The sequence below is a fragment of the Manis javanica genome, chromosome 12 (assembly GCF_040802235.1).
Source record: "Manis javanica isolate MJ-LG chromosome 12, MJ_LKY, whole genome shotgun sequence".
Classification (NCBI taxonomy): domain Eukaryota; kingdom Metazoa; phylum Chordata; class Mammalia; order Pholidota; family Manidae; genus Manis; species Manis javanica.
Window position 1 is genome coordinate 93,356,056 of NC_133167.1, and position 144,179 is coordinate 93,500,234.

At 44.1% G+C, this 144,179-nt stretch overlaps 1 protein-coding gene and 2 long non-coding RNA genes across 7 annotated transcripts; 2 read left to right on the forward strand and 1 right to left on the reverse strand.

Annotated features, from left to right (window-relative positions):
- The first annotated feature begins 24,150 nt into the window (after positions 1-24,150).
- Positions 24,151-25,617, forward strand: LOC140845221 (uncharacterized). The gene is made up of 3 exons (XR_012123995.1): positions 24,151-24,397; positions 24,553-24,710; positions 25,491-25,617. It is a non-coding gene; the product is annotated as an uncharacterized lncRNA (long non-coding RNA).
- LOC140845220 (uncharacterized) lies at positions 24,639-32,860 on the reverse strand. The gene is made up of 3 exons (XR_012123993.1): positions 32,722-32,860; positions 29,663-29,709; positions 24,639-25,743 (listed from the first exon to the last, which is right to left on the reverse strand). It is a non-coding gene; the product is annotated as an uncharacterized lncRNA (long non-coding RNA).
- Positions 32,064-112,859, forward strand: MFHAS1 (multifunctional ROCO family signaling regulator 1). 5 transcript variants are annotated; one of them, XR_005055667.2, is made up of 4 exons: positions 32,064-35,061; positions 100,105-100,231; positions 105,661-105,771; positions 110,124-112,859. XR_005055667.2 is itself a non-coding variant. In XM_036997523.2 (3 exons), exons 1-3 carry the CDS (start codon positions 32,064-32,066, stop codon positions 110,155-110,157), a joined length of 3,159 nt encoding a protein of 1,052 aa, XP_036853418.1. In that variant the 3' UTR covers positions 110,158-112,859. The 5 variants fall into 5 exon arrangements, 3 of the variants coding, with proteins under 3 accessions (XP_036853418.1, XP_036853422.2, XP_036853411.1); XR_005055670.2 differs by lacking the exon at positions 110,124-112,859 and adding an exon at positions 91,687-91,862 and having other exon boundaries at positions 105,661-105,672; XM_036997523.2 differs by lacking the exon at positions 105,661-105,771.
- The last annotated feature ends 31,320 nt before the right edge of the window (positions 112,860-144,179 follow it).

The window sequence follows — 144,179 nt, forward strand, 5'->3', positions numbered from 1 at the left end:
TAACTGGACTGCAATGCCCCAACCAAAAATCTGAGATCTGTTCCTAAAGGAAAAGGGAAGATTAGATTGAGGGAAGAAATCTACTTTCTGCCACTGTCTTAACATAAATAGCATGACGACTTAAGTATGTTATATCACTTTTCATAATACTTTTAATTCTGTTAAAAGGTAAAACACATAAAAACTGATTTAAAAAAGGAGTAAAACTTGATTCAATCAATATAGTAAATCATCAGAATTTAAACAGATTCTTGGAGTCAGCAGTGCATAAATGGGTTACATTTGAGGAGAGGTTGCCTCGAGGGATGCAGAGCATTAAAGAAGCAATCACTGCTCCCTGTCTGAACTATTTACTGCACTTACTGAAATCTGGAAAGTGCGTAACAGATCTATGTGTCTGCAAAATTCAGTGTTGGAGGACAGAAAGAACCAGAAGGTAGGGTTCCTATCCCCAAAGGCATTTCCACGTGGGCTGAGAAATAAGTGGAGTAAATCCTTCAACTTTTCATGCATTCACTATACAAGGAGTTCATGATATAATGGTAGAAGACAGTCCACAAGTCAATGTGTGATTTTTTCCCCAGATCAGATGATATGAACCATAAGTGCTCCAAGTGATTGATTGCATGCAGTTCTAGCGATGAGGCAGTAAGGGCATGTAACTAAAGGAGGAAAAGGTTTAAAAAAGAATGAGTAAGGAAATCCAGATTGCAGATCGGGGAGTTGACACTCGAGTGCTGCTGTGTGTCAGGCACTTTACAGGTGACTTACAGAATATATGGGATAATATCGTCATCCCATTTTCAGATGACAGAGCTGAAGCTCAGATAAGTAATTGCCCATGGTTGAACAGCTAGTCGGGAGAGAGAACAGAATTTGAATACAGGTCTCTTCCAAATCTGTGCTCTTTCCACTATAAATTCTAAATGGCAGAAAGGGGGGTGGTGTTGCATAAAAGCATTGTAATCCAAGCCTCACCAGCTGGGAGGCCCTGGATGAAGTCAGATTTATACGTTCAGATTTCAGTAGCTCAAAGTCCCTATCACTCATTTAAGAATTCTAATGTCACCCAGTGAGTCAGTTGGGTGACACTGGCCACTCCCAGCTGGCAAAACTTGCCACCACTGACCTTGCCTGCTCCATGCAGATCCCTATCCCCACCACCATGATTCTCCAACCCTCGTAGCTTAGCAGTCTCTTTTCCTGTCAGAAAACTGCTTCCGCCTTTCTATATTATGCTCAGTTGGTTTGGGGCCATAAGGTGGGGGATTGATTTGGTGGTACAGCAGGGTTGATTGGTGCATGTGTTTCATTCACCCAAATATTTATCAAGTACTGTGAGAGTCAGAGGTGAGCAAGAGCTGTGCACCTGGCTCTTACACAGATGCAACAGTTGCTGTAGTGGGAGGAGGCAGACAATAGGTGTGATAATTGCTAATTGTGGTGAACTCCATTAGGAAAATAAACAGAGCATTATGAGAGGAAATGATGGCAGGCAATGGGAAAGGGGTGGTAGGGATTTTTGCATCTAAAAATGTTAGAGCTTGTAAAAAGATAGCTATTTCTTTTCACAAACCCAGCATAAAAAAAAAAACAACAACTCCCCAGGGCCCTCTCTCACATCAGGATAGCTAGACAAGGATAAAATGGAATAGCAGCTATCATGCCTTCTCTGAGCCATCATTTGCCCTCACGCCCACCCCCTGTGCAGAATCTACTCCAACCTACAACCTTTGTTCCTCCAGGTCAGTGACTCTGAAAACCTGGCTGTTAACCAGAATCGCTGGGAGATATTTTTAAATTACAGGTGTCTGGGTCCTGCTTCTAGTGACTAGAGTTGCTAGAGTTAGCTGGTTTGGAATGGGTCTCAGCCATGAATTTGAAAGTTCCCGGATTATTCTAATATGTAGGCAGGGGTGCATACCACTACTCTAGAGCAGTGGTTCTCTAGAATTGTCCAAAGGGCTTTGTCATTGCTCTGCTGGCTGATTTCCACTTCGTTGGCCAAGGACACAACCTGGTTGCCTCAGTAAATTCACTGTGGCCCCCGATTTTATTGCTATGGTTCTCAGACTTAGGGCAGTGCTGCTTCCTAACATTTAGCAGGCATATGAACCACCTACAGATCTTGTTAAAATGCAGATAATGGATGTCCTTGTTTAAATGGGTATAGGGTTTCAGTTTTGCAACTTGGAAAGAGTTCTGGAGATTAGCTGCTCAACAATGTGAATGCCCATAACACTTCTGAACTGCACACTTAAAAGTCATTAAGGTGGTAATAAAGTTTGTGGTATGCGTATTTTAGCACCATTCCTTAAGAATGTAGATTCAGTAGGCCTGGGGCAGGGCCTGAGATTCTGCATTTCTTATAAGCTCCCAAGCAATGCTGATACTCTGTCCCAGGGACCCATTGAAAGAAGCATGTTTGGGGTGCATCAGGGTTACCTGGGGGGCTTGCTTTAATGTAGATTATCCACCCCATCTCAGAGATCTCAATTCAACATGTCTGAGACCCAGCTCATAGGTAGCTGCTCTGAATTCTCCACTTTGAGAAATAATGTTGCATGGGCTTCACTTCCAAAGGTGAGATCGATTATTTACAGATGCAGAACTGATTCTGGCATTTTATTTTGTGTCTGAAATAAGAGTTGCTGTGTTTTACAGCTGTATGAAAGGCAGCTGCCTTTCCTAATTCAGAGGACTAGGAATGGAAAAGATCTTCAACTGGAAGGCAGAACAGACCACCCCAGAGTCTCAGCAGCAGCGCCCATTTGGAAGGCTGAAGGACAGGACTGTCCCAGAGCTCCCGGAATACCATCCCCCTGAGCAGATCAAACCTTAGAGTTCCATGGGTGCTCTAATAGAAAGGTCCTGTAGGCCTCCTTTCCATGATCCCCCACCACCACCATCTCCAGTGCAGGGCAAGACCCAGTAGCCCACCAATCCCAGTCTACCCTGGGAGGTCTAAGGGGCCTCAGAGTCCTGCCAAGTTATAGTTATCACTTACCTACACCTGCTATGTGACAGGACCTTAGCCCCATCATCTCACTTAATTCTCTCAACAATCTATGAGGCATTTACTGTTATAGAAGGTCTGCTAAGTTAACCTGTCCAAAGTCATGGAGCCAGTAAGTGTCAGAGCCAGGATTTGGGACTAGCTCTGTCTGGCAAGGATGCCCAGACTTTTAATACTACAGAGACTGGCTTCCCACTGGCCAGGAGTGGATTTTCTATCAGTAAAGAGCCCCCATTCAAAGTATGCTTCCTCATGCCCACTGTCCCCAGCACATAGCTCTCTGTAGGAGGATTTCTATTTAGAGTAATTTGCACTAAAAGGTAAATAAGGCTTAGCCTTCTTAGCAAGTAATAATGATTTTAAAAGAGTAACTTGTTAACCTAAATGGGTCCATGATTGACCAAAGTATAAGAAATTCGAGTATATGTGTGTGTGAGGGGTTGTTTAGGGTAGGATATTAAGGGTCTTTCCTCCTAGATAAGATATTTGAAACTCAAAGAGACCCTAGGTCATGTGGTTCCATTTTTCTTTGTTTAAAGATGAGTTTCCATAAAACAAACTAAAGTATGAATATGACTTAATATAAATTCTCCTATGTCAGTTTAAGGTTTTTTTTTTTTCATTTAAACCTCTCCCCTTACCTTGTTCTAAACAGGAACTCAAGATGAGATTATAAATATGTATTCAGCTTATTGAGCACCTATTTGCTTGATTCTGTACTTTGAAATATCAAAATAAAACGCATGACCCCTAGCGACTCACAGTGCCCTCTCTGTATATAACTGGTAGTGGATATAAATAAATCTTGGGTGCTGAGCTAGCTCAGAAGAGGAAGCAATACACTACCTGGAAAGATATTTTAACTGAGTCTTGAAGGATGGCAGGTGTACAAGTTTACTAGGCCAACAAACAGGCAGAGAGCCAGGGAGGGGCCACTGAAAGCCCACAGCAAATCCTTTTCCAGGGAGCTAAGGGCCATGTGGAGAAGTTGCAGGATGCAGAGTGGGGTCAGCAGGCAGGGTTGGAGAGGTGACAGGGATAAATGGAAGGGTGACTGTAAGAGGTATGAGCAGAGTTCTGCAGACTTGGTAAGCCATGACCCTAGATGGCCAGATAGCCAGAGAGCACCCCAGGCCTGGGGCTGCTGGAAGGGCAGGCAGATCAGAGACACTGGGACACACTTACACTCAGCCGCCAAAGTAGGACTTTGTAGGAGCTGATCCTCCATTCTGGGATCATAGATTCAACAGTGGTGTCAGAGAAATAACAAAGGAAGACATAAAAAAACAACACCCAGAGTTTGAATTTGAAAGGAATATTAATGCCTGAACAAGTAGTGGAAGTATTTTAGCTTATATTTTAAATGTATTAACTTTCTAATAATGACAATATAAATATTTTATTTTTAAAAAGTATTAATGTGCCTAAAGTGAAGTGTGAGTAAGTCAAAGGCTTTTTCCCTCCCTAGGTAACTTTACCGCGTGCTTCTGAAAGTGCTAATAATGAGAGGCTGGCAGGTGCTCATGCAGCACATAGTACATGCGGTGCTTGCCCCTTACAGGCACCAACTCCCCACTGTCCTTCCAGCTTCCTCGCAGTTGTGCCAAACGCGCTGTCTCAGCAGCGTGGGAGGGCCTCTCAGGCTTCCTGGCACCTCCGTGGGCCTGTGAGGTCAGGGTGGCCTGATTCCTGTTGGCCCAGACACAGGAGAGCACAGTGTTTCTTCTCAACCTGTTTTTCACCTGCCTATATGCAAAGAAGTAGGAGTCTCTCCTCCCACCCAGTCCTCCACCAACACGCGCACACACACACACAAATGCAATGCAACAACAGGAAGACAACATTTGGAAAAGACTTCTCTAAGTTATTTGGCTCTCAGAAAACTAATACATCATGGGAAAGGCTTTGCTCCACATAGAATCACAGAAAGTTTGTTAGTTTCCACTTTGTAGTTGAAGAAACTGGAGGCCAAACAGGTTAAGTAACTTAAATCTGGTCCTACAGCGAATTAGTGGCAAAGCTCAAACCATAAATCTAAAAAGCCAGTACTTTTCCATCATACCTCCTCTTAACTCTCTCAAGCCACTTAGAAAAGAAGTATCTGGAGAAACAAAATGAGCCATGTAGAGCTAATCATTTAATAATCAATCACACTGGTCCCTTAATTAATGATTTAAGTAAAATTCCCCTGAAACTTCTGATAGGAAATGTTACCACTGAACTATATTAGTTTGGTTGGATATTCTTTGCTTCCTGCAACCATCCCTTAAGAGATGGCCCAGAGGAAAGCAAATTTCAATCCAGACAGAATCTTTTAGGCAGAGAGAACACTTGCCAATCTGAGCACTTAAACCTCCAAAAATAGTATTAAAAAAATAGATGTTATGAGGATTTATATTCCAAGAGTCTAGGAATATGCATATACTTTATTAATACATTATTTCCAGGAAACTGGAACCATATCATGAAGAATATATTTTCATATTTTATATACATGCAGCAGACAACTCATCTTCCCAACTTTAAACTAAAATCTGTGTAGCAAACTACCATTTCCCAAAATTATTTTGCTTGGAATCTAAACCAACTGAAAGAAAGGGGGCTGAAGCCTAGGATGGGAAGAAATGTTATCTTCTAAAAAACCAGGTCTCTTGTAAGTAAAGGATGCTAAAACTAGAAAAGAAGGTTATCAGGTCAGAGTCTTTGCCTTTATTTTGCCATATTCCAAAAGGAATTTTAGTCATTAGGAGACAGATCAGAAAGAATTTAACTATTTGCCTTTTGAAAATTATGGTAATATGGTTTCAGGTATGCTGATTTGCTACCACCACCAGGATTAAATTTAGTTTTTTAATTCCTTTGGATTGTGGTACATAATAATTAACTAGTTTTTTGGTTTGGAGTAGGAGATTATACTAAGAAGATGTGTATCATCTACAGAAGAATGTCACAGTTTCTATTTGGACTCAGTTATTCCACTTCAGGAATTTGTCCTAAGGAAGTATTTCAGGATGGAAAAATGCTAATCATGCAGACATGTTTATAACCAACTTTAGTTATGATGGCAAGAAGCAAGAATGAGCAATAATTAAACTATGGTTAAGTAAACTATGATAGCAATTCAGTAAGAATAATATGTAACCATTATAAATGGTACATAGAAGAGCATGTACAAAGCAATCACATGGGAGTATTATACCTCGTAATTTTATGCTTTAGAGTTTATGAATTGTGTTTATATCACATTATCTCATTTCTTCCTCACAAGGACTCTGTGAAATAAAAGCAGCTGTCTCCATTTGCTGATAAGAAAACAGACCGGTGGAGCTGAAGTGGTTTGTCTGGGTCACTCATGAAATATTCAAAACATTGACCACAACAATTTAAAAACCCGAGGTAAACAGATCAAGATTAGAGAGACTATACAAGTTGCAAGTAGTTGCTCTGTTCAAACAATGTGTTTTTCTCTGTGGGTGTATGTGTATGTGTGATGGCGGGGGCTGTAGATCAAGCTCCTTGAAACACTGAATACTTGTGAGATTATTTACCCTAATCACTGAATCCATGTTCTTTAACTTCCTCATTGACATCAAAATCTCGAGATTACCTAGGAATTAGGGTCTCTGTACTTTTTGCAGATATACACATACCATGTTTATGGCCTGTGTTCCCACACAGATAGGAAGATTCTCTGGAGAGGCCAAACAAGCGGCTTGCACATCTGGCCTGCCTATTATGTCCCTGACTCCAATACTGCCATGGCCACAAGGAAGCCCATCCACACTCAGTCGTGCTTGAGGCATTCAAGGCACTAACTCACGTACCCACGAAAGGGATCCCTCGTTGAAAATCAGAGCCATGTGTACTTCACGGCTGGAAGTTTCCAGACCTGCTTCCTGGAGGGGTGCCCTGTGGTTGCCAGAGTGATTTGATAGATACATGTAATCAAGGTTTCAGCTCGTGCACCTCTTTTAGTATAACAGATCTCTCATCCATAGTATTTTGTTCCCTCTGTTTTTCTTTGTTTTCTTTGAATTTCATTGTCTTTTCTAGGACATAAGCATTCTCCATCAGGAATATTCATTCTAATTCAAACATCTCTAAAGCTGGAACAAGCAGAGCATAAGACAGGATTGTGATTGTCCTTGTCAGCAGAGAAAAGGGCGTTCATTCTCATGGACAGCCTCCCTTCTCTGGTACAGCTGTAACAATTTATATCTAAAAGTCATCTTTAAAGGATTCCTGCCTAGCTGCAACTGATTGTAAACAGTGAAATCTTGAAACATTTTTCATTTATAAGTGGGCAACCAGGGAATACGTTGTGTGTGTGTGTGTGTGTGTGTGTGTGTGTGTATGTGTGTGTGTGTGTGTGTGTCTGTGTTTTAAAATTCTCAGGTCTTATGGACTGAGAATACTTTCAAAGACCCCAGTTTGAAAAGCATTGCTCTAACCCCACAGCCTTTTGGCTGCAGCCCTCTTTCTCTTCTCCCCTTCAGAATCAAGCCTTTTGAAAGAATTGTCCACACACATTACATCCTCTTCTTTCTCTAAAGCATTCTGGCTTCTACCTCTGTCTCTCCACTAAGACTGGCCTTCTAGCAACTCCTGCGGAGAGATCAGTGAGCTGAGCTCCACACCTGCAGCATCACAGTGTAGCTTTTTGTCTCTAGACCTTTCCCTGATCTTGTCTTCTTGACTCGATAGGTGGTGCCCCCAAAAGCCCTTCAGCCCTTACATTGTCACATACAGTCACTCTGAACTAGTCCCGTTAGTGACAGATGGGAACTGGTGACAAATACCTCAACTCCCCACCTTTCAAGTGGGACAGCTTTCAGGTGCATATCCTCACTGTTTCTAAGATTGCCCCCAAGAGATTAAGCATCACTTGCCCACAAGGTAGCTTACTTGGTGGCACACCCTTTTGCTTGTTTTCTTCTCTTCCCTGTTTCACTTCTTCGTTTCACTGCTGCTGTTTCTTCGGATCACCTCCCAAGTGAACTACTTGCATTCAAGTCCTTGTTTCAAAATCTTTTTTTGGAGAAACCTTAAATAAGATACTGTCTTTCTTCTGGGAAGTAGCTGGAGATGTGTGGCTGCTCATGCATCCATTGGGTGGACCAACCAGAAAGTAGGAACCTTGGGTGTCACAGTGTCCAAGATCAGCCTCTAAGAGGACAGAGCAGCAGAGAGGAGGTTGGGGGTGCATCTGGAGGAAATGGGGAGCAGTAAATGAATAGAATCAGCACAGCATCATCAGAGGCAGATATGCTAGCCCACCATGCCTCTTTGGTAGATTTCTGTGTGGCCACTGGACCATGTGGGAGCCTAGGATTTACTAGGCTTACAATGTATTCCCTGTTTTTTCTATAATAGATGCACTTTGCTTTTGCAACAAGGAAAAAAATTAAAGAAAAAAGTGTATCATAAAATAAAAATCATACTATAAAGTGAAGTGAGCCTTCTTTATAAAAATTGTACATGGTAAGTATGTGACTCAGAAGAGCTTAAAAGTCTAATTGGGTTTTCATTTGGGGCCTATCATGATCAACCTATGGGTCTATAATTAATATGGCACCATATCTACAGTTACTGACCCCAGTGTCCCAGTTCAAGGCCCAGATGAGACAACAAGGAAATCCAGTATTGCAGTCACTGAACAGGGTCATGTGTGGTCTATGAAAATTCTGCTTAGGGGAAGCAATAGCAAAATGTAATATCAAGTCTGCCTCACACTTCAATATATTTTATTTAATTTTTCAGGATAGAAAAATTTAGGAAATATCTGGCCATACAAGGAAAAAGGCCAACAAGAAACAACACGATGAATATTTGTTAGAACATATATTGCCAGCCCCTTCTCCCCTCCAAAGAGTCATACTTTTCCTTTTTAAAAAAAGTTTGGTTCAACCGATGCCAGGATACTTAGCAAGAATTAGGTAGGATTTTGTGCTGTCAGGAACATGGCTCATTCTTCTGTACATGGGTGCACATTATACAATGCCCACAGCTGAGGTTTCTTTACCTAACTATCTCCCCTTAGTACATCAGAGCACAAAGAAAAATCAGAGCATTGCTAATATTTGGTCTTAATGAAGTAAATGCACTTGATTTTTTTATTGTGATAAAATACACAGTATTAACTGAATTTTACCATTTTAACAGTTATTAGGTGTACAGTTGATTGGCATTAGCTACTCTCACAATGTTGCGCAACAATCACCACCATCCATTTCCAGAACCTTTTTACTTCCCCAGCTGAAACTAGGTACCTATTAAGTAATAGCTCCCATTCCCCTCCGGATCCCTCCCAACCCCTGGCAACCATCATTCTACTTTCTGTCTTTTGAATTTGACAACTCTAGGTACTTCATGTAAGTGAAATCAAATAATATTTGTCCTTTTGTGTCTGGCTTATTTCACTTTGCTTAGTGTCTTCAAGGTTTATCCACATCAGAGCAGGTGTCCGAATTCCATTCCTTTTTTAGGGCTGAATACTACTCTATTTTATATCTATATCATATTTTGTTTTCATTCATCTGTTGATGGACACTAGGGCCATTTCACCTTTTGGTTATTGTGAATAATGCTGCTGTGAGCATTGCTCTACAAATATCTGTATGAGTTCTTGCAAATGTGATTTTTAATAGAAATCTCATTTCTAACCTATTTAGCATGTGTGATATGTATTTAAGCCAAATTGAGAAGCTTTCCTTTTGAAAGGTTAGTGCTCCAAAGAATTTGCAAATAATTCATACACATGAAATATTTTACAATTTTGAAATACAGATAGAAAATAGGTGGAAACAAGGAGAGAGGCTTAACACAAAGGAAGTTAAGGTGCAGCTTAATGATAGGATATAAATATCAAATACCACAAGCACTGTAATACATCCTGCATTTCTCCTTTTATAGATATTTGTCTTAGTTTCCTGGAACTGAGCATAAACAGATGAAAACTTGGAAGGCTGGGCTAGTTAGAGTAGCTTAGACTGATACTTAACTTCAGTGAACATTATTTTAATACTGATAGAAATTCTTCAAACTTATTCTGTAGGTTTAAGGAAACTTAATTTTCTTAAAAGTAGACTTAGTTCTTAAGGAATCTACTTATGACTTCACATGGCTGCTATCCTTGGCATCTAGGAATGTTGAGAGTTATCTTGTTTTGGCTTCAAATACTGTCAGATTTTTTTTCACAGCTGGAGTGGTTTTCTATTAACTCAGTGAGCACATTCACCCTGTCAGAAGGTGAGATAAGACAAATAAAAAGAAATGGTCAGTTGCACATCACCCCACATCACCCCACATAACCCCCAAAAGGTGATTTTTACTTTGAAAACAATGTAGATGAGATGTTTAGTGGAGCAAATATGCAGCTCAAGCAAGCTTTTCAGCTGCAAGCCCCTGGCACTCCTGCTTGTAGCTACAGGCTCAAGCTGTTGCTAGGTAACCATTTTGAATTGGACACCCAGCAACTATTAACTGCCATCTTCCTTTTCTGCCCTATCATTCTCTGAACACACTTGTAATTCCTACATCCAGTGTAACATCAGAAGTCCAGGAGGTCGGAGAGAGGGGGGAAAAGGAGGTGAGTGGGGGAGAAACCTAAGACTCTCCGTGCTTCTTTGTGGAAATACTTAAAAACATGCTATTCATGGATGACCATTTTCTTAAAATTTCCATTGTTTTAGGCCAAAACTTACTACCTTCAGACTGATATATTAGCATTTTTATTTTGTGTTGCTTGCTTTACATTTTTGAAGGTTATACTTCTTGGCATTTTTCCCAAAATTCAGTGAGTGTGTGTTTTTGAGATAAAGGAAACAAAAGGTCAGTTGAAACTGTTTGGCTCACTTAAATAACTCTTTTGTGGGAATGAGAAGTTAATATAAATTATGCACCTGATCAATTATTATCACTCCATGCAAGGGCATAATCTTTCTGTGAGCAAGAGCCTACTTTGTGCATCCCTTTCACTGGCCAGAAGCAGTGCTTAAGGACACCTCAGAATGTCTTACAAGAAGACTTTTGAAAAGTCTGTGTACCCTCCTTTTTTGAGGGATTCAGGAATTGGTGGAGGGATAAAAGGCAGGGAGGAAAAGTTACAAGTAAAATCTATGTTCGTTGGGATTAGATTCATCGGTGACAGAAAATTCAAAATAAAAGTTAAATAAGGCAGAAGTGTCTTTTTCATTTCTTGTGAGCTCGGCTGGCATGGTGGCTCCATAATTGTGAGAAGATAAGCTTCTTCTGTCTTCTTGTTCCCATCACCCTCAATGCTTGTTCTCCCACCTCGGGTCAGGATGGGTGTCCCCCCCGGCAGCCTGTCCTGGCCTCCCCAGAAGGAAAGAAGAACAGTGAGGAGGGCACACCCCTCGTTTTCAGGACACTTACCAAAGTCCCACATTCGGCGTCCATCTGGAGTACGGGGTTTGTACAGCTTTTACCTGTAGCCTGGCAGACTCCACTCTTCTCCAGGGTCACTCAGGTTAGCACTCCCCCACCCACTGCTCCATGAGGTTGTTTCACACATGTGTAATACAGGTAGCTGTGTTACATTCTGCTTTCCATCCTGGGACCCCTTGACCTCCTAAATTATTTATTAATTTGCATATATTAAGGTTCCTTCTCTGGGTTTTACATATCATTGTGAATATTAATAAAAATATTTCACTTTTATGTTATTTGAATAAATGATATTTAATAATTTAGTGTTTTTAATATCAATTTATATAAACAACAACAAATAGTTTGCTTGGGGTTGCACGGCTATTAAGCAGCAGAGCTAGGTAGGATTCAAATGCAGAGGAGTGACTCTCCAAAGCCCTCTTTCCTTCTACCATGTCATTTTCTTTTTTCAAGAATCTTAAACTCTGAGTAGTTTCAGAGAGGGAAAACTTCGGCTCTCCTTGTATGGCGTTGCTTGCCCTTTCCCCTATGTTGTCATAACACTTCCTAGCTACCAGGTCAGGTTTAGAGGTTGGGTATAGACGGGTTTGTTTTGAGAACTGACAACTACCAGATGAAAATAGAACATTGGCAACAAATTTGATGACAAATCCACAAAGGAGCACAGAACTAATCAAACCTGTGGATGGGGCCTCACTGTCAAAGCCCATCCCATTCCCCCATGTGTCTTTTTCCTCATATTAATATCCATCTGCAATCTCCTCTACTTCAGCTTCTCAACAGCTAGCTGAGGCTTCCATTTTTCCACCCCTCACCACTTCCTCACCCTGCTGTGCCCTCTCACCTCTGAGTTTATAAGGAACTCAGTAAGGTTGCTCCGCTTACTTCTGTTAGTGATGGCTGCTGGCTGTGGAGGCTGAAAGGAGATGGAACTGATACTGTGGCAAAGAAAGGAAATGAGCATTGTGTCAAAAGCTTGTCCTCTGAGAAAGAAAACTGGCCTTTTCATAGAACCCAGCAAAAAATTCAAAATAAAGCCACTGTATTTTTCTCTTCCCTGACCTACCCTTTCAGTGCCTTCTGGGGTGACCATTAATTGTCTTCCCGTATCGATTCTCCCCTCTTCTTTAGTAACAAAACTGACGAATGATACCAGGCTCATGACCATCCAGAATAATGTCTTCCAGACTCTCTGGGAAACTACTATAGTTGATGAAGTTGCCTCCCACAGTTGTACACACTAACAACAATTAAGATACTGCTACACATGTATGCTGGAACTGAACAGTTAAATAGATGGACGGTGGATGGTGGAAGCCAGGTTTCTTATTGTCAGAGCAAAATGAAAAGTGATCCACGTGGTAATGGATTGGGGTTGGGGACATCTGTATGCAGACATCTGTATTTGTAGCTGAATGATACAAATGCTTACATATAGAAATATTTATACATATGTGTAAATACATGGTTTAGTATAAGCACAAATAGTTCCTTTCTCTTCTATCTGAGAAGCAAAGACTCCCTAGTAACAGTGGGCATATCTAGCACCCAGATCTTGATTTCTAATACCACTCTCCAGCAAAAGGAACCAGGACTCCTTAGAGAAATGGCTGATTCTAGAACTGGGGCAGGAAATATACAAGATGAGCCTGGAACATCTTGTAGATCCAGAAGTTAAGGAGGTGTTAAAAAAAAAAACATTCTGCAATGAGGGAGTACGTCAAAGGGACAAGGAGCCAACGGAAAGACTGCCCCATGGCCAACAAGAAAACAAAGAAGGACTTATTGGATTATAACCCAAAGTATTTTAAAAAATTATTAAATTCATACTGATATATAAATTATATGTGAAAGGACATTAGGTAACAACTACAGAAATAGGAATAAAGCATGGTTATTAGTTAACAATGGTGTATCAACACTGATACATTATTTCATCATTACATTAATTATAACAAACTTATCACACTGTTGACCAGCGATCCAATCTCGGGGGATCTCCCTGTGCACTAGGTGAGACCTCAACCCTGGAAAGGGTTCTTGATTCTGATCAAGAAAGAATTCATGACCAGGTGGAGCAGGTATAAGCAAAGAGTAGTTGAATAAGGCAGAAGTACGGGCTTGGGGGGGTGCAGGCATGCTGGAGAGGTGGGCACATGGTGGGATGAGGGCCGGGTGGTCTTAGTGGGAGTTGAAGCTGTGGTGGGAATATTCATCAGAATAGGAGGGGTTTTCTCGGAGTAGGAAAGGGATTTCCAGGAAATTGGGTGACACCCCCTTTTTGTCCTTAGATGGTCTGCCTCAGAACTGTCATGGTGCCAAAGGGTATGGTTTTTAGTATGCTAAGGAGCATATAACGTATTTGGAGGTGAAGTCAGGGCCAACTTCTCCCCCATGTTGGAACCAGTCAGTTTTGGCAGGTCTGTTATCTATACTCACACTCCCCACATCTCAAGAGAACAGTTTAAATGGAATGTTCAGAAAGTAAACATAAATCTAACCAAATGTAAACGCTGGCCAAAGTCCCCAACCCTCTCCCTGCTCATGTCTGGCTACCCACCTGCTATCACAACCCCAATGTAATACGCTAGTTGTGGGGGAGACTGAAGGCGGGAATGTGAGAATTCTACTATCACTGCAGCTTTTCTGTAAATCTAAAACTGCTCTGAAATAAGCCTTATTTTTAAAACAATGATATGTGAAAGTACTTGTCACCTGGTAAGCATTCGTCCTGAACTAGTTGTCGACCTGAACTAGTTGTATCATTGGTACAGTTTCCCAAACTGGGGGAATACATGGCTTCCCTGCCCTGGGAATTTTGTATAGTGAGCTAGTAGTATGGAAATTTCTCCAAATGCCTGTGTACTTCCACTCCTGAGAGGGACTGTAGAACATGTTTTTAGAAAGAAAACAAGCAGCTTTTTTTTTTTTTTTAACATCTAGAGTCTGGAACAAATAAAGACTTGAACATCAGAGAGAGCAAGGAGTGACCTATGAGCACAAAGCTAACGCTGAACCTGAGTCACTTCACAGAAGATAACAGAGATGCAGTGAGTTGGCTGATTAGTTACACCACCCTGCTCTAAGTGTGATTACAAAAGCCAAACTGTTTTAATGAGCAACACCCAATGAGCCAGACTAAACAGGAGGAATTAAGGCAGTGTTGAAATAAGAGTGTCAATGATGACATCAGCCAGAGAACCTGCACTAAATGCAAGCCCAATAGCCTGGAGCTAAGCAGGAGAAAACAACTTCTTCAAAGAGTTTAAGTAATCCAGGGACAAGAAACCCAAGACCTACAGTCAGTGAAGGAAGAGAGGAACTCAGAACATCCTGGAACCGCCCAAAAAGACCCCAACGATAAGCCACTGAGAGAGGCAGGGTTTCTCTTCTACTCCTTGCTCTTAGAAAGCTGAGTTCATGTGTTTTTCTTGCTGATTTTTAAAAAAGCATCTCTTTTCGGCAATTCTTTCCTCATTTGTATCTATTTTTGTAGGTTGCCTTTGTGACCATTCTCAAGCGAGCCCACAGGCAAACCGAGTAAGTGCCAAGTGTGAGAACTTGATGAAAAACAAATGCAAACTATACATGGGTGTGACTCTTCATAATGTTTTTGTTACAAGGGATCTGAATTGTAAATATAATAAACTAGTGTGTTTCAATAGGGCTCTGTTTGCCTTTAAGCTGTAGGTATCAGAATGTGCAGAGCTTTCAGGCATAAGTAACTACATTAATTTTCCTGTAAGTGAGAGTGGTTGATGATGAAGGCACATGTTTCCAAAATAAAAATGGCACATTTTGAAGTGAATTTTATTACTAACAATTATTTATGAGACAGTTTATATCACACAAATGAGTACTTTGTTCTTGTATGGCTCCTGCAGCATGTCAAAATTTTGATTAATAATAACTGTGTCTCACATTTTTATGGCTTGTTACATTTTAAGGAGTATATCATACACTTTGTCCCAGTCATTGCCACCTGGACATCCTTTCATGTTAGCCCAATTTAATTCAAATCTGAGATATGTAAAACTATATAAAACCCCAGGTTGAAGAATACCATAAGATACTAACAGCATTGAAATAGTTTAAAATATCTGGAATTACAGAGAAATCTATAAACCATTATATCCACAGTCTTCTGGCTTTGCCTTCTGTTCTGAATTCCATTCTCTGTTTATGTCAAGAGATCCCTGAACTGAAGCTCTTCTCTGAAAGTCTCCATCTTGGCTGCTGCTTTAAAAAAAATCACATTGTCCAGGCCACACCCAGATCAAATAAATCAGCATCTCTGGGGTTGGGATCCAGCTACCAGTATTTGTAGATTTTCTAGGTGACTCCAAAATGCCTCAAATTTGAGAACCATTTTCCCTAAATAAAAAGGGACTTTTCAATGAAAATTGGGGTGGTATGATCCTTTTGGCATACTGAATTTTGGGATCATGTCATTTCTAGTATTGTTTGAAGAATCAAAAGTAAAATTAGACTTTGAGAAAATCTTTTACAGAGATTGCATAAAGGGTTTCGCTTATGTTGGCAGTAGATTTTGGGTGGCGGGATCCATTTTAAAATTAAATGGGGGTGAGCATAATGAAACTAACTGGTAACTTACTCACAGACTTTATATTTCTGCTAAGGCAGCAACTTCAGGAATTACTGAGTACAGACTGAGGAATGAGTTCTTGAAAGAACATGTTCTGTAACTGAGTCACCTGCTATCACAACAAACCGATTTCTTACCTAAGAGGCTTTCAAGTTAAGAAATAGTAAATGCTTTTAAGAAGTTGTCACAAGCACAAGATATGACTAAATGACTTTTTGGAAAGTCAGTTGCTCAAGACTAAAAATACCCAAAACTCTTCTCAAAATCTAGCTCTAATATTGACTTACCCATTGATTCATAGGGAATTAGTGGTTTTGTACCCTAGTTTTCCCATCTGTAAAATGGAGCATTAGCATCTCTTTCCTGGAGGTGTTAAAATAGTTATTTATAATACTTTGAAGATGAAAAATACATGTAATTATATTCCACAAGAGTTCCCATGGAAGTTGCTGAAGATAAGTTCATTGTTCCAGCTTGAAGTTAGACTCTCGAACCACATGTTCACTTTCAACTCTGTCCATTCGTTGATTCAACAAATATTTAGCTGGGCACTACCATATGCCAAGGACTGGGTCATTCAGTGGTTATAGGAAGGAAGGAAAGAAGGAAGGAAGGAGGGAGGGAGGGAGAAAGGAAGGAAGGAAAGAAGGAAGTCCTGTTCTCATGAAATTAAAGTCTTGTGTGGGAACAGACAGCAAACAAGCAAACAAACATCTCCCGGTAGTGATAAGTGTTTAGGGGAAGAAGGACAAGATGGATCAAGGATAGAGTTAAACAGGGTGGGAATAGAGATGCAGTTTCACTGAGGTAAGAAGGTCTCTAGGGAAGGTTGCAAGAAAAAGTGGGGTGGGGCTGGAAACGAGGCTCATGTAAACATTTTAGGAGAGAGATTTCCAAACAGAGGGAGCATACGTGGAATATGTTCAGGAGCTTCAAGAATAATACCAAGGCTATTGCAACTAGGACAGAGTGAGTGAGGGGATTTATTTTAAATTACTATCAATCTATGTGTTCTAAGAGTCAAAGTAATGTACCTAGACTTCTTTTCCGAGTACATGACAATGGTCTGCAGCATAGGGATTCCAAAAATGGAGTGCTGGGCCCTCTTTTCTTAGTTAAATATCCATTGCTAGTTAGTACCCATTATTTTCTGGATTTAAAAAAAAAACACCAATTGTTTTCTCAGGAAGTACACAGTTTAGAGAATATATATGTAAGTTCTCCCACAGTTTAGATGAGGACATGCATTACATTAGTATTAAGCTTGCCTTTGTGTTGAGGAAAATCAAGCAGATTCTATGACAATGCTACGTCATTTTTTTCAACATAGCAGAGTTGTATAGTAAGACAAGAGTGACCCCTAAAAAATAATGACACTGGACTGAGATTCCAAAGGCATAATTTCCATTCTCTCTGTGATCTCAAACACAAAACTAAATTTATTAAGTTGAAAGATCCTTCAATAGAACACAGTGAATTCTTTCTAGAAGTTCATGTCTTACAGATCACAGAATTGAAAAAGGAATTAAGAAACATTTAAAAAGATTTTTTAAGTATAGATAATAATGTAATGATAATGTGTTTTGGTAAAAAGTAATCTATAATCTGGTTTTCACTTAACAGGTTAATAGCAATACATGCTTCTAGTTATGCTCTTTTTTTCTCTCTCTGTCTTTTTAAATGTAATCAATACATGACCAAAATGGTTTCATCTGTTCTCAAATGACAGAAATCATATTTTATATCTAACTATTTTATTGTGTATCTCTAAAAGATAGTCTTTTTAAAATAATGAACAATACTTTCTTTATGCAGTGTTCAGATTTCCCTTATGGTCTCACAGCTTTTTTTAACTCAGTGGATTTTTTTTAAAATCATAGTAAAATAATGCATAACATAAAATGTACCATTTGAATCATTTTCCAGTGTGCAGTCCAGTGGCATTAGTACATTCACAGTGTTGTCTCCCGTGATCGTCATCTCTGCTCCAGAACTTTTTCATCTTCCCCAACTGAAATTTCAGACCCATTAAACAAGAAACCCAGGTTTCTCCCCACCCCTCCAGTAGCATAGGGACCACCTTTCTGAATTTGACTGCTCTGGGTACCTCATATAAGTTGAATCATGTAATATCCATACTTTTGTGACTGGCTTATTTCTCTTAGCATACAGTCTTCAAGGTTTATCCATGTTGAAGCATGTATCAGAACACCTTACGTATTAAGGCTGAATAATATTTCATTGTATGTATATACTACATTTTATTTATCCAGTTGTCTCATAATTCTTTTTAACTGTTCTATTTCAGTCTTTATTTTCAGATTCACTGAATTCTTTGAGAGAAAGCTGCACATAAAACATATGGTAGTGATATTTTTCAAAGCCCAAAGAGATGGGGAATCTAGGAATCAAACGACAGAATTTAAACCCATGTAAGACCATTATAGGAGCTCTAACAATTCAAAGTTAACCACTTTAAAATAAAAACAAACTGCTCTCCACAGTTGCAGGGCTAGCCTTTTCTTTTGTTAGTAGATGTAGAATCTGTCCAACAGTAAGACATCATCATAAGAAGCCCAGAACCAGCAAGGTTGGCTCCATGTGCCCAAGTTGGTTTGTTGGGAAAGAAAACTGTGCTCTACATTGATTCTTGCCAGTACGCCCTGGGAGAATCACTGCCACTGCTCCTCTCTGGACAGAATTTCCCAATCTGGAAGCCAAGTTGCAGAGTGACAAGATGCCATGTACCTGCATCATCATTAAGTCACTTCTAATGCCATCTCTTGAAAGCACTGGTAAATGTCAGGGAGACCGATATGAACAGATACTTTGCATTGTTGATGTCAGGCAGGGAATGAAAATCAGAACAATCTGAATTCATTATAGTTAATTATATATGGATGGTGTTAGGGTGGTGGAATTACCATTCTACAACTTTTCCTAATTTCTTTCCAACCTACTCTTTAAAAATGTTATACTAAAGTCAACAACAAGATCATATAGAGATAACACTATATAAAATCATTCTTAATAGACATTGTTTTAAATACTTCAGATCAACTAAACTAGCAGCTTGCGTCTGATTTTACATAATTGCAAAACTTCCATCATTGACATGAAATATAGTTGATGGCCAACTATTTTAATGAATTTTCTGCATTCTGTAGTTCTTGTGAATGCATGCAGAAATCCCTCCTATAGCAAAACTCCATGTAAATGAGAGAGGAAATTATAATATTCACTTCACATTCCTATTATATTGGATGAAATAATATTCACCAATTTGAAGGCTGAGTAAACTGCACATATATAAAATAAAGTTCTCTAACCAGGTGAAAGTGCTGTCCAAAATATGCATAAATGGAGAAACAGAATATTAATGTTGAGTGGAATTTAAAGATTATGGAACTCAGGGGTCATAATCTCTTTGGAGTCATCAGCTGAGAATCTGATGAAAGCTATGAATCTTCTCCAGAAGTGCATGTAATTTTGCTTATAATTTCCCATGTTCATGGACCTTCTGATGCTCAAAGTAAGCATCTGATGTTATTCAACTCCTTCCTGTTATGGTTAATGGAGCTGAGAGTAATAGTGGCTATGTGACTCACCCACAGCTACAGAGTGAGGTAGGGTAGAAAGTTCACTCTAGTTACAAATTCATGTTTGCTGTCACTCAGTTACAAAATTTCTAAGCAAGAGTTCACCTAACTTAAGCAGTTGATGGGAAAGGCCCCATTGACACAAATCTATCTCTCCACCCAGCCTCTGACCGTGCCTCAAATTCTCATGTGTGGGTCTTCAGGGAGCATATTTGTGTCAGTTCGGACAAGACATTCCACACTGTCCTCCATTCAAATGCCAGGGCAAGCCAGGCAAACTAGAGTGTAACCAGCCCAGACACTCCTTCCCTCATGCTCAATTCTCCTTTGGGACTCTTGGTCTCTTTATCTGCTGCTGACCTGGGCACCTTCATGCATATGCTTATTTCTCCAACAACCAGGACATGGAGGAGGGGCTAGAGAAATCTGGGGCCAAAGAGGGGCAATGGGGCAGAAAACCCTCTTTACTAGGATTAAAGTTAAGCAAAGGCAGCATTTTCAGAGCTTTATCTGAATATTTTCATCTGAAGTATTTGAAAAATACTTCAAATATTTTTTTGCAGCTGGATATGAGAGTTCTGGAAATGTTTTGGATTATAATACTAGGCAACCATATTCCCAACATTGTTAAAATGTGTTTTGAAACGCCCAAATTTTTATGAATGTCATGCAGTTAACTTGGAGAAACTGCACATGGTTGGAAAAGGGTTGCGTTAAGGCCAAGAAGGAAGCTTAGATTGATATTCCAGGAAAGAGGGAAATTCCTTGTGAACATATTTGCTCTCAAACAAATCACAAGTTGAAATATAGAAATATAGCCTTAAATATAACAAGAGCTTTTTGTGACTGCTTGAACAAAATATATGTACTTTTTTTTTGCAAGATCTTCTTTTGAAATATAACTTATTCTAATGATAAAGATAATACTAATTGTGGAAAATTTGGAAAACAAAAAAGGAAGAAAATAAAATTGTTGTAATTCCAGCAAGCAGAGATAATAACTACTAACCATTGGGTGCATATATTTGCAGATTTTACACTATGACTATACATCTATATGCACACATACACACATGCATATACACATTGTATATATGTATGTATGTATTTACATCAAAGTAAGGTCATGCTTTATATGAAGAATTGCATCTTGATATTTTCAACTAATGTTACAACATAGGTATTTTATCGTTATTAAATGTTCTTGGAAAACAATTCCTAAGGGCTACATAGGTTTTATCATATATGCTTGCCATTGTTTACTTACCCACTACTTTACTGTTGGAAATCCAGGGTGTTTTCAGTTTCCCCCATTGAATATCCTTGTATTTGGATATTTCGGTGAATCTCTATTTCTTTAGACAATTCCCAAGAGTAGAACATTTCTTTAGGACTTTGCTGTATATATTAAATGCCCTACAGAAAGTTATACAAATATACTTCTAGTTGTAATACCTGAAAGTGTCCCTTTTCCTTATTCTTCTATTCGTATTGTATGTCAAAATTTTTTCTTTTCTTTTTTTTTTCTTTTTATTGTATCTATATGAGATGATGGATACTAACTAGACTTACTGCAGTAAGTATATTGCATATATTTCACAATATATGTAAGTCAAGCCATTGTGCTGTACACCCTAAACTTATACAGTGATGTATATCAATTATATTCTCAGTAAAACTGGGGGAAAAATTCAGTATAAATATTTAAATATGCCAATTTGGTAGGATAAATATGACATCCTATTTTAGTTTTCATTACTTTGATTACTCTTCAGATTAAATTGCTTTTTCATGTATTTCATCTAATGTAAAATGTTTCCTTTGCCTATTTTTTTAACATGGTATTATTCATCATTTGCAAACTGACGTGTAGGAATTCCTTACCTATCTCGTCTATAAATCCCATGTTGTATGCATTGAAAATATTTCCTGTTTGTCATTTTCTTTAGATTATGATGGTGCTTTTTCCTCGGATATATCATGAAATGTCACTGGTGCCCCCCGATTGATGGGAGCTGAACTGCTTTACAACGGGGGCAGGTTTCATTGCATTTATCTGATGGGATGAATGAAGGGCACACAAATGGAGGGTTTGTGGAGGTTTGGGAGGTGAAGTCCTCAGTACCTCTGGTTTCTCCCAGATATTCCCATTCTAATGCCAAAATTATACATTTGCTCAATAAATACAACAGTTTAGTTTCAAAAATGATCACAATACAGAATCTGGTTGAACTGATTCATGTCTTTTTAGATGCTTTTTAGACTGCCTTTGAGCAATCTTAGAAGGCTGCTACAGTCAGAAGGGCTTCTGGCACGTAACTGTGTCCTTACTCTGCTCTTCTCTGCTTTTGGTTAGCAGCCTTGGCCTGAAGCCTCCCTTCTTGCTCTCATTGCACTTCCTTGAAAGGCTGTAAGAACTGAGCCCACTTTAACATACTCTCCTTTGTTTTCAGGACTACCCACTTCTCACCACCATCTACTTTGACATTACCATTTTCTTTGATGGTCTGTAACTTGCAAATTCACTTGCAGATAAAAATGTCTATGCTAAGATTCTGTTGGTTTCAAAAAAGAGAAACCAATTCAAGGATGCACTAGCAAAAATGGGGAATTTATTATAAGTCTTTAGGTCAGGGAATGTGGCTAAGACTCAAGAATCCCAGGCAAGAAACCAAAATGTTGTTGGAAGTGCATGAAATATGCGCTCTTTGTCTCTCTCATATCTGTTCTCAGTTCATGTCTGCTGTCTTCTTTCTTGGTAAACTGGCTTTCCTCTGCTCCCCTCTGAAATCTAGAGATAGCTACTCATGGTTTCCATTTAACATCTGGGCCTATAGAAAGACTGACTTTCTTACTCTCAATCCTGAAAGGTGGCTGAATATCTATGCTACTCCAGAATATGCCATTTTGGCATAAGGATTATTTGGAACTGAAGGCAGCTGAGAAGCAGATATAGGAAGAGCTCCCTGTCCTTCCTCTATTTGTCTAAAAGTGGGACATAAATTTACAAAGGTATCCCTCTCTACCAGGTAGGACAAAGGTTAATCTCAGAGACAACTTTAGCTCTTTGTCAATGGAGAGGCACTGACTTCAATGTACCAACCCCCACCCCTGCCCCCCGACAACACACACACACACACCAGGACTGGCCTCCCCCATGCATTTCTTGTATCTTCAGCTGAAGATGCTACATAAACCAGAGTTCTAAGCTCCTGCTTTGAATTATTCATTTTTCCCTGGGTATCTCCCATGCATACATGAGATATGCATGTCCTGTTTGTTTGTTTTTCTAGTTAATCTGTCTTATATTACAGGTGTCTCAGCTAAGAACTCAGAAGGTTAGAGGATGAATTACTTTCCTCCCTTATAATCCCAAATCCAAATTTCTAGGATAGGGACTTTGGCCCAATTTTGATTAGGTGGCTACCTTGGGTCTGATTGATAATTTAGGGCAGGGGTATGAGATCACATTGGTGAAATGGCTACTGGAAGCCCATTGCTGGGTGGGCAGGGTATCGTTAAAGGGACCACCATGAGTTTATACAGATACCAAAGTCATGCTTCATATCAACTGTATTTTTAAAATTCATGTCTTATAATCTATCACAGATGTAATGTTATGTACCAGGAGATTTAAAAATAAACTAAAACTATCCATTTTAAGAATATCATCTGAAAGAAAGCAAATATTGCACTTTAAGGAAAAAGCCTGAGAGTTTGGCCCTAGTTAATTCAGTTGTTTTGCAGAGACAAAGCCTCTGTCACAGTAACGACAAACAGTAGGGGTTTGTGGTTATGTCAAATGCAGCATGGAGCCTAAATACACCACCCCAAAATGTGACTGTAAGAGTTCAGGACATGCAACTCCAAAATATGCCACTTTGGTATATTGGTCACTTTGAGCTGTAGGCACTCGAAAAACATTGAAAAAACACAGGGAGATGCTTTTTCTTAGCTCCCTCAACTGCCTAAAGACAGATCCTCCAAAAGAAATTCAACTGTCATAAATCCGTCCCCAGGAGTGTCATCAGCAAGGAAGGACTGACTCTTATGACAAGAGAGGAGGCCAGAAGTCGACACCATGTCCAGACACACTTCGTCACAAACTGTTCTTCCAAGGGCCCATTCAGCTTTCCCAAATATGATTTCTGCTTCCCTACAAAGGTCTGCATCCTCCTCCCCTTTCCCTATTTAAGCCTGAAGCCTAAGCCACCTCAGGAAGTTACTCATTTTCCCCTGGGTCTCTCCCATGTGTACACGAGCTATACATGTTAATAAACTTCTGTTTGTTTTTCTCATGGTAATCTGTCTTTATTGCAGAGGTCTCAGCCAAGAAGTCAGAAGGGTGGAGGGAAAATTATTTTTCCTTCCCTATAAACCTAAACTGCTAGGATAAGTCTCCTGTAATTTTTCTAGTTCACCTTGGGGCCTATTTTCACTTAGTTTGTACTTCATGTTAAACTTGTTTTAAAAAAAACTAAACTGACTAAGCCAAAGTAAGAAAAAAGAATAATGCATTTAATATTCTATACTAGAACAAAACCCAAACTCCTAATACATAAATGTGATACTCTTCATTTCGAAAGTGCAAATTAAATGTTCATGTAATTGTATTCAAGAACCACCAAGACCGTGGACCAGTATTACCTGCAGAGGAAGGGGAAGTTTCCTCCGATTGTCCTTTCACGCCCGAAGAGTCACTGCAGTTATGGAGCAAAGGAATAAAACTGAGAAATCTTTCATCAAAGCTGCTCTGAGAATTTTGAAGTAGGTAGTATCTTTTTAACTTTTGTGAGGATCACAGCTTTTGAAGACTGTCTTAAGCAGCAATTAAGACTATGTAATCAATCAATTAAAGACAATGCTTTATTTTTACACTTTGATGAAGAAAACATACTCTTTTCATTCCCTCTATCTACAAGTTATGTCCAGGAACCCCGCACAAGACCTTACATGAATATGTGTTGGATTTATAATGAAGTTATCACCAACTGTGATGTTCATAGTACAGCCCGTTGTCGTCCCTTACATTTACATGGCATTATCCCAAGTCATCTCAGCGTTTCATAGGATGCAGTAGGTAAGGAATCAGGTTTTATTGTTCTGTTTTACAGAAGAGCAAGCAGAAACTCTTTTTTGCCTCAAGAGAGTAGTAAGGTATCAGGAAGAACATAAATGGAAGCTTTGGCTTCCCTGTCTTTTAATAAATACATGCTTTATTATAATGATCAAAATTATAAGTTCTATGGGAAGACTCCACATTTTGATGCTATGTTATGCTTTATGATATACGTTACATTGTTGGACTTTGTTTTTATTTTAGATATACAGTGTTTCACAAGGAGGATGCAATATCCCTGTGTCATTGATTTAAAAGCTAGCAGTTAATGTGTTTTTAAAAATGGGAAATATTTTTCAAAAATGTGCAGATTGAAGCAACGTCTTAAACCATTTGTCTCCCTGTTACCAAATCTCATGAACACACTATATTTCAGACTAATACCTGAAACTCTGCTGCCAGGCTGCACAGTTTGTGCACTGTACACACCAGCCTGGGAGGGAAGCTGAGACCACTGGAGTGTCTGGGGGCTAGGTCTGCTGGAGGGGTGCCTTGTTCTGCCTTTCACAAAGGCAACCCCAGGCCTTTCCACAAAGATGTACCATATAGTGGCTCCCTGACCATGACTTCCCCAGCATTAGGCACAAAATTGTCCTCTCTGCTCCCCATCCTTCTTAGTCCCTCCTCCAGCTCATGCTTCATTTCCAAGTGCCAAGTGTGCTACAGTTAGCTTAACTTGTCATATTTCACAGATGTTTTTCATTTCTCTTTCACTGGAATGATTTTCTTTCTTTTTCTCAGAAAAACAATGTTTGCACAAGGACTGGGACTGAGAATAGTGGAGGTATGTCTGTGGGGCTCGAGGACACTGCTACTTTCAGACGCCTCAGGACAAGTTCTGGAGTCCCAGGTGACATTGCAGCCTATCCTTTGGCCTTCAGTGAAATAGCCTGGATCCTGCAGAATATCTTTCGTGGAAAGCATTTCCAATGGATGCTAAAAATACATTGCAGTGTATTTTCCTCAGTAGGGAACATATGTGTTCCCACTTGACCTGGAAACACAAAGAGATCCAATGTTAAGTTGAATGCTGCCCATTCCAAGATAAATTTGTTTTCTGTAGAGCAAGGGGAAGAAAAAAACAATAAACATATTGGTGCAATTTTGCCTTTGCTCTCTGGGGGAGTGTCCTGAACACATTTTTTAATGCTCTCTGTTGGTAATTAAGTGACCAGTCTCAGACTTCTTAGCTAACGCTGATAGGAACTGGCTTGCATTCCAATCAGAGGGTGAGTCTAAGACAGATGTATTAAATTTTGGGAAAGAAGGTTGAGGAAAGTTTGATCTTTTTTTTTTACCCAAATAAATTATGTCAGATTCTTTATACTGAAGCATAGCTTGATAATTTGGTCTTCCATCTTTTTCTTTTATTTTTTATGCTTTTCTCAAAAGACAGAATCTGAAATGCCCTCTACTTTAAGTGTAAATTTTATGGACACTTGTATTTAATCCTTTCTCTCTAAAGAAACAAACTAATCAAACACGACATATCTATAAATGGCATAGAAATTCTGTTTCCTCATGTAATATTTAATAACAGATGTTAAACCCAGTTCTTGTAGTTTGGGGATCCTGTTTGTTTAGAGCTTTTGGTTGCCCAATATGACTTCCTTTAATATTGTAAGAGCAAAGTTCAATTTCTACTGAAGACTGGGTGTCAGCCCTGTTCTCCAGCTGGTACCACTTCTGCTGAAAGACTGCTGAAAGAGATACAAATGATGTAAGACCCGTTCCCCTCCATTCCCTTGCCCAGCCCCACAACATACAGCACAGTGACTAAAGCATAAGCTTTGGGCTCTGCCTTATGTTGAGTCTGGTTCCTGCCACTCAGTAGATCTGCCTTCATTTTTCTCCATCTGAAAAATGAGGATATTAACGGAACCTGCTATTTGAGGCTGTAGCAAAGATTAAATGAAATACTGCATGGAAAACACAATCACACAGCCTGAATACATAGCAAACCTTTAATACACGTTGGCGATTATTACTGGTGATTGTTCTGGGTACCTTGGGTAGTCAAGCCCGGTATCAGTTTGTTTGACATGACCTCAAGAGCTGGATGACCTTGAAGATTCCCTGTGGTTAAACTGTCCTGTGTCAATTCTTAAGGTTTATTTATTATCTACTTTTTTAGGACAAGCCCAATACCTTTCCTTTTCACCCGTTCCTTTTCCTTTCTGTTTTTCCCTTGATTTTCTCCATTTCTATCTCTAACAAAACCAAACCAAGGCAAGAAGGGCCTGACCAAAATCTTGGAGGTGAGATTTATTCTTACTTACCTTTAGCCAGGTAGAAAGGAGCATTTTTGTTGTTACTGTTTATTTAAAACAAAATATTAGCTGGATCTAAAATGACAAGTGAGGAGTCATGTGGGAAGCCCTTTCCCTCTTTTTGTGATAAAGGCAGCATCTATTCAGCCTCTCCCAGCTTCAAAGAGAGAAAAAGTGAATTTTCCCATGAAATGTTGTAACCCACCCCTGGGTCTCATTTGCACTGAAGGCTTAAGGGACTGCCCATTTCCCTTCATGACTAATCTGGTAGTTTCCATACTCCAGAGTTAGTTAGAACCCCAAGCCCAGGAATTCTTGTCTGTTAAGTTAGCAAGCATTTGCTACAGAAATGAAATCAGAACTATTTTGGAAGTCTAGAGCAACTGAAGCAAATGAAAGTGCTGCATTTCTGGGAAGCTGTGCTTTCTGAACTGACGGGTTCAGGAGAGCAAGATAAAGGGCATTTTTTAAAGACCCAGTAGGTTAACTAACTGTACTAGCTCTCTAGGATTGCTCTGCTTCTAGGCACGAGTGTCTCCTGTCCTGGGAAACCCTTCAGTCTTGTGCACACTGGGACTTTTGCTTGCCTAAAAGAAAGACTTGATTAAGTTGTGATTGATAAAATTCAGGTGAAAAGAATGCTTTTATGATTTTACAAATTAAGCACCTTTAATATAAGTAGAAAAAGCATAATGACTATATGCTTTCACAAGAAGCTACATATATCTAGGCAATTCCCGGCCAGTTTGTCCGTGTGATTGGAGTGGTTCATTTGGTAGCATTTACTCTAATAGCAAACTTGAGTCCTACAAGGAAGGAATTAGCCCTTATAGGGTTCTTTTTGAAAAACCAAACCTTTATGTTATCCCAAATCTATGGGCAGAGAAAGGAGGAGCTTTCCAAAGGAAGTTGCTGAAAATTTTTAATGATGGGAGGTCAAGGAGGGAGACAGGCTGAGTTGACCTTTTAGAGAGCAATGCTGCTGGCGTGGTGGGATGGGAGCCCCAGAGTACTGGGCCCAGGGAGGGAACCAGTGGAGAGGAACCCGACCAGTTATGTAAGATGTGACAGGGAAAGGAAAGCAATTAGGCAGTAGCTAGGGGGTTAGCAAGGTCAAGCGAAGAATGTCAAGATGAAGGACAGTCGGATTATGTTGAAGACATAGCAAAAGAAGCCAGGGATGAAAGCTTCTTTGGAGTTGTTGGCAGTCTTAGCAAGGCATCAGAGGAGAGCTGGCCATTCAGACTGTTACTGATGGATATTTAACTCTTGCCCGAGTGCCCAGGATTCTTCCATCAGCCATATCTTTCAAGGCCCAGCTCCAGACCCAGCTTCCTCACATGTGCGCTCCACACCCTGGAAGGACATGTGCCCTGGCAGAGGGTCTGCATTCTGGGAGAAAGCCAGTGTGCACAGAATGTTACTGCAATCATATGGCAGCAGCTGAAATGGAAACAGTCTCAGGGTAAGAAGAATAGAATAAATTAAAAGATTTTGGAAAGTTTATAGATTCGGTCCATAAATACACAAGGCAAGAAAACTTCAAAGAATTAGGATCCTTCTCCAAATTGAGGTAATTGCTTTTTGCTTTTAGGAAAACACTAACATGTGCAAGGCCTGGGGCAAGAGTATAAATGGGGAACCAAACACCATGTGCCTAAATATTTAAATGTGCTACATCAGGCTAATAAATGTGGCACACGCATGCCCCTCTTATCCTAACGTGGGCTCCATGCAGCACAGCGAGGAGCCTCTGGGCACGCAGGGACAGTCAGCCACACCCTGGAGGCCAGGGGCACATCAGCAACTCTTGCATGACTTGGAAAGACTGCTGCACCTTCTCCAACCAGGCTTGAGGCTGTGTGCATCGGGAATTCAGGGTCCTGCATATCAAGGACCTTCATATCAATGTTCTAGAAGGCTGAGGGGGCGCATGCATCATGCTCCTTGACCCATCAGAAACTTTACCATAAGGGATGGGGTATATCAAGAGGACAACCAAGACAGGTGCTCAGGGCAGGATCCTTCTTGCCTGGGTTTAAGAGTCATACGGGATACAGTTTCTTTTCCTGGAGTTTTAGTTTACCACTGCATTCTCCTGACTTGACTTTCCAGTTTCTAACATACTGACTTTCAAAGAACTTTTGGACATGGCTTTTTACAAAGCTTCCTACACTTTTAACTGCAACAGTGCATAGTAGGCTGAGGGGCTCAGAAACAGGTGTTACTCCTAAGCAGACTCACTCATGCCAGGCTCTGGTGCACCGGAGAGGGCTGAGAGGCCCCAAACACCGTGCTCTCTAGCCCTGTCCAGCTCTCATTCTTCGATGAAGCAAATGACAGATTATCTCCTGACAAAGGAAGAGCACCATTTTCAAAGACACTTAAAATGGAAGTGTAATTTTCTAACAGCTTCTAAAGGGGAACAGTTTAGCCCAGGTTTGTGAGAGGCAGTTGAAATTACTTTAGTATCATTTGGCCATTTAAAGTGGGGAATGGAGCTGCCTTCTCCAGTCTCCTTCCCCGGGCGGAGGTTCAGATGTGCGATGGAACAACTAAAAGGTAGAGGATTTAGGGTCTGACCCAGGAACACCACGAGAGTGATGGACATGGGGAGTTAGCACGCTTAGCTCTGCCCTTTACCTGGTTTGCTGATTGGGATGTTGCTTTCCTTGGGCCTGATGCCAACTCTGAAAAAAAAAAAAGAGTCAGCCTGGGTTATTTAGAACTTTTCTTGGGGTGGAGGACCAGGGTGACCCTTGAACAATTTGACCTCCCAGGAAGTTCCTTCAGAACACAGTCCAGCTCTCCCTGTCAACTACCCACACTTGACCTGTGGTGCCCAAGCCTCAGGGACCCCATTTGGCCCTGGGAACATCCTCCAGTTACAAGCTGTAGGCCCCAGGCTTGTAACCATCCTAGGGGCAGATTTCCAGCCTGAAATGTTCAGCTGCTCTCTGTGAAGAGACAGTCTATTTCTACTGAAATGGCTGCACTGAATATGGCTCCCCAAATAAGAGCAACGTCCTGTAGGAGGTAGGGTGGAGCCACAGTGAGTTAAGTGGCATTTAACCAATTAACTTCAGTTTTGTGTCTCCGAAAACTATTTGCGTCATTGTTAACTTATCTGGAGGTGGTGATGGAGGTGAGGGCTGGAGACTTAATAGGTTTCAAGGTTTTGGTAAATTCTAAAGAAATGATTCACTTAGTATAGATATGATCTCAAGCAAATTTCCTCACAGAGGAAAAATAAACCTTAAACTTGAGCACTGAACTGTGAATTTTGCCTGAAACTGCTGCCATCTTCTTGAACCCACAACACAACAGGCACTGTACAGTTAGGGATATAGCGTGGGTTTCACCAGGTTGTGGTGAGGATAAATGGGAAAGCAGGATAAAAACACCGTGGGCTACCCTCTGTGGTCACAAGTCCAATTGCTTGCCCAAGTGGGTGAGTTACTATGGGAAAGGGCTCGAGATACTGAAGGGAAGACCGTAGATGCCAGAGGAGACGTGAGAGCTTATCGGGACTCACACATAGGGAGTCCAGGAGCAGGTGGCTGGAGGAGAGCGCTCTCCACTAGGGTGGACAGGGAGGGAACCGCTTATATGGGGGAGGAGACAGACTACTTTGTGTGCCAGGGATGAGGGGACACCGCTACGTGCCATGCTATGTGGGATCATGCCACTAGGGCCCCAAGGAAAAAACCTTGGTCAAAGGGGTCTGCCTCTCAATGTTTCCATAGATAGGGCCGGCCTGGATTTGGCCAGCCCCAGGCCATCAGCATTACCGTAAGGAAGAAGGGGGTCATGTGGACACACACGGTTATTCTGGGACAAAAGGTTCCAAACGGGCAGAGTTTGTCCCCACAGCCCCCAACCCCAAATTAAACATGCCAGAAGCCTGCACAAAGCCTTCCCCAGGGAAGTTGAGAAGTCTTGTCTCAGCTGGTCTAGCACAAAATAGGGCCTCAATAAATATTTACCAAATGAATGAAAGGCTGCCTGCTCTCCTTTTGTTTAGTCACCCTACCGTTCTGCGCTCCTACAATGAAACCCAGGCCTCTGAATTCTGCCAGTTCCATTAAGGTGTGGATGTAGGGTGAGTGGAAGGGGGAGGAGGGGTGAAGAGTAAGGGAAGCCAGCTGATCCGACACGAGGGAAAAAGAAAAATCCTTAGAGGCATAGGGGCCAACAAAGAGCCAGCCGCGGACGGACCCAGCCAGGAGGCCCCCGAAGCCCAGAATCCGTAGCCAGGACGGGGTCCCCGCGCGCCTGTGGCGGAGCGAGCCCACGCCCGAGCCGGGCTCCCGCAGCCCCGCACCCGGCGATCCCCCGCGACGCCCGCCCCTGGGGGCGGTGCCGGGAACACGCGGCGCCTCCGCCGATCACGTGGGGGCCGCTCCGCCGGGCGGCGCTGCCGCTTCCCGGTCGCGCGCTCCCAGTGCCGGGGACGCGGCGCTAGTGCTCCCGCCCGAGCCCGGGGAAGAGGAGACAAGGAGGCGCCGCCGCCCCCTCCTCCCGGCTGCGCCCCGGCCCTGCGCCCGCAACATGCTCGCCGCAGAGCCGAGCGCCGCCCTCCTCCAGGAGCTCGCGGCGGCGACGACGCTGCGGGCCACCGGGCCGCGGCTGCGAGGGTAGCGGGGCCGGAGTCGGCACCGAGGCGCCGCGAGACGGGCGGAGCTGGGGAGAAGCGGCGGCATCCTCCGCGGCGCGGCGCGGCGGGCGGCGGCCCTGCTGCCCCGGCGCGTCCATGGCCCGAGAGGAAGGAGAATGCGAACTGCACTGGCCGCCGGCCGCCGCCGCCTCCCCCCGCGCCGCGTGCTCGGCGCCCCCCGGAGCTGCTCGCGTCGCCGCCGCCGCCGCCCCCCAGCTGCGGGCGCCCGGCCGCTGGCTGCGCTAGGAGCAGCAGCCGCCCGTCGCCGAGCGCTGGTGGGAAGGAAGGAGCCAGAGGGCCCGGGAGACTGGCGCCCGCTTGGGCGCAGCGCGGCATGTAGCTGCGGGCTCCAGCGCCCGCGCGAGGGTGTCGGCCCGGGGCCCCGCCATGGCTGGGAAGGACAGTGGGAACCTGAAGACGGTGAGGCTGTGGCGGGACGCCGCCCTGCGCGCCAGGAAGCTGCGGAGCAACCTGCGCCAGCTCACTCTCAGCGCGGCCGGGGGCTGCCCGGCGGCCGGAGCTGAGCCGCTCGACTCCCCCGATGCCCCCCAGCTCGTGCTGCCCGCCAACATCGGGGACATTGAGGTGCTGAACCTGGGGAACAACGGCCTGGAGGAGGTGCCCGACGGGCTGGGGTCGGCGCTGGGCAGCCTGCGTGTCCTGGTCCTGCGCAGGAACCGCTTTGTCCGGATGCCCCCGGCGGTGGCCGAGTTGGGCCACCACCTAACCGAGCTGGATGTGAGCCACAACCGGCTGACTGTCCTGGGCGTGGAGGTGGTGAGTGCCCTGCGGGAGCTGCGCAAACTCAACCTCGGCCACAACCAGCTGCCCGCCCTACCTGCCCAGCTGGGTGCCCTTGTCCACCTGGAGGAGCTGGATGTCAGCTTCAACCGGCTGGAGTACCTGCCTGACTCCCTCTCCTGCCTGTACCGCCTGCGCACCCTCGACGTGGACCACAACCAGCTCACTGCTTTTCCTCGGCAGCTGCTGCAGCTGGCGGCCCTAGAGGAGCTGGATGTGTCCAGCAACCGGCTGCAGGGCCTACCTGAGGATATCAGTGCCCTGCGTGCCCTCAAGATCCTCTGGCTGAGTGGGGCCGAGCTTGGCACACTGCCCAGTGGCTTCTGCGAGCTGGCCAGCCTGGAGAGCCTCATGCTGGACAACAACGGGCTGCAGGCTCTGCCTACCCAGTTCAGCAGCCTGCAGCGGCTCAAAATGCTCAACCTCTCCTCCAACCTCTTTGAGGAGTTCCCTGCCGCTCTACTGCCCCTGGCTGGTCTGGAGGAACTCTACCTTAGTCGCAACCAGCTCACCTCAGTGCCATCCCTTATCTCGGGGCTGGGCCGGCTTCTCACTCTGTGGCTGGATAATAACCGGATCCGCTACCTGCCGGACTCAATTGTGCAACTGACTGGCCTGGAAGAGCTAGTGCTTCAAGGAAACCAGATCGCTGTGCTGCCAGACAACTTCGGCCAGCTCTCCCGGGTGGGCCTGTGGAAAGTCAAGGACAACCCACTGATCCAGCCCCCCTATGAGGTCTGTATGAAGGGGATCCCCTACATTGCAGCCTACCAGAAGGAGCTGGCTCATTCCCAGCCAGCTGTGCAGCCCCGTCTCAAGCTGCTGCTGCTGGGCCACAAGGCTGCCGGGAAGACCTCGCTCCGCCACTGCCTCACCGAGGAGAGAGTGGACGGAAGCCGAGGTGGAGGGGACAGGGAAAGGAGCTACCCACCTTCTCCGCCTCCTGTGAGCAAGGGCATTGACGTGACAAGCTGGACGGCTGATGCTTCACGGGGCCTGCGGTTCATCGTGTATGATTTAGCTGGTGATGAAAGTTACGAGGTGATCCAGCCCTTCTTCCTCTCCCCAGGGGCCCTTTATGTGCTGGTGGTGAACTTAGCCACCTACGAGCCACTCCGCTTTCCCACCACCGTGGGCTCCTTCTTGCATCGGGTGGGGGCCCGGGTGCCTCATGCTGTGGTGTGCATTGTGGGCACACACGCTGACCTGTGTGGGGAGCGGGAGCTGGAGGAGAAGTGTCTGGACATCCACCGCCAGATCGCCCTGCAGGAGAAGCACAATGCCGAGGGGCTGAGCCATCTGGCCCAGGTGGTGGACGAGGCACTGGCCCGGGACTTCGAGTTGCGCTCTACCAGCCCCCATGCTGCCTACTATGGTGTTTCAGACAAGAACCTTCGGCGGCGCAAGGCCCATTTTCAGTACCTGCTCAACCACCGGCTGCAGATTCTGTCCCCAGTGTTGCCTGTCAGCTGCCGGGACCCCCGCCAATTAAAACGCCTTCGGGACAAACTGCTCTCAGTAGCTGAGCACCGGGAAATCTTCCCCAACTTACACAGAGTACTGCCTCGATCCTGGCAGGTGCTAGAGGAACTGCATTTCCAGCCTCCTCAGGCCCAACGACTTTGGCTAAGCTGGTGGGACTCTGCTCGCCTGGGCCTGCAGGCAGGTCTCACCGAGGACCGGCTGCAGAGTGCCCTTTCCTATCTGCACGAGAGCGGCAAGCTGCTCTACTTTGAGGACAGCCCAGCCCTCAAGGAGCACGTCTTCCACAATCTCTCCCGCCTCATTGACATCCTCAATGTCTTTTTCCAGAGGGATCCTTCCTTACTGCTGCATAAACTGCTGCTCGGGACCAGCGGAGAGGGTGAAGGGGAAGGGGAAAGCTCCCCGCTGATGGCACTGCCCTCCTCAAACCAGGAACTGCTCCGGGCCACCCAGCTCCATCATTACGTGGAAGGCTTTCTGCTACATGGGCTCTTGCCAGCCCATGTCATTCGGTTGCTGCTTAAACCTCATGTCCAGGCCCAGCAGGACTTGCAGCTGCTGCTGGAGCTTTTGGAGAAGATGGGACTCTGTTACTGCCTCAATAAACCCAAGGGCAAGCCTTTGAATGGGTCCATGGCCTGGTACAAGTTCCCATGCTATGTGCAGAATGAGGTGCCCCATGCGGAGGCCTGGATTAATGGGACCAACCTGGCTGGGCAATCTTTTGTGGCTGAGCAGTTACAGATTGAGTATAGTTTTCCCTTCACTTTTCCACCTGGGTTGTTTGCACGTTACAGTGTCCAAATCAACAGCCATGTGGTGCACAGGTCTGACGGCAAACTTCAGATCGTTGCATATAGAGGGAAAGTTCCTGTGGTGGTGAGTTACAGACCTGCCAAGGGGGTCCTGCAGCCAGACACTCTGTCCATTGCCAGCCACGCATCATTACCAAATATATGGACGGCATGGCAAGCCATAACCCCCCTGGTAGAGGAACTGAATGTCCTGCTTCAGGAATGGCCTGGACTGCACTACACCGTGCACATTCTCTGTTCTAAGTGCCTTAAGAGAGGGTCACCCAATCCACACGCTTTCCCAGGTAAGTGGTACAAGTTCCCATGCTATGTGCAGAATGAGGTGCCCCATGCGGAGGCCTGGATTAATGGGACCAACCTGGCTGGGCAATCTTTTGTGGCTGAGCAGTTACAGATTGAGTATAGTTTTCCCTTCACTTTTCCACGGACTTTTCCTGGACTTTTCCCTTCACTTTTCCTGGAGAAGGACGGACTGTTCTGTGGTGTGTAGTAAGATGCATCGTTGGAAAAGATTTGTTTCTTACCTGGCAGATGATTTGCTTAACTTCACAGGCTTCCCCAGAAACCTTTCCAAGGTAATACAGGGAGATTTGGGGACCAGCACAGGCAGGAAGCACCTCAGCTGTGTGAGATACGGTCCGCACATATCTCCCTCTCCTCACAGAAAGGCTCAGACTCAAAAGTGGGTTCCCGCCAAAATATTTTGGATCTCTTTTTCCCTCTTCCCAATTCAGCCCATCTTTCCTGGGAGGAAATTTCGAGTGGCTGAACAGAACGCGGGTAGTGTCTGACATTAGCTTGCTGCTGAGCCCTGGGTTATAGAGCACATTGCACACGTCTTGTCTTGACGTGGTGCCGAGTACGAAATGTCAATGGTCATGTTCTTGTGTTTAAATGCAGAGTGTAATCACAAAATAAGAGCGATTGCTAGTTTTTCTTAAGGAATTCCAAAAAAGAATGTTTTGTAATTGGGGCTGGGGCGAATGATGCATTAACAAAGACAAAAATTTAAGTCTGCAATGCATGACTAAATCCTGGGGTGGTTGACTCACCCAGCGCACCCCAGGCCAAGAAAGACAGATTTACTGTAATCTCTGAAGGGAGTTTCCTTGCCTGTTTCCTGGTGTTTTGTTTACAGATGTCTCAATTTTGGATTTTGGTAAGTGTTATTAAGTGGAGCTTTTTCTGAGTACTTTGTAGAGATGGAAAGGACAAAGAACTGACAGGCGTTTTTTTGTTTTGTTTGTTTCTGTTTAGGGGAGTGTTTTGCAGCAGACCCTCCTTTTTCCTTTTGTACACCATTGTAGGTGAGGGGGGAGAGTTCCAGGACTAGTGGTCTGGGATTTCTTGAGCCTGGTTAATTGGCATTCTGAGTTCACTTTAGTTGGGAATGTGTCCATTCCTTAATGGGTTGTAGCAATTCTTCAAACAACAATGATTTTTGTGGGGAAGGTGTTGCAACATGCCAAGTGTCCTAAGAACCAACCCATGGTCCCCCTGCCCCAGGGTGAATCAGTGCTGTGCAGCTGGAAGGCTTACTTGCCGCTCTTATCTTTGTCCTGGTCTGCGCACAGCTCATAGCAGTATCTCTCAGGAAGGAACTGGACATCAGTATTTCCAAAGGTAACATCTTCTCGTTGCCCTAGATCTAGGCTGAGTTTAATTCAGCTTGAAAAAAGCCAGCATATTCAGTTACCCGTCAGCTGAGTGGTCCAATCTGTCTGGTGTCTCATCATAGTTCATGACTTGGTGGACCCTTCAGTCTATTGTATTTGCCATTGTACCCTACCGTGAAAGCAAACACTTCATTGTGTTTCAAAATTGAATAAAGTGGTTGAAGAATTACACATGCACGGAGTATCTTATTGAAGGAGTTTCCTAAAGCCAATTCTTTATCCAAAGGTTGAGCATTAATAAAACTGTTACTAGCAACAAAGGGAAAGACATAGGTTATTGAACAAGTAAAGATCTGTGCAGAGGAATTCCAGGAACTTTGAGGTGTTAAACAGCGAGGCTGGGATTTTTCGTAGCCTCAGCCCTTTATTTTTTATTTTTAATAGTCATAAATTTCACAAATAAGCCTGTCCCAGATGTAGAAATGAGCCCATTCTCTTGCTATTGTTTTGCCTGTTTCTTTCAAAGGCAGCACACCTGGTTTACAATCCAGGCTGTAAGGAATAGGTTCTTTTTTCAACATAAAATACAAATAAAATGGTTGAAAATTGTCAAATTCTCTTATATGTTGACTAGGAATTACCTCATATGCTGTTGGAATAACTCATCAGTTGTTTTATATGATATAAACTACATTTCTGTCTTTATGGTCAGAGAACTGAGGGATCTTTTTTGCTTCCTTTAGGATTGCATTTCTCCCAAAAGTAACAAAGAACCCAAAGTAGGGGGAGAAGATGATTTTAATACTTATAATTGGTGACAGATGTTAACTAGACTTATTGTTGTGACCATTTTGCCATGCAGTGTACACAAATACTATTATTTTTATACTTGAAACATAATGTTATATGTTCAAATATATATGAATAAAAAAATAAGTAAAAGGAGACAAAGGGAAAAACCTCACATTTTCCTCTCTCATGTTTTTCAGTGATAGCCATCATGTGTTAGTATTTAAATGAAAGATTTGGGAAGAGCTAAAAATAATAAAAAACTAGAAGTTATGTCAGAGCAGAATTGTAATGTTGGCTGTTCAGTTTCATTTAGTTCAGTTAAGTTAGGTAATAATAAATTTAGAAATATGTCCATTGAGGTGCTAGATTATTAAAATATATTTTAACTCAGTAGAAACTTTTGAATCTGTTGGTAGCCTTTTGTCTTTTTAAGAAGCCATTTTGCTTTTTGGTAGACATTAGAAAAAATTCATTACTTAGTTTTACATTTTATTCAAGTGTCAAATTCTCCTGTAAACTCTTACCAATTTTATATAGGATGGCATGGAATTGAAGGAGAATATTGTGTGGACCATTTATTTGTGTGTGTGTGTGGCACTTGAAATTAGTTTTTAAAGTTTTTGAAGTTAGTAGAAAATGAAATTAATGGAAACAACTTGACCAAAAATCTGTCCACAGAATTTTGAGACCCATTAAAACAAAGTTTAATGAGGAAAAAGAAAAAATGATTCATTTTTTTCAATGATGAATAAAACTGGATTTTTAATTTTTCTAACTTTTGGACATTACAGTATGAGTAAATAGCAAATTATTATCTCCCTTGATTTTATACAAACAAAATATGAAGTTGAATTAATATCTTAAAAAAATTTTTTTTGTGAAAAGCCTATTTGGGCCCTTTCAGTGTCCATAGGACATTGAATTTCTGGCCTGAGCTGCTGCGCTAATGCCATTAGCCTAGGGAAATAAAATGCTGGATTTCTGATTTTTGGTTACAAAAGAAATAACAATGTTTTGGACAAACCTTAGCCAACAACCACTTGGTTTTAAAAGTTCTCATAAAAAATGATATAATCACCTTGCTGGAGAGATGACCTGTCTGTCTTAGTTAAGATGAACAGGTCGAGTTCATGACAGGAGATGTGCCTTTGGAAACTCAGGGGCCGATGATGGAGCCTGATGTCAGGTGTGTGAATCTTTGTGGGCTTTCTTCTGGGACTGACCGCACTGCCAGCATCAGGCAGCCAGCTTTCCTCACTACTTGGTGTGATGATCTTGTCCTGGAGCAAGTTTCTTCCTGAGAAATGCCTATTTATGCTTCTGTTATTTTTACTATGGCATCTAAACCGGGAAAGCTGAATACTCCTGAGTGTGTTGGCCATGTGGTATAGTGGGAAAGGTGTGGAGCACAGGATATAGGTCTGCCCCAAGTCTCTAGCGCCTTGATGTTCCATTTAAGTGGTTGAACAAATGTCATGTGTTTTCAGATTGGATGACTGGGTCTTAGTGAGTTGAACTTGGGTTGAATGTGATTTTTCACTAAATATCCTCTGCAAATTATTAAAGACCACTTTTAAGAAGAGTTAGGAAGCAGCTCAGAGCAGTAGACAGAGAATTAGTATAAACTTTTCTTTATATCCAATGTCTTTCATTCACTCAGTTATTAATGCCTTTCCACATCTCCCCAAACCCAGTGTCTTTTGTTGGGGTTTGTGTGTGTCATAATATGTCTTTGATTAAGTTGTTCACTTGCTTCCTCTGAGCAGGAGACACTTCTGAGGCTTTGTGGCTTTTAAAAAAGCCTCTCAGATGTTTGCTGAATGATTGTTTGGTCTTTTGTGAGAAATGTCTTTTTTTTCTGTCTTATTCATATACTCTGTAATTCCCAGGTTGTCCTGTAGTGATTATCTTGCTTTGTCCTGGGTCCTGACTTCCCTCCCCCGCCCTCCTCAGTCCCTCCAGGGTTCCCATTGTGATATCACTGGCTTTTCCCTTGAATGGGTCCTTCATTTTGACCAATGAAGCAGAGCAAAGTTCTTGCCTTATTATATCTCAGTTTTAGAGTTACTGGAATTTGAGCATGACCCAGTTTGCATTGAATTAGTCATTGTTTTTCATTTCACAAAGGTTGTTAAATATCTTTTTAGTTTAGCTTTATTAATATTGGTGCCTCTTGGCTTTTATTTTTGTGAACAGTCCTCTTTGAACTCTCTTGGGCTTTGCTTCATATAAAAAACCAAAACCTTAATCATGCAGTGGAAGAAAAGAAGTATCATGTAGAATTCAAAGACTTGGAAGTCCTTTGGAACATTCAGATTATTTTAAGTATCAGGTGCCTCCTCTTTAAACTGTAGAATAGAATCTCAAGGCCATCTCTGCACAAGTAGTTTAGAGTTTCCTAGAGAAAATATTTTTAATTTATTGACACTTTATGTCCTACTCTGCTGTCTGCTTGTCCTACTCCCCAGTAAACCTCATCTATTTTAGTTCTTAGTCATGTACTTCATTTGAACACCTCACACATTTGTAGGGTTGCTTTAGGGGTTAGGTGAGAGAATGTGCGGAGGAAAGCGTTTAGTCCCTCGTGTGTCTGTGCAGACGGGAGGGGGCGCGGGCTGAGAGTGGAGTGAGCACGTCCGGTTGCTCTCTCCACTCACCCGTTCACTTGCTTCTCTCTGTGGGAGTCTGTTTTGATTAAGGACCTGGCCATCCACCATTAGGGTGCTCTTTTATAAAAGCAGGGGCAGGTGCTGGCCTCGTCTCTTGCCCTCTCTTGTCTTCTGCAGCCTTTGCCCTCCTGTGCCCGGGCGGGCGGAAAGGAAAGTTGCTTTGTGTTTCCAGGCTCTGTGGAAAGTACCCTGGGTAGGGACTGCTGGGGGCAGGCCCAGCCAGGTCTCTGCTCCTCCTGGTTCAGCTGCTCTGATTGCAAAACCAGTTGCTGGGTGGCTGTCAGGTTTACCTTCCTCTGGGGGCTAGCTGCCTTCACTTTAGAGGGACGAGGAGGCCCCAATCTAGGCTACATTCCAGTCCTGTCTACTGTTAATGAAGTTGACCTCTGCTCCCCGTCCAGCTCATCCTGTCTGCATGGCCTGTCGAACCGAGAGTGATTGACAGGCATGTCAGCCAGCCGCAGAACACAGCTGATGATGCGCCTTTGTCTGACGGTAGAGACCCTCTCCGTGAACGGTATTACTCTGTGGCCATCTACTGTCTTCTCTGAGTTTGAATGTCCCGTGTGACAGCACAGCACTCCCTGGACAGTGCCTGGCACTGGGCTGAGCAGGTTGAAGGGGGTCAATGCAGATTGGTTATTGTTAAAGAACTCAAAAAGTTCTAGTATTTCTCAATTAATTCCTTGGCCAAGTGCTTTTTTGGGGTTTATGATGTCCTTTATTTTTAAGTGTGTCCTCTTAAGGTAAACGTGTATATTTTTCTGACATGACTTCTCTGGCACAGCTATTCCTGCCCTCTGTACACATCCCCTAACTCTTATGGAAATGGGCGGCATGGCATGGCAGAGGGGCAGTTCATAGGGTGCCGGGTGAAGGAAGTGCAGGCTGCTCTCCTCCAGCTGGCTAGCAGCCCTCCTCCCCAAAGCCGGTGTCCCTTGCTCACTGTTTCTGATTCCCACCCCTCCCTTGACATTGGCCACTTGAGGGGGGAAAGTGGATGCAGGGAGAGTGAAGGTGTGATGGTAGCTGTACAGGAAAGAAGACATTTTCCGCGGTTTGGACCAGCAGTTTTGCCTTCCAAGCACTGTTGCTCTCCAGACGCTCTGTGCAGGGGTAAGGTTCCTGGTTTGAGTACATGGAATACGGTGGCCGCATTGCTGGCTGTAATGCATGCAGAGATGGTTCCGTGTGTACTGCATGTTATGGATAACAGCTCCCATACACCACTGCCAGCAGGGCTGACGTATTTGCAGGGAAGGAGGAGGAAAAATGTTTAGTTATTTTTATTTTTGGCACTGACGCTTGTAAAATATTTCCTCATTTTTCCTTCTTTAAGATAATCTCTGAGCTGAAAATACTGATGCTTTGTTTCTTAAAGAGTAAACTAGTGAAAACCCACCAGGAAACCTTTTTCTTCAGCTGTGTACTTGCAGAAGGCAGCAGGGGAAAAGTCAGAGCGGGAAAGGGACTAGGATGGCGGCACTGCTGGTGGGTTCGCAGGGCCATCGAGAGCCTGGAGCCCGCTTCACTTGCCCTGGGAAGGAGCTTCACGCTCCAGACAGGCAGCCTAGGCACCCGGGCTGTTCCAGCTGCTTCCTTCGCTTTTGCAAGTGCTGAAGGGCACTTGGAAGAAGGGCAAGGAAGAAAGAAAACTGGAGTTGTGTCAAGACTGCTGTTGGGAGGTTCCTGTTCTGTGTGTGCCTTTCTGGTGTTTGGGTGGGGTGGTTACTGAGTCAAGCTGCAGCTCCTGCTTCCTCTTCCTCCCCTTCCTTTTTATCAAAATTCACAGAACATGAAATTAGCCATTTTTAAGTGAGCAATTCCATGGCAGTTAGTGTGTTCACAGTGTTGGTCCCCCACACCTTTATATCTGGGGCTTCTTTTGCTGGCCTCTTTGTGACATTTCTCCTTCTGTGGCCTGACTCCGGAAGAGTAGGGCTTTTTAGGAGAGGCCTGGAGATGCCACACTGGTGAACAGCTTTCGACATGGCTGCAAATGGAATGCTGTCTTAGTGTTGAGGAGAGGGCAGAAAGCAGGGAATGCATCTGTTTGGGGCATGTGTGATTTAATGGGGGCCAACACATGAAGAACACATAGACAAGAAGCACAAATAAGTCCTGGGTAATTATGGTCTTCTGTTCAGTACTTTTTTTCTACATGGATTTTGAGTAGAGCCCCAGGATGATTGGCAAACCCACTTCAATGAGGGTTAAGGGGATGGGCGTGCACTAATAGAAAATCAGGTTATTGCCAGATTAGACAGACATGCATGCCATAAGTTTATTAGCTGGATTCTGTCATCAAATCACTGTTGAATACATCCAATATAAAGAAATCTGTACTGAGCAGGGAGTGTGAGGAGAATAAAATAAAATAAAAGATGTGGCCTTGGGTTGCTGAGTTGGGGTTTTGGCTGATGTAATTGTTGATTCTTGTATATATGAAATCTGACCACATAGGGGAAATTCATTTGCAAGTTTGAGTAACTACTGAAAAATCTGACTTTTGATTTTTTTCCAGCAAAAAATAGGATTGCCCTCAGAAAATCAGCTACCAATTTGAATTTGCTGGACATAGATGACTAGATGGGAAGTAATGCTCGAGCCATTCTTCTCAGTTATTTTCTGATCATTTGCAAGAAATCTCAAGCAGATCTTGAGAGGAAGAAAATGTGTTGTATATGGGGATTTCTGAAAACTTTCAAAACTAATCAGCTTTTCCGAGGGGGAAAATGCCTCCTCTTTAGGAATTTTAACATTTCTCACTTATGGGTTATTTTCCCTTTGAGAGGGATTGAAATGATCAGTCATTTCTGAGCACTGAAGATTTTGTGAACACTGACACCAAAGACAGTATAAATTAAATGGCATGCTGTCATAATAAAAATATAGGGCTGCTACTTACAGATTTATTTGTTGTCTGGAGCTTGGTTGAGGTGGTTTCCTGTTCTTTGCTTGTTTCAGGTTGAGAGAATTAGAGTTAATTTTCTTTAGATACTCCTCACTCCTGAAGCGAGGCGTGTGATATTCACCCTGACTCAGTACTGGGTTACACTAGTAGCGAATTGTGGGGTAGCAGAACAAACAAACCTCTCTTTCTTCTTTTTGTTTTTTTTAAGAGCTTTTTCAAAAAAGGTAAGGTAGGAGGAAACTATAAAACCAGAAAAATGGTATTTGTCCCAGGTGCTGTTATTTGATTTGTCAACTTTACTATTGTTTCAGTGCCATAGGAGTTATTATTATATTACTCATCACATCGGTCTTCCTAAGGGTTTGGGATTGGGGGAAACCGAATCAGTGACACTGTTGAGGTCTCATTATGCTCTGGAGATGGTGCTTCATGCTTCTTAGGAGCAACTCTTAATCCTGCCAGGGACCCTCGGGGGTAAGGATAATTATTGTCTTCATTTGCAGATGGAGAAATTAAGGTGTGAAAGTTAAGTGAATTCCCTAGAGTTGGAGCCCTCTGGGATTTCAGCCCACTACCCCTACCCCAGCTCCCTGCTCACCTCAGGGTTAAGTTCCCACTGTTATTCAGAACACACAAACTCACCTCCTTCCCCCTGGTTCCTAGATGCCCCTTCCAGGTCACTAAGTGTTGGGCTTATGGGTCTGGTCATGCATGGGGCCTGTCCACGTGAAAATCAGTGGATGTCACTGTCAGGTGCGTAGCAGAGATGGGGGTCTCAGAGACGGGCTCCTGGATGGGCCACACAGTAGCTGAGTGCTTGGGAGCGATTGCCAGTTACCACATCAAGTGGAAAAGGCCATTTCTAATGAAAATGGCATGTGGAAAGGCAGGAGGTCCAGATCGTTCAGCATGCTATGCCTGGGGGTGGACATGTGCACACAAAACCATTTAGCAATTGTAATAAGGCTTCTTTATTTAAGTTACTTTATGGACCGATAAAAGTTTGCAGTGACCACTTCTGGCCCATAAACAAGATTTGGGGAGCATCATTCTGTCCCATCTCTTGTTGATCATGAAGGGCTCTCTCTTGAGCCCATGGGAGAGATTTACAGCTAGGAGAACAGCAGGGTAGTTTCAGATGATTTGCTCAGACTTATAATCAAGTTATTGTTGGACTGACAGAGCACCTGTCCTGTAGATCCGCATCTAAGCGTGCCACTCGTCTCTGTCTCCAAGGCTGAGAACAGGGAGAGGAGGGGAGGGGGGTGGTTCTTTCAGCAGCCAGATGGCCGCAAGCCTCTGTAATCCCTAGGAATGTAGCCGAGAACATTGATTTCCTTCCTCTAAATCTTACCATACCAGATCCTGCAGTAAAGGCAGATCTGGCTGTGACTTAATTAACACTTTACTGTGGACTAAATTTCTCTATTGTTACTTTGTGCTTTTTTGTGACACCACAGACTGATGGAAAATATGCTTTTAAAATTAATTCTGCCCTAATGGAACACCGTATTTTATGCATTGCATGCGGACGCCACTTAGGATTCCATGACAGTGTTTTCCTGCGTCATCCATCCTATCACTTGAGTTTGTCTTCTCTGTCTCTTGGTGTATCAAAGTATATATGTAATTACATTTTAATTGAAATCCTGGGAAGTGCAAGATATTTTTCATTTTTATTTTCTGTTTTGTTTATATTTTACTTTTTATTTTGACTTCACACACTTGGAATTTTGTGTGGCCTTTTCAGGTGGAAGCATTATAACACAGTGGTTAGTCACAGGTAATCTTGGGACTGAGTGCTGGGTTCAAATCACCATTCCACCACTTGGTAGCTCTGTGGCTTCAGGTATCACCACAGTTTCAGTCTCACAGGGTATAGCCCTGAGAAGTGAGTTAATATATGTAAAATGCTTTGAACAATGCTTGATGCAAGGCAGGAGCTCAGTAGATGTTAGCTGCTGTTTATAGTTATTCTAGAAAGCACAAATCTAAACATATATTTGGAAATTTGATAAGTTTATGGGTAAAACCCTTTTTCATAGGAGTGTAATACAGTGTGACGTATTCATAAAACACCTTATACTCTTTTAAAAATGCTTTCTTCCCTTTATTAAAACATATACAAATTTGAAGGGCAAACAAAGAAAATATCATTCATGGCTGATATCTAGTTTAATTCCTCTACGCCTTGTATTCTAATTCTTCTCAATTATTTCTCCCTTAAGCTTAGGTTTATTTTAATGTTTTAATATCTTTAAATATTTGATATTTAAATGTGTGGTATAATGATACCATATGAATAATTTAAATATTTTTAACCTAATCTATCATGAATATGGTTTCATATTATTAGTGTCTATACAGTAATTATAAAATACTTGCATAATAGTATATCCAGGGGATTTTTATCTTTGTTTATTTCATCATTGGACACTTAGGTTGTTTTAAGTTTTTGTTGTGAGTTATTTGGTGATGACTCTATTTCTTTGCAAAAGCTCTTTCTTCTTTGGACAGTAATCTCCTAACTGCAACCACTGAGTCAAAGATAAAGAATGTCTAAGATTCAGCAATACATGTCTACCTGCTTCCCATGAGGGGGACATAATTCATACACCTACCTGTAAGCATTCGTTGTCTTCTTAAAAATGCACTAACATTTGATGGAAAACAGTATCGTTCTGATGGTTCAAGATTTTAATTAATGAATGTGAATGTTTTTCCCTATGAATATTGCTTAATTCTGTTGCTTCTTATATGAATTGTCTGATAATGTCTTTTGGCATCATCTTAATGGTATGTTTTTAATCACAGTGATTTCTTATTTCTTAAAATCACAGAGTTCAGTGTATATTATCGTTTATGTATTAAAGATGGTAACCTTTTGTCTATCATACCTAAGGCTTTTTGTTTTCTAGCTTGTCTGTCTTTTTGATGTTTAAAAAAGCTTTTGATGTTTGAAGTTTTAAATTTGATTTGACACAATGTATTGATAGCTTCCTTTGTGATCAAATGAAGTACCATTGTTATTTTTCTAAACACAGAGAAGTAACAGAAGGTATCACACAGCCAACCATAATCTCTCCACCCCTATAACATCTACTGACAATAAAAAAGTAGTATCTGTGGGTGGATGGGATATTCAAAATTAAAGCCCCTCTCTTATAAACGTCCCCTGATATCTCTCTCCTCTGTAAAATCTTTCTTGTGCTTTTTTCCAAGGAAAAGAAAGCATATATTTGCATATATTTTAACCTAAAAGAGATCATTGCTATACTCATTGCTCTGCACTTTACATTTGATCACTTAAAAATATATTTTGGGGATACTTCCACATGTTATATGGAAACCTACAGCTTATCTGTATCAATCATATTCTACCAGCGGACCTACTGTTTGGTTAGCCCTGTATCCACAGACCTTTGATTCTTCCCAGGGTGTTTTATAGATTTTAAGCTAAGTAAGTTCTCCACCTTCCAGACTTTGGAGAAATCACTCCATTTTGTTTCTTCTGGGTTTGGTAATCCCTCTTTGTGCTCAGAACCTGTTCGAGATGCAGTTAGAAAAAGACAAATCTCTGAGTCAAATGGTGGAACTTAAAGAGGGACTTGGGAATTACAAAAGCTTAATTTTGCGATTTAAAATGAGGGTAATCTTTCTAATTGGCTTTGTGTTGCCTGTTGGAATACCATTGTTTCAGCATAATTATGCATTTCCCAACTTAATTCATCCACTGGAATGTGATGCAATGTTTAAACACAGCAATAATTACAAATCTTGCATGTCGACAAACACGTCTACCACTGATCAGAATGAGACAGTGTCAGCAAGAATAATGCCACGTCCACATGAGAAATTAATGAAGGGTAATTGATAATGAACTGTATTTCACTGACTCAAATCATTGCTTCTTTCTATCCCAACTGTCACCTACAGGAAAATCTGCCTGTGCCAGTGGGGCAGGTTTCATTTCTGTCCTATAACTACTCTCCTTTGTGTTTTCTAGACTCAGCTTAGTTTTGTATATACAGGAAATGTGCCCGAGACGTTTTATCCATTACCAGTAGGGATTCAAAATTTAAGAGATTGTTGGGTCCTTTGCTCTTCTGTGTGTGTAATGAATAAAGAAGGGGTGTAAAGCAGCACACTGACATGCATTCGACCTGTAAAAACAGTGAACAGTTAAATCCTGTTAGGGTTGCTTATGTGTTTAAAAGATACTTAATTGTAGATACTTGATTGTATATTTTCTTCAAAGCTCACAAAAATCACCAGTCAAGTTCTTGGAGAAAAGAGATTTTCTACAATGCTCATTGAAGTATTTGATCTTTAAAACCCTCTCTCTTACAGTAAATGTCCAAATCAATGGCAGACAGTATGGAGGAAAAGAGGATGCTCTACTTTCTGAACCTGTTATTAAAAACATGTGTTCGCTGAGAGATTTTTGACTCGGCTTAGCTGTACATCAGTATGGGTCTGAGACCTGAGATTCAAGGGGATTTTACTCATGAATTGCATGGGGAAGAACTAGAAAAAGGTATGAATTTTCCAGAACACCGTGATGCCACAAACAGCTCCCTGTTCTGTGCCCAGGGTACAGTGACAAAAAGGGGATGCAGCACCCTACAATGCTTCTGTCCCCTTAGTGGACGCTGCTTACCCCCAGATGGCTTGTGCGTGGCATGGCCCTGGTTGTTCCCCTCTAGACTGATGCAGGTGTTCCTTTGAATTTCTTTCTTTGATTAAGCCTTTGCAACTCTAAGCCTCTTTCCATTATCCAAGAAAAATACTGTGTATGCCATCTGGTTACTATGTAATATAACGTGCATTCTCCCTGGTTACTACATTGTTTCCATTTTTTTTCTTGATACAGGGAAGAGGAAAATTCACTTGTTTGGCCGTTTTGGGAATTTGCCTTTGAGGCTGGTGGGCTGGGCTTAACTGCAGCCAGACAGACTTTATCAGGTCTGGGTTAGCCTCTCAGCCACTTCTTGAAAACTATTGATGCTTTCAGACCTTGTCTGTGGGACACAGTTTGGCATTAGAAGCTTGCTCAGGTCGCAGGATGGTTGCATCTTGATTCAGGGCAGTTAAAATTCTCTCGCTAAGGCGGAAAACCAGGTGACTGTCTCAGGGTCTGATACACTGCTGTGTTCTGGCCCCCCGGAGTTCCACACAAGGTTGGAATACTCACGCCATCCCTTTCTCCAGTCCATAAATCTTGTGATATACTGTGCCATTTGTGACTTGAGACATGTTTATCCACCGGGGGTGGGGGGTGGGGGATTTCCATTGAAATCGGAGCCCAGTGTAAACCAGGAGGAACCAGAATTAAGATGGTGTGCATCGTTCTCTGTTAGGAAAAATTCCTGTCCTTTGGTTGTAGACAAATACTTGCTTTTGAAGAACCTGGAGGTGTGTCAGCGGCTTTGTTCACATCCACACAGACACAGGCCTTCTCGCCCTCTAAGGGCGCAGGCGCGCGTACACATCACACAGGTTTTTTACAATGCTTGGAATTAGTGTGTGCTACGTACATGATGAATGACTTTCTGCTTCATCTCCCCTCTCCTCTGACTTAACTCATTTGTATGATAGGACAGAATTTCTTCCCAAAGACTTGACAGAGTGTCCCGTGTAGGGTGACATGGAACAGATGTCCCTGTCCTTACAGCTAGAGATGAACACTGCCATGTGGCTTTCTGAACCAGCACCAGAGAAAGAGGCCTGCGTCTTTTATCTTTCAAAGCCAGTAAAGAAGCCTGGACCTCTGGGAAGCTGCCCTGAGACTTTGTTTCTTCATTCTATAAATGAGAAAAAAATAATTCTAACAGTTCCTAAACATTTGCTTCTGCCATTACAGCCTCCTTAGAGGTTGTGAGGATTCAATGAATTGATGGATGCCTAGTGGCCAGAGTAGTTTTTGCCATTGAGTAGGTACTCAGTAAGTGCCCGCTCATGATCTCTGATTACAGGTGAGGGGCACTGAGGTACAGGAGGGTTGAGCAGCTCGGCCAGGTGCACATAGTACGTGTCCTTCAGAAACTACACTCTCTGCCACCACCTCTCCTGCCTCTCAGGACCACGATACCTTCCCACCTGTCCACATGGGGTGGGTGGCTGAATAAAAAGTAGAATAATGTGTGTGAAAGGTGTGTGTGTTTAACTCTGTCATGCTGGACTATGAACATTAACTGGGAATCTGCTGTGACGAGGCATCAGGCAGGTGATGGAGATCAGAGACCCTGATCCGAGAAGCTGCAGTCTGGGGAAGTAGGGCCAGGAGTGACCACACTTCCAGTGTTGGGTCGGCCATAAATGCTGAGATAAAAAGATCTCCAGGGGCCAGTGGAGACCTGAGAGGAGAGCTTTTCAGAGCCAGGTGGGTGGGGTTGGATGGGTGAGAGCAGGTCTCGAGAGGAGGTAATGCTTGGGGGGACCTTCTACAAACCACCAGGACCACTGCAGTTTGATGGCATAAGTGTAGGGGAAAGAGGGCCATGCAAATCACTGGGAGCCAGGGATTTTACTTATCAGTGCACACTCCGGGTAAATATTTTTTTAGCTCATCTACCTATCTGACCAGCTAAAATTTTTTCACCAGAACAGAACTTTTGGCTGTTCAATATAAGGCTAAAATATTTTCATTTGAAGAAGTTTTTTTCTAAAAAAAGAACATTTTTTTTTTCTAAAAGGTAAGAGGGTAATACTGAAGGGTCAGATTGGGGAAGTATCCAGTTTATATAGTGGAAGCCACTCAGGGCAGCAGTGTGAATGGAATGTGAATGGAGTTGGGGGCTGTTCTGAGGTAATTCAGACTATAGTGATACAGACTTCCAGGCACGTCCTTGGGAATGAAGGAACAGACTAGGATGTTAATGAGGTGGAGTCCTAGGCCACTCTGCTTGGCTGTGAGATCTTGGGCATGCCAGGTAACCTCTCTGGGCTTCAGTTTCATCTATGGGAGGGAAAGCATCTCTTTAATACGGATGTATGGGATGGGATGAATTTTAACCTGGGCATTTATTTAAAACTGGGAAATTGGGCAATAATTTAAAAACAGAAAGCAGAGAGACTTAATAAAATTAATTTCAGGAGAACTGATATATGTTGCCTGCTGACTTAATTGGTTTATTAGGGTTGTTTAGTCACCCTCCTATGATGGATACCAAGTGAATTCTTAAAGATTTTTAGTCTTAGGTTGGTAAGTAATGTTATTTGCAGAAGAATAAAAATCCCTGTTTGTTCTTAAAATTGGAAGGGTCATGCAGAAGTAAGAGACTTTATAAATATCTAGTAACGTTTCCCCACTTTAAAATATTGAAAGCATAAATGATGTTGATGGCGGCCTGCTTTGCATCATGAATTATGTATGCCATATGCCCAGGAGTTCTTTATGGCTGTGCATAACAAATCTCCTTTTGTTCTTATTTTCAGCGGTGGTGCTTATAAAGGAAGAGGTCGAAGTAAATGCATTGAAGAGATCTGTTTGGGGCAGGATGATCAGTTTTTGGGCACCCTGTCCTCTTAGTTGCTTTTGTTTGTGCTTTGTTTATTCATTATCAAATTGGTCTGCAGTCGGGATTTGTGGGCAGTGGGAAGAGAAACCCCTGTGGCGTTAGCAGCTGTGGGTCGGCTAATGAGAGAGCACAGAGCAGGCACACCTCTTCTCGGCTCCCTCTGCCTCTAAAGCATCTGTCTTGCCCCCTTCGTCCTCCTTGCTGCCCTGCCTCCCTTAAATTCTTCAAGGCAACAGGCTCCCATGAAGGTCTTTCTGCCCTATGAAAAAAGCGGGTTGGGCCTTAACTACTTTTTAACCCAATAATAATAAAATAAATTGGAGTCAATTATTAACAACATGCCCATGAGCCTGTTCGTCTCCCACCAATTATTCGAGTCTCTAGATGCAATTAGAGAGGATTGAAAACATGAAACGCAGCAGAGAATTGGTGCTTTTTCACCCCTTTCCCCACTTCCCCTAGCAAGCACTCCTTTAAGATCTCAGTAAGATATCAAAAGTACTGTCTAAATTTTACACATGAAGCAGTGGCGAGTGAGTGGAAACCAATTGTAACATCACTTGTTTTAGTCATTGGTGACTTCTTTCTACAGTGAAAGCAGCTACCTTGTGAGTGCAGAGCTGTGCAAACAGAGGTGTCATGCCTGGCACACCCAGAGTTAATTAGAAAGGGCTCACCTAGTATTTCTGTGCGGTTTGGTGAGCTGCCCCATCTTCCCCAAGATGATCGTTTCTGGGGAAGATCCGAGGCAAACGTCAGAACAGGTGGGAGTGGCTCCAGATTAAGGCAAGCCCAACGCCTGCAAGCTCATCTCCTGGGCGCTGGCTCCACTGTATTAGTCAGTTCCAATTATAGGCGGCTGAAAAATGCTGGGGCTGCCTTTCTCAGCGGTTAATTATGGTTTTAGCTCATACGAATACAAAAAAAAATCTTTGCAAGAAAAATCATTTAATTCAGTTGTCAAGATTATTACCTAGAAGATACAGCCCAGTGCTCATGACACGGAGAGCTATGGGGTAACATCCAGAGTGAACACAGAGCAAGACATTTGTTAGGATATTTAGTCACTTAATCCTACATTCGTTCAGTGGGAATTTACTGTGACTTTCCAGCGTGGGACAGACACCGTGGGCGATGAGCAGGAACCACTCTCAGAGCCTATTTTCAAGGACCTTGGTCCAGACAGGGAGTGAGGGGTGTGCACAACTGTACTGCATCGAACAATGAATCTAGACAAGGTGCAGAGAATTTAGCAGAGAGGGAGTCTCCTTCCAATTGAGTAGGGTATGGAGAAACAAGATTCCACTTCTTAGTGGTGGGAAAGGCATGTTTGAATAAAGGAAGCTACAAATAGCTTTTTTCTTCTTGAGAGAGTATCAAATCCTTGGGCTTTTAACCTGGTAACTACAAAACTGCTGTACTAAATGATTTTTTAATTACTGGTTTTTCATCTTGTATTGCTTTTAAAATCTTGGGGTTGAGTTAACAATAAAAAAGAAACATTGATTATTAAATTTTTTCTTTATACATATACATATAATGTACCTATGTACCTCCTCTTATTTTTTCACTGTTTTTGAACGTTTATTTTCTAAGGAACAATTCGAGGCAGACTTTAAATGGCATGAGATTATAGTTTTAATTTGTGCTATAAAAATGTAACAAAGTTTATGGGGAAGAATTTAGTGGGCATACCTACACTGTTATCCATTGTGATTTTAATAAAAACATAGGGTCTGTTTAATTGCTTTCTCTTTAGATCAAATCAATTAGAGTCCGTCTAGGTTTTTTTAAAAAAAGGTTTCACCCTCCAAATGAGAAGCTTGGATAAAAAAATAGGGTTTGTTTAACAGACTTGAAGAGCTCAATCCATCTGCGGTATTATCTTGTTTCCTTCCATCTGAAGTCCTGTTTTGTTTCTTCTCTGTTATACTAATGCCTTTTAGCAGTATAGGAAATCCTGTGACTATATTATGTGTAGCTGAACTGTATGCTTAAAGTAGATCATACCAAATAACCTCTCTCACTCTCTCTTTTGCCCAGTGTCACCTTCTAAACTTATATATAGTTGTTTGCAAATAATGGGATTATACTTTTAAAATTGTCTTGTATTAGATATATAGCTTCCAAATCTCTAAAGAAGGCTAATTATGTAAGTAAACTGTACTCTCTTGATTCACGAATTCGTATGATGGTATTATTTTAGGATTCTTCAAGATATTTGCTTCTTAGGGTAGTTCAGAAGACTAGAGAGATCCAAGTAGTTACAGGAACATTTCCCATCACACTCACGCAGTTCTGACTTCTGCAGAAAATAAATGAAGCCATCACTGTTAGTGAGAATATGTAGGAGGCTGGAGGAAGAGAATAGAATCCGTGGCCATTTGGTATCACTGCTTCTTTTCACCAGCTCTGAGAGTGATCTTTACAGGGTAAACCAGTGACCGCCTCCATTTAAATGCCAGAGTTTAATCTAAAAAACAGTAATCAGTTAACAAGAACACTCAGGGCTGGTCAAAGGTCTGTTGTGTGGCTGGGACTCAGATGGGCCAAGAGTAGCTCTCTCCATGGTTTCCTGGCTGTCTGTTTCTGTCTTCTTCCTGCTTAAAGGGAGAGTAATAAAACCACTTCAGTGAACGGTAAAGCTTTCCCCAAACTGCGCAGCCAAGTTCTGGGGGACCCAGGCTTTGAGCATCTTTGTAACCTCCCTCTGAGGTTGACATGGCTGGGGGCTCTCTGCTTGCACCCTCAGGATAGCAGGCAGAGCAGGGTGAGCGGGCAAGGGTGTGGGGGGCGGCTGCTCTGTGCTCGGAACAATCCCTGTCCTAACTCTTCCGGCTTTCTCTGTAAAATCATAGGACACCAACCTTTTTATAAAAACCAGACTTATCTTTTTGGACTATAAAAAATACATTCTTCAATTCTTCTAAGATACTGATTGTCAAATTTGGGGACAAAAAGTAGTTGGACCAAGGGGGTGAATGGCTTAATATTGGTAACTTGATTTTTGTGACAATTATTGAGAATTTCAGAGAAGCTGTAGGCAGCTCACTTTGAGTAGCCTAAGATTAGACGTTTGAGTAATAAAAAATTGCACTCAACAGCCACTTTCTAAAAAGAAAAGAAGTTGTTCAGAGAGTAATTAATACCATGTTATGTGATGCTTCTGAGGGGGCTCCCTCCTGCCCCTGCAGGGCTTTGCTGCAGCCCTGGGTGAATTCCATCTGAGTTAGGGTTGCTCGGCATCTCCTTCCTTTCCAATTCCTGCACAGTTTATCTCCCTCCCTACCCACTTTTAGTCATTGTATCCAGTAGTTGCCAAATGTTGCTGTTTTGAGTTCTGTTTCTTAAACTAAGTGGAGCTGGGTTTTTAAGAGGAAACCGTTTCCAAGCTTCTCATTCGGAGGGTGAAACCTTTTTTTAGAAAAACCTAGATAACTCTAATTGATTTGATCTGTTTGGAAACTAGATCTCCTATTTTAGTAGCTAATTTGTGAGATAAACAAAAAGCCAGAAGAACTCTCAAGTCATCTTTTGAATGAGAAAATTTCAGTGCTCTTACTATAAAACTTTATGATAGCTCATCTCTTCTGTTTTTCTTTCTTTTCCTTCTCTCTTTCTGTCTTTTTAGAAAACAGAACCTAGAACCTTTAGGTGAGTTTAAAGGTAAAATGACTGCCAAGTGACTCCAAGTCCTAGGGCTTTTGTCCTGGGATGTACCTGGGAAAATTCATTTTCTATTATGGAGAAAATAAACTGCAAAACCATCTGGTAGATAAGTGATACAGATTACAGATGGGAACAGCTAATTTCATGCATATTGGGTTTCTATAACATGATGTAAATATATGTTTATTTTAGGAAAAAGCAATTTGGAAGGTGATTTTACCAAACCAGTTATTTGTGCTCTTTTGCTTTTTGACCTGTCTGAAACCACACCCAGATCAACATGAGAGGTATTGAGGATGTGAATTTGGTCAAAGGAACATTAAATGTATTTGCACTTAGTAGTTTTCAAATTTGAAGGCTTTGTTTCTATAATGAAGGAGTGGGGGACGGGGAGAAGGGTTGGAGCCGGAGGCGGGGCCGTTGGGTTGCGGGAGTCTGTTGTGGCCAGTGTGGACAGTGCCCTGTTGTCATGCAGGGAACGGCCGCATAGCCATTAGCAGGTCTGGTTGGGGACGCAGCTGGAATGATCTGTAAAAAAAAAAAAAATCTGTGTTACCTCCTGGCTTGGGGTAAAATCCAAACTCAGAGTGAACCGGGTCACAGAGTAGATTTAGGACTAGTCCTAACCAGACCAAAGGTGTCAGAATCAGATGCTGAAAACAGAGGTTAGGAACTTTTTGCGATGTGGTCTGAGGACATCTACGGAGCAGAGAGACCATAGTGCAGGGTGTCATGGAGGTGAAAAGAGCATTGGTAACAATATAGGGAGTTAACAATTCTTGGTGAGGTCGACTGGGTAGGAATTCTTTATGCTCTATCTCAGTAGGAAGTAGGTGAAGGGCTTTGATGCCCCACTGTTACGTATGGGAGGAGCCACTGTTAATTTTAAAAACGGGACTGGGGTATGGAGAGAGCAGCAGCATCAATTAGAGGTCTTATGATAAACACTTTGGGGATGAATGTCCCAGGGGGGAATCAGTCACCAGTAATAAATTTCTTAAAAATAAGTATTCTAAATGGAAAGATTTACATTATCTGATTTCAAGATTTCCCTTGAAGCTATAGTAAGCAAGACAGTATAGTATTGGTATAAGGATAGTTAGATCAGTGAAACAGAATATACCTATATGTAGTTAATTGATTTTTTAAAATTAAAGTATCATTGATATACAATCTTATGAAGGTTTCACATGAACAACATTGTGATTTCAATGTTCACCCGTATTATCAAGTCCTCACTCCCTCTTTGCAGTCATTGTCTATCAGCATAGTAAGAAGCTATAGTCACTACTTCTCCGTGCTGTACTGCCCTCCCTGTGACCTACCTATGCTGTGATTGCAAATTATAGTGCCCTTTAATACCCTTCTCCCTCTCTCCCCACCCACCCTCCCCACCCCCTTCCCTTTGGTAACAGCTAGTCCCTTCTCAGAGTCTGTGAGTCTGCTGCTGTTTTGTTCCTTCAGTTTTGCTTTGTTCTTGTACTCCACAGACGAGTGAAATCATTTGGTACTTTTCTTTCTCCACTGGGCTTTTTTCACTGAGCATATGAGCATAAATACTCTAGCACCATCCATGTTGTTGCAAACAGTAGGATTTCTTTTCTTTTTATGGCTGAATAATATTCCATTGTATGTATGTACCACATCTTCTTTATCTATTCATCTACTGATGGACACTTAGGTTGGTTCCATATCTTGGCTATTGTAAATAGTGCTGTGATAAACATAGGGGTGCATATGTCTTTTTGAATCAGGAGTCTTGTTTTCTTCGGGTAAATTACTAGGAGTGAAATTACTGAGTCAATATTTCTATTTTTAGTTTTTTGAGAAACCTCTATATTGCTTTCCATAATTGTTGGGAATTTACATTCCCACCAACAGTGTAGGAGGGTTCCCCTTTCTCCACATCATCGCCAGCATTTGTTGTTTCTTATCTTTTGGATGTTGGCCATCTTTGGTGTGAGGTGATACCTCATTGTGGTTTTAATTTGCATTTCCCTGATGATTAGCGATGTGGAGCACCTTTTCATGTGCCTGTTAGCCATCTGAATTTCTTCGTTGGAGAAGTGTCTGTTCATATCCTTCACCCATATTTTATAGGGTTATTTGTTTTTTGGGTGTTGAGGTGTGTGAGCTCTTTATATATTTTAGATGTTAACCCCTTATCGGATAAATTGTTTATGAATTTATTCTCCCATTTCATAGGGTGCCTTTTTGTTCTGCTGATGGTGCCTTTGCTATACAGAAGCTTTTCAGTTTGATGTAGCCCCACTTGTTCATTTTTTATTTTGTTTCCCTTGCCGGAGAAGATGTGTTCAGGAAAAAGTTGCTCATGTTTATATTTAAGAAATTTTTGCGTATGTTTTCTTCTATGAGTTTTATGGTTTCATTGTTACACTCAGATCTTTGATCTGTTACAATATAGTTAATTGGTTTTTGACAAAGGTACAAATGTAATTCAGTGAGGGAAGGATAATGTATTCAAAAAATGGTGCTGAAGCAATTAGATACTCATATTCATTAAAATGAACATTATCCCATACCTCACACTGTACATACAAATTAACTTATAAGGAATCATAGACCTGAATATAACAGCTAAAATAAAAATCTTACAAAGAAAGTATAGGAGAAATTTTTTGTAATCTTTGGGTAGGCAAAGAGTTGTTTTTTAAGCATAGAAACTATGTAAGAAAAATTTTACTATTTAGGACTTAATCAAAAAGAAAAACTTTTGATCTTCAAAAGACTGTTAAGAAAATGAAGAGGTAACCCATAGTTGCAAAGAAAATATTTGCAAAACATTTATCGGGTAAAAAATAAAACTCTTACAACTCAATAATAATAATAATAAATTGAATCTAAAACTGGACAAGAGATCTGAATAGACACTTTCCAAAATAAGATATATGAATAGCAAATAAACGTATTGAAAGATAAGAACATTATGAGAGAAACACAAATTAAAACCACTGGGAGATAATGCCACAGAGCCCCTAGAATGGCTGAGATTAAAGAGACTCACCCTACTAAGCGTTGATATAACAGCTGGGGCTCCCCTGTGTTGCTATGAGGAATGTAAAATGCTGCAGTCATTTTGGGAAACAGTTTGGTATTTTCTTAAAAAGTTAAACATAACATTTACCGTGTAACTCAGCCAGTCCATTCCTTGGTGTTCATTCAAAGAAAATGAAAATCGTGTTTAAAAAAAGACTCAAACAGAAATGTCGATAACGGCTTTTTTCATAATGCCTGTATACTGGGAACAACTTTTCTGGTGAGTGGATAAATAAATTGTGGTGTATTACTTAGCAATAACAAGAAATGAACTACTGATGAAACAGTCTAGATGGATCTCAAAATCCCCGAGATGAAATTATTGTCAAGCCACATCTGAAGAGTTTGCCATGGCTTAGTGGATGGCCTCACACTGACTTGCTTTGGCTGCTGGTTAAATGTGCTGAGCTGTCAGTCACAGGGAGAGGATCAGTGCTTCGGGAGGCCTGCTTCTGGATGTCTGACATCCTTCCTTTGCAGAGCAGGAGGTGTTGGAAAAGTGCACTGCATCCTATGCCTCAACCTCCTTGTTGGCTGAGATGACTGGCCAGACTTAGCATCAAATGAGGAACCCTGGGAAACTTCTAAAGACATAACCTAGAGATTTCAGCACAGCATTGTGTCTAAGCTGGTCAACCGGATGCCCTGTTTTCTCAGGTTTCTAAGTGGAGACCCATCCAAGCAAAAATGGAAGAGCACAGAATATGTGGTTTTCCTTTCCTGTGGCATATTTTCCCCCTACTAATTAATTAAGTCCAGGGGACTGAGAGGGCAGGTGGTTATTCTTTTTATGTGGAATGGAGCTGTCCTAGCAATCAGAGACGAGATTGTTGACACAGAGCACACAGGCTGTTGTGTTTGGACATGTGCCACAGAAGAGCGCGTACCCAAGAAATGATGTTATGTAAGTGGGATGGGTTTCCATGTTTTGTTCTGGGCTCTTTTATGAAATTTCAGGCCTTTGTGTGTATGTCCCTCTGACGATAGCCTTTCTTTTAATCAAGGATTTGCAGCTCTGGGAAGGAGCAGGCATGCCCAAATTAAGTACATCAGTAATTTTCCAGGCAGCATTGTGGGGCAGTAGAAGAGGGTACAGACTTTGGAGCCAGCCACCTGTGGCTTCAAAGCCTAGATCTTCAGCCGAAGGTGTTACAATCATGGGCAAATTATTTAATTTCAAGATTCCACTTTCCTCTGAAAAACAGGATTAATACCAGATACCACCTTGAACTGTTGAAAAATAGACACTAAGTGCTAATATTCTTTTAAATATTCTTTCTAAAATTATCATATTGTAAGGTTGGTTCCTTTGAATGTACAGTTCTATGAATTTTAACTTGTATAGGTTCATATGATCACCATGGCAATCAAGGGACAGAAGACTTGTATTACATCCCAGAAAACTCTCCCTACTGCCCCTTTATAATCACACGCTCCTTCCAGCACAAAGACTTGTTCTTGAAAAGGGTCTTGGAGTACAAATGTTGTTCAATTTATATTTCATATCACCCCAAATTAGGGAAGTATTTAGTTTATGATAAAAAATGCGTATGTATAAGGAATTACTTGTCTTTGTTATGGTGAGGGGTGCAATATGTAATTTTGAAGTTTCTTTCCTTTTTTCTCCCCTTCCTAAGGAAATACTTAACATACTCTTGTACGCTGGAAAAGCTAAACTCTAGAAAGGTTAATTCCAAAACCACTTCCTCTGCTTTGAGAGTCTTCCTGATGAAACCATATGCATTGCCATGAAATTTAACAAAACTGTTTTGTACCACATTTAACATCCGCTCCAGCCAAGGTTATAAAAATCTGCACTTTGTCTGTAAAACCACTCTCTTTGGCAACCGGAGTCCTTTAGGAAATATTATCTGCCCTAGGTGTTTGCATTCTAATTTAAGAGACAAAGTGAAGCCAAGCTCTCCTATCTATTATGGCTTGAATTGTGCCACCCCCTTCCCAAAAATATGTTGTAATCTTAACCCCCAAGTACCTCAGCATGTGCCCTTATTTGGAAATAGGCCCATTATAGAGGTCATAAGTTAAAAGAGATGATTAGGGTGGGCCATCCAATATGACTAGTTGTCTTCATGAAAAAGGGGAATGTGGGCTCAGACATGCGCACAGGGAGAAGGTCACGTGAAGGTCAGGGTGATGCAGCAGAGGCCATATGGAATATCAGAGATTCTAGCAATCCTCCTGAAGCGAGGGGAGAGGCCCGGGACCCGCCACCTGCACCTTGACCTCAGACAACAAGCTGTTGGCTAAGCCCCCCAGATTGTGATGTTTTGTATGGCAGCCCTAGGAAACGAATACACCTGTCTTTAATAAAAACGATTTGTTTAAATGATGGTTTGTTCATTCAAGGGACAATTGGTGTTTGCTAAGTTTGTAGTCCCGCTATTGATGACCGATCAGTGGATGGTGTAGACGCTTCCTGGTGCTGAAATCACTATGTGTAAAACTCATCAGTTTCTGTCCTTTTCTCTTTCTCTTAATGGTTTTTGTCACCATCATCCCTCTTCTGTCTCTCAACCTCCTGTCGCTCCCTTTCGCTTCCCAGTTCTCTGCTTTCTCATGGGCCTGATCTGCTTCCCCCTCCCAGCTTGCTGCTACCTCCCCTTTTACTGTCCTCAGATGGCTTATCACTCACGGCTGCGCAGAGAAGATGTGAATCAAATGCTCCTGGGCCTTGGTGGGGTCCTCTCCCTTGACAGGAGAAAACTATTGATTGACAGGTGCTTAGAGGAGACAGCTTCTTAAACTGTTAACCTTTTTGTTCAAGAAAACTCCCATCAGATGCCAGCTTGAATTCTAGATGAGACTCTGCTTTCGGGTTTTGAAAAATAATAATATCTGAAGACCAAAATTCATAGGGCATATTTGCTTAACTATGTATGTAACCCATCTAAAAATTCTTTGATCCCTCTGGGACCTTCGGAGTTTGCTAACCTTACCACCTGCACGTTGCTGTTGAGCCCCGCTCCCATCCCACCTCCTCCCCTGCTTAGATTCCATGGGCCGTTCTGAGCGTTCACCTCGGTCCCTCAGCCCGGTTTCCTTGCTGCACAATCACCTGGGCGTTCACCTATTTGAACGTAGCTGGAGAAAAATGACCGCTCTGAAGGGTTTTGGCTTCAGTGGGTCACCTCCCCTCTCCTGCATATCCTTGGGAGCGCTGAGACAGGCCCCCCACATGCCCTGGCCCCGTGTCCTCCTCCCTCCCTGCGCTGACGGTGTCTTACCATCTCCTTGCCTTTGCTGTTCACAAGCTTTCATGTTCCCTGGTCAGCTAATGTGTCTGTTTCTTATTTTACTGAGAATAAAGAAGGAAGAGTAAGGGAACTTCCTCACTCCCCCCTGTGACACTGGCCAGCACCAGTGTACCCACACTTGTGCCGCCTTTGCCCTGCCTGTTACCAGCGCCTGCTGCTCCTGCTCTCAGGCATCTCTGCTCGCGTCTCCTCCCGAGCCCTCGATCTCTGGCGAGTGCCGCTCCCTCTCGGGGTGTCATGGTGACCTGCCCTCTCCCCGTGCCTTCCTTGACCATTCCTGTCGGCACAGCATCAGGCGGTAGTGTCTGCCTTCTTAAACAATGAACCAAAGCATGTTTTTTACCCTGGGGCCCACTCTGGCTGCCGCCTCCACCCTGTTCGTAGTCAAATTCCTGGAAGTCATAGCTTTTCCTCTACGTTCACTACCTTGCTTTCTGTTGTTTCACTGGTCCCACCAGGGATGGGTCCGTCCCCGGACTTCTGTCCTCTCTCTAGGATTGGCAGACGTTTTCGTAAAGGGCCAGATAAGAAATTTTGTAGGCTTTGTCCGTCGTACCGTCTGTCACAGCCATTCAACGCCAGTGTGGTAGCCCAAGAGCAGCCATTGCCACTACATTATGAATGAATGTGTCTGCAGTTCCCAGTAAAACTATTTATGAACTCTAATATTTAAATTTTATACAGTTTGAATGTGTTGAGAATTATTATTTTTTATTTCCTTTTAGCCATTTCAAAAATATGAAAGCCATTCTCAGGTCACACATCATGCAAGACGAGGCAGTGGCCTGTGGCTAGTTTGCTGGTACCTGCTCTGCGTCCCACATCTTGGTCTTCATCACACATGCGTGGATGAATGAGAGGCTAACCCCTCTGCTCCAGCTGCCCCCAGAATTTCAGACTAACACGTTGCGCTTCCTATTTTATATCTCCATGTGAACATCTAACAGGCAGCTCGTGTCTAAAATACACCTCTTGATTTTCTTTTCCCTCTCGAAGCCTCTTCTCTCCCTACTGAGTGAACTCAACCTCAGTAAAGAATACCAGGGCTATGCAGCCATCCCCTATTCAGAACTGGGTAGTGTAGTGGAGAGGGAGGGGAGGGTACTCCAGGTCAGACGTGGGTTTAAATCCTAACATTCTGCTCCATGCTAGTTATGTGACCTTGGGAAAGTTACCTGACTTTTCTCCCTTTAAATATGAAAAATGCCTACTTTAAAGGGTTATGGGAATGATGAATAATGTAGCTGACATGTAACGGGCTCAGTTTCTCATTAATAGAAACAATAGTAAAAGGTCACCTATATGTTGATATCAGATGAAGAATTATTTTTATAATCTCTTTACATAATAAAGAATAAAGATGATTTACCAAACCAGAGAATACAGAAGGACATTCATATGGGTAACAAAATGGCAGGCTCTGATTTCTGTGGGGAGGGTAAATCTCAGAGCTGGACATCTTAAGAATCTCTTCGCCACTCCAGCACTGGCTGAGGGTATATGATTTGAATTTTGTTCCTCCTCAAGTTTGTATGTTGAAGTCCTAAGTTCTGGTACCTCAGAATGTGGTCTTATATGGAGACAGTGTTTATAGAGGGCATCAGGTTAAAATGAATTCATTAGATGGGCCCTAATCCGGTATGGTTGGTGTCCCCAAACAAAGAGGACGTTGGGAGCAGACAAGCCTATAGGGAGAACATCTCCCAGCCAAGGAGAGCCCTGGAGGAAACAACCTTACCAACACCTTGGTTTTGGGCTTGTAGCTTCCGGAACTGTGACAGTACGTTTCCGTTGCTTCAGCCAGTCCGTGTGGCACTTTGTTAGGGCAACCCTAGAATAATAATGTAGAAGGGATCAGAAGGACTTGTGTAGCCTAGCTTGACTTATGGATCTCTACCACCACCACCCCCATTGTTCCTGAGTGTCTCTGAGCTGGCTCACTGTCCCTTATTGCTCCCGAAGAAAAAGGGACATTTTGTGATTTCAGAGCTGCAGATACACTGTGGGCCAAGCTCTGAGAACCCTGGATTCACCCATCTCTAAATTCCCAGCCAAGGCAGATCTCATGAGTTTGTGAATTAGAGCAATGTTTCCCAAAGTGTGTCGTGTAGATTACCAGTCCCAGGAGATCCTCTGATAAAGGGGTTCTGTTCACATTAGTTTCAGAAAAGCTGTATTTTATAGAGCTGTTTTTGAAAGTCACCAAATATCTTCACATATGAGAAATTCTGAGAAGTTCCAGTCAAGAAACACAGTGAGCCTGGGTTAACCAAGCATTTTTCAAATGTACGTGACCACAGAACCTGTATGTGAATAGCACTTGTTAACATCCCCTAGAGCTGGTGTTGTATAGAATAAACTTTGAGAAATACTCATAGAGAAATCTTGCTTACATGTATTATATAGCTTTTTTGACTCAGAATACTTAATTGTGGACATCTTCACTTTTCTTATACCTATTAGGTTTGATCCATAAACATAAACTTCTAAAAAATATTTTTATTGAAGTGCAGTTGACATGCAATAAGCTGGGCATATCTCACGTGTGCAGTTTGGTATGTTTTGGCATACGTGTATGCCCATGAGACCATCACCACAATCAAGATAATGAAGGCATCCATCACCCTGAAAGGCATAAACATTTTTCATGTAGTTGTATGCCTAGTATCGCATAATCATTTGAAGTACCATAGACCTAGTCTATAGCTCTAGGACTCAGTAAAACAAATAACTCAATATTGAACCCTACCTGACCACCAAAACTGGATGGGCCACGTAATAGAATTTTCTTATATACCAAAGGGTGATAAGTAGAGGCATGAAAAAGAGCACATTTAAGTGACATAGGGGTATATGAGCCTAGTTTCCTTGGCCATAAGAAAGCTAAGTCTATTTCATGGAGCTCTTCTAAGGATTAAATAAGATAATGTGTGTAGCAGTGTGTAAGAGTGCCTGGCACACTGTAGGCCCTTCCTAAACAGTTTCCTTCCTTCCCTCCCTGGCTCCTTAGCTGCCTCCTGACCCCCTTCCAGTTTGTGCCAGGTACTAGACAGATGGCTGTTGGTCTGGGTTGGCTCGGGCGCTGTCAGGCTTGGAAGTAAGGCAGTGACCCAGATCAGCGTACATTGGTCATTGTATGAGAACATTTGCTTGGTGCAGCTCAGGTGTTTGAATCATCTTGGTGTTTCTCAATCTGTTTCGTAAATGTTTTACCAAAAGATGGTGTTGGTGGATTATTGATAGCAATGGGTATGTATGCACACCCACGCAGATCAGCAGAGGGGGCTTGCAGAATGGCAGAGGAGAACTTGCTTTAGTTTTTAGGTACTTTTTAAATTTGTCTGTAAAAGTCACCTTTTATTAAACAGTTAAAAGTCATACATCTATTGAGGTCACAAAACAGAAGACCGATCAACTTTGAACTCATTTTTTAATTTTAATTCTCCTAGAATAATTTCATTATTTTAATTTGCTTCCTTTGGCCTTTATCTGTATATACTTTTGTTTTAATGTTATATACCTACTACCTGTATATTATTATACACTACTTACATATATGTTATAAGCATGTGTGTGCTTTTATTTATACATTACTTATATGTATTAACTTGTTAATGAACTGTGCTTACATAGTATTAAATGTGGTTGAGGTGTGACTAGACCATTGTAGCTGGGTAAGAGGAAGAAGAAAATACCCAGCCCCAGAAAGTTCACAGGCTTATTTCCAGGCAGAAAAAGTTGGCATATTTTGGCTAAAAAGACATCTCATTCTGGCGTCAGAGATCGGAAAGGGATATTAAATGAGAAGCAAATCTATCCTGTGTAGGTTAACCGCTGAAAGTTGGATTGACTCCTTAACAGTTAAACAGTGGACCACATCTGGAATTTATCAATCTCTTAGAAACTTTCTGTTTAAATCTTTGTTGTCTTGATACAGTTTTTTGTTTTTGTTTTTGTTTTTCTACTTTGATGAGCTGAATTTGGTTTTGGCTTTTTGCAATTTTTTTTTTAAGCATTTGGCAATGCTTTTTCCAGAATGCTGCTTTTGGCACTGCATCCAAAACAAATTATAAACTGGTTGGCTTTTTTGGGGATATATTATAAAATAGTGTTTTGACTTTTCTGACCGTAAAAGTGTCTGATTTTGAGTACGATCTAATGCTGGGCCTTGAAAGATGAGCACGTAAGTGTACTTATTTCTCTTTATCACCTAGAAAATCATGTTGGCTATTAGCAAGGGATATAAACACAAGCACATGGCTGCAGAGTTGCCTATGTGCAGGAACAAACTAATAAGTGCCCATGACAGGGAATCTGGCTCAGAGGGGCCTGAAACTTCATGAACACCATCCCTCAACTCATCAGTTTATCAAATACCATGGGGTATGTGCTAAGTGCCATGATGATGCTCAGTGCTGGGGATGCAAAGATGATCAGGCTAGGAATAAAAGGCCAAATTTATTTTTTGAAGTGTTAATATTTTTAATACTGAAATATGAGACCTTGTAAGTAAAATAATGTTAAGCTAATTACCCAATTTTAAGTCTTTGAATCGTTGTCTTCGATATGAAATGTGTTCTGGGTTGCCGCTGACTGGATCCCAAAGCCTTCCTTAATGCCCCTAGTAGCCATCAGGCCTTCTTTTCTGTGGTCTGAGGCACCACCTATTCCTTAACTTCTCTGCTTCCACTCTCCCTACCCTTTTTGCTTTCTCTCCTGTCATCTCGAAATCAAGAGGACTGAAAAAGATTCAGGTGACTCTTAGGCTCGAGCCATTTCTGTACCAAGCCGCGCAGACCACGCCTGCTGGGGCCATGTGAAGAGAGCAACACGGACCTGGGCCGGCCTGTCCAGCCCTGGGCTTGCTGGACCCCACCCCCAGGCTGCTCTGTGCCTTGCCCGGCTCCCCTGGCGGCTGGTGCAAAGCTCAGAATATAAAAGGAGAGTTAGTTTTCCAAATATGGGCCCAAAATCTTACTTGGAGAGTAAGCGCATGAGTAGTATGCTGGGGAATCCTTCCTCTCAGCAGCGATGGTGAAGACCGTCCTCTAAATTGTGTTTTAAACAAGCAGACTCTCAGACTCTGGGCTAGCTCTCAAAGCACACCAGTCCTGAAGATTCGTTGGCATTGTAAACAACCCAGTTTATTTTCTAATCTGTCCAATCTGTCTTTTCAAATTTGTTTTGTGGCCAGTATTCTCTCCTTTCAGATGACCTTGACAGTAACCTGCTTCAGATGCAGATAATGAATGTCCCTCACAATGTTCAGGTTTGGGGTTTAAGATGATGTGGCATTGGTAAGGTTTGCTTTCCTTCACCATAGAACCCCCGGGCAAGCCCCGTGGCTCTCTGCTTGGCGTGGGTCCTTAGGAAGTCGGCAACATAGCACTGGCAGCTCCTGAGAGTTTCAGAAACTTTAGGTTATCTTGGGGTTTACTGCTTATACTGTGGCTGTTATCCTGGAGGGGAAATGGTGTATAATGACCAGTGAGGGGCACTTAGATCACTTAGCAAGTTCACGAACAAGGTTACAGAATCTGTAGAAAAGAGAACTCTAGGATAAAAATTCCAAGTTTATTTTCAGTGTGAAGGATGGGAATGTTAATGTGCTGAGTTAGGATTTAATAGCTCATTTGCTTTTATTTCTGAAAGCACTTGGCAAGTGCCTCTAATCCTCAGCTGTGCCCTGTCCTGCTCTTGTTCGGGTGTGGTTCTCACCAGTGAGCTCCTGGGGGCTCAGATGCCACGTCTGATGGGTCTTTCTTCTCCCAAGTTCTAGTGCAAGGGGAGGGCTGCCAGATAGAATACAGGTTGCTCACTTCCATTTGAATTCTGATGAATAACAAAGTTTTATTCGAAGTATGTGTCATATACACCTACCTTGTTAAATTTGAATTTTAGATAAGCAATGAAGAATTTCTTAGTGTACATACATCTCATACAATATTCAGATTTAATTGGTCATCTGTATTTTTATTTGCTAAATCTTACAACCCTGTGTAATGTCCATTATTTAGAAACTATTTTGTTGAACCAAAATAGGTATAATTCTAAGGCCAATCAAGGTGTTCACTGGGCTTGATCTCATCTATGAAATGAGGAATGGGAATTGCAGAAAGAAGTAATGAGTCTCCTTCACAAATGACATTAGTGAATCTGGACCGTTTCGCCTACCATAACTGTATCACCTTGACAATAGACAGTAACATGAGGACCTGAATTAATGGGTTAGCTAAGTAAGTGCTTCTTGCCTTCTATGAACCAGACCCTCCTAATCCAAGTTTCTTTATGTTCATAAACTGCCATCTGGGGAGCATGTGCAAATTACCATTTAAAATAACAATAATCCCAGTTGCCTGGGAGAACAGAGCTGTGGTTGAATTGGTTTTGGTCCCCTCTCTCGCTCTCTCGCTTTCTGTCACTTCTGTTTGTCTCGGGACAGCTCTCCAGTGTGCCCCTTCCTTCCTGAAAGGTGGTGGCAGGGTGGGGCGTGGTGGGGCAGGAGTTTGCCTGTTGGATGAGAGGGAGGTGACTTCAGAGCAAGCTGTGACAACGTGGGGTATTTTAAGCCTCTGGTATTTCATGGAGTGTGTGAGTGTGTGTGTGGGTCGGTGTATATATGTAGTATAACTATCTAAGTATGAGTGGATGGCGACATGCTATTTTTATAGTAGGAGAAAGTGGAGCAGGTAGAGGTGATGTCAGGGGCTTGGGAACAGGGACACGGACTGGCAAAGGCAGTTGCTGCCAGGAATGGAATCAGGACCTCCTGCCTCCTGTGGGTAATACTGGGTTTTTTAGGCCATCTTCCCATCAGCAAAGTAAGAGTCTGAAATAGATCTGTGTGTAAATGTTTTTTTGTGGAAATGTAAACAGTTCTGACCTTAAGTATTTGGAAGTGAGGATTCATGCCCTTCTCCCAGAATTTAAAATTGACTCACTAGGGCTAAGAACGATCATAGCCTAATACTGGAAAGGGTTTAACAGACTTTGTTCTGATGTCAGCCAGATCAGAGCTTTGGGTGGCAGGGCGTGCTCTGTTGACTGAACCCCACGAGTGAGAGCAAAAATAGAAAGGTTTTTGTCTAGCCTTGAGAACCAAATCAATGTATGCTTATTAGGAACCTCAGTGGCAGATGGCCAAGGAAATCGGGATGTCAGCCTGCACAACGGGTGGTGGTGTCCGCAGAACACAGAATCTGCAAAGAAACACAAAGCTTCCATTGGTTTTGAAGCCAGGGAAACCAGCAGACGCTAGGTACGAAAGCGGTGTGGTGTGTTTGAAGTGGGCGTGTTAGTGACCGGCAGCCTCAGCTCCCAGAGGAGAGAACAGTGGTGCGAGGAGCCCACAAGGTGCTGGCGCTGACTGTCCTTGGGGGGAAGCTGGGCGCCCCCCACCACTAGGCCCTGCACCTGTAAGCCTGGACTCTGTGGTGTGTCCGGGAGCTCACAGCCCTTCTTAGGATGCCCTTGGTAATGGGGAGCTCACACTCGCATTCCCAGAGGAAACGTTCTCTATCACTGGGGCCTTACTGAGAACTGGGGCTTGATGATCGCTCTTGAGGTCTCACATGCCCCCACACCTTTGTTTTATGGGAGGCCTCAAAACTTCCTCTTTTCCATTTATTTTAGTGTAACATTACTGCTAATGTTTCGCTGAGATTAACTTCCGGTATTTGTTTTTATTTTAAGTGCATTCTTTGGCTAAAGTGTTACTTAGTGAATAGCAAGAGAAAAAAATAAAGCGAGAGGAAGGGGTTTAATATTAAAGAATAGAGTTTTGTTTCCCGCTGTGCTTTGCAGCAGTAAATAAATACTTTAAACTTTCTATTCCCTGGTTGTTGAACACTTTAAAACTCCATTGTATAGCACTACACAATATGATGAATTTGGTTGACCTGCCAAGCCAATCAGTCGTCTTGTTTAGATAGCAACTCTGCATAGAGAGTTCGGGAAGGCTGTTTTGTGTATCCAGACCTCACTTTGGAGAGCCTTCTCTTTCCGCTGTTTACACTATTGACAAGTATTCATGGAGCACTTGTTTGCAGACTTTTCATCATGCGTCTGTATGAGACCAGGTGTGCATCTCACGTGCCAGTGTACCACTCATTTAAATGACAGAAACCACACAAATATTAAGTGTGGGAAGCATACTGAATATCATATTTGGGATCAAATATTGCTCCCAAAATCTAGTTCCTGTTTATCCAACACCAAAGTCTAAATCATAGCGCAAATAAAAAGGGCAGGTCCTTTGGGGAGACTTGGGCATCCTGAAAACAGCCAAAGTTAATAAAAGGGAAAACAAAATTTGTACATCTCGTTTTCTGTAACTCATCTAGCTCTGGAATTTTCTCCTAAGCCCTTGAGGGAAACTTCTATACCTAACCCTGGGCAAGAGTTGTCGATTATGAGGTTGAGGAGGTTCACCCTAAGGAAAAGTTGTAGGTGATTAGTTCCAAGGGCATTAAAATCACTGATGAAACTCTTGGGGTGTGTATATATATATATATATGGAGCCCTCTGGAGGAGGGAGTGGCTAGTTTGGGGATGGGAAGAGAGAATTACCTTGAGTAGTGAAGAGTTAGATGAGTTGATGTGGTGGTGTGGTGGTCTGGGAATTCAGGGTCTTCTGGTAAACTATGTAGTTTTGAACATTTCAATTCTTTTCTGTCCCCTAATCTTTAAAATGAGGGGTTAGATTAATTGATCTCTGAAGTCTCTTCCAGTTAAAAAATTCTGCTATCATTTGGAAATATACTATTAGGACAGTATCAGTGCTGAAACACGTTTCCATGTGGGAAGTGTTTTCATGTTGGGTTTCAGAGCATTATTATTTTATAAAAAGTGGGAAATGATTAGTGTGTATTGTCACAACCATGTTATGCCATTTGCATTTCAGTTAGTGAAAGAGAATTTTAAAGTGTTAACATTACCAAGGGGTGTATATCTGACGGTGAACAAGTTTTACATGCTTACTAGTTTAATAGTCATCTGACAGTGAACAGGTTTTAAGTGCTTACTAGTTTAATAGTCAGTAGTTGCCACTGGATTTAAAGTTTACAATCTGATTTTTAGTTTTTGTAGCCTCAGACTTAGTCAGGAATAGATCATTCAAATAAAATTATCTTTGTTAGAACAGACACTGTGTTTGCTGTGAGTGTTGCTCAAGGTAAAGATGTCAAACTCTGTTAGGTTTAAGTAATTTAATGTTCTTTGCTTTAATACAAGTTCCTATCTAATCCTGCAAAAGTCTAATGGCTTCTTCTGAGACCTGACAGCTTTCTGTCTCAGAGTATTTAAAGAAAGTACATTTTCTCAAAATGGAATTTTCCATGGGTCATACCAGGCAATTAGGGCTTTGAGCCATAAACTGTCTCCCAGGGCTTAGTTCCCTTTGAAAGAAACGGAGAGATAAGTTTGCCTTTGCTAAAGAGTAAAGCTAATCTACCCCTACCTGTTTGCAGTTTGAAGAAAGGAATAATTTGTTTATGCAAACACACAGGTCCCTTGACCACAGAGAAGCAGCGCTTGTGTCCAGGACACCCTGATCCATTTTCTGCCCACCAGAGGCTCTTTTGGTGCCAGACTCAGGCTGAATTCTGAGGGAACCACGAAGGCATAAATACGCAATGGGTAAATATCTGTAAAATAACCCCACATTGTTCTTGCTGACATAGAATATAGCTCTATTACTGGACATGATATTCCTGTATCATTGTAGTAATATGTATTACTGACATAGAATGTCTGTACACATCTGTATGTATATAAACACATGTGTGTACATACATACATATACACATACATATACACACATGTGCAGATGCAGCTGGGTGAAGGAATAAGAGTCAGTGAGCTGTTAACTTTCAGAGTTGCTTCAGAATGCTATGCTTTCAGCCATGTACCTTTACGCCGATATTTGGGGGGAAATAGTAAATTCAATCAGTTAGCAATTTAAGAGGAAGTAAATATAATGGTGGTGTGAAATCAGGGGTAAATCTCCCTCCTACCTTCAGGAAAAATAAAAGGTGTTTTTTGTCTTCTGTTTTTTATTTAAATACTTATTTCCAAACAAGTATGTGTGGAAGCTGACATTACTCTGTGTTTGCTAAAAGTAGTTGTGTGGACACTTCATTCTTTTGTGTTATGCAGCCTGGGGGTTGGGGGGCATGCTACAGTAGCTTGTGTGTTTTGTTTGTTTACTTTTTTTAAAAAAGTTCTAATGTAAGGACAAAAAGCATTTCCAGTTTTTCTTGAATATTTTTCTTATGGCTTACAAGTGGTTATCCAGCTCTGTTATTAGTCAGAGGCTTGCTTTCATCCCATGAAGTATTTTAGTATTTCAGTTTCAGGTTTAATGATGAGCAGATGTTGAGATTCCCGTGAGTTCTGTTAGCTGTTATATTTACATTTCACTTTCACTCTTAGTCCTTCGCTTGAGATAGAGGAGGAAATGAAACTGGATGACTTCTCGTGTGGAAGCCCGACTGGCTCTATATAAAAGGAGAGAAGAGTCCCTCCTTCAAAATGGCTCACGTGTTTAGCACTGTCATAATCCCTTTTTTTTTGTTTTGAAGGACAAAAAACTTCCTGTCATGAACAATCCATGTGTCATGGCCCCATAAATTGGGGCCATAATCCTTCCTCTGAGGAATGGGAGAAGCGCTTTTATGATAAATGTACTGGAAATGATTGAAGATGGGAGTGCCACAGGACACGGGCGGGGTTTCGAGCTGTTTGAGGTCAGGTGGGACTCGGTCTGAGTCCAGCTCAAAGGGACTGAGAAGCGGAGCACGGCCACCACAGCCCCAGGGCGTCAGCGGGAGTCCAGCAGGCCGGTTACATCAGGACCAAGGCTGTGCTTTGTCTTCTGTCACCTTAAGACAGGGACCGTGGGCTTAGACAGAGTAGGGCAAGGGCCTCCGGAAAAAGCCAGGCAAGATATTTACAGTCAAAGCAATGTAACAGTGCAAAGTCCCTATCGAAACTCTGTGTTAAGCATTCTGCAAAGTCAAGGTCACACTAATTCTCTAGGGTAAAGATATCAGACTAGGGATACAGACATCTTCAGTGAGATCAGTTAAAGGTCAAAAGGCCAGGAGCAACTTGGCCTGGAATGTTTGAGTGTTCCGCAAGGGTATCTCAGCATAACCGTGACTTCGCTGTAAACAGCGCTAGCAAACAGACAGCAACCCAGCCCACCTTGAGGGCAGGGCAGGTGGTACAAGTCCACACCCTAAGCCCTCAGTTCCCCCAAATCCTCAGCTGCCTATAAATCCCCTAGACAATGCACCACCCCAGGCTCTCTTGTCCCCTCCTGGGGTGAGCCAGGAGCTCTTTCCTCTCACTTTTATTTCTAAATAAAAACCTGTATCTTGCTCTCCTACCTTGAGTGTTTGTGAAGCTCATTCTTCGGCTTTGTGAACAAGAACCCCAGCATCAACCATTTATCATAGGATGGGCGAAATACCCCCAAATAGGAAGGGATAATTGGGTACCTGATTGTGCCTATTTGTACCATACTAGATGCACTCCCCCCCTTCAATGTCTGTAGGTTTTTTTTTTTCTTAAGCAAGAATGTGGTGGAAAATTAAGGTTATTCAGCTCTATGGGCTGTACCAAATATTGGTATACTAAGCAGAATATGCCATCATAGAATGATTTGACTTTAAACACCTGCTGTTTGAAGTTGTTGGGAATGGAAAATACTCCTTTTGCCATTTATAGTAAGGCTGAATTTTAGTCAGTACATGTTTTCTAAAGGTCTAGAATGTGCAGGGAATTTACTGCAAAATTGGTTTATACATATGTAGTGAAGTGTCTTCATTCACGTAGTTTATACATGATAATTTTAAATGTAGGTTATTTTTATTTCTTGGTATATAACCACTAGCTGTCTTATGAATAATGAATTTGTATTCCATTTCATATTTTCTTTTTACAATTTAAGTAAATCCTGTCTACTTCTGAGAATCTTTCTCTCTCGAGACATTTCTAAATAGTTTATTGGAAACAAACAAAAAACCCCTGTGGCCATCCCTTCCAGGGAACAATAAAATATGTTTATTGTTAATGCATAAAAGTAGGAGGAAGAATTTAAAATCACTTGTAACCTTACCAACTCTCTATGAGAGTTGGAAAGCCAGTGGAGGTTTTTGAACTGAGAAAATTTTTAATTAAGTATTTTTAAAAGACCTTGGAGGGTATGTGGTAAATAGGCCAAAGTGAAGACAAGAGGGGTAAGGCAGGACTATTGCAGTAGTCTAGGCAAGAAATTATGGTACCTCGGACTGCATACTAGCAGTGGAGCTGGTGAGAAGTGGTCACATTCTACATGTATTTGGAAGATAGAGCCAGAGGGTTCATTGAGGCACTGGCTCTGGGTATGAGAAAAAAAATGTGAAGAAAGACAAACGTTTTTGGCCTGAGTGATGGGGATGCCACTTACTGAGCTTGGAAAGACAAGAGAGGAGGAAATTTTGAGGGGAAAAACTTTAAATTTGAGTGTGAGATCAGTTTAGTTTTTATTATGGCAGTTATTAAAAGCTCATATTGTCTCATTCATTCTCCCCCATGCTTTTCCTTAAGGATCTGTATGCTTTTATTAATAAGTTTCAGGGCAACACTGCACTTAGGATATGGAAACATTAAGTCAAGGAAGGAAAAATTCAGAAGGTCAGAAAGGTGAGTTAGGAAAAAACATCCCCAGGAGCATGATAGGGGACCCAGCAGAGGGTCTTGTAAATGGCAATTTAACTAAACTGTAGGTTTCCAATTGAGGATGTTTCCCAGATGGCCTCACAGGTGCCATTTACCATCTTTTGTTCTTGTGTGTGACTCTACCTGGGTGTGCACCCAAGTTTGGACTTCCCTACCTGACATGCTGGGTGTTAAGGCAAATATTACTAAAAAGGAATTTTCTGGTGCTTCATAGGTAGGTCATTTGTAATCTTCACAATATTGGTTTTAACCATGAAAGGAGCTTTTATTTTAATGGAACTATTCCAGGCTTTTATACAAACTAACCTAGAAAATGCCATTATTTGTTTAGCTGATTGTGCCTGAGAGAGGAGCAAATTTGAAACAGAATGCTAAAAAAAAATCACTTAATTTTCTTTGCATATGGGTGAAAGTAGGCCAGTTTAAATCTCTGTCCCAAAGCTTAAAGGTGAAAAGAATGTGTCTGCATTCAAAATAGGACGGAGGTTTTGAAATAGCTCAGTCCATTTGAATGTCTTCATGGTCCTCCTCTTACTCCACCTAAAATGAGGTCTTTTTTTCCTTCCTTCTTTTGTTGGTGTTGGTAACAGTCACCAGAGTGTTGCTTTGTTATGCTGATAGTATTGGAGCCTTCTTTTAAAAATAAAGCATCAACCTAAGGGACCAGTGTTAGAACTGAAATTTGCTTATGCAGCAGTATTTGTGGAGCACCCCTTTGTGCCAGCCACTGTTTGAGGGGCTGGGGATGCCTCAGTGACAGTCAGTACTGTTGCTGTTCAGGAGGTGAAATCTAGTTGGGTGTGGGGTGGTGGGGTGGTCAGAAACCCAGTATGCAAATATATGACTTAGGCTTTGAGTAAATGCAAGGATAGCCAGCGCATAGGGAGTGGTGGGCAGTGTGTGGGTTGATCTGAGTAGGAGGCATCTGAAACTGAGATCTGACCTTGCCAGCCTCCTGTTTTATGACAGAGTGGGTGAATAGAAGCCAGTCCTATCTCTGCAGAATTAAAACATCTTAATTGTGTAGTTTAGCTCTTTTTTTTTTCTGTTAAGAAGCTGGTGTGGAGTCATGCTAATTTTAAACAATGATGGGCGTGTTGTATGTGCCCATGCATATTTTATTTGTATTTTTGAAGAGAAACCTGGTTAAGTGTGAATAGTCTGATTTTGAAGAAGACTGTCCTGTTTCCTAAAGCAAACAAATGACCCATTTGAAGCCTGCATCTGGTGAGAACACCTGTGGGTTATTTTTCTCATTTTTAAAGAGAAGGGGTAGTATTGGGCCAATGATTACATGACTTACAATCACAGTATTTTCAGGGCTGAAATGGAGGACACTTTGGAGACTGTCTCATCTGATATCTCCCATTTCTTTGAATGACAAAGCTGAGATGGACAGACTCTCCCCTAGTGAGTGGAAAGGCTGATATCCTTGTACCAGGGCAGGTCTTTTCCTCTCTGTCACGCTGTTCCAAGTGATTAGAATCTGTGTCTTCATGCCTTTCAACAGGACATCCTTGCAGTCAGAGTCCCAGAGAAGAGCAAGTCTATTATTGTATTAAATTGATCCTACAAGGGTTTATAAAGTAAGTTTCTGCTCGTTATATTTTGTCCTCTTTATGTAACAGGTTGAGTTAGTTCTCCTCAGACCTTGTCCCTGCTGCAATAAAGAATCAAAAGGCATGCAATAGTGAAAACACAATAGTGCAGCAAAGGGAAAGTTTTATTTGAATGCATACCGAGGAAGGAGCAGGCCAGAGTTAAGGTAGACAAAGGCCCCCATCCGTTCGGGGGAGTTCTGTGTATTGCATTCTGGCTAGGAGGTGCCTCTTTGATTGACAAGGTGGGGGTCATTTGATTGACAGGTCTGTCTATATAGCCATCCCACTCAGTGTGCATGTCCTTTCCCATGATGAGGCATGTTTGGGGCAGTCCTTCCTTTTGTTTGATTTCACACACGGTAGGATCAGGTTGGGACCTGTTTGTTCTGGCCCTTTTAGGCAAAGAAGTCACCTCCCTCCTGCAAAACCTATAATGTCTTCATGTGGGACCCCCTACCTGAGCAGAGTTTGGGCAGTTTTTCCTTGAACCTCATCTTCCCCTTTCCTGGCTGCTCATGTCTATCTTTCTACCTAACATTGAAGCAAGTAATTCTGATAAAATGGAGAATTCTTCAGTTTCTACCTTTCCATTTTTGTTTATTATCACTGGCATTATGTAAAAGCTGAACTTCAGAGAAATCCTAGTCTTCCATTGTCAGCCTGTAAGAGGTGGATGAATTTCCTAGTGTCAATTTGACTGGGCCAGGGGATGCCCAGATAACAGATTAGACATTATTTCTGGGTGTATCTGTGAGGGTGTTTCTGTAAGAAATTAGCATTTAAATTGGTGAACTGAGTAAAGCAGGCAGCCCTCCCTAATGTTGGTGGGCATTGTCCCGTCCATAGGTCCCATATAGAACAAAAAAGCAGAGGAAGGGCAAAGTTTGGCCTCTGCCTGACTGCCCAGCTGTGCCAGCAACCTTTTCCCTGCCTCGGGTGCTCCTGGTTCTCAGGCCTTGAGACTTGGACTGGAATCTGCACCGTTGGCTCTTGTCTGTCAGGCCTTTGAATGATGCCACCCGTGTTCCTAGGTCTCCATCGTGCAGAAGGCTGGTCATGGAAATTCTCAGCCTCTGTGATTGTATGAGCCAATTCCTTATAGTAAACCTCACTGTGTGTATATATATATATATATATATATATATATATATATATATATATATATATAGAATCTGTCTCTCTCTAGCTCTCTGGGTGAGTCTCTCCCTCTCTGTCCCTCCCTCCCTTTCCCTTAATTGGTCGGTTATCTCTGGAGAACTCTAATACACAATGTTGAAGGAACAGACTGGCTCATTGGTAATAGCTTTCAAATGTAGAGCACTTTACAGTTGGCATAGCTTTTACATAGATATCACATTTTCTTCACAATTTGAATGATAATGTTATCTTTAAATGGCTTAATGTTCAGTGAGATTTGAGGAGAAACAGCTTTATTTTTCTCTTTTCTAGTTATTTTCTTGCATAAAATCTTCTAAGGTTAAGATCCTTACTTCTTTTTATTTTTTCTTTTTCCCCAGGTTTGATTTTCTTGAAAGGAGAAATTGTCACAGTAATTAGTGTCCAGAATAGATAGTTCCTGTAGGAAATGGTCATTGATCTCATCAAGTTTAGTGCTCTAGTTTGTCAATATTATTTTCACTTCTTAATTGCATTTATCTATTTAAGTAGCAACTTGTAGCTGAGTTGAAGTCTTTCTTATGCATAGAATTAAGCATCAAACAAATCCTGTGTGTATCATAATATATTCCTTGGCTTAATTTTCATTGTGTTAAATGAAAGTGAAAGTCCTGTGAAATACGAAAATGACTGATAATCAGGAAGGGAAAAAAGAGAAGGTTGAAGATACGTGGAACTTTTTGTGTGGATTTGTTAGAAGGGATACAGTGTAGGTGGGGGGGGGGACAGCCTTCTTGCTTTGCTTTTTAAATTTTTTCTATTTGAAAGCCTAACAAGATAACTAAGAAAGTTATTGGTGCATAATTTACATAAAAAAATAAAATGCACCATTTTAAATGTACCATTCAATGAGTTGTGGCAGATTTATAGCTATGTATAATTACCACTACAGTCAAGATCATACAAGTCATTGCTGTCAGTCCTGAAAAGTGCCTTTCTGCTCCCTCCCAGTCAATCAATCCTTCCTCATTCCAGTCTCACAACCACTGACATGCTTTTGGTCACTATAAAGTAGATTTGCATGTTCTAGAGTTTCGTGTGAATCATAAAGGATTATCTTTCATCTGGCCTTTTCACTTAGTGTAAGGTTTTTGAGATTCACCCGTTTTCGTTGCCTACATTAGTAGCTTTCCTTTCCTTTGGGTATATGCCCAGAATTAGAATTGCTGGATTATATGGTAATTCTATTTTCAGTGTTTTAACGAACCTCCATCCTATTTTCCAAGGCAGCTACACCATCTTACGTTCCCTCCAACAGTGCACAAGGGTTCCAACTTCTCCGCGTCCTTGTCAACACTTGTTGTTTTCTGTTTGTGATAGAAGCCAACCTAATGGGTATGAAGTGGTATCTCATTGTGGTTTTGATTTGCATTTCCCTAATGATTTGTGAAGCTGAGCTTGTTTTCATATGCTTATTGGCTATTTATTATCGTCTTTGGCAAAAAATCAAGTCCTTTGACTCATTACTTTTTAAAAAGTTCTGTCCTGAAAGCCTAGCAGGGTAACTTACATGGTCATCTGTTTCAAGAAGAACCTGCCCAGCTAAGCACAGCATTTGATTCCCTAGTTATGTGGCCCTATATCCTATCTTTTTCCCATTGGTGCAGCAGAATGGCTACACTATCCCAGGGCCTCACGTCTGTGTTTCCCAGTAGGAAAGCGGTTATAGGGAGAAGGAAGAGGGAATGGATCCTTGTTCACAAAAAAGCCAAAATATTTCTAGAAATTAGACCTCTGCTTTTATTTCATTGACTAGAACTGTGTGTGGCTCCCCAGACCTTCAAGGGAATCTGTGAAGGCAAGAATTTGAATTAGGCACACTTTTTCCCTTACAGGTTTTTTTTTTTCCCCCAGGGTTCCATGAGTATGGAAAAAGAGGAGTGGGACTATTAGGTAGGCAGCTAGAAGTGTATGCCACACACGCAGGCATGCACCAAAAACGCACATTTGTTTTTGCACCCAATATTTCTGGAAGGTGCCTGAGGAATGGATAACAGTACCAGTTTTCACAACTTAGTGTGGGGTTATGTCCTGACAAACTCATCATAAGTTGAAAGTACCATTAAGTTGAAGATTCATCTAATACCCCTAACCTACTGAACATCACAGCTCAGCCTAGCCTACCTTAAACGTGCTCAGAACACGTACATCAGCTTACAGTTGGGCACACTTATCTAACACGAAGCCTTACACTATAATACAGTGTAGAACATCATGTGTCGTTTGTTGAATACTGTGTGAAAGTGAACGCAGAATGGTTGTCGGTGTATTGGTGGTTCACCCTCGTGGCCCATGGCTGGCTGGGAGGTGTGGCTCGCTGCCACTGCCCAGCACAATCAGAGGGGATCTTATCGCTAGCTGGGGCAGATACACAAGTAGAAAATTCAGAGGATGGTGCCTCCTGACTGTGTATCGCTGTTGTGCCATCAGAAAGCCAAACCATGGTAAGGCAGGGACCAGCTGAGTTACCTCTGTGGGATAGAGTGGCAGTCAGGACAAAGGACGTTTGCTTTTCACTTACTACTGTTCTTCCCAGTTGAGATTTTCTTAGACCATGAGTATGTGGTAACTGTAGAAGAAGGAAGCAGACAATAGTCTGTTATCAGAGCCCCTTGGGTAGAGCTGCCCAGCCAGCTAGTCAGCACCTGGGGCGTCAGTCTGGGCTGTAAGATGCAGGGTTAGGTTAGCTAATATCTTGGATTCCTTCTAGGTCTGAGCCTGCTCCACTTAATTCCACAATCTCCGGGAAACTGAAAAGAGGATTAAGAGTCACCATTTTAGTTACAAAAGAAACCTAGCGTTTTGGAAAAGGTTCTTATTTGGTCTCTTGTGGGCTGAATTGTGTCCCCCAAAATTCAATGTTGAAGCCCTAATGCCCAGGGCCTCACAACAGTAACTGTATTTGGAGACAGTCTTTAAAGGGGTGATGAAACATAAGGTCAATGGGTGGGCCCTGATCCGATAGGCTGGTGTCATTGTAAGAAGAGATCAGGACACAGGCACACACACAGGGAAGAGCACATGAGGACGAGGCGCAGGAAGCGGAGGGCCTCTCCAAGCCCAGGAGGGAGGCCTCAAAGGAAACCCGCCCTGCCCACACTTCCATCTCAGACCTGCATCCTCCAGAACTGTGAGCAAATCAGTTTCTGTTCAATACCTCAGTCAGTGGTGCTTGATCATGGCGGCCGGCATAGTCCTCTATCCCTTTAAGCTCCCGTGGGCTTGCTTCTGTGTTTTGCAGAATCTCCAGGATAGGTGAGATTACACTTCAGTCGGCTGCTTTCTCTACCCCTTCCCCGGTAAAAGCTGGAGCGCAGGTGTGTAGCTCAGGAACCTGGGAATGCTGAATGTGGGCTGGGAGCAGAGACAGGTCTCTGGCAGGAAGAGGTGAGGCCCTGCTGCCGTGAGGCCAGCGCTGGCCCTAATCCAGGGCCTCATTCCCAGGTTCCTTGGTTCCCTGCCCCCAGCATGCTTGCCTGCTCCCTGATCTGTATCTTTTCCTTAAATTTAGCACAGGATGCTCTCTCTGGCTCCTGATTCTTTGCCTGTCCTCTGACTGCTAAATCCACCTTGACCACGAGTAGTTTTGCCTTTTAGAGATGATCTGTACAGTGGGATCCTGTGTTATGAGTTCCCTTTAATACATATTAGTGAGAATCATATTACCCTGATGGAGCAGGAAGGGGTATGAGAGAGAGAGAGAGAGACAGAGAGAGAGGGAAGGGGCTTGGGGGGCGTGGTGGGGAAAGAGGTGGGGAGAGAAAGAGAAGTACTTTTCCCCTTCAAGGCCTCTCCAGCCCAGCACCCTGTCTAAGCTTGGCCTTGACCTGGACCAGTGGACCCATTTTGCCTGCTGCAGTGACCGTAGGGACACCCATGCGCAGGGAGGGAGCCAGGCCTGCATCTGCAGCAGGTGTCCATTGACAGAAGGTGAGCAAGAGGTTGGCCTCAGGGCATTCTGCTCCCTGCTGAGTCCCTGAGCGGTTTGCCTGCCTGGTTACCAGTTTCTTCTCCTGGACGCTGAGAGCAGGGGTGCAGCAGGGCAGCCTCACTGTCCACCTTGCCCGCAGACCGGTGTCAAAGCAAAGAGCTGCACAGATGGAAATATTTAGGTCTGCATGTGACTGTGAGCTCCTGGAAGGTGTTGCTCTTTGCTAAGTGGGGAATGGAAAGCCCTTTATTTATATGGAAAATTAAATCTTACCTCTTGTGTGTTTTACCATTGTTCTTTCACTGGAGGGAAATTTGCCGTGATAATGAACAGCTCGTACACCATGCACGATGTGCTGATTCTTTGAAGCCCAGGGATAAAGACACTTCTCTGAGTTGGTGCTTTAACGGCCATATTATTTCTTTTCTGGGCCCTGACTGTTCTCTGTACTAAGTATGAGCCTGGCTCGCAGCTCACCCTCTTCTTGGTGCCAGTGGGATGTGGTACCTGTGTGGAACCGTGGGGATGGCGAATTAGGGAAGTGGAGGGGCGCTATATCTGGGGAGAACCCAGGACATGTTTGTTTGGCCTATTTAAGAGATTGTTCTACTTCATGCTAAATTTGCATGACATTTAACTTGAGAAGCCTAGAAAATGTAGTGGAAAATACATTGTCACAGTATTTTAAGCCGGAACAGACTATTTTAAGCTGAACAGATAAACCAGTTCAGCCTCTTCCTCTTGCAGCTGAAGGATGGAGGCCCAGAGGAGTCAGGGCTCGTCAGGAACTTGCAGGGGAGTGGGCACAGCAGCAGGGTTAGAGCCCAGGTCTCCACCACTAGCCCTCGCCCTCTCCCTGTAGCTGTGCCTGGGCCCTGGCAAAGCATTTCCCTAGATACAGAGAAATACATTGTCACCCCTAAAGCCAAGGTTTCATTTTTGTTTTTTATTATTATTTTTATAATAATTTATTAGAGCTACATGATTAGTTGCCAGTAATAATTTATAGTTAATGAAAAGAATGGATATGTTCAGTAAAAGCTGTTTATTAATTATGATGTGCTGGTCAGAGCTCTTGAGATAATTTAAGGGGAAAAAGCAGGCTTATGTTGAGAGTGGAGCCATCCTCAGAATCTGGGGAAACAAGGTCCAGGCTTTCCTTATGTGAGCTGGAACTTGGGGCTGGTCTGTGTCTCTCTGTCCCTTGTCCTGGGCTCTCTCTGTGCCCCCATCCGAGATCGCCCATCTGATGGCACCTCCCCGGTCCAGTCTGTCCATACCTCCTGTCCTGTCTGTCATTCTGTTTGCCGGTCACCCTGATGCCCACCTCCACCCTGCTGCTGTGGCCCTGCGCCTGCCATCCCCCCCCCCCCCCGTCCACCCTCGTGCCAGCTCTGCCCCTGCCTAAGGGCTTGTTCTCCTTGCCTTTTCCCGCCTCATACCAGCTTCCTCTGCAGCACACCATCCCGTGATCGCCCCAGTCTCTCCCTGCCCCGGTCACTCTTGCGGAGTGAGTCTGTCTCTCACCCAGTGTCCAGTTCCCCAGGGAGCCGTCCGATCCTCCTACTTCAGCTTTTCTCACATGTCGCCACCATACTTAGGACTCGGCTGCCTGTAGCCGGGTGGCCAGTCCTGCTCTGGTTCTGGGCCTAGTGAGGCAGCTGGCCTCATGCCAAACACTTGTGTGTATGATCCCATCCAGTCCTCGCATGGTATTGTCCCCCACAGGGATGTGGAAGCTCAGGCCAAGCGCACTTGAAACCATTTGCTCAGGGACCCTCTGCTAGGAGGTGGCCGAGCTGCTGCCAGCCTCCGAAGTCAGTCCTGTGCCGTCCCCCTCATGCCGGGCTTGTCTGAAGTTAAAGCGAGCATTCCTAAGAAGTCAAAATGCTCTGATGCTAAGTAGACCAGCTGTCTTTTGCACATGTTTGGAAGTTACTATTGATGCCTGGATTATCAGTATTGACTTGCTATCAATGGGATTTTACGAAAACCTTGCTTGAGACCCTGCATGGTACCTAACACCCCCTCATGCTTGGGGTCTGAGGGAGATCCCTGTGGTCTAGGACAAGTCCTTGTAGAAACAGTGACGTTTCAAATATCACTAGTTTATTCAGGTGGCTCAAAAGCCCCTCCACCTCTTTGAAGGAACATGAGCAGCTCTGGCTTCAATCAAATTTTGACTAGTTGGTGGTGACCCATTTGTATTTTCAGAATCCCGCAGTCAGTAAACATTTTTATGGACATAAGGACTGCAAGCATATTTGGGAGGAAAGTGATCATTACTGCACTATCCTCCTTGCTGAACAAAGCGTGTAAGTACTTCCTTACATCCTGTGAAATTTCCTGTGATGAAGTCTTAGAACCAAGAAACGCAGGGTGGAAATAGGATTAGTAGTAAGTGGCCTTCGCTTCCACTCCCTCCTCCTTATTCTTGGACCTCCTGCCAGGGAGCCCTGGAGGCATCCCTAAGCTTTGCACAGCAGCTGCTAATCCCCTGCAGGCCACTCTGTCCATCTTTCTGTCCACCTTACCTGGCACCTGCTCCCTCTCACACCGAAGGCCAGGCAGGAAGTGACCTCACATCTCAGCGTGCTTTTAAAGGAAGCAGGGTAGGGATAGGTACTGAAGCTAGAAGTTTTCCTTGCAGGAGAGCTTTTCTGTCACTTGTGCTATTTTTTTTTTTTATTTTAAATGTGTGATTTGGGTTTGTGAAAAGCTTCCAGTGGCTTCTCCTTTTAGATTGTGTAATTCATGATGCAAATGACACCCGGGCTTGAGTGTGGAATGACACCTCAGTCTCGGCCAGAGCCCAGGTTCCCTGACTGTCTAGCTGGCTGCCATTTCCGCAGGGCACCCCTGACTCTGAGGTGTCGCGGAGCAATGGCCAGCCCCAGCGGAGGGCCTGGGGAGGACCACAGGGTCCGGGTGTGCGGACTCAGCCTCCAAGGGGACTTAGTGTTGCTTAGGATGTGGGGAGGTAGAGGGTGGCAAAAGCCAAACAAAGAAAAGGGCTCCATTAATAATAAAAGCTAATGTGTGACATGAGTCCATTTATGTGAAATTGTGTGAGTGTGGGCAAGAGAGGGGCAGGGAAGGGGAGGACACTGAGATTAGATGCATAAAGAAATTGGGAGCAAATACAGCTCTAACATGACTGTCAGATAACAAACTGTCAGATGAAAGAAAAGGGCATACCATTAAGCTTACCAAAGGCATACCATTATGCTCACGGTATGATTTGCCTGGGAGAGAAGAAATCAATGAAAAATGCCTCTGGTGTGGATGTATGCCTTGGCAGTGTGGCTGTGTACCGAGAAAGGTCTGGAAGGGTACACACTGGGTACTTGAGGAGGGGTGAAACGGGAAGTGATTATAATCCCTTCTTTACCCTTTTTATAGCAATTTACTTAGGAAAACTGGCACATGTTAACTTTTATAATTAAAAATAAGCTTAAAGGAGTATTTTTTAAAAAAACACAAAATTATTCTAGGGAGGAAAAAAGGAAAGAATCTGAACTTCCCCTAGGGTAGATTATTTAAGTTTATATTGAATAGGGAGTCTATGTAAATGGTAGGTACCTTTGAAAAGGTACGAAAAACCCTATAGGAAAAGAAAGTCTCTCCTGTCCACAGCCGTTCATTTCTGCACCTGGAGGCGGCCAGTTTTGCCAGATTCCTGGGTGTCCATGCAGAGATGCAGTATGTTTCTACAAATATGTATCTGCCTATATAAATAGGGGAAGAGAGAGTCCCCCCCCACCAAAAAAATAAAAAATAAAACAAAATGGTAGCATAATGTACATACAGCTTTGTGTGCTTTTTTTAAAGTTAAAAATGTATACACTGGACATATTGATACATATGGAGCTGTAACTTTTTTTTTAGTTGGTTGTATGATATCCACTGTATAACGAGCATTCTCCTGATGACCATTTGAGTTGTTTTCAGTCTTTCACTTTAGAAACATTACTAAAGTAAAGACTTGGCCAGTGCATCCTTTAACAGTATGGTATGTCCATAGAATATGTGTCTTGAAGTAGAATGGGAAATGTCTCTCTAAAGAAAACATACAAATTCATACTAACATCAGAAATGTAAGAAAGTGGCAGATGCTCAGAGAGCCTGTGCTGCCTTGGAGGTGGGTTGTAATAAACTGGCAGCGACGGGAGTTCTAGGGAAGTCGTAGGCATGTCAGGGCCTTTTCATTTGTTCCTCTGATAGGTCCTTCTCCTTACAGAAATTATTTTTGCTCAAATTTTGATTTTTATGCTTCAGCTTAGCAAAGATATGAGGAAGAAATGACCACGTAGTGAGCTGCTCCTCTGCCTCGCATAGGGTAAGGTCAGTTGCAAATATCATCATTTAATTCTTGTAGCACTTCTAGGAGGTGCATATTTTCCATTCACTGTCCACTGTTCCTAGATGGGAAAAATGAGGCTCTGAGAGGCCAGAGGACCTCCCCAAGGTCACACAGCGGATAAGGGGCAGCGCCAGCTTCCAGACTTTGTATCAGAGTACTCTTGCTCTCTTGACCCTGCTCCCTCTCTCGGAAAATTAGAAAGTTCTGTGGCTCTTGCACCGTGGAAATCTGGGCATGCATCCAGCAATGAACTAGGTAGAGAACGCTGATGTCACTTACGGTTGTCCTGTGGATATATGACATTGCTTGTGCTTCGGAAGTCCCTTTTAATAGGTTTGTGGGATGTAAAGAGGTTTGTTGTTGGATCGTATGGGTTGTTCTTAAGCTACGAATGACTGTGTTCCAAAAATTCTTTCTCATCTACTAACTCGAAGGGAGAAGACATGGCCCTGAGGCAGCGATGCTCTCAATGCTGGTTTGGCTTCCAGGCCGAATCACAAAGCCCGTGTAACCTTCAATGTTCAGAAAGCATATTGGCGGCCTTAGTGTCTTGGTGCGCTCAGCCCATAGCGGAGTGCACAGCTGAGGATGTACGGCTAGGTGAGGGCTGGGGCCACAGCGAGGAGGGAGGCAGGGGAGGCAAGAGCCCCCTTCTCTGTGGCCGGGGGGCTCGGGGCACGGTAGGCTGGGAGCTGGGACCAGGGGCCCCACGCCATGGGAGTCTTGCTTCACTGCCAGGAGGAATGGGGCCCATTTATTACATTTAAACGTCAAATATTTGTCAATCGGCAATTACCTATACTTTTTCTTTCAAATGTCTTTATTGGACTGAAAAGCTCTGATACACACTGGGCTTCAATTTAACAGTTTGGATATAATTTGGTGTGATTTCTCAGCTCAGGAAATACGGAAATTTTTTTTTTCTTCCATTAAAACCAGGGTAAGTTTTCTCATAGATGACAGAGATTATCATGATAGCTTTTCTCTTCATTTTATCATAAGTGTTGTCATTTCCTGTATCGATGGAGAGAGATGGTGGTGCTCCTTTGAGCTAATTTTTTGAGCTAGCCTCTAGATTAGTTTTGGCTTTGAGACTGAAAGGAGATGGTGTCCTTCTCTCCTTAGCCTGAGCCCAGTCTTCTCCTGAAAGCCTGGTAGGATTGTGTTAGATGAATGAAAGCTCCTGTCTCGCTTCTCTGGTTTAATTCTCTAACCCTTGCACTAGGCAGAGAGTCATTTCCTGAGGTGGAAGAAAAAGAGGAGAAAAGAACCAAGCTTCCATGTCTCTAGTTGATTACAGGCGGGTGGGAGTAAGTTTGCCTTGACTTACCCTATTTGTTAGCTTGTATGTTCGTCCATCAACAGCTGTCATTGGTGTGTCTGTGTATAAGTGCTACTCCTTGAAAGCTGATAACCATCAATTATCTTTAACCACTTTGATCTACCAATCTAAAAGCCAATTGATAGGTAGCATTTCCTACCAATCATTATTCACATGAGAACTTCCTACAATATTGAGTATAGCTTCAGCTTGAATTTCTTCACAGAATGAACTTTTTCCTTTTGCAAATTCACATGAGGCAAAAATGAAGTCATCATCAGTAAAGGCTGAAAAAATGAATCTCAGCAAAAAGATATATGTTTATGTGGCATTTCTGCCTTCTATGGATTTGATCTCTCAGATGCCCTAGTTCTTTAGCAGGAAACTCATGGGCTGTGGTAAGTGAAGTTTGTGCTTCCTGAAATCTCAAGTTTTTCATCTTCTTGAGCAGGATGGTCAGGACATACACCTATTAGTGTTTCTTAGTGACAGTTCAGGTTTTGGGTTAAGTATCAGATTTTGTTTTGTTTTTGTTTATTTTTAATTGAGATAGAGTTGAGATATAATTGGTATACAGTAAAATGCAAAATTTGAAAGTATACAATTTGCTAGGTTATGGCATATATATATATATTATATATATATCCCTAAAATCATTCCCACAATCAAGATAATGAATAAATATCTGTCCCTCAAAAGTGTCCTCTTGCTCACTCCTGTCCCTCCCTTGTCCCCACTGCCACCCTAGGTAACCACTGTTCTGTTTTGTCACTATAGATTAGCTTGCATTTTCTAGAGTTCTGTATAATGGAATGACTTGTGCTCTTTTTTTGGTCTGGCTTCATTGTTATTTTCAGGTTCACCTAAGTTGTATATGTCCATGGTTCATTACTTTTCATTGCTGAGTAGTATTCCGTGGTATGAATATACCATATTTGTTATCTGCTCACCTTTTAGTGGACTTTTGGGTTGCTTGTTTTTGGCTACATCGGATGGAGCTGCCATGGACATTCGTATGTAAATCCTTGTATGGATTTATGCTTTCTCTTCCTTTGGGGAAGTATCTACAAGTGATAGCTGGATCACATGGTAGGTATATGTTCTCAAGAAATGCCACCAGCAGAGTAGGAGAGTTCCAGTTCTTCCACATCCTCACTAACATTTAGTATGGTTAGCCTTTTGCATTTCGATATCTTATTAGGTGTGAAATGGTATCCCATTGTGATTTTATTTGCATTTCCCTAATTATTAATGGTACTGAGTGTCTTTTCATGTGCTAATTTACCATTGGTATACCTTTTTTGGTGAAGTGTCTATTCAAACTTTTGCATGTTATTTTAATTGGGTTACTTATTTTCTTATTATTGAGTTTTGAGAGCTCTTTATATATGCTGATACAAGTCCTTTATTAGATACATGCTATGAAAATATTTTCTCCCAATCTGTGACTTGTCTTTTCATTTATTGTCTTCAGAAGAGCCTATGACTTCAACTTCGATGACAGGTTTTCCATTTTAAAAGACATTATTTCATTTACAGTAGAAAACATACTTCAAAATCTATAGCCACATTTCTCCTTTCAGCTACAAGTAACAGAAACTGTATTTACTCTCTCATCTGAAAAGAAAAAAAAATGTGCATATATATATAAATTAATGATTTTCAAGACCCTGAGTATCAGGCATCCAAGAACAGTGTTCCTGGGATATGGGAAACAGATGAGTTGAGCCCCATAACTGCCCCAGCTCAGTGCCTCGGGAGTGTCCAGGCTGGGGGGCAGGGAGGGAGCCCTGGGACAGCCCGGCCGACTCCCTGAACCAAAGGAACTAAAGCTTGCAGGACAGGACTGGAGAGGAGAGAGCTCCAGAGATCTGCAGAGGGTCCCCTGGAGGCCCCTGCAGGGCACCCACCAGCATATGGGTGCGAGGAGGCTGAGTCTGGGGAGAGAAGACGGCAGTGCCAGGACCTTATTTCAGCTGTAGCCCCTTCCGACCCACACCCACCTCTGCTTTCCCCCGTCTCCCTCACCCTCACCCCTGACACTCTCAAAATAACCCATTTCCAATTATAGTCCAGCTACAGTGCAGAAGAAGGCATTTTTAGGTACACTTAACGGTTTCCCTAAAGAGTCTCTGATGTAATCTTCAAAATTCAGAGAACGTTTTAAGATGTTGGCATTAGAATCTACCCAAATGGACCTTGACTTTGTTGTGACTTTCTCTTAAGCTTCAAAAAGATGCAGGAATCAATTAAGGTAGAAAGCAGGGTGACTTCCTAGAGCACCTCTGGTTCGGAGCCTGGCCGGTGTGTGCTGGGGGCAGCGCGTGCAGGGGAGTGTGGGACCTGCCTCAGCTGGGCATCCGAGGGCGTAGTCTTTGGTCCTACTGGCCTGACCGTGCACTGACCAGTGTCTGATTTAGAACCACAGACCGGAGGGAACTTGAGAGGCCACGTTATACGTGCCCTCCATCTGTGGATTCCTCACCTGATTTCCTCAGTCAGTCACTGTACACCTGGAGCCTGCTGTGTACCAAGCACTCTTTGAGGTGCTTGGGACCCTACAGTGAACAAGGGAAAGCCCCACACTTGGGGAGCTTATGTATGTCAGAGGGATATTAAGTGCCATGAAAAACAAGAAAGCAAGTCAAAAACGTGGAGTAGCCAGGAGGGCTGGAGGGAGAGCTGAGTGGTTGGGACAGGGGGGCAGAGTGAGTAAGGAGGAGAGGCAGGAAATGGCTGGGAGCGGGTTACAGTGGACCCTGCAGACCCTTGTGGGGACTTGAGTTTTTGTTCTGAGTTACAAGGAGGCGTCAGAGGGCTTGCACGGAGGAGTAACACGTTCCCACCTGCATGCAGGCCCTGGCTTCCGCAGGGGCTGCCAGGAGGAGGGGGGCAGGTCAGCTAGAGGAGCTGCACTTTAGTCCAGGATGGTGGTGTGGCTCTGGAGCTGGTGAAGTGGTCGCGTGCTGGGTGGGTTTGCAGGTAGAGGAGCAGGGTGTGCAGATGCATTCAGTGTGGGATGTGAGAGAAAAAGGGAGGGAAGAGTGACTCAACCTGTTTTGTCCAAAGTCACTGCAAGGATAGAGTGGACATTTATGAATATGGGGAGGCCTGGAAAGGAGCCACAGTGGGAGTCAAGAGTTTGATTTTGGACATGTCACTATCCAAGAGGCAATGCTCAGTAGGTGGATCTTGGCCTGATGTTCAGGGAAGAGCTCAGGACGAGGTGACCTGAGGCCGTGTGGCCTACTTAGGTGGTGGGTTCCATTCCGTGTAGTCTGAGCCTCACCATGAATCGACTACCCTTTCCCCAGATGTAGCTAGTCCTGTCTGGGGATCTCTAACTGGCTTCAATGCTTTCACGATTGTGCTCTTCTCTGTGTGCATTTAGGCTTCAGTTTGGAAGCTGGCTACATCTGCTTGCAGGAGGAGGTGCTGTTGATGTATAAAGAATTCTTTCTTGTTCACAATTACAACTTTTAAGAGGTTGAGAGGCTAAGGAGTGCCGGGTTGCAATTGTTCATGTGATGTAATACTTCTCATTTCATCATGGATGCTTTTTGTGTGTTTAAAATGGCCTAAGTCCAGTCTGGATCCCCTGGGAATGAAACCTGGTAGGGGAGTAGATAAAGGACAGCTCTTGCCAGGAGAGGATCCCAGCTGGGATCTGTCCCCCTGACATGTTTGTTTATGTGTGTGGGAGCTATTCATGTGCAGAGCACGGAAGTTGAACCATCTCAGGGTTCCTTCCAGCCCCAAGGCCACGCAGTGACTCACAAGTCTGCAGGGTTTCTCAGTTCCTCGGACCCCCCAACCCAGCCCGACCTCCCCTTCTCCTCCTCAAAGTAAAATGAATTTGCAGAAAAGAATTTCTGCAAGATGTCATCCTCCTTGTTAGGAGACAAGGAGCAGACACATGGTTTCTGATCCTCTGAAGGACTTCAGATGACTCTCTCAGGACTTCGAAATTAGGTCGGTCTTGACAAGGTTGCTGGGCCAGTATTTCAGATTCCAGTTCAGGTCATAAAAGTTCCTCCCACTTTAGTTGAAAGGAAAACTAATGTTGGAGGGAGACAGTTTTCGTGTGAAGGCTTTTATACTGTCTGCATTCACTTCTCCGAGCCTGGAACTGTTTCCAGTAAGAAGTAGGTGACAGGCTATCCAAATAAAGAGTAACCTTTTGAAAGCACTTCAGTCCAGCAGTGTGGGCTTGTTATAATCCCGAAGGCTGAGGAAGGTTTGGGCTCTGCTCCTGCCTCCGCGCCCCGACGCCTGCACTCTTTGATCTGTAAAGCATGTCTAATCCTTAGCCAAGTCTGCTGGAACTTTATCCAGAGCAGAGAAAAGGGAAATATTTTTCCTTTCTTGGGTGGATTGGTATTTACATAAACCCTTAGCGATGAAAATGGAGCCAAGTGGCAGGCACACGCCTCTTCAGAGGCCAGTTGGAATGAGTGAATGGCAGGAAGACCTTGCCTCGGCTTTGACTGGAATCATACCTCAGTGTCGGTGAGGAGTCCTCACATGCATTTTCACTCTTTCAGAACTTATATGTAAGACCTCTACAGAACTGTTAGGGCTGAGCCAGCAGCCAGTCAGTGAACTCCAGATCATAACTCCAATGAAACAGATGTATCTGCATGATGATTCCACTTCTCTTTTGTCGCTACTAAGAGAATAGTGTCATAGGAGCCCTTAGCTGCCCTCTAACTTCAGCCTCAGAAGCCTTACCTTCTCACAGCACGTCCTGTTGTTGATTTACGGGTGTCAATGTGTCTACACCTTGTAGGCACAGCCCTCACCACTCCTCATGGGTAGTGGGTCCTTAAAGTGTGCTTGCCATTGATACAAATGCTTTCTTGTCGTAAAACCACCTCATCTAAGTTTCAAGTGGTGCATGAAGCTTTCTAGGAGGCATGCTGGTTCACTTTTAGACATTCTAGAGAAATCTCATATGAAATCCAAAGACAGGATCTTTTGTTCTTGAGTGATTGCAGTTTGTGTATTTTCTGGGCCAATCTGGAACTGACGAAGATGCCAATCTTTTGTCTTATCACTGTTCACTCTTTTAGAACCGAAAGCAAAGCCCTTCCTGGTGGGTGCCACAGATTTCCTGCAACCTCCCTGGAGGAATTGGTCCTCCAGGATCATAAAGGCCACGTGAGCCAGGTTCACCTGCTGTCCTGGGTGTGAAGTCGGCCCCTAGAAATATTTATTTTGTGTCTGTTGGAATCTCATACTTCAAAGTGGAATCTTCTGGAAGTTTCTGTCCGGCATCTTATCCCCAGGCTTTGATGAACATTTGGGGATGGAAACGCCTCAGAGACTGGGAGGTGTTGTAGCAGGCTGAGTCCAGGCAGAAGAGCATCCTGGGGCGGGGGGCAGCGGATGGGCTCTCCTTGCACTGCAGGAGCTGATGGAAGTGGGGCCAGGAGGAAAGGGATTGTCAGCGAGCCAGCCCTGAGGAAGCAGTCGGAAAGTACTGGGGGCTGGGTGTGTGTGGATGAAAATACAAACGAGACAAGAGGCATCAGGAAATGGCAGTGTGAGGGTGTAATACGCCAGAAGTGTCAAAATGCAGGTGGAGATTTGTTCTTTTTTAATTTTTTAAATAATTTTATTTATTTATATATTTTTTATTAAGGTGTCATTGATACACACTCTTTTTTTTTTTTATTAAGGTATCATTGATATTGAAGGTTTCACATGAAAAACAATATGGTTACTACATTCACCCATATTATCAAGTCCCCCCTCAGGTGGAGATCTGAAGGGACGTTTTTCAGCAGGTTTTTTTGTTGTTGCTGGTTAAACTTTTGCCACATGCTTTGGAAGGGCTGCTGTGGTAAGAGTTGATCAGTGATAACTCTTTTGACCCGAAGGAGACCTGAATGATTGACTATCCATCAGGGAGGAGGCGCCATGGACCAAATGCAGCTCCTCTTGGTGTGATGCCCCTGTGCTCCTTAGTCCCCTCCTGTCCCTCAGCAAGCAGAAAAGCTTCATGGGGTTAGTAAGCAAACATTACTCTTTGGGCAATCATCTTTTGTCAGGAGGAGTTGGGCTCAGCAAGGAAAACTGAGCTTATTCACTTGAGACAGAGTACCTCCCATAAAAGGAAAAAAGAAAGGTGTCAGGCATTTATATCTGTGCCCAGGGTGAGGGCCCACCTGACTGCATTACTCATCAGGAGAGTCTGAGGGTATCACAGGTCAGCATCACTGTGTGAGTCACAGAAGGAACCTGGAGCGTGACCTTTGTTTTCCCTTCTCCCCTTAACAGTCACCACTGCCACTGCCTTGGAGGGTGTTGGGAAGAAACTGAAGTGAAACGTTGAAATTTCATTTGTTTAGCGCAGCCTGAAGACCAGGAAACTCGCTGAAAATGGGTGCTGGGTTGGACCCCTGAAACACCCAGCCGGCTGGCTACTCTGTGGCCGTAGCCTATGCTCCCGCCTGGTAAGATTTTACAAACTGTCCCCACAGCTTCAAGGCACTGAGGACATTTGAGGGTTTCTGGTTTTGTTTTGTTTAAAAGAGAAGTCCCAGCATTCAGAATCAAAACTGGACTTGAGAACCTAACAAATGGCTGGAGACGGAAATGTCATTTGTCCAATGGCCTAGAACTCAGGGATTCCTACCTTTTGAAGAACTGCAGGGCTCTGTGGTGAAAATGAAAACAGTGCTAGAAGAGGTGCACCATTTCTGAGGGCTTAGATTTTCGCAGCTGCCTTTGGAATTCAGACCTTTATATCCAGTTATTAAATGGTCCTGTTAGTTCAGCTCATTTGCAAGAGAAACTAATTGAGCCAAAAGTGAACTCTGCTCACAGGAAGAATGTAGCCTCCCTGCAGGTCTGGGACCCCCCTCTGGACCCCAGAGCTCCCTAAGAGCGTATGTGGCTGAATGCCGGCCAGTATCTGCAGGCATCCTAGTGACAGCCCAGTGTCCCAGCAAGAAGATGCCTGCTGAATGGAGGGGTACCCCAGCCAATTTCCTAGCGAGTTGAGCAGCAGCTCCTATGGGCACCTTTCCAGGGGGTTTGACGGTGCCCCAGCTGGCTTCCCCATGAATTCAGCAGCACCCCGTTGGGGTAGCTTTCCCAGGACTCCCACCCAGCTTCCTAGTAGTAGATAGCATATGCCCCTGCCCCTAGACAGCTTCTCCAGGGAATTTTGTCTGCGCCCACAGGACATTTTCCAGCGGACTGGGGACTAGTCTGGCCTGGGGCAACCCTGCAGACTTCTCTGCCGTCCCCAGGGGCAGCCCATTATCTTGTCCAGCCACCTCTGGATCTGCCTTGGGGAGGGCCCCGCCCCCGCCCCCGCCCCCGCCCCACCCACGCCCAAGTTTTTCTTCCTTGGATAATGTCCATCCACCTTAGGGTGTTCTTTAGATTTCTCTTCTCTTGGCAGTAAATTCCCTATAAAAAGTTAATAATCCTTTACATTAACCCTTCTCTGGTTTCTGTCTCCTCCCTAGACCCTGACTGATCATACAGCCAGTAGATCTTAGGATTGAAACTAAGGCTGTTTGACTCCAGAGCCAAACCATTTTTTATGATTTCTCTAGGATCAGCAATTCCATACACGTTCAGTTGATTGGTGCGATTAAAATGTTTTAGACTGCCTTTACATTTGGGGTTAAAAATCTGTTCTAAATGGCAGGCAGATGTTATTTCACCATGCTGTTATTTAAAACAGAGATGTCTGCCATCCAAATGGTTTTCTTATTTGTGGAGCCCACCATGGAAAACACTTGGACACCCCAGTTCACTCTTTCCAAAGTAGCACTTCATCACATTTCCCTCCAGGGGCTTTGTCCTGACTTCTTTCTCTGTTTTATCCTCTGAGCCTTGGGTTCTTGCATTCATCCTAACACTCGGCCCCCCACTCACTCCTCCATCACCCTGCCCATTCATTCTGGTAATTCACATGGGGAGCCTTAGAGCTGGAAGAAACCCAGAGGTGAGCAAATCCACTTCCCTAATTATTTTTTGCCGATGTGGTACAAGCAGCTCAGAGCCTGCGTGGCAGGTTGTCCCTGGAGAGGTCTCCGCTGCCTCGCCTCCGTTCTTGATTCAGGCTGCTTCAGTCCCACATCCTTGCCCATCTTGCGGCTGGTCCGACTTGTATTGAATCCTCTGGTGACCTCCAAACCCAGTGGTCCCTTCCCCTTGTTATTTTGCTCGTCCTCTCAGCAGCATTTGGCACAGCCTATCAGTCCTTTTTCTGGAAGGAGTTTGTTTTCTTTTATGAAGCCATGCTCTTGCTCCTTTCCTGCAAAATCTAGGATTGTGTGTGCAGTTGCATACTTAATATCTGTCACCATGTGCATTGAACAGTTAAATCTGACTTGGTAGGTACCGAACTCTTAATTTCTCCCCTTCCCACACACCACCTCTTCTCAGTCTAGCAAGCGGAGAAATGGTGCGCCCATCTGCCAGTTTCTCAAACCAAACATTGAGAATTATCCTTGGTTCTTCTCTGCCACTTAGCCCCACACCCACTTCATCCCCAAGTCCCATTGATGGTCTGCACGACATACCCCAGTCTCTTGTCTCCACCAGCATCTCCCTAAGCAGGTCTCCACTGTCTCTTGTCCAGGCTGCTGCCCAAACCTCCCATTGGTCTCCCTGTCTTCATCTTACCACCCTACACAGCAGCCAGAATGAGCTTAAAACGGCTCAGATGTCATTACTCTGTTTAAATTTGTCCACATGGCTTCTTACCTTTGAGAATGAAAACCAGATGATTCTGCCCGGCCTGCAGAGTCCCCAAGACCTGGCCCTCGCTGCCATACATCCTCCCCTCGTCCTCGTCCCCATAACAGGCTCTGCTCTGGGCAGCTAAGCCTCTCCTACTTTCAGGACTTTGCATTACGCTTCCCTTTGCCTAGAAAGTTCTTCCCATGGCTCACTTCTTGTTCATATTTCAGCTTCAATGTCCCTTCCTCAGGCATCCAGGACAGCCCAGGGCAAGCGGCCACCCAGTTACTCCATTACATCAGCCTGGTTTCATGATCTGAGTCACAAGTTTTTGTTAGTTCCAAGTTTGCTCCTTACTAGCCTCCACTTTAGACTATAAGCTCCTTGCAGTCAGGGATCTTTGTGTCCCGTAACCCCTGTTCTCTTGGAGTCTCTGGGCGTGTCTGCCCAGCATTAACGGGGGTGGTACGCATCCACTGAATGAATGCATGAACTGAGCAGCAAAGCCAGGCCAAGGACCTAGACTTCTCCTCTTACCTTGCTCACTTGTTTATACTAGCATGTCTTTTGCCATTGAAACTATTCCTGACTCCAGGTTACTGATATCACCTGTTTTCTTAAAAGTTATGGTAAAATTTCCAAAAATAATTCCCAAATTATGTGTATCTTTAATTCATTTTCATTTTAAATTTACTTTTAAACTTCACCTTTAGTTTTACTATGACGGAAAAATGCCTTTAAATGACATTTATGACCCACTTCCTTGGTTTTTAAATTTATCTTTAAAATTTTGCATGTATTCCCATTGGCCATTATGAAGTGGCACTTGAAGGAGGGAAGGGTTTATTTCCATACTTAGACATAGTTCTTACTGCTGTTCTGAGAAAAAGGTGACTGTCAGAGGTGGGCACAGTCCTGGGCTTGGGGGCAGAAGAATGTTTCTGCTCTTCACACAGACTTGCTACTTCCTGCACATCATTTTCTCTGCTAAAAAATTTTAACTCATAATCAAAGGGCTGAGACCATAGTCACTTTGCAGTTAGATTTTTTTAAAAATCAAGACTACCGACAAGTACAACCTGGTCTCTCTATTTCTTCTGAGCAGCTACCAAGCAGGAGCCACTTCTCCTAAGGGAGACACTGGGGTGTGATGAGACGCAGGCATCGGGGACCCTCCCCTTAACTGCAATAAGGCAGCTGAGCAACAAGGTGCTCGCTTAGCCCTCTGGCTTTTCTCTCCCATGTGCAAATGGCCATGGAGGTCTCCAGTCTCTACTCCCTCTGATAACCTGGTGGGCTTGCAAAGTGGGCAACCACCGGTTTCCAACAAGGTTGCCTTTGCCCTGCAGAGATGTGGGAAGCATGCGTGTGTGTAGCCTGTTGCAGTTCCATCCACAGTCACACTTAATCAGAAGACAGCAGTGGACTTTGGAGGGCAAAAGCGTGTGAACTGTAGGACATTAGAACTGAAAGAGGCATGAAAACATATAGATAATTCTTTCTTTAATAAAACCTATATAACCGTTCATTTTCATTTCTAGACCACTTTTGCTGTTTTGAGGGATGTTCATAACTTTATCCTGGATCAGGAAGTGAGTTTTATTTGCACTGAAAAGAAATGTTTCAGGGTTTTAAATACTGTGCTTTGGGTTGTCATTATAAGAGATGTTTAGTATTTCACGTGATGTGCCCAATATTTGAGAATTGTGATGCTGAGCGGAAAAAGATGAGCTCATTTCACTCATTTTCTGTTCCCTTTTAAAACAATCATTTAAAAACTGGGACGGTTCTTCCACAGGGGGAAAAAAACAGTTGATTAAGAGTTTGTTAGCATTTTAGTGCCAGAAATCTGAGGCCAAGTAATTAAGAACAGTTTTTCATAACTTTAATGGGCACAAGGAGACAGTGGAGTGGCGAATACAGCTTCATTCAAAGCTGTGTTCTGTTCATCAGGCCAGATTTCTGCATGTTCACAAAGACTGATGGCATTGTATGCTACCCAGGAATAGAACATCTGCAACACAGGAGAGAGCATCGCAACTGAAAGCCGGCATCCAATAAAGTGGGAAGCCGTACTTTAGTCTTCTTTTATTATTATTGACTCAAACATAAAAATAAACTCTTAATCTTGAGTGACCCTTTTCGCTGTAAATCCATCTGTGTTCTTTGTCCATTTATGTTTCTAATTAGAATGTCATTTCAAGTTTACATTTCCACAGAGAAATGTCAGTCTCATGATTTGTAATGACCAGAGAGTTCCGTATTACTGTGTCATAGGTTTTAATCATTATCCCATTGTGGGACATTTGAGAGAGTTACCGAGTTTTCTCTGTTTTATAAATACTGTTGCTATGAGCAGTTACTGTATAATTTTGGTCAGAAAGAAGGCCTCCTTCCTCAAAGCAAGTGCCAAAATGGAGTCACGCCAAGCCACACGTGTATTTCTCCTTATATATTGCGAATGTGTTTTCTCTAAATGTAACTTTAACCAACTCTGGGATTTCTCTTTTTTGCAGTAATGCTTTTGCTGGTGATGACAGATGTGTAAAAATCTAAATTTTTTTCATTTGAAATTTCCAAATTTCTTGTGAGATGATATTTTGCATGTAGATAATTTATGGTCTGATCTTTGTGTCTTGCTTTGTCATAGAGGATCTGAGTACTATTCATAGTTTTATACAAATTCTTTACATAGTTGGAAGAGTAAGCTTTTTAAAACATTTATCACATTTTTTTTGGTATCATTAATCTACAATTACATGAGGAATATTATGTTTACTAGACTCCCCCCATCACCAAGTTATCACATTTTATAGTAATAGTGTCAAGAACTTACTAGATGCCAGATATAACGTTTATCATTTTTCACATGCTGTGTAATTTAGTCATCAAAACACTCCCACCCTCCCCCACCCAGGACAGTATTATACGGTGGTTAAGAGTGGAGTCAGATAGTCCTGGGTTTAATTTCTGGCACTGTCACTTACTCCTTGTGACTGTTGGCAAACACCTAACCTCTCTGAGCCTCACTTTTCTCTTCTGTAGATTAGGAATAATAATCGTAGGTACTTCATGGGGTTGGTTGTCATGAGGACTGAGATGACACATTTATAGTATAAGCACAAAATAAATGCTCAGTAAATGTTAGCCACTTTGTGATCATTTGTTGTTTTGGGGTTAATCTGTATCTGTCTTTTAGCTTCGCATGCATGGCCAGGGATGGTAAGGAATGGTGCACGTATGATTTTTCCACTCTGATAATGAATGTTACTGGGTCAGTGTTCCCTACTCTGCGAGGTCGCTTCCAGTCCTGCAAATCAGTATGTCTTACCTTATCACACTCCTCTGAGCATCTCACAACTTTCCTGGGGGGCTCCCAGCACGCAGGACGGTAGTTTGTTTTTTGTGCACTTGACTTTCTTGCATGCCGAGACCTTCCCCATCAGAGGCCTTGCCTGGGACTCCTATGTCCCGTGTCTCTTGTAGCCCCTCAGACACAGCAGGACCTCCCTGTTTAGATATGCAGTGAATGGCTGTACTTTTATTTTAATTTTCTTAATCTAGCAATGGGACACATTTCTTAAATCCTAAGAGCGCTGGCACCATGCAGTGGCTTGTGGGCATACACAGACATTGGGATGTGTGAACTGTTCCACTTGGTGTGCATTTTTCTTTAGAATTGAGTGAGTTTTTTTTTGGATGTGGGAAACTTGTCAGTGCCATTGGCCTGCCTGCTATTTCTGTGGCTGGCAACCCTGCTAGGTGTGGGCCCCAGACAACACCAGTGACCTGGCCCTGCATGATACTGGAAGTCGGGTGGGGGACCATAAAGCTGTTGGCCTAATAGAAATTGATAACCAATGCTTAACAGTCTACTGCAGATTCCTTCACATTCTCTGGCAAACTGGTCTTCTCACCAGAACTGCAGTAGACCCAGCAAGGAAGCTGGCCATGCCAGGGATGGGCGCCTGGGCGGTGGCTCAAATCTGCAGTTGTTATCCTGGGCGCTCAGGATAACAGGGCTGAGACCTGGGTGCAGGTGCAGTGCCAACCAGGAGAGAGCTCTCTGGGGAAACTAGAGAACCCAGTTTATGTTCAAGCCTTGGGGGCAACGTTGGGACAGAAAGCACAAAATGAAAATACCAGAGGAGGAACCAGGGGAGGGCAGGCCAGGACCAGAGGTGTTCAGAGCCCTCTGGTAGTTTTAGCCCCATGGTATGCGATGGGCTGGTTAATGTAAGGATGCTCTGCTCTCTGTGGGCCTGGAGCAAATCTGTTAATTTCAGAGAGCTTCTGACTTATACAGTGTATTTGGACTGGATAGCTTTCAAGTTTCAGTCCGGCTCTTAACATGCTGTTGCTTTGGTTCATTTTATTATTTTGATAGCATTTAATATTTATATTTTCTGCTTGCATGTTTAGATTTCAGAATCTTTTCCTACCTGGTGTTGGAGTGTAGCAGTTACCCATGTACCCGTGATACAAGCTAATCGAGCTGAATTCATTTTTGCAGTAATTGGGTGTTTACAGTAGTTGGGTTAAGGAACTCAAATTATATTCAGTTCATATTGTGCAAAGCCATATAAAAATGTTCAAGCCAGGAAACAAATGTCTCACAAAATCGCAAATATGTCAATGCTTAGTTCATTATTTTAAAATGTTTTTAGACTGCTCCTCTAGGAGAGATGTGTTCCGGCATAAAGAAGCAGTCCCTGCTTTGGGGAGGAATTAGTAGGTGGTGGGTTCCCAAGGTCACATCCTGCCACCTGCTAGCTCTTGACTCGGGGTACACCACATAACCTCCCAAGCACCAGCTTCCTCATTTGTAAAATGTGGCTAAACCTTATATAAGGACATTGTAAAAATGAAACAAGATGCATATTTGAGCTTTGGCTTCAGTGCGAGCACGAGGGCATGCTTATCAATGGGAGTCCTGCTGAAGGCGAGGCTTTTAGAAATACAGTATTTTGAGGCAAAGGATTTTTTATGTCATCACATGTTGACGTATACTTTGAAGTCTCTAGAATGTCAAATCATTCGTACAAGTGATGGCTACCGTAGAGTCAAAGCTTTACCTTGGGTAGCATCTTTAACCACTTGGCATATGTTTCGTGTCTGTTGTTTGGTTTCTTCTCTCTCTAGGTTTAAGTCGGGGGCTTTAGGCCATAGGGAGAACTGCCATCAGCAAAAGCCATTTATTGAATTCTGTCTGGGTGAGAGCAGAGAAAGGGCTGGGTGCAGCTGGTAGTGGATGAGGGGAGAGGAACTGAGGCGCAGAGCCGCCTCCTCTTAGGGAGTTCATGAGCCAGTTGGAGAGGTCACATCCGGGGTGGGCAGCGTATGCCGATTTCCTCTGGGTATTGTGCTAATCCATTAAGTTAATTGTCTGTTTTTACTAGACCTCATTACTCATCAGAGAGTATTATGTTGATCCTTTCAAATCCATACACAGACCTACCCAGAAGTCCTCTTGCCAATATGAAACTGGGCTGTTTACCTTAGTAACACCTTTAGTTGCTGCATTTCCAGACCATTGATGCAGGGCTGTGTTGACAGACTGCCGCCGCCTGCCCGAATCCCATCTGCCTGGAATCCTAATTATGAGCATCTCCTTGGCAGCCCTTGCTTCCCTGGGCTCTGGGGACCCTGGCGCATTTTGCCCTACATCTACATAAAGATCTCCAGAGTCCGTCTGCAAGAAGGAAGATGAGGAAAAGAGTGGCAGATGCTGTCTTTGTCCAGAAAGATGGCCTTTCTGCCCTCGTCCCTAGAACATTCCACACAGCAACGCGGAGGAGAAGCTAGGCAGTAGAGAAGGAGCAGAGCCGATGCGTTTACTCCAACAGCATGTTTGCTCCCTGGCTGTTGAGACCCTCTGCTTCCTACCTACCTGCCCTCCGGCTCTTCCCCATTCCCGAGTGCTGTAGTTCCCCATAAAGAGGTCCCATTCTTAAGGCAAGTGTCACTAATGCGTCTTCCTCTCTCCTTCTGCAGGGGAGTTGCTGAGTCAGCCCAGACCAGAAGGAGTGGCAGAGATCATTTGCCCCAAGAACGGCAGCGAGCGTGTGAACGTCGCCTTGGTTTACCCACCCACCCCGACTGTGATCAGCCCCTGTTCCAAGTGAGCTCTGAATGTGGCAGCCCCTTCCCTCACTCTTGATCCTGCCTCTGTGGTTGAGATTAAAAAAAAAAAAAAAAAAGACAAGTTAAAGTACCTTTCAGCAGTCCTTAAAGAGCACCCCCAGGGCAGATGTAGTTACGGGATGATGTAAGCACCCAGAATAGTGCCAGACAGTTGGCTTATGCAGCAAACCGGGAACTTTCATTTTTTCTTGTGTGTGATATTTTTTTAAAAAACTTTTGCTGAAATAAAAGAACATTTCAGCTTTTTAAAGACATCGTTCATATACCATACATTCACTCAATTAAATTGTATAATTCATTGGCTTTTAGAATATTTCCAGGTATATGCAACCAAGAGAGCGTGTTTTTGGACAGATAGTCTTGATTCTGTCAATTCAAAGAACAGTGGAAGCCCATTAAAATAAGACATTTGCAGAAATCTATAGTACATTATTTAGAGGGGGAGTCTCTGATATTTTTTTGTTTTTTTTATCAAATCTTGATAATCAGGGACTGTGTGGCTCCCACCTTCCCCACAAATGGATTTAAAGGCAAAGGATGTACACATGTAAACTAAATTTTGGATATAATGTCAGCTTAGTATTGCAGATAAACTCATCCTGTTTGATTTGTTTGTAGTATTGAGAACCAAACAGGCCGTTTTTAAACTGAGATGAAATACTTTACTTACTGTGCATCTTGAAAAGTGGTGGCCACTGGTCTTCTTGGAACATATCCTGTTATTGGGTGATATCAGCAGTGTGACTTCTACAGCAAAGTATTCATGCAGGAAACTTGTTTTCCTTAGTAGCTGACAACACTGAGGTTTTTTGTTGTTGTTTTTTTAATACGGTGGTTGGGAAGTTTGCATTTGAGAACAGTGACGTAGCATCTCATCTTGAGAATCTTGCAAAGCAAGGGTCTTCGGAGGCATTTTTATTCATTAGCAGCTGTCATAGAAGAGGGCTGCCTTTGCCCCCGAACAGGGAGACTTGTTAGACAGAACATCCCCAGTCCCTCTTTGCTGGTGAATATCGTGAACACTCGAGCGAAACTCTTATCTAATGTCATTCAGAATGCTATTTTAGGTAACAGTGCACATAGTATAATTTATTACTAATATAGTACCCTAAGACGGGAAATCTTGACATGCTTCTTAGGATTACATAGTTATTTCATATTAGCCCAAACATCCCTTGTCCTGGATATAATGAAGAATAGAAACTGTCCTGTTCTTTGAGATGGGTCCCTTTCTTTCAGGTACATGTAGGATAAGGACAAGAGAAAATATAGCAATAGCAGGGTATGGAATGGAGGGAAACAATTGTTCAGCCAATACACTTTGCATTGGCATAATTTTTCTGAGCCAGGAGAGATGTTAACCTATTGTTTTGCCATAGCCATCTGGCATTTAATAGGTGAGACAGAGGTAGGAGTTATAATATCCGTTTGCACAAGAAACCACAGTGACCCTGAGCCAGCTTTGTCGCTGTTTTCCCATGGGCTTCTTGTACTGCCACAGAAAGACATTTATATGAAGCTGAAAAATGCTATCAACCCCCCTCTCTCTACCAGTTTATTCTACCTAAATGAACAAGCAGCTCTAAAGCCTTGGGTAATCAGAGCCACATAGCCTCAGGCATCTAGATGCTGGAGAAAGTACCTTTAGGGATTGAACTACTTTGGCCTAGCTGAGTGAATGGTGTTAAAAAGGGCCTCATATAATGGATGACAGGTTTGGAGTGTAAGTCTCAGCTCTAAACGAAGGAACATCTATGAAAACACAAGGAAAACAAACCCACTTCCAGGCCCAGCCCAGCCTGGTAGGATGTCTAATTTACAAGTGGGTGACAGTATGTTGGAAGTGAGAGATTTGGGGGCATCTGAGGAGGAAAGCTGTCACAGGAGGTGGTCATTACATCAGCACAGCTTGGGTGTGAGCCTGAGAGTTAGATGTGGGGTCCCAGCAGGCAGTAGAAATTGGGAAATGGGGCCTGTTGTATTGTCTTTGCAACGCCAGCCAAGTGAACTCCAGCAAGTCACTAAGGAGTGATGTTTTACCTCGGTTTTTCCATAAAACACAGGTGGGTACTCAAGGTCAGGCTGTCTTAATCAGGTGTGTATGTCAGGATTTCCAGGGGCAGGGGCGAGGCACTAGTCTTTAAAAAAACACGAAGCCTCCCAGATGATTCTAATGTTCATGTGCTGGACTCTGAGATCCCCCATGGCTCTAAGGGTGGGCTCCCTGGCCACTGGGCCTTATCTTGGCTACAGAGCTTCATTCTGCTTAACAAGCAGTTATCAGCACCAGGGCACAACTGAGGACGCTGCAGGGATCAGCATGGCCCAGTCCGCCCTCAATTCACCCCTGTAGCTGAACATGTAATTTATTGTTCAAATCAGGAAAGATTAAGAGTGACGAGAGGGCTCTTAATACTGATGCCAGGGCAGTGGGCATCTGCCAGCAGTCCCTAGGCATTCCAAAATAATCATCTGACTCTTCAGTCACTGATCCAGATCTTAAAAGACATCCCAAGCACCTCTCTGACCGGTTTGCTCCTCTCCTTTATAGGGCAAATCAGGGACTTGTCATTTGCATGCCTGCCTTTAACCATGTATGAAATAATGGTGCTACTATGCATTTATAAGAAAAACCATCCATGACTGTTACTTGATTGGATCTTCCTTATGAATTTCAAGCTTTTCTATTTCTCATTTTAAAACATTTCTAGGTATTTTATTTTCCTATGGGGAGAGACAGAGAATAAAAAGCAGGCAGTGATATTTTTGAGAACATGATTTCCTTTCCTTTCACACCTAGTCTTGGTGGATAAGGCCTCTACCAGCACTGGCTACATGAACAGGGGTTCCATTCCAGGGGTTTCATGTGCAGACGAAGGTCCCTCTTCCTGCACCTCACCCTGCAAGGAGAAACTTACGAGCTGAGTGTCTTCTTGTCCTCTTTGCTAGTAATCAGATAGAAATGTGAGTCATTTCCATACCTTGGCCATCCTGGGCTGGTTTTTAAGGATATTTGCATTTAGAATGAGATGAAAATTCATCTAGTAGATTGACTCAGTTGCCCTGAAATATCCTGACTTCCTTTCTGAAGGATATGGATGCCATCTGATACATTTTTTAAAGCTTTATTGAGGTACACATTCCTACTATGAAACTTGTCCATTCAATTATTGTTAATATACTTATTAATTATTATATGGTGTGCAACCATCACAACAATTTAATTTGAGAACATTTTCATCACTCCAGAAAAAAAGCTTCGTGTCCATTTTCAGTCACTTGTGTCTAATGCAACACCTAGTTCTGCACAGTCAGTAAATATTTTTAGCGTCACTTGCAGGAATGGTTTTGCTGCCTGCTGTGTTGGTATTAAACAGCTTTGTGACCTTTAAAGAAATTCTTGTAAACATGTATCATCCCTGGCCCCATTTGGTCTAGAGGCAGTGAATTGACTTGCATTCCCAGCGTCAGCCCCTGTGCTTACTGAACGGTAGAGGGGAAGCAAGCTGCTTGGAGGGAGTCCACCCTACCTTCAGACTTCTTTTTTTTAGTATAGGTAACAATTTTTTAAAACATAGACCATGCTTATTAGAGCAGTTTTAGGCTCACAGCAAAATAGAGCAGAAGGTAGAGAGAAACCCTATACCGCCTGCCCCACGCATGCACAGCTCCCTTACTGTCAACATCCCCACCAGGGTGAGACATTTCTTACAGTGGGTGGATCTGCACTGACACGTCGTCACCACCCATGAGCCTACATTAGGGCTCACACTTGGTGCTGCACATTCTGTGGATTTGGACAAACATATAATGACATATCTCCACCATTACAGTATCGTACACAGCATTTTCACTGTCCCCCAAACCCTCTCTGCTCCCCCTTTTAATCCTACCTCCTCCCTTAACCCTGGCAACCACTGATCATTTTTATTTTTCAGCTTTATTGAGGTATAGTAGACAAAACTGTAAGATATTTAAAGTGCACATCATGGTGATTTAAAATACATACACATTGTGAATGAATTCCTACCGTCTAGTTAATTAACACATGTATCACCTCAATTCACCCTTCAGGACCTCTGAATGGCAGCCTAACTGGCTCCTAGACATAGGGATACCAAGCCTTGGACATCGGGGGTCATAAGGGACAAAAAATAGACTTTCAGTGGGAAAAGTGAGAAAACGGAAGGATGATTTTTTTAGATTTATTTTTTAAATGTTATTTGTGAATTCCTGTCTTCATCCAGTTGCTCTGCAGATTGAGACACTTAGATTCTAATTCAGGAGGGACGTGTGAACTTCTTTGGGCAAATGGCAACTTGTTGTCCACCTCTGATTTTTAGGTACCCCACAAAAGTTGCTCCTTCTCATTTGCAAAGAGCTTTAGGCCATCTCACCCCCATTAAAGTATATACTCTGATAGACTGCTAGATAATGCAATTGATCTCCTGATTTTCAGGTAAAGGACAGAGACCATCTAACAGGTTAGCATAGGTTTTACCTAAAGGTATCCTGGAATGTAACCCACATCCTTCCATGTGGTTCCTTAATGCACTGACCCTGGAATGTACAGGAAATGGGACTGTATTACTTTCACTTCCTGAGAGTGGCCATTTCTCTCGTGCTGGTACCACGTCTGTCTGCTCCATCGTCTGTGGAGTGGCAGGACTAAAGAACGAAGTCCTGATTTGGGCAGGCTGTGTGTTACAGAGTTAGGGGAGACAGACTGGTTTGAAAACTGTCAGGCTCAGCTTTCTCTTTCTCCAGAAAGTACTGTTCATAACAAAGGGCAAGGCCGAGACACTGCATTTCAAAACTATCTTTTAAACTCTGATTACAGCATGTATTCTGCAGCGCTCCCATTCAAGCAGGATCCCAGTAAATTCCCGTTACTTACTGTTAATACGTAGTTTCAAAAGCACAGTGACTACGTTGCACAGGAATTTTGGTGGTTCCATTGTCATGACATGAGGATTTAAGACCCATTGAAATAGCCTTTTATAAAAAGTAGGAGGAAGACTGTGGTTTTTATCTCACCAAGTAAACAAGCCAGTGTATGTTTAACCGCACGCAGATTTGTTAACATGGACTTGATAAACTATTTCTCAAAAAGCAGTGGAGTGAGATGAGTTTGGCTTTATTACAGTGGAGAATTTTTCACTGACCTCAGAATTTTAAAACACGGAATATGGGGATGGTGTGGTATTTCAGAAGAAAAGAGGCCGAATGTGGAGGTTGCATGTGGGGTGTGTCACATTGATCTGCATTCATTTGTTCTGTTTTTTGTAAAGAGTGAGACAGCTCATGGCCTTGCTACTCTTACGGGCTAGGAGGAATAGCATCTCTGATTATTTAGTCTCCCACATCAGCCACATTGATACTGGAATTTGTTCCCTCTCTGCTTAGGTATCTCCATACTTTCTTGGAAAATTAAGTGGAAAAGATAGTGCTTCTTTCTCTTACACCATCATTTTTACTGTACCCAATCTGTGACTTTAGGAGCACCAGTTTTTAAGGGTAAGTCTCTGGGAAGCAGAGAGGGTTTCTTAAAATAGAAAAGGCCTTCCTGAGGACTTGGAGCATTTAGGGGGGAAGGGTGGGGGCAGGGGTATGGAATGAAGCGATTCTGGAGAGCGGGACATTTTAAGATTACAAATCTTTCACGTATCCAGAATGAAGATGCATTCAGGAACTAGGAAGCACTTGACTCTTTTGCCTTAGTTATTATAAAAAGCCCACATCAATAATCTTAGATCCTTGTTGGAAAAAAGAAGTCATTAAAAACATTTTACTAGTATGCAAGATGATAACATCAGGAAAAGCTCACGTTGATTTTCAAATAGCTTTTTCAAAGCCATGTTCGTATGCATTTTCTCAAGGCAGTTTGATGATCCCTGGGGTCACACTGCCCGAGAGGCAGGTTACAGATGCTCTGATCTCACGGGCTTGTCGTGAGCACTTAGGAGACATGTGCAGGGAAAACATTTAGCATCATCGTCTGTTACACAGAGTTAACAGCACTCAGTAAATTCAGCTTCTGTCTACTAGGAATAAAATTTCTATTAGGAATATCCACTGGGAACACCTATTAGGAGTGTACACTGTGGATAGCATAGAAAGGTAATAAGAAACAAAATTCCAAAATGCAAATACAGATACTGGAGTCAAGTCCACCCACTGGCTTAGCTAGCAATGTTTGCCTTGTTAGTTGAGGTACCTGCCCAAGGAAGATAAACACGTGTGCTGGCTGGGCAGGTCAGAGTCGGCCCACCTTCTCTCCACTGCCAAGAAGGGTTCAGGTAGAATCCATGGAGATGGGTTTGTGAGGACACCTGCACTTACTTAGCATCTGTGTCCTGACCCCATCTTCACGGGACAAAGAGGAGATGAGTGGTATCATTTCTTGCATATTATGGTCCCAGGTGCCCACAGTGCTGGATGAACTCCTCAGAGCGAAACCCCCTGCCCATTTGCCTGGCAACCCTGGAAGTCACATAGGCGGGGAGTGTGGAGCCCCAGACCAAGCCAGGTTCCCACAGTCAAAGGGTTACTGAGTGGCATGCAGGGCTCGGAATTCCCACCACGGCCCCTGAAGTTCAGGGTTGTCTTCACAGCAAGTTCTTACTTGCACATTTGTTTTAGAATATAGCGTAGTATTTAGAATACGTAATAATGGAAAATTGACGTATAATAAGGCCAAAAGATCAGAAAACGACTGCCATTGAAAAGTTCATTTGTGACTTATAGTTCCCAAGAGGGGGGTGCACCATGCCGTGGGAGGCCGCATGGGGACACCAGGTCAGTCATGAGGTGGGGAGGGGTCGCTGTGGGCTGGAGCCTGCGTTGTGCTTCCCGTGGGAAGGTGTCAGCAAGGCCAGGTGAGCAGGGCTGGACTGGCCAGTCTGAGTTTCCGTGGGCTCTGAGCCTGGGGTGGTGCCCGGCGGGGGCCTGGCCCTGGAGTGTGCGAGCCACACTCCAGGAAAGGAGGTGGTTGCGGGCTGGGCTCTAGGTTAGTTGGTTTGTACTGGGAAAGCACACTCACGTTGACGGTGTTCACTATCTCTGGGAACTGGCTAATGCTGAGAGGGCCGTCCCTCCGGGGCCACCAAGGCCCCAGGTGTCAAACTGCCAGAATACAGAAAATGAAAGACCTGGTTAGTACCACATGGTATTTGTGGCTTCAGTTTCTGCCGAAGCCTCTATTAAATAATCTTGCTGCATCCCAAAAGAGCAGGTTCAGTGACCTGAGAGGGTTCTAAGTCCCTGACCTCTCCCTTCAGCCCCAGCCTGTTGCCAGCATCCCGCCTGCAGGCCCGTGGACGTCCTGTAGGTGTCAGGCATGAGTTCTTGTCTTCCTCCCCAAAGCTGTTCAGCAGGTCCCGCATCCTGTCCCGGGTACAGGCATAGCTTTGCAACTCCCTGCCAAGCTAGGAGGCTGCCTGCTTCAACGCAGCCCTCTCCCTCCTCCCCGTACACCGTCTCCCACGGAGACCTGTTAGCCTGTATTACCAGTGCGTCCGGACCTGAGCAAATTCGGCCGTGTAAGTTTTTCTCTGGCTCATGCTTTCCTCTGGGTCCACCTGCCTCCCTCCTCTGACTGGGTGTTCCCCGGGTGCCTCCTCCGTAGTCTTTTTGTCCTTCAAACCAGCCTCATCTTCCAGTGTCAGACCATCACCTCTCTCCCTATTTAAAAGTCTTGAATGGTTTCCTGGTGATCATAGGCTCAAGTTCAGAGTCCTGGGCGTGACTCCCAGTCAGACCCCCAGCCACCTTGCTGGCATGCGTGACACTGTCTTGCTGGGGCCACCATGCCACACCCAGGCCGGCTCTCAGCCCACAGCTAGCTACCTCCCCTTCCGCCCTACCCCGTGAAGGCTTATTCCCTAAGGCCAAGACATGTGTCAGCGCCTCTGCGGAGCCATCCTCCACCCTTCTGACTGCAGTCTGTCACACATCCCGTCTCCTTGGCACTGCTTACACACCTCTGTTAGCGCGATGGGCGCAGGATCTTGGCTGTTTTTTTTACCTGTGGCTTTTTATCACATCTTATCTATCTTCATTCAGCAGATCTTTGTGGAGATTTTGCCCTCTACTTGGCATAGTGCCAGGTGTTAAGGATACAGAAATAATTAAGACAGGCCCTGCCAGCAAGAATCTAATAGGTACTTGAGGAGGATGGGAATCAAAGACATACCCAGACCCTGTGTGTGTCTGGTTACCACTGACGTGTGTCGTGTGCCGTGACTGGTGTAGCGACAGGGGCTTTTGGCCCAGAGGAGCAAGGACTCTGGCGGGAAGAGCTGGGGAGCTCCAGGAGGTAGCATTTGAGGTGGGTCTGGGTGGACGAGGAAGAGTGTGGATGTGGAGACGCAGGGAGACGTGGGCAACTTGACAGCACTTTCCTTTCCCTTGAAAGCCCAACCACGGGAAGTGGAAGATGTTCGATCCGGTTTTCCTTTCTCTCCCCTGACAGCGGAATGAATGTTCCCTCTGGGTGGGGCCCTTGACTAGGTCTTCCTGGGTTTCTCGCTCTTACGTGTGGCTCTGGGGAGCAGACAGCCAGATGCAGCTTTCTGCGTTCCCGAAGGTTCTTTATGTTCGGGGAGGAGAACGTTTACCTGGCCCATCTCCACCAGAGCTCACCCCACCAATGCCGGCTGCTGGTAGAGATGTGTGTTTTCACCCTGCCATCCTCTTTAACCATTAGATTTATTATATTGTTTCTTGAACTTGAGGCAGCTCTCAAAACTTACTCTACTGGGAAGTTCACTGTAGTAATAGGCCTTTGAAAAGCCCGCCTGGCTGAGCGCCATAGAAATGTGAGCCCATCTCTAGGGCCCCAGATGGTCCAACCTTGGTTTTCGCCGTCAAGCCTGCTTTGGAGTCAAATGACCCCAGTTGACGGCCTGGCTCTGCCTGCCTGGTGTGTACCCTCAAGGAAGTTACTGAACTGCTTGGAACATTCGCCTCCTTCTTGGTAAAAAGCAGAGGAAGATGGAGCTAAGCTGGTAGAAGCGGTACTCGATGAGAACTCATCAAATTATGCACCACGCCAGGTGTGATTCCTGACGTGCAGTGAGAAGTCAGTAAACGGAAGGTGCACATTTTTGGTGCTGTTATTAACATTACGCTTGGTTTCCATAAAATCAAGCAGCATTGAGAGAGGTGAGGAGCCGAGGGGGATGAAAGCAGATCATAACCCCTTTTATGTCTTTGTATGTTTTTATCAGGGTTGCTAAAACCCATTTAAAAACATTGCCTCACTTGTTGTTATAGGAAAGCTGGATAGGGGATGGTGATATTTGACATTTCTTCCCCTAACCACTTTGTCTGAATGGAATGCCACTTGATTTAGCTGAAAATGCTACAGTTTGTTCATTTTATATTCATCAGATTTCAGCTTTCAGTTTGACAGCCTTGCTTACAACCCTTTAAGTGAAATCATGCCTTTTAGTCCAGATAGGCATCCTCAACTAAAAGTTCCCACCTGTCAGTCTAACTCATAGTGTCTGTCCATGTGTTCACGAAAGGAAGTGATGCTGTGTTTAGAGTTTGGGGTTCTTGATTAGAAATCTTGCTAAGCAGTGAGATGACAATGGACTAGGGTTATAGGTAACAGCATCTTTCCCTCTTCATGTCTGAACTTAATGTCACAACAGAAGTGTCTGACTGGCTTTCTAGTAAAAAGGCTCTTTCCTTCGTAGGAACACTAGTTGCCTGGCATTGACCTTTCTAAAAGGAGCTCTAGATACAGCAGTGGATTTTTGTGCAGAATATTGATTTATATCTTCGGTTCCTGTTCTTAGAATTGAGACTGTCCTGAGTGACCTCTTGTCATTTCCATGCTCTCTTCTCATCTCCCCGTATAGGAAGAATGTTGGTGAAAAGCACAGAAACCAGTGACTTTTATGGCTGTGGAATTTCCGTGGAGAAAAGAGAGCATCTGAACTCACCTGGACCACCGTTCATACCTGGCAAGCCCTCCACACTCCCACACGTGTTCCGAGAATTTGAGCGAATAAACGTTCAGGGTGCTCAGATGAGGGAGCACACCTGGCCTGTGGGTGACGAAGGGAGGGGCAGGCAAAGGAGGGGAGAGAATATGGAGCAAATGTTTCACAACCTGAACCTCAGAACTGGTCCTCCAAGGAGAGCACTACTTGAAGAAAAGAGTCGAATGGCTTCTCAGGGATTTTGTTTTCCGTGCACATCTAAGCCATAGTTCAGTGCAGGTGACAGTGTTGAGGGCACTCAGATTTCAGTTCTGTTCAATGTGAAAGGGATCGACTGACCGTCCATCGCTGTTCCGTAACTAGTGTAAAATATGTATATGTTTATCTTTATTTTTATAATATGCAAATACATTTAAATTTATACAGTTTGAAGCTTCTAGCATTAGTTAACACTGGGTGCAATATTCATTCCACATGAGAACTGTGCCAAGATGGGGCTAATTTCTTCGTGTAGCGTAAGAACCTTTTTGTCTATTTTTTTTCTTTAATCCTATATACCCGGGGATTAAGTGTTGGTTCATAGAGGTTCAGTAGTCAGCCAGAACCTTAAATGTGCATATCAGGCCGTGTCCCCTCTCCTCTTCATTAAAGGTCCCTGCCTGTAAGCCTGGGCAGGGCGGTGGGCTTATCCCTTCCTTTGCCCTCACGTCACTAGTGCCAGGCAGAGTATTCAGGCTTTGTGTTGACAGGGGGTTGTCACCAGGTGATATGCTGATGGAGGCCTGGTGTTCAGATTCTTCAGGGGCAGAGTTCAGGGGTGGGGGAAGGGGTCAGTGAGTCTGTGGAAAACCTGGTCTTTTAATAGCTTAAGAGAAAAGGAGTCAGTTCTGAAGCAGGCAGAGAGCTCTAAGTACTTTTTTTATTTTTGGTAGAACAGAGTGCTCTGAAGTTTTGCAGAACACTTTGAAAGCCCTCCACATCTGACTGTCAGACTTTAAGATAGCGAGTTGCCTAATTGGAGAGCATAATCCATTGGTTATTTATAAATACAGAGGCTCTGATTGGATGGTCCACCACCAAGAACAAAGTAAAACCCTTGTTTTAAAATCTCCACCCAGGAACACTTCAAAGACAAACCAAAACTGCTCTCTCTTCTACTCCTAACTGTGGCCAAACAGCATTTGCTGCGAGAGTAACACATTCTTTGAAGAATGTACAGGACTCTGTTTACATCTGCCTCCTCTGGGTATTGATTGAAAATGTGTAAACTAACTGTTTCTCACCAGTGTAGGACAAAAAAAGTGAGCCAGCTGGTACTATTCTTTTACTTCGTTATAAAGTATTGACTCCAGGAATGCCACATTATACAAGGTCTCAACGTATTTTCTAAAAGAAATAACGAACAAGCCAGCAGCTACATTGCAAAAAATCACCAGATTGATTTTCGTAGACTAATTTGTGCCCTGGGAGTCACTAACTCCAGACCTTCTAGTCAAACAAGTTTGATTTCTTAGGATCATAAAATTAAATAGGATTGGGTGATTTCTGCATTTTTAATTACTTGAATATGACGCCTGACATTTGAGACATCAGTTGCTCTTCAAACACAGTCACAAGTTAATCCAGTTAATATTTTGTCACAGTTCTCATGTGTGTGCGTTCATGTGTGTGCGTGCATGTATTGTGTGTGTAAATTGGATGGGAACATTTAATTGCTTTATGGACCACAGAATTTCAGGGCATAAAATTTTTTAATTGGCATGAAACAGTTCCCAGACTGCCAAATTGACCAACTTTGACCCATCTTTTGAAGACTCTTCAGTGTGTGACTTCACGCTAACTCCCCAGGGGGCCATATGAATGAAAGAAAAAATAATTTAAAAAATATGCTCCTTTGCGTGACAGTCCCTGCAAAACTTTTGCCGTTATTATAAACCCAAATGCCAGTTTCTTAATATCCACTCTTTTTTGACAAATGATGTTTTGTGCTATCCTCTCAACCCTAGAGAAGCAGTAAAAGAAGAGACCTTGGTGTCACATGGCTTTTAGTAGAAAAGGGTCATCATGATATAGAGGGTCATGTGACCAGAACAAGCTCCAGAGAAGCTTGAACATTGCTTCACGGTGGGGGGAGGGTTGGAAATACAGAAAATAACTCTGCTCTACAGGAATTTTTGCCGTCTATGCAGGAAATTCCGTTTTCTCTTTTGACACCTGGGAAGACTCAGCCAGCCAACGCTGCCAGGCAACTCACCAAGCACAGGGAAGTGTTTTCCAACCAAGGATTCCCTTGCCTCACAAACAAACGCCCTCCAACTTGGTCATGGTGTCTATTCCCACAACTTGTGATACCAGAGCCACTTCCTGGAATTGTAAAAGTGCTGCCAGAATAAATGGTTTTCCCCCTTCCAAGAAAAAAGAATGACAGTGCTCCTATTTGACACTTGTGCATTAGACTCTTTTGAATGAATAAAGAGGAAAGGGTTTGGTGTCATTCCTGATGAGGTGTGATATTTTTCATGCTACAGTTTGTGAATTGTAGTTGTGGTGTCCCATTTAATTGTCATGGCCGGGCAGAAATTTTTTTTTTAATTCAAAAAAGTTCAATAAAAAAAAATACAAAGGTGTGGTGAAGCAATCATATTTCCAGAATTTAGTTATTTCCTTTTGTTGTTTTTTTTTCCTTCAGTTTTGAATAACCATTTTATATTTTTAGTTCTTAGGATCACTTTTGAGCTCCGGGAGGTAGATGGTGGCAGCTCTGTGGGGATGGAGTCCCTAAAAGCAAACGACAGAGCCCCTGTTTACAGCTCTCCCTCTCTTTTCAGGCTGGAGATTCAACTCTTGCATATCGCCTGTCTTAAATCAAGATCTTTCCGTGATCTGCTCTACTCCTAAGCCAAAGCTTAGGAATTTATGGCAGGTTTGCAAGGTCCCTTGCCCTGATCTTTCAAGAGCTCATAGCAGAAGTCCTTGCCACGGCCCTGTAAGTAGTGTCCCGGTGGGTCTGTATTCACCAGCAGAAGGAGCTGACCCACAGGTGTGGGGTGAGAGGCTCTATTCCCTGCCTTTTTTTTTTTTGTAAACGTCAGTTGAGAAGATAAGGAAAGAAAGGGAATGTGGCTACTTTATGCAGAAGAAGCAGCTTCTAGGGAAGGAACAAGAGCAGAAAAGCCAGGTCCTGAGGCACAGGGAGGGAGAGCCCCCCTCAACCAAGAGGGCCTCATCAGAAGGCGCCAGAACTCCACTGGGTGCCCTAACCTCTGCCAGGCTCTGAAGCCACGTGACAGAATTTTCAAAAGAATGGGGAAGCAAGGTGTGCAGCACGTGGCCGACTTGGGTCCAGGGACGGGCGAGCGCTGCCGTCCCTCCTGCCGGAGAGGACACGCACGGGCAGTGTAAACTGCCACGCTGAGCCGGGTACTTGTTAGCAAGAGACTCGGAGTTTTGTGAACTTGCTGAGCAGGTCACTGAGAAGCAGGTGTCAGTGGTGACGATCAGAAGTGCGTGATTTACCGCATATTCCCTCCCAAGACTATTTCTCCTACTTAACTGTGAGCTTTTCGAAGTAGATTACAGGTTTTGCTTTGAATACACAACGCCGGACAAATGGTGGCTGCTCAGGTGCTGGATTCAAAAGCTGAGGGTTTTCTTACCCGGGACTGTGCAAGTCACCCAGTGGTGCTGGGGATGAAGAAGGACATCCCCTGGCAGAACTTGCTGCTGTTGCACTAAGTAGGAAGGAGACATGGAGTCACTGGATGAGTCCTTACAAAGCAGACAGCCCTTTGGAGTTATTTGGGCTTGATGCATGAGAAAATTCATCAGGTAACAGAAACCCTATTTGAGTATTTAAGCTCAGGTAAGAAATATCTTCCTCATCTTAATATACAAGAAATATTTTTGAATGAAGCAAATTTCGTGCTAAACACTGTTTCCCAAACTGGTCCACGAAGCATTCTAGTCTCCTGAAATAGTAAATCAGTGTTCCTCTGGAAAAGAGGGCTGAAATCAGGTAAGTCTGAGAAATGCTGCATTAAATAAAGTTTAAAAGAGTTTCTGCTGCAGGACTGTGGGAGCCTTTTAGATGCCGATGCAAATAGTGTCCGAAAGGGGAATGGAATGTGCAGCATTTCCATGTGCACGAGTGTGAGAGGAAACCTTGCCCAAGAGTTGCCTGTGGGCATCCTTCCAGACCCGTGTCCCCAAAGCAGGCCGAGGCAGTGGTCGGCGAGGTGGACACAGCACCTGAGGATAGACAGTCACTTCTCTTTGGAGGCCTTTTATGTTAACAGGAGGCAGAATGCCGTGGTGGTTACGAACACTCACTGCAGACGGCCTCCGCTTGAATCCTGGCTCTGCCATCAGCTTACCTGCTTCCTCAGTTTCCTCCTGTGCAAGATGGACGAAACCGTCTACCTCATCCAGTTGTTATGAATATTGAGTGAGATCCTCTGTTCAAAATGCTTATGACAACGCCCAGTGCTCTTAAACGCTAATTCAGTGCAGCTAATCTTATTCTCCTTGCGTGGTTCTCCTTTTTACCATGGAAGCAGGGCTCAGGCTGAGTCTTCCCCAGTACTCAGCTAGAATTTTTAGCAATTTTTTCTTTTCATCATAGTTAACAGTTGGTTATTTGCATTAGTGGTAAAATACTTGCTTTCAAAATGAATGCATTTAGAAAAAAAATACTTAGAATATTAGAAAGAAAAATATTAAGTGCAGGTGGTACACTGAGAAAAAAATGGTGAACAATGGAAAAAATTATGACAATAGTATGAAACTGTCTGGATAATGTCATGGGGGGACACGGTCTAATGAAGTTCTTGGGGAGACCAGTCAATTTCCCTCTGAATCCGGAAGACATCAAGAGCTTTTTTTTTTCTTTTTTCTTTTTTTTAAGAGAGGCATTTTTTTTGTTTGTTTTGGAAAAAGATACAGGTTTTTTTTTTTTTGAAAGGGCATCTCTCATATTTATTGATCATACGGTTGTTAACAACAATAAAATTCTGTATCGGGGACTCAATGCACAATCATTAATCAACCCCAAGCCTAATTCTCAACAGTCTCCAATCTTCTGAAGTATAACGAACAAGTTCTTACATGGGAACAAGGTCTTACATAGTGAATAAGTTCTTACATGATGAACAGTACAAGGGCATTCATCACAGAAACTTTCGGTTTTGATCACACATCATAAACTATAAACAATCAGTTTATAGTTTATATATAGTTATATATATAATATAATATAAACAAAATTATTCGTTTGATTTTTATACTTGATTTATATGTGAATCCCACATTTCTCCCTTATGATTATTTTTTTATTTTTTTATTTTTAATAAAATGCTGAAGTGGTAGGTAGATGCAAGATAAAGGTAGACAACATAATTTAGTGCTGTAAGAGGGCAAATGTAGATGATCAGGTCTGTGCCTATAGACTAAGTATTAATCCAGGCTAGACAAGGGCAACAAAACATCCACGGATGCAGAAGATTTCTCTCAAAACAGGGGGGCCATCAAGAGCTTTTAAAGATACTTCCCCCAGCTTAGAAATTTCTGCCAGAAAAATGTATTGTATTATTATGGGAGAATTATTATTTTATTAGAATATCGGTATTTTCTTAAATGTAAAATAAGCTCTGCTGCGTTCTTAAATGTTCTTTTAGTGCAGCCAAAGACTTTTCACTTAAATACGACTCCAAAATTTGAGAAAGTTGATTAGTGAAAACTTCGATTTTTTTTAGAAGACCCTCACAACACTTTTTTCTCTGAAGCCAGACTGAAAAAGTGAACTTATATTTCACTCATTAGAAATAAAAGCAGAATCTCCCTAGCCAGTTTGGTACACATAGAACAGAACAAATTGCTTGGATTTGTTTTACAGTCACTCAGTATGTGAGGAATCATAGCATGAAATTGAGTTGGGCACAGGCCACATGCCCAGCGTGTGTCAGGGGGTGGATGTAATGCCTGGCAGACTAGTGATACGTTCACTCCAAAAAGCATGTGAAGGTGGCGGATGAGCGGGGCTTCCCAAGTGATGGAGTAAGGAATTCAGTGGAAATTTTCCCCAGCAAAATAGGGAAAATTGCTTAAAAAAAAAAACACAAGCAATTATATAAAATCTATGGAAATTATCCTGAGGACATACAGTAAATGGAGAAATGTGCATTCAAGAAAATCTACCAAATATGCAATCAGCCAGTCTGTACCCTTTGAGCTACAACCTCCTAACCACGCCCCGTCCACAGCTCCATGTTCTGGAAATGCTACCCTGGGCCCTCCACTCGGCATACAAAGCCAAGAAGATTGAGTTTCTTTCCCTGCAACTCCCTTTCTGCAGCTAGGGGTTCACTCGGGAGAGACAGGTCGCTTGCCTTTCTCATTCCCTGCTGCTCTTTACTGCAGAAGCTGTACTGAGGGCCAGGCAGGCGAGGACATTGAGGGCTCAATCGCCCTGCCCAGGTTCTAAATAGGGTGGAGATGCCACCCCAGGAGGGCAAGCCAGGAAGAATAGGAACACCACTTCTTCCAGCCACCCCCCACCCCCGCCCACTTCTAGAGCAGAAATGTCATTCTTAGTAAAAGAGGGTCCGCACTTGAGTTCCAGGGCCTTGCCCGGAGGAAAGGCAGGCCATGTGGATGAGGATCTCCCCCGCTCTGCCTGAGGAGACGGACTTTCTTTGGAACAGAGCCCGGAGCCCTGCGTGCCTAGGGGTGTTGTCAAAAATAATGGAGATCTTGGAGAAGAGCGATAAAGGAGGCGGTAGCTCCCTGGCACACGTAAGATAGCAGAGCATCCAGAAATCTAACAGAAGCAGAGGAAGAGGCTAGAAGAGCTCTGCTGGGGCCACGATCAATCCTGGGGGTGCCCTAGGTGTGCGCACTCAGGAGAAATGAAAGCAGGACGTGGGGCTGACTTCAAAGTGTCCCAGGCCACACAGGGCCCATCATCACAGGGCAGAGTCCTCACCGGCACAGGCTCAAACACTCCCTCTGAGCGAACACCACTGAACAATAAGCTATTCCCACCCAGGGGCTGCTCCCGGAAGCCAGGCTTGTAACTAGGTCACACCCATTCCTGGGAGCCTGGGAAACCATGCCAGGGGCAAGACTGAGCCCTCCCAGGGGTGACCAGCGAGGGGGCTCCAAGCTGCTAGTCCCTGACTGAATGTGGAGCTCAAAATGCAAATTCCCCGAAGTGTGACAGCGAACTGCAGGCTGTACGGACCTCCAGCAGTGAAAGGTGAGTGTCTCACTGCCAAAGAGGCTTAAGCCCAACTCTGACCACTGAGAGACTGATGCGGACCCAGGGGCCACGCCTAGGTTTCTAGGCTAAAAGGTAAGTGGGTAAAGCTGAGACAACATGGCCTCACTTCCACGGTGTTCCTGCTGAAAATGGATTCTGGGAATCTAATCACGAGGAAACATCAATGACCTCAAAATCCTCTTATAAAATAGTTGGCACTGTGCTCTTCAAAAATGTCAAACCACACAAGAAAGGCCAAAGAACTACCCAGCTTAAAGGATACTAAATGCCACAGGGGATGTGGGTTGGATTCTGGCCAGAATTTTTTCTTTTGCAAAAAAAGCAGTAGAGAGACCATTGGTAAAATTAAATGGTGCAATTCTGTAGCTCCAACAATACAATAATATTATGATCAATTTTTTATATTTTTGTTAAGTTCAGCATGCGTATGTATAAGACCAGGTTTGTTTTGAAGGAACGAGACAAAAGGATTCAGAGGCAAGGAGACACATATTTGCAGCCTACCGTGCAGACGGCTCAGGAAAATACAGCATACGGGACGGAGAGGGGAAGCACGTGTGATGAAAGGTTAGCATTTGGGGAATCTTGGGTGAAGAACATATTAGAAATCTTTATACTATTTTTGGCAACTTTTCTGTAAACCTGAAACTATCTCAAAATAAACGGTAAAGATGATGAGAAGAAAAGGAAAAATCTCTCCCCTCTCCCCATACACACACACACACACACAAACAGAAACATGCCTGAAGGGAATGTAGTGAAGGTGTTAATAATGTTTATATCTAGATGGTGGGACATTACATTTTGAATTAATCGTGCCAAGAAAACAAAAGCAAAACTATGCAAGTGAGCCTCCATTCATGTAAAACACTTCCGCACGGCAAAGGAAACCCATCAAAATAAAAAGGCACCTTCCTGAGTGGGAGAAAATATTTGCAGATCATATAGCCAATGAGGGGTTAAAACCCAAAATACATAAAGAACTCATACAATTCAAAAGCAAAAAACTGTCCAATTAAAAATAATGTGCATAAGGGATCTAAATAGACATTTTTTGAAAGAAGACAGACATGGCCAACAGGTACATGAAAAGGTGCTCAACACCACTAATCATCAGGGAAATGGAAATCAAAGCTACATGAAATACCATCTCACATTTGTTAGAAGAGCTATAATCAGAAAGACCCGAAAGAGCAAGACTTGACAAGGATGTGGAGAAAAGGGGACCCTTGTGCACTACTGGTGGGAATGTAAATTGGTGCAGTATGGAGGTGCCTCAAAAAAATTAAAAATAGAAAACCAGCACATGATCCAGCAATCCCACTTTTGGGAATATATCCAAAGGAAATTAACGCTAACTTGAAAAGACCTGCAACCCCATGCTCACTGCAGTATTATTTACAATAGCCAAGACATGGAACCTGAGTGTCCACCAACGGATGAATGGATAAAGAAAATGTGTTTTACACACACACACACACACACACACACACACACACACACACACACACAGATAAATATTATTTAGCCTTAAAGAAGAAGTCATACCATTTGTGAGAGCATGGATGGCCCTTGAGGGCATTAATGCTAAGTGCAATAAGTCAGACAAAGACAAATGCTGTTGCTGCCATTTACATGTGGAAGCTAAAGACCCCAAACTCCTAGAAGGAGAGTATAATAGAGGTTGCCAGGGGTGAGGGGGTGGGGGAAGTGGGGTGGTGTTGGTCAAGGGCACACATTTTTGGTTATAAGATGAATAAGTTCTGAGGATCTAATATTCAGCAGGGTGACTATAGTCAGCAGTACTATATTACATACTTGAAAGTGGCTAAGAGTGGATCTAACTGTTCTCATCATAACAGTGATCACACAAAAGGTAGTGATGCAAGGTGAAGGATGTGTTAATTTAAAAAGCACTGACAGGAGCTGTGGGCCTTGCTGTGTCGTGGTGGCACCTTGTTAGTTGTCCTTATTACTACGGCCTCATGTATGGCTGGCTACACCCTTCTGGGCCCTTCTGTCACCCGTAACAGTGCCAATATAGTTCTGAATGGGATCGTGACAGTAAGACAGCTGTAGTCTCAAATGACTAAGAGTGTCACATGTTTTCCCCCTGAGGCAAAGAGTATATCATATGACAAGAAATCCTAAGAATGGCAACGTGCATACTTTGGTGCTGAAACACCCTGTCATTTTTTGATGGCCTAAGGGTTCCAGAGTGATAGCTGGAGTGTGTCTACCTTGTCATTAAAGTGTCACTGACTGTTTAAAGCAAATTATTATTTATCACAAATTTATAGAACATGCCTTCTTAATCTTTGGCTGTTTTTGAAAAGTTTTTTTTTCCTTTCATTACAATTTAAAAAATAAATTATAAAACAGCTCTTCTCACAGTGTTGGGCATAAATAATAGAGAGTCAATAAGTACTAGTTTGATCAGCTAATCAAAAAATAAGGTGTGAGTGGCTGGTATGAGTAGAAAACTCTGGATTTTAAAGTTTGGCTTGTGCAATGGGTTTGACAGTTTCTGACCAGTTTATTTAACAGCTTTCCAGTTTCTACCAGGTGGAGGCGACTTCGGTGGGTCACTAATTTTTCCTCTGGCTTCAGGCAGCAAAGTGTTAACACATCAGGATCTCAAAGGTAGGCTGAACTCTAACATTCTCCAAAGCTTCCAGAACGGGCTTCCATAACTTTATGCCAGCAGACATCCTAAATTTTATATCAGTCAAAATCCAGTCCTTATACTCAAAACCAAGAGAAGATTGTATAACAATGATACTTCAATTTAAAAAATGCATTCCTAAAATCTAGTCCTGACTGATCAAGTTCTTCATATAAAAAAACTGGGTCTTTTATTTAATTTGTGATTTCAAGGAGAAAGTCACATATCTAATTATTCTATTCTAGATTCTTCTCACTCCCTTCTGTCACTATGAGAGATCAGTCCCTGAATTTATTTTCAAAGGCTGCCACCATTCAAATCCCTCATAAGGGGATGGCACTGAGTTTCTGTTAAAATGATTTCTGAGTAACCTCTCTTGATGCAGACAACTCGTGTTAAATGGCATGCTCTTTGGGAAAACCCAGGTGGTTTTCCCATACTTACAAAATATTTGAGAAGTCATGATAAAACCCTTTAGAGCTAAACCTTGAAAATTTTTAATTTACTTCCCAAATACTACAAAGGGATAGTAAACATTTATTATTCTGTATTGAAATCTGGCATTGTGTTTAGTCTCTTTCCAGAAAATAAATTTGAATCATGACATGAACTTAAATGTAAAAACACAGCAAGATTGGTAAATGGCTTTAGGATCTTAGAATTCAAATATGTCTCTGCTGTTTGCATCATAATTTTTTTTCATGGGTATTAATAACCCCATCACCTTGTAGCAATACTAAGAGTCAACACATATAGCTATTTAAGGTGACTTACATATATTAATTCACTTAATCCTTACAATAACCTTTATGAGGTAGGTACTATTATATTCTTTCTACAGATAAAATGTGCACTGAGAGTTAGTTGCTAAAGTACACAGCTGATAAATGGTGGAACATGGTTGAAAGCCTCAATCCGGACTGCAGAGTACAAGTTCTTAGCTACTGCATTTAGCTGTGTCTGAATTATTATCAGAAGCAAGTTGTAATGCCAAACTCCTTTCCCTCTGCCTCTCAGCATAATTTATGGCCGATCTCCCCTTTTCCTCACCTACTGGTTTTTGGTAAGTGTTCACCAACCAGCCCTCTAAAGAGCTGATTCATAGCATTTGCCAATTTCCAAGTGGCCAGTTTCAAATTAGCAACTTGATGGATTTGGGAAGAGGTGTGTAGGAGCATCCCATTGTGGAGTTTTTATATCATATAGATACCAAAGATGTATATAATTTTAAGAGCACAGAAAACAGTAAAATGCAATAAATGAATTAGCAAATAATGATTTTATTTTAAATATAAAGTAGTTAATTGTAAATTTGTAGAAACTAATGAAAAAATTTAGCAGTGGGTTCCCAAGAGCCAGTTCTATCAGATAATATATCTTTTGGAAGTGCGTTTTAATGTAAAAATTGGGAGAAGGGTGAAATTAAGGTATTGAGTCTCAATGCTATATGACCTGGAGCCCTCCTCCAGACAAATTTCTGGAGAACAGCAAGGGTTTGCCCAGGACGGAGAGGGCTGGATTCCTGGCGCCATCTGGTGGTTACAGTGAGCAATTGCTGTATTCCCAGCTGCTACTTGCACTCAGGCCCTAGGGGGCTTTTTCTACTGAGATAGGGGAGCATTCTTTACCCACTAGCTTTTTCAGGTACTAATTAGGCTCCCAGTTGGTAATTTGACCCTTTTAGTTTACAGTCTCCTATACTCTTTAAGATAAATTCCAGGCGTTGGGCCAAAGGCACTTAGACTAACAAATTAGCAGGTTTTTTGCCCTGCACTGAGATTACTACCCCAAGTCCAGAGCAGAGGAGAGCATCTCCAGGCTTGGTTTATAAAGGAATGGAAACGAGGGTTTGGGGAAGAATTGGTGGTTTTATTGCTGTGGAGTTTAGGGGCCTGGGGAATTAAAAAAGATTGAAAGAGCATTTCTAGAAAGTGATTTGATGAGACATCACAAAAGACTTAAATGTTCCTACCTATTGATCTGGTAATTTTGCTTCTAGGAGTTTATCCAAAAATAATCACAAATGAGCATAAAATATGTATTATATGCTTATCACAGTGTTGGCATAGCAGAAAACAAGAAACAACTAGAGGAGTTATATAAATTTTGATATATCTGAAAGAAGGGATAAGTTAAAAAAAAAGTTTATCAATAATATTTAATGACATGGTTAACTGCTTTTGATAGATATAATTAAGTAAAAAAAATAATCAGGATTCACAGTGCACAGTATGATTCCAATGATGTAAAGAAACCACATGTAGAGGAAAAGAAAAAAATACAAGAAAATATTAAATACATAGGCTACATCTGAATGGTAAGATTATAGATTGATTCTTCATATCAAGCTTTCTGGTTTTATACAATTAACCTATCTTATTCTAATAATCAAAAAATAATCGCTGTCATAAAATATAGAACGGAAATGACTGGATGAAACCTAAACAATTCAGGTCTTCTGTGGATTCAGAGACGCTCACCCCATGTTCTTCCACCTCACGATTGCATCTAAGTTACAAGGGTGGTTAGACTCAGTGCATATGGAGGGGTTGTCTGGTCCCACATTTTTGTGTGCCAACATTAGCATCTTCTTAGTCCCCACTCCTACCGACCTCTGAATTTCTATGCCCACCGACCCTTGGAAGATGTCCAAAGTTTATCTCTTTTCAAGTGTGAAAAATAGCATTAAGGACAAAGTGCTATGCCCAGTTGCAGACTGTAGGTGGGAGCAGAAACTCACGTTTGGGAAAAGAAACCAGTCCGCCAAGCCTATACAAGTGGAGTATATTCGATCCTCTACTTGCTTTTAGTGACTTACAAAAACGACCTGGAAGCTTTCAGCAGCCATAAGTTTAGTGACTTCAACACACCATTTGAAGCCATCTTATCTGTTCTTTGGTATGAATGAAGATACTAGATGACTTGTACCAACCCCAAAGAATCATGTATTCTTGTTTCTTTATGTTAAAAAAAAAAAAGCCTGTACTTCTCAGCAACAGGGTGTCATAGGCTATGTACAATATTTAATGAGAGATAGCTTCTAATCTGTGGCCTGGGGTAGCCATCAGTAATGGTATTTATGCCAGCCCAAATTCTTCCCTTATGACTAGATTGGTAAGGAAACAAGGCAGACCCTCCTAGGGGTACACGGAAGATAGAAACCAAAATGATTGCCCTTTATCTTCATCTGGTATTACTTAGATTCCATATGCATGATTGAGATGTACCTATTCCTTAATTTTTAAAAATGTTTCACTACGCTCCTTGTACAGAGCATATAGCTTGATACTGCTTCCGAACCCAGTCCTAAATTTAGTCCTTATCACCTGATCTTGGAGTTCAACCCATGCACATGTCTTCTGATAGGTTTGATTTCTTACCTCCCTTCCTTTATAGTATTTATTATGTTTACTGTTGTTCATGCTTTTCTCCTTTTCAAATTTCTTCCAGATTAATCAGGATGTTAAATTGTCAAATTCTCCTCCCCACCTGTCTTATGCTCCAGCGACCCGTGTTTGACTATACAGCTCTTACATTTTAGCTCAACCTAAAGTCTGATGTCTCCAGCAGTAGCCGAAAGTCCCATGAACGCTTTGACCACCCGAAGGTTTAACACCATCACTCTGAATCCCCTCCAACCAAATTTGAGACATTGGGATGCTTGTTTTTTCTTAGTCATCCTCCCATTCCTAATCCTTACATTTTTTTTCCCCCATAAAACTAGAGTTTATAGTTACGGATTCCTTTAAACTGTTTTTGAAAACAATTTTACAATTAGAAAAATGTAAATAGCACAAAGAACATCTGTAGTGCACAGTATCAGATTTACCTGTTACTAACATGGTGCCCAATTTGCTCTCTTTCTCACATGTGCAGATGTACTTATTTTCTGGTAATTGAGGGTAATTTACATATGTGCCTTTATATCTACTCTCATGCCGAAACATGGTATGTGTACCTCCTAGAGCGATACACATCCATAATATAGCTAACAATTTCATACATTTCTATTGTTCCAATATTTTAGTCTAATGTATGGACCATGTGCCTGTTCAGTCAGGTGACCTACCAGTCACTGCCTTTCTTAGCATCCCCGGGCCTCCTCAGGGTGGGGTGGAGTCGAGGGTTAAGTTCTGTGTTGAATTGTGTCTCCTTAACCTCCTTTAGTCTGGAACCCTCTAGGAAATTCACATTTCTCAGAGTGCAGTCCCCCTGGTATTTAAAAAGAGAGTGTTGTTGATTTTGTGGTGTTCTGATGATTCCAGTGTGATTAGATTTGGGTTATGCATCTTCAGCTCACTCTCTTCCAGTGAGCATGTGTTTTCCTAAGACGCCTCTTCTGTCCTCACAGGGATCTGTCTGCCCCCTGTTGGTGATGCAGCTTTGATCACCTGCACAAGGCTGTCGTCTGATTCTCCGCCCTGTAGTTATGGTTTTGTTTTCCTCCCTTGCAGCTCACGAGCAGTCTGTATTGATACACCTTAAGGCCATGCAACCATCTGCTCTTCATCACAACTCCCCCTAGACTTATCATCCACTGTTGATTCCTGCCGATCCGGTTGTTACTTCTGATGTCGGCAAAGCAGTTTCCAGCTCTGTCGGTCCCTGCACGTCGACCAGTCGGCTCGTGGCCGCTCACGGCAGTTCGTGGTGGTCTACTGTAAGTAAGAGCCCGTCGCCGTCATCTGTGTGTGTATGTGCGCTCCTTTAATATATAAAATAGTTTCAGAATTACTTTGTCCATGAGGCTGAAATAAGCGATCCACTAAAAAGGTCATTTTCAATAACTACCACCCCCAAAATGGCCCATGCCTTTCCCCAAAATGAGGCTATACAGGCAAACACCGTGCTCATACAGCAGGTGGATTGGTTCAGTCTTTCCTTCCTCCCTGCACACACACACACACACACACACACACACACACACACAAAGACAGTTTGAGCAATAAATATTTTTTCAAAGTAGGATTGGATATTAAGCATAAAATGAGTATATATCAATCCATGTTGATATAAATGTTTGAAGAAAGGCAGCAGGCATGCACAACAATGTGTACTGTTTGAACTCCTCTGTGTTCAGCTTTAACAACTTAAATTACACATTTTACAAGAATAGCTATGCTTGTCAAAATTTTTTGTATCCTTACATTTTTTTCTTTTTCCTGCCATTAGGTCTTGGATTTGAATTAATTTTTCTGTCTTTTGAGCATTGTGTGATTTCCAGGTAATGGTACAAGGCTGATTAATTTCTGAACTTGAATATTTAAGAATATCCTTCTGCCCTCACATCTGGAAGTTACCCTTCTGTACAAGATTTCCAGGTCAGAGCCCTATTCTGTCAAGAGTTTGCAAATGAGAAGTTCCGTGGTGGGCTAGATTCTATTTTTGTACATATTTTATATTGTACCTATGTTCTCTGTATAAAGCTTGTATTTTCTCCATTCTCAGGGTTCAGAAATATCAATGATGAACTCTGTTCTCATTATTTGCTTGGGAATTGGTGAACATATTCTAATAGAAATAATCTCTCTTCAACTGATGTTTTCTTATAATTTATGTGAATATTAAATTTTCTCCATCCAGTTCTCTTTCTCCCCCGAAACATAAGATAACTCCAGGCCATGGCCGGGCCTATCTGTTACTCAGATTTCCCTTGTATTGTGTCCGGTGTTCTCAGCCATTTCTCCCATTCCTTCTCCTGGACCCCAGGCCGGCCTCCACGGTGGCTTCTCAGGACCCCCCTGAATTCCTAAACGTGTCGGTCATACACCGAATTTATGAAAGTCCTCTCTTGGCTGCAAGCACATCCCCTAAGTGTTCCTTGTATGTCTTTATCAACATTACCCATTCTTTCTAGTTCCCCGCCCACCCTTCCTCGCACACTGCCCGCCCGGGGGTCCCTCAGCCCCCACGGAAGCAGGCGGTTGGGAAAGCTTGGCAAGTGGTGGGCTGGCCGAACGTGGGAATGAGACGCAAACTGGTTTCTGGCAAACTGGTTTGCTGGCGGACGGGTGGGGGCGTGTTGTTTCTAGGGTGGGAAGACCTGGGAGTCGGGGCGAGGGGCTCAGGGAGAGGAAGCGTCCCAGGATGACGGGCTGGGGACAGTCATCCGTCCACGTGGCCCAGCGCAGGTCTGCAGGCCCCGCACAGCGGGCAGCGGGCGCCAGAGCCCGCGGCATCCCCGCGCCCTCGGCGGCTTCCCCGGGAGCCTCGGCACCGCGGGCCGTCGCCTGGCGCCTCTGCGGGAGGCACAAGGGGGCCCCCGCCGGGCTCTCCGCTGTCCACCGGCCAAGGCCCCGGGAGCCCCCGCGCCCGCCCCCTGCCGGGGAGGAGTCCCCGGCGGCGGCCTCACCAGGAGCTGCCAATGGGGCCTGGGACGCCCAGCCTCAGGTCTACTGAAAAGACCTGAACAGAGTAACCCCATCCCCGACCATCCGTCCGCACCCTAAAGAGGGAGGAGCGCGGCCGGCCGCCGCTCCTGGCCACGGACACCCGCCGCCATGTCCTCTTCATCTTGGTTGCTGGGTGGCTCTAGCAAGGAGGCGGGAGGACGGAGGGTCCGCACACGTAGGCTTCACCCGACAGTTCCTCAGAATCCCCTCCTTAGAAGTTTGCCGGTGTCAGTTTAGGTGTTCGTAACATGATGGCTTTGGATTTATAGATGTATTGAATGCTGCGGTTTAAACAGATCTGCAAGAGGATCGGTTTCCACTACCTGACTGTATTCCCGAGGTCCAGAGAGGCTAAGAAGCTTCATACATGTCACACAGCTAGTGAGCAGCAGGGCGATGAGAGAATTCCGGTGTCTTCATGTCTAGGCCACTGCCTGCTTCCTCCATCTCCCCGCCCAGAGCTTCCTGGGCAGTGATTCTGTTGTTCTGTAAACAAATAAGCACCGATCTTCAAATATTACCAGGGTGAACCCAAACCAGAACCAAGTGAAAACAACAAAACCATCAGCAGTACCACCACAGCAAATATAAATACATAGAAGACAGGAGGAAAGAGAGGCGGGCAGGGAGGGTGACGACTGGACGACCACACCCCATTCTCAGAAGCCCACAGGATCTGATCGCTCCGTGTTCCTCCCGGTCACAGGGTTGCGGTATTTGGTGAAAAGAAGCAGAGGAGGGAAGCGCCGAATAAACCCTGGTGACTGGGTGAGAGGGAGGGAAGCCTACCTGTGGCCATCTCAGGGAGCCGCCTGCCGCAGGGAATAAAGGGCTGGCGAGCACACCCTTGGGTGCCTAGCGCAGACACAGCGGCGCCTGCAGAGCAGGGCCCGTGAGCCTGGCCGGTGGGCAGAGGGAGCAGGGCCCTGGGCAGAGAGGGAGCCGGCAGAGCCGGGGCAGACAGGGCCCCTGAGCACTGGCGGGGCCAGACAGGCAGCAGGCAGGACCATGACGGGGAAATTCACTGACTGCAGTGTTCCTTGTTGGGAACTTTATGTAAACAGAACAGGCAGACACAGCCACTGTCCCCAGACATTTGGCTGCACCTCCTAAGTCTTTCTTTATCTGTACCACTGTGGCCCCTGCTTGTGGTGGTTCCCAGCTGACACTTGCCACTACTCTCCTTAGGATGAAGACAGCTGGTGCTCGAAAGCTATCCCAGGAGGGTCTCACTGTCTTGTGTGCCCTGACTTCAGCATCTTTTACTCCGAATCTGAGGTTGAGTTCCTGGGACACACTCTTTGGAAAAACACAGCAAAAGGGATTAAAAGGACTCACTGTTACCAGTGACATTTTAAATGACTCCTTAGAAATTAAAGGTGCAACACTTTAAATGGAAATAAAAAACGACACACGTTTGGGCAAGGAGTGAATCAAAAGGCTCCCTGGAATGGAGCCACCGCAGGAACTTGGTTAAGGCCGACCCGTACCAGCTGAAGAAGCCACGGATGTGGGTGACATAAGGAGAGTAACGTAATTGGCCTGTGCAATGAGAACACACCATGCACTGAAAGAGGCGGTGTGAGCATATGGAATCGTGATGTCTTCAAAGTGTGGTCTGATAGGCCCGCAGTGGCCATGCTGAGGACGCAGGATTGAGGACAGAGCTGCGGATTATTGTGTGTTGCAAATAAAACCTAAGAAGGCCCCTGAAATTCAGTTTTTTCTTGGTGTTTTATTGCCCCTTTTCATTCCTGAACACTGTCGTTGTTCCTTGCCACCTTCACATTCTAGCTGCACGGTGTTCTCGCCAAGAATCCGACCGTACTTCCCTGGTGTGCTGGGAAGAAGGCACGTGCCACTCAGCTGGGTGCGGGGATGGAGGGTGGTCTGTGCCCTGGAGAATGTGTCACAGACTTGTTTTTACGCATCATCTCATCCCTAAGGAAAGCGTTTCGATAAAATGACCTCTAGAATTTCCCGGCTCTGCCCCTATTGGAATTATGTTTGCCTCTGGTTTGACCCCCAGTTCGATCCCTGGGCTCCCCGAGGTGACAAACTGGACGGGAATGGTGTTTTTTAGGGCTTTTTTTGCTGTTACTCTTCCCTTTTGCAGCTTGCTGATCGCCAGCCAAGAGGTCGGAGGTCTCAGAGCTGCGGGTACACACCCAGGGGCAGGAAGGCCTGATTCTGTCCAGGTGCGCCGGGCCGCGGTCTCCGGAGAGGGGGTGTTGGCGGGTCCGGCCCGAAGACCTGCACTGAAGCCCCGCTTTGCAAAGTGGGGTCGGAGGACCAGCAACGAAGCATCGGCTCTGAGAGTGTTGGACGTGGCCCTTCGCCCCGCGCAGTCCTGCAGGACCGGTTGGCCTGTAGGGGGTTTCGGGCGCCTGGCGTGCAGGTCAAGGCCGACCACCCGTCCTGCCCCCCGGAGAGGCGGGCCAGGACGCCTCGGGGAGGGTCGGCGGTGCGCGGCGGGAAGGGCCCAGGGCCCGGCCAGGTCGCCGGAAAGGGCGGAGGAGGCCGGTTCCCAGCAGCCCGCGCGGCCCAAAGCACCACCCGGGGCGCCGGCCCCGCCCCTGCCCCGCCCCGCCCCGCGACGCGACGGCGCCCACTGAGCGGCGGGCCGCGCCCCTCCCGCCCGGCCTCTCTCGAGCGCGACCCCAGCCCGCGACGCCCGTGCGCGGGGCCCAGGCCCTGTCGCTCCCGCCGGCGGCGCCGGGCGTTCCTGACGCCGGGTCGCCGGACTGCGGCTCGGGGCGACCACGGGCCCCGGACGGTAAGTGGGGCGCGGCGGGCGCAGGGGGGTGGGCGCCGGGGGCGGGCGAGACACCCGCGCTGCGGGTGCCGGGGGCGCGGGCTTTGGGGACGGCACGGAACCCCCGCTGCAGGGGGCGCGACCCGCAGGGGCTCCGGAGCAGGCTGCTGACGGGGTCTGGGAGCCCCGGCTGGTGTGTGCGGCGCTCTCCCCGCGCCCCCGTTCTGCGGGGTCTCATGTAGGAGGGGAGGCTGGGCCTCCGCAGGCGCCTCCGGTGAGTGGCGAGGTCCCCGCTTTCTTTGCGAGCCTGACCTGTGGGCGGGAGAGTAACTGGGCTCGGAGGATGAACTTGAGTCTTTCCTCAGGCTGGTGGGAAAGGAAACCGTCTTCACACCCGACAGCGGGGCGCCCCTTCCCTCCTAGGCCCTGGAGTCAAGGCCCAGTGGGATTTGCTTTCTAGGCCCGGTCTGTGCTGGGCCTTCTGTTCGGCGTTTCCTAGGCAGCAGATTCAGCCTCAGGGAGGGACCTCGGGAATTGCAGCCTCACTCCAGAAACAGTGGGGGTGGCGGGGGGTAATGGGGCCTGGGTCTTGGGGGCACTTAGGCAGCACCCAGGTTTAGGAGGACCCCAGGGCAGAGCAGAGCTGAGTGGGGGGCCAGGGTGATGAGACACGGGCATTTGCCAGCGCGGCGTGGCTGGTGACTTAGGTGTAACAGGTGCCCAGCATTTGTCAGATCACCTGGCCTGCCGGCCTTTGCTCTCCGGGAACACCTGCTGCTGATTGGCCTCCTGGATGGCTCGCAGGTTTTAATCATTGTAACTTCCACAGACTTTTAGTTGTGGTGCAGTTCACAGTGTGCACGTGGTGCCACTTGACAGATAAGCTCTTTGTCCTCCAGGAGGGGGTGGAACCCCCGGGACTCTTGCCTCAGCTGGTGGAGCGGCTGTGCTGCGCCAGGAGGCCCTTGCTCTGGGTTCTGTTTGCCCCACTCCTGGACCAGGCGGAGGAGTTACTTGGCTTTCTCACTGAGCAGTGGGCTCCGGGGCTTCTGGTATGCGGACATCTGTATAGTGACTGTTTGTGGACAGCACACGAGAGTGTATTTTCTGTATTGACCGACTATGAGAAAGCGGCCATAAAGGTTCAATTGACTGGGTGATTACAGTCACTAATTTCCTATTTCCTCACAGCAGCACCTTCCTAGGTTTGGAAAGTGACGTTGGACATCCGTCTGCCGGTGGGTGGGATCTGTGTGCACGTTTGATGGACAGACTGAGAATCACCAGGGCAAAATACTGTTCACGGTGCAACTCACCTAGCAGTGTGGTGTCTGAGGGCTGACTGCCACTCAAACTGGGGTCTCCCTGGAAGGATCTGGAAGGCGTAGCAAAACAGTTAAGGCTTCAGGAGCACCTGTGTGGTGGGTGCTGTGCCAAGTGGCATTTTGTTATTTATTTATTTTTCATTACGGTATCATTGATGTACACTCTTAAGAAGGTTTCGCCTGAAAATCATTATGGTTACTACATTCACCCATATTATCAAGCCCTCCCCAGACCACACTGCAGTCACTGTCCATCAGTGTACTAAGATGCCACAGAGTCACTAGCTGTCTTCTCTATGCTACCCTGTCTTCCCCGTGACCCCACACACACACCATGTGTAGCGATCATATACTCCTCAAATCCCCTTCTCCCTCCCTCCCCACTTATCCTCCCCCACACCTCCTCTTTGGTAACTGCTACTCCCTTCTTGGAGTCTGTGAGTCTGCTGCTGTTTTGTGTCCCTCAGTTTTTCTTCATTGTTGTATACTCCACAAATGAGGGAAATCTTTTGGAACTTGTCTTTCTCCACGTGGCTTATTTCACTGAGCATAATACTCTGTAGCTCCATACATGTTGTTGCAAATGGTAGGATTTGTTTTCTTCTCATGCCCAAATCGTATTCCATTGTGTTACGTACGACATCTTCTTTATCCATTCATCTATTGATGGACACTTAGGTTGCCTCCATATCTTGGCTTTTGTAAATAGTGCTGTGATAAACATAGGGGTGCATATGTCTTTTGGAATCTGAGATCTTGCTTTCTTTGGGTAAATTCCTAAGAGTGGAATTCCTGGGTCTAATGGTATTTCTATTTTTAGCTTTTGAGGAATCTCCATACTGCTTTCCACAATGTATGAACGAATTTACATTCCCACCAGCAGTGTAGGAGGGTTCCCCTTTCTCTGCAACCTTGCCAACATTTGTTGTTGTTTGTCTTTTGGATGGGGGCGATCCTTACTGGTGTGAGGTGATATCTCATTGTGGTTTTAATTTGCATTTCTCTGATGAGTAGCGATATGGAGCATCTTTTCATGTGTCTGTTGGCCATCTGAATTTCTTCTTTAGAGAACTGTCTATTCAGCTCCTCTGCCCATTTTTTAATTGGATTATTTGCTTTTTATTTGTTGTGGTGCGTGAACTCTTTATATAATTTGGATGTCAACCCTTTATCGGATCTGTCATTTATGAATATATTCTCCCATACTGTAGGGTACCTTTTTGTTCTATTGATGGTGGAAAGTCACTCTTAAGAGGTTTTTTGTAGGAGGTTTGCGAGTGTGAGGTCGCAGTGCCAGTCATGGCCAAGTGGCCCTCCTGGAGCTCCGCTCTGAGCTCCTGTCACCAGGAGCTCACTGGGGCTCCCACGTGGCATGAGGTGTAGCCCGGGCCTGAATCCTCCTGCTTGCATTCGACCTTCATAAGGTCCCTCCTCCCTCATGTTGTCTCATCACTAAGTGGGTGTGAGCTGGGCCCCAAGCGTGTGATGCATCCAGGGGTGGGATGCCTTGGAGGGTCTGGGCCGCAGCAGTGGCCACGGCGCCTCCCGACCTCCTGTCAGTCCTGGGTCAGATCCGGGATTCAGGTCAGGTCACGAGCAGATGCCCTGTGGCCTCCTGTGCTGGGAGCTTGTTACTTCCAGCCCAGGAGGCACCGGGAAGAGCATCTGGAGCAGGTTGTTTTGCTTGTGTTCCTGCAGTGAGATGGAGGCTCCTGATTTGAGAGAATAAGCTGTGTCTTCCCCCTTCCCACCCAGGCTGGTACCTCCTCACCCGCACTCAGCTCCAGAAAGAGGTTCCCTCGATCCATGGCACCATGGAGCTCTCAGGCTCTATCCCACCTGGTTGCAGGGGGACGGGGGGTGTCTACTCAGCCAGGCTTCCTCGTCCTCCCAGCACCCTTTCCTGAGCTCAGTGGGCAGGTGCCGCTGAGGGAGCCCCCACCATCTCCTCGGGACTGTGACCCTGGGCACCTCCAGCGTGGCGCCTGGTGGGACTCCTGTGGTGGGGAGCAGTGCACCTGCCACATGGCTCACAGACAGCAGTGACGAGGCCAGGTGTACATGCGGGCTCCCGGGGGGCCTGCCGCTTCCTCTTGGCCTGAGACGGCAGTTCAGGAGGCAAAGCTGCAAGCCTGGAAATGCATTCCTGCAGCAGGAGGGAGGCGGCTTGATGCTGCACTGGGGGAGCCCAGCTGGTGGCGGGGTGCAGGTTGTTAACCTTATAGCTACCAGGTCATCCCAGACCCCCAGGAAGAGCCATAGCTGAGAGTCTCAGGGCCACTCCCACACCTCCCTCTTCCTCAGCCTGAGGTGGGGCATTCGGGACACGGTGCCCAAGGCTCAGATGAAGGTGCAAAGTGCTCATGGTCACCCCCAGCCAGGCACAGTGTTCCCTCAGCTGCTGTCTGTCGCCACAGGTGCTGGCCTCTGGCAGCTGTAGCTTGGTACAAGGAGAAGGGCTACCCCCTCACTCACGCTGTCCCTTAAGTACTAAGTGTCCGTGGCTGAGCTGTCCCAGCCACCCACCCAGGTCCTATGCCAGAGCCTTTCTGGGCTCTTGGTGAGTCCCGTCTTGCTCCCTCCCTGTCCCGTGTCTTCTGGAGCCTGACCACCTGCAGACACCTAGCAGCAGCTCTCCTGGATGTCCCTTCCGCCTGAGAGCTGGGAGTGCGGCCCACCCCTAAGTCAAGGGCAGGGCCTCCTGAGCTCTCCTGGAGCATGAGTCGTTGGCTGAACAGAGTGAGCAGGAATGCGAGGGTGAGCAGAAGACTGTCCCGAGGGCTGGTCACTGGGGCGTCTCTGGCAGAGCACCTCAGTCAGGTCCCTGTGCCTCTTCACCTCCCACCACTCTGGGGCTCTCGGTGTCCAGGCTGGACTTGGGCACCTGTTACCTCGGGGCACGAGGAGGAGGCACGGGCATGAGACGTGTGCCAGGGTTAACACGGGGTGACTGCATTCCATGTGAACCTGGTCCTATGCACTCTGAGGGGCTGAAATCGAGTGTGTGACCACTTGGTCTCGTTGCAAGTTGGAGGCTTTTTATCTGTGGTGACCTGTCTCCGCAGTCGCGCTGCTTTCCAGCTTGTGAGGTACGTGCTGGTGAGCGAGGCTCTGGGCTGAGGAGCAGGGGCCGCATCTGCAGGGATGTGTGTGAGCGCAGAGGTCGGGGTGGCCGTGCAGTCAGCCCTGTCCCACCCTGGGCTCCCGTGGCTGCACCGTCATCCTGGCTGTGCCCTGCCGCCTGCTGGCCTCCCCTGTGAAGTACTGTCCTACCTGATGTCTCACACTGAGTTACAGTGTTTGGGTATTGGCGTAGCCGTTCTGTGGAGGGGAGCACCACCCAGACACCAGCCAGGCCCTCACCGCCCTGCAGGGGAGGCAGACCGCCCGTCCTGTGTCGTCGGAGCTGGGGCTCACTGCCCGGGCCCCTGGAGGCCATGCTGGGAGCCGCGCTCAGGTGACACGGTCTGAACCAGCCCTGCTGGTGGTGACTCCTCTGTGGAGTGAGGAGCTTGAAAGCAGACGTGCTGGCATCGAGGACAAGGCCATGATTACGTGTCTTTTGGCTGTGACTCAGTGGGTCAGAGGGTCTTCTGGACAGATCTGGTGGGGACAGCATTAAGTGGCTACATATGGACACGTAGGAATGGGTCTGTGGTGACAGGTAGGTTCCCTCGTGCCGGCTTTCATCTTGTCCTTACAAAATACACACAGAATGAAACAAAACCAGGGGCCATTACCATCCTACAGCGGGGATAACTGTGTCCCCCTAACGGGAAGGATCAAGGAGTATGAGGTGCTTAGCAATGGAAAATGCACGTTCCTCTCCTGTGAAGTTAGTCACACTGTCAGCCAGTGACCATTATGTGATGGTCATCTGCCTCTACCAGTGATACTTTGGAGCACTGAAAGGAGAGTTCCCTGATAAAGATGATTATGCCAGTTGGAGAATGAATTACCATGGTGCGCAAGTCGGATGGCTGTGAGCTGAGGACTAGGAAAAGCTGCAGTGTAACCTGGGTACGCATGTTGAATGGTTTCCTCTGTCCACTGGTTACCGGGATCGGGAGGCATCTGTACCGGACGGACGGGAGCACCGGCCGGCTTTTGGCAAGTCAGATGATGGCTGTTTGGAGGGGGAAATCTGAGTCCACGATTGCTCTGCAGGGTGACTTGAATCAACCAGAGCCCTTGGCTGCAGATCCCCTAGATGGGTGAGTCCGGGCATCCACACGCCTAGTCACGGTCTTTGTTATTCCTCTAGCTCTGCTTTGCCTGCACTGACTCAACACAGACTGAGTGAGCGGGACACGAACCTGACCACAGATGCCTGGTGACACGGGCCACCTGCACATGTAGTAATTTTAAAAGCTTCTGCAAAAAGTCTTTTATTTTTATAAAGTGAGGTAGACGTGTGTGTACTTGGTGGCCCACCGATACATTTTTTAAAGAGGTAAAATAGTCATTTCTAGATGATACTGTTTCTTAATTTGAAGTATGATTGACATACTTTACGTTAGGTCCAGGTCTGAACTCTCTTTGCTGAAGTAAGTGTTGCTGTGAATGGAGAACTTATGTGGATTGAAAATGGCAGGAGGAGGGGGTGTGGAAGTGGGGATAGTGTCTCATCCACAGTAAGGTGCTTGTGAGGGGGAGGGAACTGGGGGGGAGACATAGCCTCTGCAGCCAGGACCTCCCTCTGCCAAGGTCCACGGACATGGGGACAGCACGTCCTCCTTGTCAGAGCCCAGCCCGCACCGAGGTGGCGGTGTGCGCATCACATGGGAGAGTCAGTCAGAGCAGACCTCTGGGTCCCAGGCGACCCAGGCTGGATACCCTCCCTCTGCGTCTGTCCCGTTTCAGTCCCTTCACCCGGGAACCTGTTACCCTGGGCTCAGCGTTGGGCAGTGGCTTCTAATGCCTCTGGGAACCAAGGATAGGTCTGAGGCCACATCTTCCTCTGGGATTCACCTACTTCCAGCCCAGGAGGGTTGGCAGGTTCCCTGGCTGTCGTCCAGGCCCAGGGACTGTCGTATTCCTCAGCTTCCTGTACTCCCTCACAGTTGTGCCAAAAGAATACAGTAAGTTAACGATCAAGGGAACAAAAATTAGAGCACAAGTCAGTGTTGTAGGAATGAACTGAGGGTATTTCTGTGAGGCCAGACCTCACCCGCCAGCTGCCAGTCTAGAAGGTACCGGCAGCAGAGAGAGAGAGAGAGTGTGTGTGTGCGCACGCGCGCTGTGATGGTATGCTGGTGTGAACTATCCTGAGCCTTGGGTAAATCTCACCCCAGGGCCCCTCGGGGGTTGCTGTGCTTGACAATGAAGCTTCTGGTCTGAAAGGGAAACACACACAGCATGGCCCACAGATAGAGGACAGGAGGCACCGGGCTGTTTTCAGAGAGGACTTGAGCCTTAGGGACTGAGGTCTGTAGTGTTCTCCAGGTATCTCCCCATTCTCCTGTAGCAGGCCACATGCACACGGTGCCCCGGTGGCATGCGACGCAGGTGTGATTCAATGGCAACATTCATTCCTGTACTGTTGTGAATGACTCAGTAATATCTCGCTGTCTCCTTCCAGGTGATGCAGGAAGCGGTGAAGCCCGGGTCCCCCGTCCTCCCTCGTGTGGACGCTGCCCGTGACCCAGGGGCAATGGTCACTGCCTGGTGGGATTCCTGCCTGCAGGCACTGGGCTCGGCTGTCTGCCCGAGGAGGCTGCACCTCAGTTCCTCGTGGTGCCCACGGTTATGGCCCAGGTACTGTGATTTTATTTCTCCATGTCCAGTTATAAAAAAGGTTGGGGCTCTTTCCCTGGGAACATTCTTCAAAGACAACCTCAGTGCTAGTATCCCTGTGGGCTGGGTGCTGCCATGACCACGTGACAGGGCTGTGATGTGAAGACCACTGCTACCTCCGTGCATGAGAACAAGTGAGGGGGTAGCGAGAGGGGTTCCCCTTTGTCTGGGGGTGTAGGCCCCTGGCTTTTCTGTAAATCACAGGAGGAGGAGAGGTGCTAACCAGCAAGTCCCCTGACATCCAGGGGACTTGTGCTCTAAAATGCCAACACACTGATGTCAGTCACTCCCCCCATATAAAGGGAGGCCTTTGTAACAGAGGAGTAAATCTCCAAAACACATGGATTCAAGGAATTTGAGCCCCAGAAGCTCCCGGAAGGGAGAGAAATAACTGAAGACAAGCCCCTCAAATTCTGACTTTCATGTTTTAATGTTTAATAGCTTTGTACATCACTGTTAGAGTAAAAAGAAGAACTGGCCTTCAGAGAATGAGTGGCTGGCAGAGCACATCTGTTCAGGCTGAGAAATTATCTGAACCTCTCTTCCTAGGCAGTGCTCCAGACAACAGCTGGCTGTAGGTCATGATTCTGCACCTGAGTGGCTGGTGAATATGCAGCTGTCTCACAGTTGGAGGACAGCTCAGCCAGTCCCTAATCTAACACACATTTGTGAACCAGTGTTGCTATGACTTGGGGGAGCTTTGCTTAGTCTTAAACATCAACATGCTGCCCGAGATCCTGGCTTTCAAACAAGGGGGCATGGCGCAGACAGGCCAGGAATTGTTAGTAGCTGCAACCCCTTACATATAAATGGGGACAGGACCTGGCTCAGGTGCCTAAGTACACGTGAAAGCACCAGGTAAATCTCAACCATTCTACATTGCTGGGTATTTCCAGTCTTCAAATGATGTGTTGTTTCTGGCTAGTCTAGATTTCATAGAACTGGGAAATGCTATTTAAAATTATCTGCCTCTTGATATTTCTAAACACTGATCAGTTGGGCTGGCCACATGTAATTGCAAAAACCAGTCATCAGGTCGTAGCCCAGAGATGTTAGCTTTGGTAGGTATGTGGGGAGACCTCTGCCATCTATTTTTAAGAATCCCGGACAATGTTCAAAATCACTACCTGTCAATTCTCATACCCTTATTTTCTTTGTATATCTGGGCATACCTTAACCTGCCTTTGTTTTGAGAGGCATACAACTGTATTTACCTTGAAGAGTCTTCCCTAGAACTGGAAGTTTTCATACTGAGCTGAGCAAGTGGTCTTGAGATAAAACATCTCTTGTGTTAATAACCACTTCCTCTATTTCAGCCTGATCAGTAGTGCCTGGCACAGATGGTCTACTGGAAACGCTGATTTCCTGAAAGAAGATTGTGGATTTAAGCGTTGTTTATAGTAAACTTAGTCCACAAGGTAAGCGACCTTGCTATGAACTATGAATGTGGCCAGCCAAGGCCACCTGAATTTCCCTGCACAGGGGGTGCCCATCTGGCAGCATCTCTGTGCTCCCTTTTGGGGGCTGCAGGCGAGGGCTGCATGCTTGTGCTGGTACAGAACTAGTCTCCACTCAGCCAGATGACGCAGGGGGCTCTGCTTTAAGGCTGTTACTGCAGCCTGAGTCACAATATACTATGTTTGGCTCTCAAGTGGGACTAGGCTTCCTTCTAGTCAGTCAGTGTCACAAGATGTTACCCAATCCTTGAAACATGGGGATGCAAGGGGAGGGCTTAGCATGTTTTGGGGGATGACAGTACAGTCGTTAAGGAAATGCTGTGCCATTGCTTTGTGTCAGCAAGGCTCCTAAGCCTGGCTAAGTTCGCTTTATAAACTCTTGCAGTTGGTTTCCTGGAGAAAACCTTTGGAATCCTCCAGTGTGACTCCTAAGCCTGGCTAAGTTCGCTTTATAAACTCTTGCAGTTGGTTTCCTGGAGAAAACCTTTGGAATCCTCCAGTGTGACCAATGGCCTGTGGCATAGCTGAGGTGTCCTGGGGAAACCTCCCTAGAAGTGAGGTAGGTAAGCTCTAAATGGCTGCCTTACTCGGACTGCTACAGCTACAGGGCAATAGAGCCTAATTCCTACGGCCCTTGGAGCTCTGATGGTGTGAGAGGTTCCCCTCGTCTGCATTCCTGGTCCCTAAGTCACGCTCACCCCTGGACAGGGAGCCCCACCACTCAGTGGCTGCTCACAGAAAGGACTTAAGAATAAGCTGTACCCTGGGAAAATCATCTGTGTTATGACCCTGTTCTTGTCTGTTTCAGGAGGTTCTTCTGCAAATAAGCTGAATTACCGTTTTGGTTTTTTGCAGGGGAATCCCCAGGTAGTAAGAGCTGCTCAGAGACAGTGGAGGAAGCAGCCTTATCTGCCTACAAACCCTGAGGATCATGTTAGCCACGTGGGACCCATGGGGGCACTCGAGACCAGACCAGGTACTGAGGCTGTCCCACCCTCTGCACTGCCATGGGACTGTGATTCCTACTGGATGGAACCCAGACCGCCCCAGAGAGGGCCTGCTTTCACTGGCCTCTCTCTCTCTCTGCACTGTGCTCAGGCTCTATCCTCTCAGCAAACGTCTAACCATGGCACTTGGATACAGACCAAGTGGGCCCCTTGTGGACAGCTCACATACCCTGTGGTTTGGTTTTAGAGCAGCACTGGGAATGAGGCCCTGGCTGGCCCTTACAGAAATTCTGTCCCAAGTAGTACCTCCATGGAAAGGTGGTCATGCTGAGCAGCCAAAACATCTAAATCTGCTATAGCTCCTGTGGGGCTCAGCACTGAACATTGTCATTTGTCATAACATAAGGAAAATGTCTTAGAAGGAAGGTGTTCCTGCTGACTTCTCCAATTCTTCTCTCTCTAACCACCCCCAGCTGGAAGCCTGTGTTGCTGTGACTGAGGCAGCAGCTCACAGGTGAGGGACTCACCTTCTTCCCTCCCATGCCTGGTGACCTAGGCCCAGGCTGGCTCTATGCCTTAGTACTTATTTCATCCTGACTTTGACAGCTAATACTGCTGTCTTTCTGCCCAGTGGCTGGTTTGGTCTTTAGTGTTCACGGTTATGGCAAAAGTCCTTACAAGCACCCTGCTGCCTGCCTTATTACACCCCAACCCCACGGTGAATGGAACTATGCAAACCATCATCTAAAACTGAAGGGCTATGAGCAGTCACTGGCCCCAGCTAACACTTGCAGTGCCTGTCTTCCTGCCCTGCATCACAACCCTTACTTTTGGCCTAACAAAAACCTAGTGAGAACTTACTTTGGCCTTTCAAGTAAGTCCTCACTAGATTGTAAATCCTCACTAGATTATTTCTAAGTTTTTGTTAGGCCAAAAATAAGGGTTGTGATGCAGGATTCCATTCATCCAGTCTGCACTAGAATCCCTTCTGAAAGAGCTCTTATCTGACAAATCTGTGAAGGTACTCACACTCCTGTCTGTTTCTGTAGGAGAAAGCCGTCCAGCACCAACACCTGAAGATGGAACAGTGGCCTCTGCCTCCAGGAGCTGTCCTTCTCTCCTGGTGACCAGGGCCACTGAGGCAGGAACTCTCCTGTCAGAATGCAGTTCCTGCAAGAGAAGCCAACCTCAGAATCGCAGGGAAAGGGAGGTCCGTGCAGGACTTCCAGAGGGCAAGCTCCCAGGGCAGCAATTCCCTGAGAGGGGGAGCTGGGACGTCCAGCAGAGTAGGAGTAGTGCCCCCACCCCCCCAGCTCAGAAGAGAACACATCAGAGCACTGTGTTTGAAGACTAGAAATACCCAGCAAGGGTAGAATGCTTGAGTTTCACGTGTACTTAGGCACCTGAGCCAGGTCCTGTCCCCATTTATATGTAAGGGGTTGCAGCTCCCTCCAAGTCCTGTCTGCACCAGGCCGCAGTGAATTCAGCATGTTGATGTTTAAGAATAAGCAAATACGAAGAGTTCCCCAGTCATACTAACACTGCTCCACAAATGTGTGTTGGATTAGCTACTGGCTGAGCTGTTCCTCCATATCAGAACCCTGGACACACAGGTGCACCTACCGCCAGCTGTTGTCTGGAACACCCCACCTTGGCTGTCCTGCTCAGTACTCCACCTAGGAAGAGAGGTTCAGTTAATTTCTCAGCCTGAACAGCTGTGCTGTGGCTGGCTGCCAGTGTCCCCTTCCAGGGGGACACTGCCACCCATGCATTCTACTCTAACAGTGATACACAAAGCTATGAAACATTAAAATATCAAAATCAGAATTATTTCTCTCCCTTCCTATTTCTCTCCCTTCCTCAAGCTTCCAAGGCTTAAAAAAATACCTTGAATCTTTTTGAAGATTCACTCCTCTGTTACAAAGCCCTCCCTTTTCTTTTTTACATCTTTATTGAAATAAACTAATGTCTATTGTAAGTTCATTTAATTTGAGGCCCTTTCTTTATATAAGACTTGCTCTTCAGATCTCACTGAAACTGATGTCACTCATCTCCCCCCACCCAACTTGGCATTTTAAAGCCCACGTCTGGATGCTGGGAGGAGGGACTGGCTGGTTAGCACCTCCCTCCTACTGTGACTTACAGAAATCCCGTCACAGAATGTATGGAACCCCACAGACTAGAACCAACCCCAGCCAAGCTGCTCATAAGGGCAGCAGGGAACTTTAAAAAAAAAGCAAGTACACACACAAAATCAGTCAAGGGATACACAAAAAGAGCAGATTATGAGATCTAATTATGGAGGAATAGGAAAAAATACCTTTAGATTGTCTTTGAAACAGAGTAATCAGCAATTTAAGATAGACTATTATAGTAAGGTAGCTATTCTTGAGCCCTTGGTAACAATAAAACTAAAGCCTACAGTAAACACACAGAAAAATTAATAAACAGAAATCTCATTACAACACTAGAAAAACCATCCATAACAAGAGTATAAGAGAGAAAGGAAAACAATTAACAAAATCACATAAGTACATATCTCTTAATAATCACAACAGATGTAAATGGACTGAATGCACCAATCAGAAGACAGAGTGGCAGGATGGATAAATCAACAAGACCTATCTGTAGGTTACCTACAACAGACTCATTTCAGACCCAAACTCACACACACACACACAGTAAAAGTGAAGGGATGGAAAAAAATACCCCATGCAAATAATAGGGAGAAAACACCAGGAACAGCAGTACTTACATTAGACAAAATAGACTTCAGAAAAAGAGAGTAAAGGGAGAAGAAGAAGGACACTACATAATGATAAAGGGTCAGTCCAACATGAGGACATAATCATTATAAATAAATATGCACCCAACAGAAGAGCACCTAAATATGTGTAACAAATACAGAACTAAAGGGGTAAATAGATTGTGCCTCATTCATTTTAGGAGACTTGAACACACCACTCACATTGACAGATCAACCAGACAGAAAATAAACAGAGGCAAGAAACAACACATTAGATCAGAAGGACTTAACATATCTACAGAACATTCAACAAAAAAGCAGCAGGACATTTTTCTCAGTGCACATGGAAAGTTCTCCAAAATAGATCACATACTAGGCCACAAAAACAGCCTCAATAAACTCAAAACGATTGAAACTGTATCAAGCAACTTGTCAGACCACAATGGTATGAAACTAGAAATAAATCACACAAAGAAAACAAAACAGCCTATCAACACATGGAGCAATACAGGCTCACCTGAATACATAAAAATAATCCCAACTATACAGTCTAAATGTACAATTAAAGAAACTAGAAAAAGAATACTGTACTCTTCAGCAACAATCTCAGCAACCTAACAGCATAATCAAAATTGTGTATCTTACCATAAAGTTAACCCTGGAGATGTGCTCTGGGAGCACGTGTCCACACTGCATTAGGTTCTGAAAGCCTTGCCACAGTGGGAGGAGTACCTCCCTAGCCCTTCCTCAGCTCAACAGATCAGGAACTCTAAGGAGCCCCAGACACTCCATCCTGATTCCTGGTGGCTCAGCCCCAAGGTGCTTCTCAGCACACCCCTCACACCAGCCAGTCTTCAAGCCTATCCTTGCTCTGTCTTCAAGCTATACAACAAAGATACAGTAATCAAAACAGTATGCTGCCAACATGAATACAAGCTCAGAGATCAATGAAACAGAACAGAGAGCCCAGATATAATTCCATGCATATATGGTCAATTAATATACGATAAAGGCATCATGAATATACAATGGGAAAGAGAGCCTCTTCAACAACTGGTGCTGGCACAACAGGACAAGGTCCATGTAAGAGAATGAAACTGGATTACTGCATAACTCCATAACAAAAGTAAACTCGAAATGGATCAAAGACCTGAATGTCATGAAACCATAACACTCTTAGAAGAAGAGGCAAAACTCTCCTGAATATAAACATGAGCAACTTTTTCATGAACACATCTCCTCAGGCAAGGGAAACAAAAGCAAAAATGAAGCAGTGGGACTATATCAAACTAAAAAGCTTCTGTACAGCAAAGGATATCATCAGTAGAACAAAAAGGCATCCTACAGTATGGGAGAATATATTAATAAATGACATATCTGATAAACGATTGATATTCAAAATATATAAAGATCTCACGTGCCTCAACACCCAAAATGCCAGTAACTCTATTAAAAAGTGGGCGGATGATCGGACCAGACACTTCCCCAAAGAGGAAATTCAGATGGCCAACAGGCACATGAAAAGATGCTCCACAGTGCTAATTATCAGGGAAATGCAAATTAAAACCACAACGAAGTATCACCTCGCACCAGTTAGGATGGCCACTATCCAAAAGACAAGAAAAAGCAAATGCTGGCGAGGATGTGGAGAAAGGGAAACCCTCCTCTACTGCTGGTGGGAATGTAAATTAGTTCAACCATTGAGAAAAGCACTATGGAGGCTCCTCAAAAGCTAAAAATAGAAATACCATTTGACACAAGAATTCTACTCCTAGGAATTTACCCAAAGAAAGCAAGATCTCAGATTCAAAATGACATAGGCACCCCTATGTTTATTGCAGCACTATTTACAATAGCCAAGATGTGAAAGCAACCTAGGTGTCCATGAGTACATGAATGGATAAAGAAGATGTGGTACATAACATTCAGCCATGAGAAGAAAACAAATCCTACCATTTGCAACATGTATGGAGGAGCTACAGGATGTTAGGCTCAGCGAAATAAGCCAGGTGGAGAAAGACAAGTAACTAAATGATTTCCTTCATTGTGGAGTATATAACAATGAAGCAAAAATGAAGGAATAAAATAGCAGCAGACTCACAGACTCTAAGACGGGACTAGCGGTTACCAAGGAGGAGGTGTGGGGGAGGATAAGTGGGGAGGGAGGGAGAAGGGGATTTGAGGAGTATATGATCGCTACACATGGTGTGTGTGTGGGGTCACGGGGAAGACAGGGTAGCATAGAGAAGACAGCTAGTGACTCTGTGGCATCTTAGTACACTGATGGACAGTGACTGCAGTGTGGTCTGGGGAGGGCTTGATAATATGGGTGAATGTAGTAACCATAATGATTTTCAGGCGAAACCTTCTTAGGAGTGTACATCAATGATACCGTAATGAAAAATAAATAAATAACATAAAATGCCACTTGGCACAGCACCCACCACACAGGTGCTCCTGAAGCCTTAACTGTTTTGCTACGCCTTCCAGATCCTTCCAGGGAGACCCCAGTTTGAGTGGCAGTCAGCCCTCAGACACCACACTGCTAGCTGAGTTGCACCGTGAACAGTATTTTGCCCTGGTGATTCTCAGTCTGTCCATCAAACGTGCACA

Coding starts and splice junctions, on each gene's coding strand:
- MFHAS1 (XM_036997516.2), top strand. CDS start 32,064: ATGGCTGGGAAGGACAGTGGGAACCTGAAGACGGTGAGGCTGTGGCGG. Junction 35,062..50,205: donor CAATCCACACGCTTTCCCAG/GTAAGTGGTACA, acceptor TCTTATTTTCAG/CGGTGGTGCTTATAAAGGAA.